The sequence below is a fragment of the Pangasianodon hypophthalmus genome, chromosome 14 (assembly GCF_027358585.1).
Source record: "Pangasianodon hypophthalmus isolate fPanHyp1 chromosome 14, fPanHyp1.pri, whole genome shotgun sequence".
Classification (NCBI taxonomy): Eukaryota; Metazoa; Chordata; class Actinopteri; order Siluriformes; family Pangasiidae; genus Pangasianodon; species Pangasianodon hypophthalmus.
The window spans coordinates 19,796,556-19,940,734 of NC_069723.1; the positions used below are offsets into that span (position 1 = coordinate 19,796,556).

The 144,179-nt window shown below is 37.7% G+C and overlaps 11 protein-coding genes across 15 annotated transcripts in view; 9 read left to right on the top strand and 2 right to left on the bottom strand.

Annotated features, from left to right (window-relative positions):
- The window catches only part of LOC117599062 (olfactory receptor 2AT4-like), a 1,222-nt gene extending 1,156 nt beyond the window's left edge, over positions 1–66 (top strand). The window contains exon 1 of the mRNA XM_034310559.2: positions 1–66. This exon is cut by the window's left edge and continues 1,156 nt beyond it. The gene's annotated coding sequence lies outside the window, so the exon portion shown is untranslated.
- An 8,383-nt stretch (positions 67–8,449) lies between these two features.
- LOC113539108 (olfactory receptor 2AT4-like) lies at positions 8,450–9,424 on the top strand. Its single transcript, XM_026934663.2, has one exon. It carries the CDS (start codon positions 8,486–8,488, stop codon positions 9,422–9,424), a length of 939 nt encoding a protein of 312 aa, XP_026790464.1. The 5' UTR covers positions 8,450–8,485.
- Positions 9,425–16,057: 6,633 nt separating this feature from the next.
- Positions 16,058–24,561, top strand: LOC113539109 (uncharacterized). The gene is made up of 3 exons (XM_053239569.1): positions 16,058–17,015; positions 20,624–21,352; positions 23,636–24,561. Exons 1-3 carry the CDS (start codon positions 16,087–16,089, stop codon positions 24,558–24,560), a joined length of 2,583 nt encoding a protein of 860 aa, XP_053095544.1. The 5' UTR covers positions 16,058–16,086; the 3' UTR covers position 24,561.
- Positions 24,562–31,778: 7,217 nt separating this feature from the next.
- Positions 31,779–32,943, top strand: LOC113539110 (olfactory receptor 1500-like). The gene has a single exon (XM_026934666.2). It carries the CDS (start codon positions 31,931–31,933, stop codon positions 32,897–32,899), a length of 969 nt encoding a protein of 322 aa, XP_026790467.1. The 5' UTR covers positions 31,779–31,930; the 3' UTR covers positions 32,900–32,943.
- Positions 32,944–36,254: 3,311 nt separating this feature from the next.
- On the top strand, positions 36,255–37,575 carry LOC113539111 (olfactory receptor 2AT4-like). The gene has a single exon (XM_026934667.2). It carries the CDS (start codon positions 36,371–36,373, stop codon positions 37,358–37,360), a length of 990 nt encoding a protein of 329 aa, XP_026790468.1. The 5' UTR covers positions 36,255–36,370; the 3' UTR covers positions 37,361–37,575.
- A 3,360-nt stretch (positions 37,576–40,935) lies between these two features.
- On the top strand, positions 40,936–41,928 carry LOC113539112 (olfactory receptor 2AT4-like). Its single transcript, XM_026934669.3, has one exon. The coding sequence runs from the start codon at positions 40,939–40,941 to the stop codon at positions 41,926–41,928; it is 990 nt and encodes a 329-aa protein (XP_026790470.3). The 5' UTR covers positions 40,936–40,938.
- A 5,239-nt stretch (positions 41,929–47,167) lies between these two features.
- LOC113539399 (protocadherin Fat 4) lies at positions 47,168–65,346 on the bottom strand. 2 transcript variants are annotated; one of them, XM_026935146.3, is made up of 18 exons: positions 65,271–65,346; positions 64,564–64,822; positions 63,357–63,528; positions 62,056–62,400; positions 60,524–61,434; positions 60,238–60,412; positions 59,785–59,965; positions 58,954–59,204; positions 54,179–58,513; positions 53,480–53,581; positions 53,082–53,383; positions 52,801–52,886; positions 51,755–51,934; positions 50,772–50,899; positions 50,402–50,619; positions 50,009–50,267; positions 48,176–49,300; positions 47,168–47,611 (listed from the first exon to the last, which is right to left on the bottom strand). In XM_026935146.3, the coding sequence occupies exons 3-18, from the start codon at positions 63,430–63,432 to the stop codon at positions 47,388–47,390; spliced, it is 8,898 nt and encodes a 2,965-aa protein (XP_026790947.3). In that variant the 5' UTR covers positions 63,433–63,528; positions 64,564–64,822; positions 65,271–65,346; the 3' UTR covers positions 47,168–47,387. The 2 variants fall into 2 exon arrangements, with proteins under 2 accessions (XP_026790947.3, XP_026790946.3); XM_026935145.3 differs by having other exon boundaries at positions 64,495–64,822.
- A 3,871-nt stretch (positions 65,347–69,217) lies between these two features.
- Positions 69,218–72,745, bottom strand: hmgb1b (high mobility group box 1b). The gene is made up of 5 exons (XM_026935153.3): positions 72,607–72,745; positions 70,416–70,572; positions 70,151–70,296; positions 69,871–70,045; positions 69,218–69,786 (listed from the first exon to the last, which is right to left on the bottom strand). The coding sequence occupies exons 2-5, from the start codon at positions 70,560–70,562 to the stop codon at positions 69,658–69,660; spliced, it is 597 nt and encodes a 198-aa protein (XP_026790954.2). The 5' UTR covers positions 70,563–70,572; positions 72,607–72,745; the 3' UTR covers positions 69,218–69,657.
- Positions 72,746–72,859: 114 nt separating this feature from the next.
- On the top strand, positions 72,860–80,366 carry LOC113539401 (testis-expressed protein 26). 3 transcript variants are annotated; one of them, XM_026935151.3, is made up of 8 exons: positions 72,860–72,969; positions 76,352–76,459; positions 76,859–76,940; positions 77,125–77,284; positions 78,188–78,320; positions 78,522–78,677; positions 79,795–79,956; positions 80,172–80,366. In XM_026935151.3, exons 2-8 carry the CDS (start codon positions 76,447–76,449, stop codon positions 80,306–80,308), a joined length of 843 nt encoding a protein of 280 aa, XP_026790952.3. In that variant the 5' UTR covers positions 72,860–72,969; positions 76,352–76,446; the 3' UTR covers positions 80,309–80,366. The 3 variants fall into 3 exon arrangements, with proteins under 3 accessions (XP_026790952.3, XP_026790953.3, XP_026790951.3); XM_026935152.3 differs by lacking the exon at positions 72,860–72,969 and adding an exon at positions 72,976–73,161; XM_026935150.3 differs by lacking the exon at positions 72,860–72,969 and adding an exon at positions 73,176–73,434.
- Positions 80,367–81,625: 1,259 nt separating this feature from the next.
- On the top strand, positions 81,626–109,753 carry wdr95 (WD40 repeat domain 95). The gene is made up of 30 exons (XM_026934670.3): positions 81,626–81,800; positions 82,927–83,185; positions 87,370–87,423; positions 87,505–87,588; positions 87,772–87,837; positions 89,540–89,770; positions 91,223–91,308; positions 91,599–91,691; positions 91,902–91,947; positions 92,039–92,085; positions 93,131–93,248; positions 93,499–93,568; positions 94,071–94,311; positions 94,763–94,868; positions 95,723–95,874; positions 98,498–98,600; positions 100,179–100,285; positions 100,386–100,465; positions 101,657–101,711; positions 101,809–101,854; positions 102,446–102,505; positions 102,656–102,818; positions 104,726–104,824; positions 105,651–105,709; positions 105,795–105,933; positions 106,041–106,080; positions 106,166–106,254; positions 108,253–108,431; positions 108,587–108,687; positions 108,789–109,753. Exons 1-30 carry the CDS (start codon positions 81,733–81,735, stop codon positions 108,973–108,975), a joined length of 3,228 nt encoding a protein of 1,075 aa, XP_026790471.3. The 5' UTR covers positions 81,626–81,732; the 3' UTR covers positions 108,976–109,753.
- Positions 109,754–128,114: 18,361 nt separating this feature from the next.
- Positions 128,115–144,179, top strand: part of b3glcta (beta 3-glucosyltransferase a) — a 128,067-nt gene continuing 112,002 nt past the window's right edge. For both annotated transcript variants that reach the window (XM_053239497.1, XM_026935148.3), the window contains exon 1: positions 128,115–128,260. In XM_053239497.1, coding sequence (XP_053095472.1) covers positions 128,209–128,260 — 52 coding nt within the window. In that variant the 5' untranslated portion in view covers positions 128,115–128,208. The remainder of the gene's footprint in view (positions 128,261–144,179) is intronic.

A 144,179-nucleotide genomic window follows, 5' to 3' on the forward strand; every position in this document is an offset into this window, starting at 1 on the left:
GCTCCCTCTCAAGATTAATCCCTTAAGAACAGAAGTTGTAAAAATATTTTGACTAGAGGAATAAATAAAAAGACCAAGTTCGTTTGTCCCTGAAATATATATAATCTGGGTCTTTGTGTAGTGTGGACATAGTCTATACATGATGCCTATTTCCAGCAAATAGTATTTAAAAAAATTGTATGATTAGATATAATATAATTTATCTATTTTAAATTTACATACTGTGGAATAGAATTATCATACCCAGATCCACTGCCGATACAGGAGCATCTGCTCCTGACTCCATTTAGAATCGAGTCTGGACATATTCACACACACATGAATTTAAACTCACCTGTTTCTTGTTTTGCCTCAGTTACATATTCTACTCAAACAGAATTTATGTTCTTTGCTAGGTTTTGATGTCTGAGCAGTATTTACCCATTGATTGTCTCGTTTAGACCATCTGCTTTTTGTCTTTCTTTATTCTGTTTGTCCCCTGTTTGCCTGACTGTTGCCTGGTTTTGACCATGATTCTGACTTAATAAAATTATGCTCATGCATACACCCATCTATTTCTGATCTGTGACAGTGATCAAGTTAAATCTGGGTTGATCATTGACATAGTATCATGATTTATTACCATGTAGATTATTGCAACGACAATGTCTTTTCTTCTAACATCCAAGGCAAATCACCATGGACTTTTTGGATAATATTATGTTTAAAGCAGTGAAGGAAAATAGAAAGACTGTTTGGTTTAGTGATGTGTTTATCGCATTATTACAGTGATTTGAGAGGAGGTTCACTTCTGATTCCATCTCATGCCACATATAGAAAAATATTACAGAATTGCTACAAATTAAAAAATCGGACTCCAACCTAGTGTACATGCCTCACTGGAGTGGGGTGAGGGGTATTGCTGCAAATAAGTTGGTACATCAATTGTAATAACATGGAATGCAAATTAATTTTTGCAATAAAATACTGATTGAATGATGTTTGGTGTGTGTATATATGGTGTGGTGGTGATTGAGTCCAGGTGTGAGTAATTACTAAGCCCCCAACCTTATGTCTAGGGATGCATCTGTGGCTAGTGGTCGAGGTATGATGGGCTTTATGCAAGATACATGGACAGATGTGGCTAAACTACAGTAGTGAGGTATGTCCAACATGTACAGCTTATGCAGCGCAGGATCTTGAATAGGGCTATGTACTGGGGCCTCAGTTTCCTGCAGCCAATGGTGCTCCTGATGTCCTTGGTGGACAGCCATCTCGATCACCTGGTTCATACTCTTGTGTTTCTCCTCTATGTCAGTCTGCAAACTCTTTCATGGTTTGTGCTACCTGTTTGAGGCATGGGTGGCTGTACTCCCACACTTGCTCACTCCACATAAACCAATCATCTACCGTTTGTGTTAGTTAGTTTGTAGGTAATAGCCTGAGGTACAGCTGACTTTGACACCCAGCTTCTCCATGAAAATGAGCTGAGCATGCTGGGCCATCTTTATTTGTTCTGCACGAGTTGGTATACCCTTTGGGTACCTGAGTGGCCAGTTGCATGGGTTGTGTGCACCCAGGTGAACAGGTGTCTGTCAGGTTGGTGAGCACAAACTTTTTCTCTTCAGGACAGGATGCTGGCACTTGGTATGCAGGGGTTGGTGTGATCTCCCATGTTATAGTGCCCATGAAGCATGATGGTAGAAGAATGAGCTCATTAATGTGTGCTTTGGGAGGTGTAGGGTACATACATGACAAAGAGTCGACCCATAGATTTCTTCGACCCATATCGATATGATAATGTGAATCAGAAATGAGCAAAGAACAGTGCCCACCTTGTCTGAAGAGAATACAGTTGCTTGGCTGTCTTGAGATCCTCTTGGTTCCTGTCGTCAGTAACGATTATGAATGGGTGTGCCGCCCCCTCCAACCAGTGGCGCCACTCCTCTAACGCCAGTTTAACTGCCAACAGCTTGTGATTGCCAATGTAATAATTGCTTTAGCTTTGCTTTCAGTCATGGAGAGAGGGTAAATGTGGTTGCAAGGGGCATGGTCACAGCCATAAGCTTGATTGCACAGTAATAGGGGCAGTGAGGTGGCTCCACAGAGGTGGAGATGGCGAGGAGACTGGGAAAATGGAGATAATGCACGATGCAGTGGGAAGACCAGTGAGTGATTTCCATGCCTGTAAATGAAATCTAATGGTTTTGAAGGTGGGTCCACATGGATTCAAGAAATATGGGATGTTTGATAGTAACTGTGACGAGAAACATGATGTGTCCCTGATGTAGGGTGTTGACAAGGTGCTTGGTGCATAGCATGACAGTTCTATTTCCTATGGGTCCACCAAACCAGGGATTGAATGTACAGAGGATGCTGGATTGGTTGTGTGGGGAGAATAATCTCCTCGACGAGGGCTTGGTTGATGAAATTTCTCACTGCTCCAGGGTCAATCATTGCAAACACACCTCCTGAGTGCTTTATCTGGACACTTAGCATGAATGGCTGATATGATTAAAACAGGTGAGTTTGGTCATCACCTGTTGAGTGATGGTTTTTCCACCTGCTCCCTGTCGCAAGAGTACGGAATTCTACTGAATAGTCCGGAGCACTTCATTGAGCCACAGAAATAAAGGGAGCATTGCAGCATGAAGCCTTTGCACTGAGCTGGTTCTCCTGACTGCTTGTTCGGATGGGAGATGAGGGAAAAAGCAGAAATGGCGGGAGACAGTGGTGCTGTGAAGGCCGGTGGGATGAGCTATGTCATCAAACTTTGGGGCCTTGCTCCAGGAGTCCTGCCCCAGAACCGATTGGGAGTGGGAAAGCCAAAAAAAAGTCCATCGGCCACAAATTCCCACCAGTTGGGCCAGAGGGGGTGCAGTGGGAGGAAAGAAGATGCAGTCATGCAGTCACTCTCTTAGCCTCTTAGGAGTTATCAGACCCAGAGCACAGAGTATACAGAGGTCAGGCTATTGCTCCAGTGACACCTTTCTACCTTTCTTGGGAATTTGCCTCAGTCATAGTCAGTGCCATTTATTTTCCACCTCAGGCAGACATGGACACTGCCTTCTGTAAACTAAATGAGGCTTTCACTCAACACCAGACTCATTATCAGGATGCGGCGCTCATAATGGTGGGGGACTTAACAGTGCCAACCTCAAAATTTCCAACAACACATCACCTGCACCACTAGGGGCGAAAGGAATCATTGCTACACTCCTTTCAAAGACAGCTACAAGGCACAGTCTCATCCAAAATTTGGGAAATCAGACCATGGCACCATCTTCCTCATGCCTAGATACAAACAAAGGCTGAAACAGGCAGGTCTCAGTACAGAGCAAGAGATGGAGCTCAGAGACTATTTAGAAAAAACATCTGCCCTATACTTTGATCTGAGCCCAAAGAGGTAAGCTAGTTAAGAAATAAAAAAGTTAATTCCAGAATTCTATTTATTTAATTATTTATTTAGTTATATAACAAAAATAAATATAAAATTACATTTCGTAAGTTCACAGATTAGTTAATCATTAACAGAATATAAACTGTTGTTCTTTTCACATAATAGTTAATTGGTTGGAATCATATAAATAAACACATAGAAAAATATTTATATTTTAATCAGTTCTTGTAAATCATAAATAAACAAATACACTGTATAAAATAGTCCGTGTGTTTGATGATATGTTCATATTTTTCAGGTTTGAAAACTTGCCTTCCAGTGTGCAGAGCAATTTAAAACTGCAAGTAGCTAGAGTCCTGGAAGACATCTGAGATGGGAAGAATGTTGAAATATAACCCCACATTGTCAATCAGGAAGCCACAAGCCATCAGTCTGTCCAAGCTTCAACAAGCACAATGTGGCCACTTTTATAATAATTTGTGCAGTGCATATAAGAAGTATCATTTTGAGGCTAAAGATATTATGTATAGGTTAATACTGTGGCTACCTCAGTGTGCCTATAGGTGGCACTGCCATTTGCAATGACTTGTAGTGTTGTTCTAATAAACCCTGAAGAAGTAGAGTATTCATGAATGTCCGCTGTGTTACTGAACGTGGCTTACCCTAAGCATTTTGTTAGTACTGTAATGGTAGTGAAAAACAGAAGATTTGTGGAATATGAATGAACCTAGGGGTATGATCATGCAAGCTGAAAAAGATAGTTGCTTCCAAACTGTGGCAGTTCTGATGAGAGAGGTAGCCTATTGACCGCTGCTGTTGCTGTCAATGTACAGGGGAATACTATTCCCCTTTTTTTAATCTTTCCTCAAAAGGAATTCTATCCACACTTCATTTGTTATGGAACCACAGGATCTATTGGTGTAGCCAGTGGGTCAGCATGGATGCAGGAGGCGGAGTTTTTAGTGTTCCTATGCCATTTTGTCCACCACACAACATCATCACAGGAGTCCAAGGTCCTCCTTTTGTTAGATAACCATGCTTCCCAGATCTCAGTGTCTGCACTGATTTCTTACCATCATGATATTGTACTGCTGACCTTCCCACTTCACTGCACCCATTAGCTCAAGCAACTGGACAGAAGTGTGTTCTGTCAGAATGGATGAATAGCAGAAAGGCAGAATGAACCAACATTTTCACTGCAGCATGAAGAGACACCTGGTTGTCAGTGCCATGATATATGACATCCCTGGCATTATAAGAAAATCCTTGCCACAGGCTGCAACCCCTGAAAATATCACAGCAAGGTTTAGATGCAGAGGCATCTGGCTCTACAACTATGATATCTTCAATGAAGATGACTTTGTCCCGGGCTTTGTCACTGACAGGCCAGAGCCAACAACTGCCACACTTTCCACTCTTGACTTGTCTGTGCCAGGCTTGTCCCTCTGTACCAACGGTCTCTTCGTGCCGACAGTGGGTCCCTCCGTGATGACTGCTTGTCCCTCCATGCTGACTGCTGGGCCTTCTGTGCGAACTACTGGTCTCTCAGCATTCAGCCCTGCTCAAGTCAGGCCATTGCCAACAGCTGGACCAAGGAAACTTGCAAAAGTGAAGAGGAGGGTAAGCACCAACCTTAGTGAGACATCAATAAAACAGGTGATAGAAAAGGAGTAAGAGGACAAAAAATGAAACTGGATTTCAAAGCCAAAAAATGATTGCATGATTGCAAAGGAAAAAAAAAAAGAAACCAAGAAGTCTTTTAAGAATTGCCATTGCCTTGTGTGTGGTGAAGGTTTTGCTTCCTCTGTCCCAGGTGAGCAGTGGGTGAAGAGTGTTTTCTATGTAGGCTGGGTACATAAACTGTGCACTTAAGAGTATGGACACTATGTTTATGACAAAGAGTAGAAATGTGTTGACCTCTTCGTTTTATTGTTTGAAACGCTGGTCAGGCAGTTGAATCAGAGGTCATTTTTCCCCCATATCTTCACAAAGATTTAAAAAGGAAAAGGGAAAACTCCTAAAAACTTTTTTTTAGTCTCATGTCAGTACCATCACACCCTTATGTACTGTTTGAACAACCCATTCCAGATTTAGTCCCCCCCTTTTGCTACTCTTTAGCTACTGTTTTTCTACTCTTTTGCTACTCTTCTCTGAAGGCTTTTCACTAGATTTTGGAACATGGCTATGGGGATTTGTCTATTCAGCCACAAAGCATTGGTGAGGTCAGGCACTGATGTCAGCCGAGGAGGTGTGGGGTACAGTCAGTGTTCCGGTTCATCCTAAAAGTGTTCAGTGAGGTTGAGGTCTTCCATTCCAACCTTGGCACACCATGTCTTCATGGACCTCGTTTGTGCACTGGGGCAATGGAACAGGTTTTGACTTTTTAGTTCCAGTAATGGGAAACTGTAATGCTAAAGCATACAAAGACATCTTATACAATTATGTGCTTCCAACTTTGTGGCAGCAGTTTGGGGACAGCCCACATATGCGACAGTTAGGTGTCCATGAACTCTTGGTCATACAGTGTGTATATATATATATATATATATATATATATATATATATATATATATGGAGGTACTTTGTTGAAAATGGCTGTGGCATATTATATATATATCACAGCCATTTTTAACAAAGTACCTCCATTTTCAAGGGCTCAAGGGAAGTTTGGACAAAGTGACATAATTGTAAATATAACCATAATTTTAATACTTGGATGAAAATCCTTTGCAGTCTGGAGCCCATGTTCTCAAAACTCAGATTCTGAGTTTCCTCCCTGGAGATGCTTTGCCAGGCCGTCACTGCAGCCACCTTCAGTTGCTGCTTGTTTGTGCGTCTTCTGCCTTCAGTCTTGTCTTCAGTAAGTGAAAAGCATGCTCTATTGGGTTGAGATCAGGCGACTGACGTGGCCATTGAAGAATATTCCATTTCTTTGCCTTCAAAAAGTCTTGAGTTGCTTTCGCAGTATGTTTAGGGTCATTATCCACCTGTGCTGTGAAGTGGCATCCTATCAGTTTTGTAGCATTTGGCTGAATGTGAGCAGAGAGTATAGCCCTGTACACCTCAGAATTCATCTTGCTACTTCTGTCAGCAAGATGAGCATGCACATCATCAATAAACACCAGTGAGCCCATTCCATTGGCAGCCATACATGCCCATGCCATAATACTCCCTCCACCATGTATGACACATGATGTGGTATACTTTGGATCATGAGCTGTTCCTTTCTTTCGCCATACTTTTCTCTTCCCATCATTCTGGTACAAGTTAATCTTGGTGTCATCAGTCCAAAGAATCTTATTCCAGAACATGGGAGGCTTTTTTAGCTGTTTTCTGGCAAAGTCTAATCTGGCTTTCCTGTTCTTGAATGTTACCAATGTTTTGCATCTTGTTGTAAACCCTCTGTATTTACATTAATGAAGGCGTCTCTTGATTGTAGATTTTGACAATGATACGCCTACCTTCTCCAGAGTATACTTGACTTCTGTTGATGTTGTGAAGGGGTTTTTCTTCACCAAGGAAAGGATTCTGCGATCATCCACTTTAGTTGTCTTCCATGGTCTTCCAGGCCTTTCGATGTTGTTGATCTCACCAGTGCTTTCTTTCTTTTTAAGAATGTACCCAACTGTTGATTTGGCCACACCTAAGGATTTTGCTCTCTCTTATAGATTTATGTTGTTTTTTCAGCCTAATGATGGCCTCCTTCACTTGCATTGAGATCTCCTTGGACTTCATATTGGTAGCTCCAGTCGAACAGCTGCCAAATGCCAACTGAATACCTGATATCAACTCCAGACCTTTTATTTGCTTTGTTTGTCTTGAAGTAATGAGGGAATGGACCGCACCTGGTCAATTAACCTCATCTAATATCACTAACAGCCATCAGTGTGTTTAACGGCTTTTAGGAGAGTAGATGATTCTGTGGTTTGAGAGGTCAATAATCTTGGGTTTTTACAATTTAGTACAGGTTAATCACAGTCCAGTGATTTACTGTTATGCTTCATTAATACTTTAATTTAATTGGCAAATAAAAGACTAGTCAACATCATGTGTCAACAGTCTACCAAAAGAAATGTTACTAGAGGCATGTGAAATAACAGTGAGCTTGTGCCGCTCGTGTGAGGAAGCACAACTTGGACACATTTGTTTTCACTGCATAGCTATTTTAATAGAAAATCTTCAAGCAGTGACAACTGCTAACCTTTTAGTCTGAGCTATGTCACCTAACTACCATGAAGACAGTGGGAGAAATCATAAAAAACCACACACCAACAGCGGGAAGATGGGAAGGAACAGAAAATGATCCATAATTATGTGTGGTAAACAATCACTAACAGATACAACAGGAGGGGGGAAGAACATATTAACATAAATATTTAATCCCAATAACCCACAGCTGGGGAACTAACCAGAAAGTAAACACATAACTAGGCGGCATCGCTACAATATGTCTCAAGAGCTTACATTTTTCTTGCTAGTCATGTGACATGTATGTTGTGGGTTATTAAATAAATTGCCCTGGAGCACAGACATTTCTTGATATTCTAAGGTTAGTCACCAGCACTCTATAAAGGTATGGAGAGAATGCATAATGTCATAATATACTGTGGTATTAATATCATTCCCATTTAAATTGGAAACTATGGTTAATATATAACAATCTATCTAAAATGGAAACTTACCTTATGAATCAAATTGTTATTGAGTAAAACATAAGTTAAAATTGTTTAAACAATTTTTTAAAATTAAGAAAAAAGAAATGGTCCCATCTTGGAACCAATATCTAGTAATGATCTTTGGTAAGGTGCATGTACTGAACAACACATCAGACAACACAAGACTTATATATAAATAAAATACATGGGTAATTGGGTAATTTTAATCAATTGTTTAAATAATTTAAACAACAAAATACATGGGTAATTTTAAACAATTGTTTTAAAATTGTTTAAAATTATATTAAACAATTTTAACTTGTTTTTTTAACTTTATAACCATTTGATTTATAAGGTAATTTTCTTCATATACACAGTGTACATCATGCTTTATTATGGTGGAATATATCTGCATTGAAATATGAAATTTTCTCTTTAAGGACATCAGGTCATGTCAGGTGGGAACGTGACATTTGTGAAGGACTTTTTCATTGTTGGTTTTCCTGGACTTCATCCTAACTACTATGCCCTTGTATCTGCAGTTATGTTCTTAGTTTATGTGTGCATCTTGATAGGGAATGGAATTTTTCTTCTTTTGTTTGCAACAAACAAAAGTCTCCATAAACCCATGTATTTTATTTATATAAGTCTTGTGTTGTCTGATGTGTTGTTCAGTACATGCACTTTACCAAAGATCATTGCTAGATATTGGTTCCAAGATGGGACCATTTCTTTTGCAGCTTGTTTTTTTCAGATGTACTTAGTGCATTATTTTGGTGTGGTCAATTCATACACACTAGCCGTAATGGCCATAGATCGGTATATAGCAGTTTGCTTCCCTTTTCATTATCAAACTATTATGTCAAATAGAAATATATTAATTCTGAGCCTAGTGGTCTGGGTTTTTGCTCATCCTTGCAGTATAATGATGGTTGTTCGGGCTTCCCCACTTCCTTACTGTGGAGCCAATACCATTGTACACTGCTATTGTGATCATGTATCTATTACCCGACTTGCATGCACTGACAGGACTCCATATAGTTTTCCAGCTTTTGTTTATGCCATGGTAGTATTGCTGGGATCTCTTGCCATTATTGTGTTCTCCTATTCCTTCATTATTTTAGCTGTCCTACAAATATCAAGCACACACGGGCAGCTAAAGACTTTTTCCACATGTAGTTCTCAACTCATTATAATTGCTCTCTTCTTCTTACCCAGGTGTTTTAATTACTTGGCTGCCTATATAGGTATCATATTTAATGCTGATTTGCAAATAGCCATCATTATGCTGTATAGCCTGCTACCTCCAATGATAAATCCTTTAATCTACAGCCTAAAAACAGAAGAAGTTAAGAAAATCTTGATAAGAAAATTTTTTAAAAAGGCCTAGGTAGCATTACCTGATCTGCCAGATCTTGAAATATATTATGATACATGTGGATTGTGTTGTTGTGTTTCTGTGTTTGTATTGTAATTTTATCTAAACATGATGTCTGACTTCAGCAGATAGTAATCAAACAGTTAAATGATTTGTGTACTATGGAGAAAATCCAAAGTCTATCAACATACGTATATATCAATGGCTACTTTAAAATCCGCAGGTAAAAACCACAGTACATTGCTAGGAACATACCACAAAAGACTGAATCTCAAAAGTTGAATTTATTTTGCACAGAGTGGACAGGGCCTAGTATTTTCCATGCCTTACCATACCTAATTCAATTTACTCAATGCTTCAAAAAATATATTCATGTTCATCTGTACATAAATCTAATTCTAATTCCTTTCAAATATTGATTCTGTTTAAATTACACCATGTGTGTGATGACCTCAAATGTTTAATCTTTTAACTTAACAAATTAAAATATAAAAAGTTATATTTTTCTATAGGAGTATTTCAATATTATTCTGTATTCCTATTCTTGCATTGTTTTAGCTGTCTTATGAATTTTAAACAGTTAAATGCATCCTCTGCTCATAACAATCTCCCTCTCCTTTTATCCAGGTGTTTTAATTAGCTGGTCAATAATATTTATATTACATCTAATACCGACTTGCAAATAGTCATTGTCATGTTGAAGAGCCTGTTCCCTCTCATGATCAATCTTTTCAGAACAGAAGATGTAAATATTTTTTGATTAGAGAAATAAATAAAATGACCAGGTTAGTGTGTGTGTATATATATATATATATATATATATATATATATATATATATATATAAAATGCCTATTTCCGGCAAACAGTATTCAAAAAGTTCGGTACGATTAGATATAATTTATCGTTTTTAAATTTACATACTATGAACTGGAATTCATGGCTAATTGCCACCTGTTTCCAGTATTTCCTTAATCACTTTGTCTACCCAAACAGCTCTCTCATGTATGTTCTTTGCTTTGTTTTGCTGTCTTTTCAGTGTGCAACGCTGAGCAGTATTGCTTCTGTGGTTTAGACCCTTTGCTTTTCAGTGTTTTTTTTACCCTGTTTGTCCTCTGTTTGCCTTACTGTTGCCTGTTTTTCACCACAATTCAGACTTTAATAAAATTAAACCCACACTTACATCCACCTGCTTCTGATCTATGACAGTTACCAAAGTAAATTTGGGTTGATCTATGACAAAATATCATGATTTATTACCAGGTAGATCACTGGAACAACTAACAGTTTCTTTTTTCTGACATCTGAGTCAAATCACACTCAAATATTTGAAGAAGTAATGTTTAAAGCAATGACAGAAAATAATAATAAAAAAAACACTATTTGGTTTAGTGCTTTATTTATTGCATATTTACATTGTAATGTAATAAACTGTAATTACAGTGCAATGTAATACTTATATTAGTGAACAGTCATTGAGACAACCTTTGACGTATCTCCATCAATCTGATATTTTACAAATGTAACGTTGGGTTAAATAATCCACCCAGCGCTTAAAACATTGTCTAAAAATGTTTGGATATATGTGCTAGGATTAAAGTGTGTCACGTAATGCAGGTACAGGTGAGTTGAAACAGATGCAAATGCAGTAAAGGGTTTATTTATTAAGAGAGACAGGCAGACAAATCCAAAACAATAGGCAGAATCAGGATCAATGAACATCCGTGGGTCAGGAGATCAGCAAACAGAGAACACTGGGTAAAGGCAGAACATGAAAACTGAGAACTAAATGAAGTCAAGACACCAGGAAAATAAAAACACAGAAAAAAGGCTTGGTGTGGCTCAGGCAGCAAAACTCTGAAACAATACTTTGTGATGTTACAATGAAACACGAGGTTATAAGTGGACAAACTAGCCGACGCCAAATCAGGAACAGGTGATAACGATGATGACACATTAGGAAAACAACCAATAATAAGACAAGGGAGGAGACAAGACAGGAACCAAACCAAACACACATGTCAAAGTAACCAAAATTGCACATGGCAATGAAAACAGTCACAATAACAAGGAAGCGCGCTGTTGCGGTCCGGGCTGCATAAGCACACTGAGTGCTCTGACACTCAGCACGAGGGGGTATACCTAACAAAGTGCAATTTGGAAGGTTGTGAAACTCTTACACTGATTGGGGAGGAGGTTAAGTTCCAATTAGATATCACAGCACAAAAAAATTACAGAATTGTTACAAATGATAAAATCTCACTCCAGCCCTTTGTACGTGCCTCATGGGAGTGGGGTGAGGGGTATTGCTGCAAATCAGTTGGAACATAAATTGGAATAACAAGGAAGGCAAATGCATTAGCACTGAATATGAACTTGCTAATGAGGACTTAGACACTGGTAACATTGGCACTATGCCTTGCTCTCAGCACACATATAATGTGTGCAGGTTATATATGTTATATAACATGCATATAAGCTTCAGATTAGCTGTGTGCATCAGAATCCAACAACATAAAACAAAAGTCTAAAATTTATTTTACTATTATTATAGTTTTTTTTAACTATTTTTTTTATGTGGAGCTCAAATGTTTGTGGAATGCAGTTTGTGGAACCCTCAAGGGTTCCCAGGTTTCCCACCTCAACTAGAACTTATTTAAAAAACCTCATAAAAAGACATGAATTTAGCCCAAAATGTATGGACATATGAAAAGGTAGATGCATTGTACAATTTTTTTTTTCAGTCATTTTTGGGAAAACATTTGTCAGTTGTGCACATTTCGGAATTGCATTATATATCTGCAATATGTGGACATTATGTCCTGAACCTGGCAACCTTTCTCACAGAACAAATACCAAGTGTCAGTGTTATGGCTTTGTCCTGACCTGACGGGTCTTTAATCACCCCCTACAAGGTCGGGAGGCCTCAAAAAGACTGTTGTCCATCCAGCAAGGCAAACGTAGTGTGGCAGACTATGCCATCCAGTTCCGGACAGTTCCAGAACGGACTTTCAGAGGCTATCTAGGATGAGCTTGCTACCAGGGATCCCGCTGACACTCTCGAGACACTGATCGATATGGCAATCCACCTGGACAACAGACTGAGAGAGAGAGAAAATGGGTCCGTAAGTCCAGTATGCCTTCTCCTGCACTCCTCGTGCCTCAAGCTTCTCATGAAACCCCAGAGCCGATGCAGTTGGGAGGCACCAGGTTGTCACCTGCTGAAAGTGACCGTCGCATGAGGGAGAGGTGCTGCCTTTACTGTGGTCAACCTGGACATTTCCAAGTCTCCTGGCCTAAGCTTCCAGGAAAAGCTCTGTCCCGTGCAGACAGGGGAGATCTGTGACGGGAGTTACCCAACATTCTCCCCTGACCTACACGGGTTTACTTCTTCCTGTCACAATTTCCTGGGGCAATGTAAGACATTCTCCAAAGGCCTGGGTGGATTCTGGCGCAGCTGGAAATTTTATGGACATTTCCTTAGCCAAGAAACTAAATCTTCCCTTTGAACCCCTCCTGTCTCCCCTGGTTGTTACTGCCCTGGATGGGCGACCCCTTGGCCATGGGGAGATCACTCATCAAACACCATCTCTATGCCTCTCCATTCAGCAACATCAAGAGGAGATGTCCTTCCAACTAATCCAGTCACCAGCTTTTCCAGTGGCTCTAGGCCACCCCTGGGTTCTCCGGCACAACCCGCACATCAACTGGTCCACTAGCTCTATTCTTGATTGGGGACCTACCTGTCATACGCTTGCATGTTCTCGAGTTCCCCAGACATCCGTTCTCAGTCCCAAGAACCCACTGACCTCTCTCGAGTGCCCCCCGTGTATCATTCTTTTCAGGAGGTTTTCAGCAAGCGTAGAGCCACCACACTACCTCCGCATCATCCTTATTATTGTGCCATAGATCTGCTCCTAGGCACCATTCCCCCCAGAGGCCGCATCTTTTCACTATCCCCTCCTGAGCGGGAGGTCATGGACAAGTACATTAAGGAAGCCCTTTCTGCAGGGTTCATACGAGCCTCCACCTCACCGGCTGGAGCTGGGTTCTTTGTGGGCAAGAAAGATGGGGTTTCCGCCCTTGCATTGATTACAGAGGCCTTAATAAGATCACTATTTGAAACCGCTACTCTCTACCTCATGTCCTCTGCCTTTGAGTAGCTCCAAGGGGCCTCAGTCTTCACCAAACTTGACCTGCGCAACGCATACCATCTGGTGCGCATAAGGCAAGGAGATGAATGGAAGACAGCTTTCAACATGAGGGCATTATGAGTATCAAGTTATGCCCTTTGGCCTCACTAATGCACCTGCGGTTTTTCAGGCTCTAATCAATGATGTTCTCTGGGACATGTTAAATCAGTTCGTGTTTGTCTACCTAGATGACATTTTGATTTTCTCGAGATCCTTGCAAGATCATATCAAGCATGTTCAAAGAGTCCTCTGTCGTCTTCTAGAGAACCATCTGTACATCAAGCCTGAAAAATGTGAGTTCCATGTGTCTGAGGTGCAGTTCCTAGGAGTCATCATTTCCCCAGGTAACATAAAGATGGACCCTAGAAAAGTCCAGGGAGTTACCAATTGGCCTACTCCCAACAGTCTAAGGGAGGTCCAATGGTTGGGAGTAGGCCAATTGGTAACTGCCTGGACTTTTCTAGGGTCCATCTTTGTTACCTGGGGAAACGATGAATCCTAGGAACTGCGCGGGACATCCTGGACCCTGAACTAATCATGCTAATTTCATGCTCACCAATCTGATCATCCAGGGAGGAACGTCAGGAGCCATTCCTAGAGGGGGGGTCCTGTCAGTGTTATGGCTTTGTCCTGACCACTAGAGGTCCCCCTTGAGTGTTTTTGTTAGTATTTTTTGTGTGTCTGTAATTAAGTTCATTGTTTTCACCTGTGCCTGGGTTCCTGTGTGTGTATTTAAGTTGCCCTATTCCTCAGTTCTTTGCTCAGTGTTTCTCTTGCCATGACCAAGCCCTAGTCATTTTCTGACTGTTCTGTTTTTGAATTTTTCTACAAACTGTCTGTTTTTGGGTATGGTATCTTGTTTTGTTATTACCAACTTTAACCTTCTGGAATTACTCTGGGTTTTTTGAATTTCTAAAGACTTTTGTATTTTTTGTTTGTTATCCAGTTTTGACCTTGCTATATGACTATTGGATTTTTTGGACTCTTGAGATTTTGTGCCTTTGGTATCTTGTGTTTTTGTTACCCAGTTAAACCTGCTTGGATTTACTTTTGGGTTTTTTTGGAATTCTCTTTTGGCTCTATCTTGAAGACTGCTTTTGAAATAAAACTTCCGACATTTTACTCTGAACCGTGCTCTGGGTTTCTGCATTTGGGTCCACTTGCAAGTGCTCCCCCTAGCCCCCAAGCCTGTGTGGTGCAAGGGTAAAGTATCAGTCTCTCACCCCAGAGACCCGAGTTCATTAGCTTTATATGAATGGGAGATGCACTGTTCAGATTTAAGCCTGCATCAAATTTCTAGGCCCGGTTGGCCAGCCTCTTCAAAGAGAGGCTTCTTCTGATTTGATAGATGGTCTCATGGGTCAAGAGATCTTTTATGGCATGGCAAATAACCCCTTCCCTTTGGCATAGTCTATTCCAGACATCTTTTTTAATACCTGTTTAGGCAATTTCTCCTATTCTTGGGCTGCAGGTATCTCCTTTATTTCCAAGTAGGGCTGGGATGTTCTGAGAGCCACATCTGCTCCCCGACCTCAACCACCATTCCACCCCCAGCTGACTAATGTTTCATCAGCCACCGTTCCCTGGGCATCAATTACACCCACTATCAGCCCCATATTCCAGCCCTGGAGAATATCACTGGTAGGGGTATTGTCAGTCAGCTGCAATAGGGGGCCTATTGAAAGATATTAGATTTTTTTTTTTAGTATATAGCAATTTAGAGCATCCACAGTCCAGTGGTCCAGTGCATCCAGTCCACTGCTTCATCAATGCTCTAATTTATAGGACTAGTCAAAAAAGGAATAGTCATCATATATCATTTGGCAAGAGTCAAACAAAATTGTCAGGCGAGATGTCTTGAATAACATGGTGAGTTCATTTACATTTAAAGTGAATATTTTTTTTTAAGGTGAGCGAAAACAAAACAAAAGACTATGATACCAAACACACGAAAACTAGGCAAGGGAACAAGGTACACATAACCAGCGTAGCAGAGAGCGACAGGCAACAATGACCACAAAAGACAAACACAAGACATGACTTATATGCAAGTGCTCATTAAACCAAAATGTGAATCAGGTGCAGTCACTCATGTGACATGAACATGTGAGGTGCAGTGTCTGATGGGAATCATAGTCCAGTGCTGATTTCAGTATAACCATGACAGACATGCACATTACGTGTTAAAATAAATAAATTGCCTTGTAGCACAGGCACATTTCCTGATTCTGCCTTGACTCTGCAAAGGTATGGTTAGAATGTACAATGTCATAATGTCTTTTGATAATTTATATCATTGGCATATTATTTGGAATCTAGAGTAATATAAATGTCTATCTAAAATAAAGAGAAATGCAATATGACAATGTTAAACTTATTTTATGTTTAACCATTTTATTCATATACACAGTGTGCATCATGCTTTATGATGCTGGCATATATCTGCATTAAATCTGAAATTTTCTCTTTAAGGACGTCCGATAATGTCAAGCAGTAACATGACCTTTGTGAAGGACTTTTTCATTGTTGGTTTTCCTGGACTTCATCCTAACTACTATGCCCTTGTATCTGCAGTTATGTTCTTAGTTTATGTGTGCACTTTAATAGGGAATGGAATTTTTCTTCTTTTGTTTGCAACAAACAAAAGTCTCCATAAACCCATGTATTTTATTTATATAAGTCTTGTGTTGTCTGATGTGTTGTTCAGCACAAGCACCTTACCAAAGATCATTGCTAGATATTGGTTCCAAGATGGGACCATTTCTTTTGCAGCTTGTTTTTTTCAGATGTACTTAGTGCATTATTTTGCTACAGTCAATTCATACACATTAGCCCTAATGGCCATAGATAGATATATAGCAGTTTGCTACCCTTTTCATTACCATACTATTATGTCAGATAGAAATATATTAATTCTGTCCACAGCCGTCTGGGTTTTTGCTCATCCTTGCAGTATAATGATGGTTGTTCGGGCTTCCCCACTTCCTTACTGTGGAGCCAATACCATTGTACACTGCTATTGTGATCATGTATCTATTACCCGACTTGCATGCACTGACAGAGCTCTGTATGGTTTTCCAGCTTTTGTTTATGCCATGGTAGTATTGCTGGGATCTCTTGCTATTATTGTGTTCTCCTATTCCTGCATTATTTTAGCTGTGCTACAAATATCAAGTGCACAGGGGCGGCTAAAGGTTTTTTCCACATGTAGTTCTCAACTCATTATAATTGCGCTTTTCTTCTTACCCAGGTGTTTTAATTACTTGTCTGCGAATACAGGTATCACATTTAATGCTGATTTGCAAATAGCCATCATTATGCTGTATAGCCTGCTACCTCCAATGATAAATCCTTTACTCTATAGTCTAAAAACAGAAGAAGTTAAGAGAATCTTGATAAGAAATTTTAAAAAAGGCCAAGTTAACTTGACCTAATATGTTAGATCTTGAAATATATTATGATACATGTGGACTGGGTTATTGCATTCCTCTGTTTGTACTGTAATTGGATCCACACATTATCCCTGACTTCAGCTGATAATGATCTGAATACTGTGGAGAAAATTCAAAATCTGTTAACAAATATTGATGGCTACGTTAAAATAGGCAGGTAAAGAAACACAGTACCAGAATCACAAATGTTGAATTTATTTTGGACAGAGTGTACAGGGCCTAGAATATTCCATGCTTTAACATATCTAATTCAGTTTACTCAAAGCTCGACAATATGGTGTACTTTTAAAAGTCAGAATCAAAAACAGGGAATGGTCTAACAGTAAGGAAAACATAAGAACACAGAAAGCAAAAGGTCTAAACCAGAGACGCAATGAGGTAATAATGCTCAGAGTTCATTTATAATAATTAACCACAATTTTGTGATAATACTCCAGTATTTTAAAAGAAATATAGATGATGCTTTTTTAAAGCTTTTATTTTTTTTATAGATTTATCTTTTTAAATTTGATTTTAGTGTGTGTGTCCACCACACTATGAAATAGAATTTATGGATTATTTTCACATGCAGACTCACTAACCATCGAGGAGCAACTCTTTCTCATCCTGATCTGAATCCAGCCCAGACATTACAATGCTCACATTCACCTGAAGTCTAACACTCCTGTTTCCTGTTTCTTCTTCAATCACTCTGTCTACTTAAACTGCTTTTTCATGTATCTCTTTTGCAAGGTTTTGCAAGGTCTTTTCAGTGACTACATTTACATGCACATCAATATTCCAATATTAATTGGAATTTGGCAATATTCTAATTAGTATTGAGTCATGTATACACTGCAATCCAATTGCCCAATTCAGATTAAAACAAAATTCCGATTCCCACCCCTGGAATATGCCTGTTTTAATCAGAAATTTGTTGCTTGTAAACACCTTATTCAGAAAATCCACTTAAAGGAGATATATGCACATGCTCAGTCCACAATGAATTATGGGTGCTAAAGGATGCTTAGCTGTAGGCTAGCTATTTAGGAATGGCAATTTAAAGCATACAGGAATATTCTGATGCCATATTTGGAATACCCGAATATAGACCTTAAATGGAATTTGATGTAAACATAGCCAGTGTTACTCTGAGCATGATTTGCTCTGTTTTAGAGCCTTTGCTTTCTGTTTTCTTTTTTTAATCCTGTTTGCTTGACTATTTTGAGCATAATTCTGCCTGGTGACTCAGATATTTAATAACATTAAGCAAGCACTCCACCTGCTTCTGGTTCATGACAATTTTAAGGGGAAATCTGGGCTGACACATGACAAAATACCATCGTGATTTATTATCAGGTAGATCACTGGAACAACCAACATTTCTTTTCTTCTGCCATCCAAGTCAAATCACCCTGGATACTTTGGACAATTTTTGTTTAAAGGATAATAAAACATTTCTTGGTTTGGTGATTTTTTTAAATTGTGCAATTACAGTACATTGTAATGTAATACATTGTAAATAAAGTGCAGTGTAATACTTAAATTACTGAATAGTCATTATAAGACCTGCAATTAGGGAAAAGGTTCACACTCCATGTTCAGCAGGTTTATTACAAAAAAAAAAAACAAAGTCTACAGTCCAACACCTGGGTCAAAAAAAAAAAAAAAATCACAGACACATGACCAGAACACAATCAAGCCATAACACAGTCAAAAAGGGCAAATCACAGAGAGTAGTCACAAAGGGTCTAGGCAAGGGTCTCTATCAGGGATGTCACATGAAATTGTACCCAATAAAGCTTGTAAGCTGGACCAACAAATTAGTTTAGAATCTGTGTTCTAAATTAAAATAGTTTTGTGGACCATAATTTAATTGAACGATTTAATTCAATTCAATTCAGTTAACTCAAACAGAGCAATAAACTCAGGGCCAGAAACTCTGCTACTGACAAAATGTGCTAATTGTGTAATTTTTGATTATCAAGCTGAAAACTTGACGCTGGAACCATTTTAGGGGTTTCCCAGTAATAGTGGTGAATACTAATGTTTTCGGTCTACTACACTGTTTGTTTGTTTGTTTGTCCAGCCCACTTGTCATTGGACTAAGTGTAATGTGGCCTATTACCTAAAATGAGTTTGACACCTCTGTTCTAGGTATAAGATAAACACAGATCAGGAAAACGCTTAAACCTTATGCACAAATAATTGAGGCAAGGCTTTGTGCATGCCTTGTCCTTAAATACTATCCAAACCAATGACATATACGATATATACCACCATTTACTCCCGCTGTTTGGTTCTGATGCCTAAATCTGGTCGAATTGAAAGTTCCTATCTTGACTTTTGCAGTAGGTAAAAATTGGAGCCAGAGTCAGTGCTCTAAAGATGCATCATGTTAATATAAAGTAATGTATGTTTAAGTAGCTAATGTAATGTACCAATTAAAAATATACTAGTAAACAGCAGTCAACGTTTACAATCAACATATTTTTAGATTAAAATTGCTGCTTTCCGTGATTTTCATCTAGCTCTGACACCTACAGTATATTGCCCATCTGGATGCTCTGATCGTTCTTTTAGTGGAGTATGTTTAAAAAGGAGATACTGGCTAAATTTACTAAGCAACTTTGAGTGTTAGCTAAGGTCATACATCAACAGTAAATGGCAATGACATCTACTGTCTGTCTTCTTTTATGCCATCACATGGTACTCTGATATTGGTTTTCTAGTTATCAGTACAATGATTACTCCTACTTATATGTCCCTGCTTAATATACCGTATATTGATCCTACAGAAAGTGTTCTTTATAGTTAGTCTGATGTATGTCACTGAAAATTTGTTAGTCTAGAAGTGTTAGAAAATGTCTTGCATCTTTCATCTTGCCTTCAAGATGTTTCACTTTGCTAATTTTTTCTGTAGTAGCTCTCTAGCTAGTTAACAAGCTAGTTTAGGCATCAAAATGAGCCACATACCGGAAAACTGCAAAGAAACCCCCTGCTGAGGGTCTCTTAGAACAGTTTACAGCAGAACACAACATGGCTTTGTTAGAACTGTCAAAGTTGTCACTGTAAATCATTGGTGCAAAGTTTGAAAGATGTCAAATGAAGTTCGCTGGACTATAGTCTCAGTAAGAGCTTCAGGTGCATGTTGGAAAGTGTGTGCATGTTCATGAAGCTAGAGTGTCATTTCAGTGTCATTTCAGCCCACCCCAAAACTTAATCACCTCATCAACCACTCCCTTTTAATTATCATCAAATAACACCTAAAAATTCATTTAATGTAAGGAAAAATCCTGGGGGAGATATCCAGGTAAACTGAACACTTTGGGAGCACTATTCTGAAAAATAATATGTGAAGATGTAACTTAAAATGTAAGTTTGGCTTGTTTTCCAGTCACTTACGTGGGAATGGGTGGGGTTAAAATTTGTGCTGCAGCCAGCTACTAGAGGGCCCCAGAGAAAATTTTTCAAAGACAGTCTTCACTTTTGACCCTGTAACCGTTCCCCCTCTCTTTCAAAGAAGGGGCCGCTACAAAATATTTTGAGGGAGGGGACCACCAACCACTCTTAATATACACTATATTACCAAAAGTATTCGGTCACCCATCCAAATGATCAGAATCAGGTGTCCTAATCACTTGGCCTGGCCACAGGTGTATAAAATCAAGCACTTAGGCATGCAGACTGTTTTTACAAACATTTGTGAAAGAATGGGCCGCTCTCAGGAGCTCAGTGAATTCCAGCGTGGAACTGTCATAGGATGCCACCTGTGCAACAAATCCAGTCGTGAAATTTCCTCGCTCCTAAATATTCCACAGTCAACTGTCAGCTTTATCATAACAAAATGGAAGAGTTTGGGAACAACAGCAACTCAGCCACGAAGTGGTAGGCCACGGAAACTGACGGAGAGGGGTCAGCGGATGCTGAAGCGCATAGTGCAAAGAGGTCGTCGACTTTCTTCACAGTCAATTGCTACAGAGCTCCAAACTTCATGTGACCTTCAGATTAGCCCAAGTACAGTACGCAGAGAGCTTCATGGAATGGGTTTCCGTGGCCGAGCAGCTGCATCCAAGCCACACATCACCAAGTGCAATGCAAAGCGTCGGATGCAGTGGTGTAAAACACGCCGCCGCTGGACTCTAGAGCAGTGGAGACGCGTTCTCTGGAGTGATGAATCACGCTTTTCCATCTGGCAATCTGATGGACGAGTCTGGGTTTGGAGGTTGCCAGGAGAACGGTACATTTCGGACTGCATTGTGCCGAGTGTGAAATTTGGTGGAGGAGGAATTATGGTGTGGGGTTGTTTTTCAGGAGTTGGGCTCAGCCCCTTAGTTCCAGTGAAAGGAACTTTGAATGCTTCAGGATACCAAAACATTTTGGACAATTCCATGCTCCCAACCTTGTGGGAACAGTTTGGAGCGGGCCCCTTCCTCTTCCAACATGACTGTGCACCAGTGCACAAAGCAAGGTCCATAAAGACATGGATGACAGAGTCTGGTGTGGAGGAACTTGACTGGCCTGCACAGAGTCCTGACCTGAACCCGATAGAACACCTTTGGGATGAATTAGAGCGGAGACTGAGAGCCAGGCCTTCTCGACCAACATCAGTGTGTGACCTCACCAATGCGCTTTTGGAAGAATGGTCAAAAATTCCTATAAACACACTCCTCAACCTTGTGGACAGCCTTCCCAGAAGAGTTGAAGCTGTAATAGCTGCAAAAGGTGGACCAACATCATATTGAACCCTATGGGTTAGGAATGGGATGGCACTTAAGTTCATATGTGAGTCAAGGCAAGTGACCGAATACTTTTGGTAATATAGTGTAGCTCCCTTCAATAATAACCACACAGATGGGGTTTACAAAATTATTATTGGAAATTAGAAAATGGCATGAACAATAAGGGCAAATAAAAAACAAACAAACAAAAGAAATCAGCAGGCTCAAAAACTTGTATAAACGGACCCATTTGGAGCAGAAGGTGTGAATTTATGGATGAAAAGTAAACCTGCACATTGTGCAATGTGAGAATCGAATGTCTTTTGATAAATGACTATTGTACTTATCGTTGATTGATGATGATGATGAAGAAGAAGATACACAGGTCAATGAGAAACCAATGGTTGTCCAAACGAACTACCATCCACCACGTGCTTCCAGGCAAACGTTTCTGACTTGAGTATATAATCCCAAGAAGTCCACAATAGGGTGTGAAGTAGCAATCTTAGCATTCACACAATAAGCACACCAGTAGTAAAACTACCAGTATAAAAGAGTCTTTCTAGAATACAAACTGAGGGTTAGCATGTTAACAAACACATTCAACCTGAAGCAAACATGAGAAACAAATTACAAATCATATATAAAGTCAACTGAAAAAAAAAACTAAGAACAAACCAAACAGATAAACATTTACATTGACTGAGCTTGAAACACACACATTTCTCAATCTGGACTCTTCAGCATTGCAGGTAGTATAAAAGGAAGGCCATGCTTCCTCCTAACCAAACAATACTCTCTCTCTACTACTACACCTGTATTTAAGTTAGAGGAGAAGAGCAGCTTAGTGCCCCTAGAGGGCTGTAGTAGACCTGCAACCTACTGTGGACCCATAGTAACAGCACTATGGGCAGTTACAACCCCCTGTTATTACATTGAACCATATATACAGTCTTTATTCCAGACAGGAAGTGAGCATGATCAGTTCAATACCCCTGATATATAGAGCTAAGCTTGTGTGACGGTCATTTAGACAAATTTTTTTTTTTTTTTTTTTTCTAGGAGTAATGTTTGGTCCATATAGTCAAATGTAAATGGTTAATAAATCATGAATAAAATATAAAAATAAATATTAAAAAATAAATAAATAAAACCAGTGCAAAACAGAAAGCAATTTAGATGCACTGCAAGTCAGTGTGATTTGCAAACGTAGAGCTAAAATTATATAATTAAGCCCTTAAATGTGATTTTAAGTACTTATGTGAGCAAGTCGTTATGATCTGTATTATTTACACTCAAAAAGAATCTTTCTTATTGATGATGTGGACATGACTTGGAATTATTTTTATGATTTTTACTTGTATTATACACAAAAACACATTTTGGAAAATAGGTGCTGTCTGATCACACTGAGCAAAGATAACACTTGAATGTGGGAAATTCCAGTGTTACAGCAGCAGACGAGACATTAGACATATTGTTTTATATATACATATACAGTGCCTTGCAAAAGTATCCATACCCACTGAATTTTTCTACATTTTGTCACGTTACAACCACAAACAAAAATGTATTTGATTGGGATTTTATGTGATAGACCAACAAAAAGTGGCACATAATTGTGAAGTGGAAGGAAACTGATATATGGTGTCCAAAATTTTTTACAAATAAATAGTGTGACGTGCGTTTGGATTCAGCCCCCTTTACTCTGATACCCCTAATTAAAATCCAGTGGAACCAATTGCCTTCAGAAGTCACCTAATTAGTAAATAGAGTCCACTTGTGTGTAATTTAATCTCAGTATAAATACAGCTGTTCTGTGAAGCCCTCAGAGGTTTGTTAGAGAACATTAGTGAACAAAGAGCATCATGAAGACCAAGACACACCAGACAGGTCAGGGATAAAGTTGTGGAGAAGTTTAAAGCAGGGTTAGGTTATAAAACAATATCCCAAGCCTTGAACATCTCACGGAGCACTATCCGATTCATCATCCGAAAATGGAAAGAGTATGGCACAACTGCAAACCTACCAAGACGTGGCCGTCCACCTAAACTAACAGGCCGAGCAAGGAGAGCATTAATCAGAGAAGCAGCCAAGAGGCGCATGGTAACTCTGGAGGAGCTGCAGAGATCCACAGCTCAGGTGGGAGAATCTGTCCACAGGAAAACTATTAGGCATGCACTCCATAAGAAGTTCCATGTGCAGTTTGCGACAAGCCATGTGGGGGACACAGCAAACATGTGGAAGAAGGTGTTCTGGTCAGATGACAATGCAAAACGCTATGTGTGGCAGAAACCTAACACTGCACATAACGCTGAACACACCATCCCCACCGTGAAACATGGTGGTGGCAGCATCATGTTATGGGGATGCTTTTCTTCAGCAGGGACAGGGAAGCTGGTCAGAGTTGATGGGAAGATGGATGGAGCCAAATACAGGGCAATCTTAAATGAAAACCTGTTAGAGTCTGCAAAAGACTTGAGGCTGGGGCGGAGGTTCACCTTCCAACAGGACAACGACCCTAAACATACAGCCAGAGCTACAATGGAATGGTTTAGATCAAAGCATATTCATGTGTTAGAATGGCCCAGTCAAAGTCCAGACCTAACTCCAATTGAGAATCTGTGGCAAAACTTGAAAATTGCTGTTCACGGACGTTCTCCATCAAATCTGACTGAGCTGGAGGTATTTCGCAAAGAAGAATGGGCAAAAATTTCACTCTCTAGATGTGCAAAGCTGGTAGAGACATACCCCAAAAGACTTGCAGCTGTAATTGCAGCGAAAGGTGGTTCTACAAAGTATTGACTCAGGGGGGCTGAATACAAATGCATGCCACACTTTTCAGATATTTATTTGTAAAAAATTTAGGACACCGTTTATCATTTTCCTTCCACTTCACAATTATGTGCCACTTAATGTTGATCTATCACATAAAATCCCAATAAAATACATTTTTGTTTCTGGTTCTAACATTACAAAATGTGGAAAAGTTCAGTGGGTATGAATACTTTTGCAAGGCACTGTATATATATATATATATATATATATATATATATTATATATATACCTCTATGTATGTATATATATACATACCTCTATGTATGTGTATATATATATATATATATATATACATACATATGTACTTGGTATTTGGAAAATGACAGAGTTTTTGTGATTTTGCCTTTATACACCACCACAATGGATCTGAAATAAAACAATCAAGATGTGAGAGTATAGCCCTATACAACTCAGAATTCATCTTGCTACTTGTGTCAGCAGTCACATCATCAATAAACACCAGTGAGCCCGTTCCATTGGCAGCCATACATGCCCATGCCATAACACTGCCTCCACCATGTTTGACACATGATGTGGTATACTGTGGATCATGAGCTGTTCCTTTCTTTCACCATACTTTTCTCTTCCCATCATTCTGGTACAAGTAAATCTTGGTTTCATTAGTCCAAAGAATCTTATTCCAGAACATGGGAGGCTTTTTTAGATGTTTTCTGGCAAAGTCTAATCTGGCTTTCCTGTTCTTGAATGTTACCAGTGGTTTGCACCTTGTTGTAAACCCTCTATATTTACATTAATGAAGGCATCTCTTGATTGTAGATTTTGTCAATGATACGCCTACCTAAACATGGTGGAGACAGTGTTATGGCATGGGCATGTATGGCTGCCAATGGAACGGGCTCACTGGTGTTTATTGATGATGTGACTGCTGACACAAGTAGCAAGATGAATTCTGAGTTGTATAGGGCTATACTCTCTGCTAACATTCAGCTAAATGCTACAAAACTGATAGGACGCCACTTCACAGTGCAGGTGGATAATGACCCTAAACATACTGCGAAAGCAACTCAAGACTTTTTTGAAGGCAAAGAAATGGAATATTCTTCAATGGCCAATTCAGTCACCTGATCTCAACCCACTAGAGCATGCTTTTCACTTACTGAAGACAAGACTGAAGGCAGAAAGACCCACAAATAAGCAGCAACTGAAGGTGGCTGCAGTGAAGGCCTGGCAACGCATCTCCAGGGAGGAAACTCAGAATTTGGTGATGTCCATGGGCTCCAGACTTCAGGCAGTCATTGACTGCAAAGGATTTTCATCCAAGTATTAAAATTATGGTTATATTTACAATTATGTCACTTTGTCCAAATACCTTTGAGCCCTTGAAAATGGAGGTACTTTGTTGAAAATGGCTGTAATTCCTAAATGGTAAATGCCACATTTTTGTGGAACCTCTTAAAATAAAACTGAAAGGTCTACACTTCAATCACATCTTGATTGTTTTATTTCAAATCCATTGTGGTGGTGTATAAAGGCAAAATCACAAAAACTCTGTCTGTGTGGTATCTGGCACCAAGACATTAGCGGCAGATCCTTATGATCCATCCTAAAGATGCACATTTCTTTTCTGCTCACCACAGTTGTAAAGAGTGCTTATTTGAGTTACCATAGACATAATGTTGGCTCAGACTGGTCACCTTTCCAACCCCATAATCCCTTACCTACAAATTCCCTATTTCCTCAAATAAATCCTACAAATCCTAAGCAACTGATCCTCTATTAAATGTAATCAAGTTCTCCCTTAGCACTGCTTATGTACCTAAATCCTTTAAACTAGCAGTTATCAAACCCTTAATTTAAAAAAAAACTTTGACCCTTGTAAGCTGTCTAACTATAGGGCAATATCCAACAGCCCCTTTATCTTCAAGATCCTAGAAAAGGGTCGTAGCACAGCAGTTAGGCTCATACTTGCGTAGGACATTCATTAAATCTTTCAGTCTCATCACAGTACTGAGAGAGTGCTGGTTCAAGTGGTAAATGACCTACTATATGCCTCAAATTCGGGCCGTGTCTCTTGCTTGTGTTGCTTGACATTATTGAAGCTTTGATACCACTGATCAGAATATTCATCTAGATAGACTAGAAAATTTATTGAATTTAATGGCTCAGGTCTTATTTGAGTGAATGTTATCATTTTGTAGATATAAATGATGATCCCTCTATATTAAAAAAAAATTGGTTTTCCACAAGGCTCTGTTCTAAGCCCACTGCTCATTTTTATATATAAGCTACCTCTGGGTACAATCATTTGTAAACATGGTATGAGCTTACACTGCTACACCAATGACACACAGTTATACTGTTTCAGCAAAGCCAAATGGCAGACACCAGTTTAATAAATTTGAGGAATGTATGAGGAAGGCATTAGGCACTGGATATTGAGTAGCCTCCTCCTACTTAATTCTGATAAGACAGAAGTACTTCTACTAGGATCACAGGCAGTAATCTGGATGGGGGATGAAACCAGGTGAGCAGCTACAAAGACAATTTAGCAGAGATTTTATGCTAGCCGATGGGAAGGCACAGACAGCAGAAGGAAAAGTACATGTGAATCATGAGTGGCATGGATTAATATGGACTGTTGACACTTACGTGATGATAAATGATGGCGGATGATAAACTGGCTTCTCCCCTTATATTAGGAATGGACTTCCTCAGACAAACAGGTGCATGGTTGAATGTGGGAAAGAACAGTTATGGACTCCTGATTAAAGGACAAATGACATTTTTTCCATTCCTCCATAAGCCTCTTGGGAACCATCTGAGGAACCAGCTATGGTAACCTGTTATGAATTTGCATGTGGCCCTACCCCTAGCATTTGACTGGCCTAAGCCCTTAACTTAGTGAAAGAACGAATGCTCCAAGAAGGAATCATAGAACGCTCTTAATCCACTTGGGCATCTCCAGTCATTCTTCTGCCAAAACCCAATCAAAGCCTTCATTTTTGTGTCGACTATCAATGATTAAACGCAAAAACACGTCAGGGTGCTTACCCTATGCCCATAATTCATGACATTTTATTCATTCCCCATTTGGCCTCTTCTATTTCTTGACCATGCTCTTTGGACTGAAAATCACTGGAGCCACATTCCAATGGCTCATGAAGAGGGTCCTGGGTGAGTTGAGAGGCTAAAATTGTTTTGAATACAGTCTCCACTGAAAGTATTGGAATGGCAAGATGATTGATCAGAATTTCAGCTGAAATTTACATCTAGATGTGTTTAACAACTTAGAACATGGCACCTTTTGTTTGAACCCACCCATTTGTTCAAAAATATTGATCAAAAATATTGGAACATGTGACTGACAGGTGTTTTTGTTGCCCAGGTGTGCCCTGAGGGAATGATTGGTTAAACAATTAATAGCTCTTTAAACCCTGGGTTTCACCTGTGAAGACTGAATTTGTTGTTAAAAAAGATAAACCAACATGAAGATCAGAGAGCTGTCTATAGGAGAAAAGCAAGCCATTTTGAAGCTGAGAAAAGAGAGAAAATCTATCAGAGCCATTCCACAAGCAATGGGCATAGCCAATACAAAAATTTGGAATGTCTTGCAAAAGAAAGAAACTACTGGTGTACCAACAACCATCAGCCAAGGAACACAACAGCAGTTGATGACAGAAACATTATGAGATCTGTAAAGAAAAACCCAAAAACAACTGTCAGTGAAAACATAAACAACCTCCACAGAGCAGGGATGAAAGTATTACAATCCACCATTTGAAGAATGAGACGAAACAAAGAAACCCCCAAAACTAACAACAACTGAAAGAAGCTGTGGTACAAGCCTGGAAAAACATCACAATAGAAGAATGCAACAGTTTGGTGATGTCAGTGTGTCACCAGCTTGATGCAGTCACTGAAAGCAAGGGATATGCAACCAAATATTAAGTGTTATTTACTTTAAGACCATCTGTTTCAATACTTTTGCTCATCTAAAAAATTGGGTGGTCTGGCACAAAAGGTGCCACAAGTTGTTTAAAACATCTAGATGTAAATATCAGGAAATGTAAGCTGAAATTCTGATCTATCATCTCATATTCATCGTTTGATCTCAAACCCAAATGTCTTCAGTGTGTAGTAAATTGCCATACCAGTATTTTCAGAGAGCACAGTACATCGATGACATTATTGTATACTCAGCATCTAAAGAACAACATCTTAAAGACCTTGAAGCAATCTTTTGCAAGATACAGAATGCCAACTTTACCCTGAACCTAAAGAAGTGTCATTTTCTCAAGGCTGGGTTGAGATTCCTGGGCCATATAGTTTCAGGAAAAGGGTGGATCCAGACAAAACTGCTGCTGTTATTAATTATGCCATTCCACAGGATCATCAGTCATTGCAGAGATTTTTAGTTTTAGTAGGCTGGTACCACAAGATTATTCTGCATTTCGCTGAGCTTGCTGCCCCGTTGCATCATCTGAAGCGCAAAGGCATTGGCAGTTGGGTGTGGGCCGAAGAGTGTCAGTCGAGCATAGTAAAGCTGAAAGTGGCATTACAGTAAGCCCCTGTGCTGGCCCAACTCAACCTGAAACATCCATTCCAAGTCTGTCCAGATGCCAGCACCATTGGAGTGGGAGCAGTTCTCTCACAGATGATAAATAGTGAAGAGCATGTTATTGCTTATGCCTCGAGAAGTCTGAGCGGGACTGAGATGAATTATTCAATCTCCAAAAAGGAGCACTCGCTGTTGTCTGGGTGGTAGACAAATGGCACCACTATCTCGAGGGTGTTCCTTTCATGGTATATACTGACCACACAGCACTGTCATGGGCCTTTAATGCACCAAAGACTACTTCCCGACTCACTAAATGGACCCTGAAGTTAAAGCGATTTCAGTTCCAAGTTCAATAATGAAAAGGAAGAATGAATTTAGTACCTGATTCTTTATCTAGGTCCATCCAAGAACCAGCAAGCCTAGCTGCATGCATGGCAAAGAGGATCCTGGCCTGGAATTTTGACTTACCAACCACTCTATCTGAAATAGCAGCCACCCAGGACCAGGATGACCAGGTAAAGGAGTTGATGGAGAAATTGGATACACAGGATGGGAAAAATGAGTGGATGAGAGGGGAGATCCCTCATGGCGTGCTGTGTAGGGTAATACCATATGCTATTGGCACCAAATACCAGCTGGTGGTACCAAAGTCTCTTACCCCCACATTCCTGGACCACTTTCATGACAGTCTTTTGGGAGCTCATCTTGGAAAAATGAAGACCCTTCTCAAAATTGTAGAGGTTGCATGTTGGCCTGAGATTCATAAGGATGTGTGGAAACACGTCAAAGAGTGTTCTATATGCCAGCAATATAAACTCTCCAATACAAAACGCCAAGGATTTCTCCAGTCAACAGTAGTGAAAGAACCAGACTTTATGCTTGGGGTTGACCAAATGGGCACATTTCCAAAATGGGCACATTTCCAAAAAGCAAGAAGAGTAACACTTTCCTTTTAGTTGTGGTCGACTACTTCACAAACTGGATTGAGCTTTTCCCTTTGCGAAACAGTAAGACTCCGCGAATTTGTTGCATCTTGAAAGATAAAATCTTCAACAGTTGGGGGGTACCCACTCCACCCTGCTTGCACTCTCTTCTTCACTTCTCTACCACACTCTCCATTACTTTGGACAGTTGACCCCAAGTATTTAAAGTCATCCACTTTCACCACCTCTACTCCTTGCAACCTCACCATTCCACCGCTCTCCCTCTCATTCACGATCATGTATTCCATCTTGCTCGTACTGGCTTTCATTCCCCTTCTCTCCAGTGTGTATCTCCACCTCTCCAGGCTCATCTCAACCTGTTCCCTACCCTCACTACAGATCACAATGTCATTTGCGAACATCATAGTCCATGGGGACTCCTGTCTGATTTCATCCATCAACCTGTCCATCACCATTGCAAACAAGAAAGGGCTAAGAGCTGATCCTTGATGCAATCCCACCTCCACTTTGAACCAGTCTGTCATTCCTACCGCACACCTCACCGCTGTGGCATTGCCTGCACCACCCTCACATACTTCTCTGCCACTCCCGACTTCCTCATACAGTACCACAATTCCTCTCTCGGCACCCTGTCACACGCAACGCAACTGGCCTTCTCTATACTTCTCCATCACTACAGATGCGAAAACATTGCATCTGTAGTGCTCTTTCCTGGCATGAACCCATATAGCTGCTCACAGATCATCACCTCTCCTCCCAGCCTAGTTCCCATTACTCTTTCCCATAACTTCATGGTCAACTTTATGCCTCTGTTGTTACTGCAGCTCTGCACATCTTCCTTATTCTTAAAAATCGGTACCAGTACACTTCTCCACTCCTCAGGCATCCTCTCAATTTCCAAGATTTTGTTAAACAATCTGGTTAAAAACTCCACTGCCATCTCTCCTAAACATCTCCATTTCTCCACTGGTATGTCATCTGGACCAACTGCCTTTCCACTCTTCATCCTCTTCATAGCTGTCCTCACTTCAGCCTTACTAATTCCCTGCACTTCCTGATTCACTATCTCCACATCATCCAATCTCATTTTCTTCATTCATCATCCTCACACATGAAAAGTCGATTTGATTGTCACTTTGCTTTGCTATATGCTGTAGAAAAACAGATATAAGCTTCAGTAATTCAGCTTGTAATTAGATACCAGCAGTCAAAATGTATGCGATTGCTCCTGTGCCATGACCATCATCATCATCAAAACACAGAGATGTGCTTACAATCTCTGTACAGAAAATGACACCGTTTTAAAATGTTTAAATACCTTAATAAGAATATAAGAAGTTTATCCAACAGAACTGACTGAATCAGCAATTATTACACCACAGCTTTAAGAGCAGAAATTCCCCATTGTAAACATCTTCGATGTGTTACTAATGTCATTTTTTAACCAATAGATTAGGTTATAAATATAGGGGTTGACTGTTGTTCAGATGTTCTACAGTAAACACACATATGTTGTTATTTTATATGTGATAGAGTAAAAGGACCCTAGAGGAGGAAACACACTGCATAAAGTAGCTGGCCTCTTGTGTGTTGGAAGAGCATTTATAAAGGTTCGCTGGATTGTTTTTAATAAAGTACTGCCAATGTTGATGTACTTACAAGTAGTAAGCAACTATTGCTCACTTCAACATACATGAAGGTCAGAATGTGTTGTTTGAAGCTTTAATTCATATTTGTAAGTCTATACTAATGGATAAATAATGATTTACGATGTTATTATATTAGAAAAAACAACATAATATTCTGTTTCCCCTTTTAAATTGCAGTGATTAGGTAAATATTTTCTAAGATAATTTTGGAATATTCCCAAAGCTATGGACGAATATGCCAATTTCACACCTTTTGAAGAATTCTACCTTCTTGGATTTCCAGGACTCACTCCAGAATACTATGCAGCAGTGGGAACCATTCTTCTCTTAATTTATCTCGTACTTGCAGGGGGAAACATTTTAACTATTGTCTTTGTTTGTTATGAAAAGAACCTTAAAAAACCGACCTATCTTATCTTCTGTAATCTTGCTATAGTGGACTTTGGTTTTGGAACCATCACAATGCCTAAAATCATTGCAAAGTACCTGCTTAATGATGAAACTGTAACATTTCAGGGATGCTTTGTTCAGATGTTTTTTGTCCATTATTTTGGGGCTGTCACTTCTTTCATTTTGCTATTAATGGCTATTGATCGGTTTATTGCCATATGTAACCCTCTTAGATACCCTACTCTTGTTACAATTCATTCTATGGCAATTGCATGTGGTATATTTTGGGTGGTTCCGGTCTCATGGCTGACACTGATAATTCACCAGACTATAGGCATGCCTTTCTGTGACTCCAATATAATAACCCAGTTCTTTTGTGACCAAAATTCAGTAAGTGTATTGGCCTGTGGTGATTTAAGGACTCTGAGATTGTTGTTCCTTATTATGACTATGATTGTGCTGTTGGGGCCCCTTGTTTTCATCATATTTTCTTACCTAGCGATCATTATAACTGTCTTAAAAATACCAATTGTTCAAGCAAAGTACAAAGTGTTCTCTACATGTAGCCCTCAGCTTCTTATAATATGCCTATACTATTTGCCTCGATGTGCTGTCTATATTACAGACATAAAGATTCAAATGTGTATTAATACTCGTGTTATACTTGTCATGTGGTATAGTCTACTTCCCCCTCTTGCCAACCCATTTATATTCTTCTTTCGAACTAAAGAAATTCGACAAGCTATCATCATGAAATTGAGAAAAAGAAAAATAAGTGATCAATTGAATGTTCCTTCAGACTGAAAGAAGTAAAAATGGTTTCAGTATACTATTGTAGTAGACATACAGTGTGCATATAAAAATGTTTTAAGAATCTTATAAAATTTCATTTTTCTTTTTCAAATAAATTGCTATCTTACTATTTCATCTTATTGTCCATAAAAAAATTATCTAATTATTGTCAATAAACTGGAATAGGAATATAAGCATTGCATATATGTAATTAATCTCTCATTTAACTACTAATGCCAATATGCTAATTTTTCTATTGTTACTGTGTTATTATTCAAGAGATTTTAAAAGCTACATTTTATTTGTCTATATTCTAGTGTCTGTGATATTCAACTAATTACAAAAGAGGAAAATCTTTGAGTTTGCACTGTAACTAGTTTTCAACATTTTCCCAATTAAAATTATATTAAATCAGTATGCAGGCCATAACATAACCCATAGGGATACCAGCCCATGGAAAAAAGTTTTTTTTCAAGCAGTGTAAAAAGTAGAGGGATGTGCTTTTTAGGAAATATGGAAAATATGTCACTTATCATCATGATGTTGGTGAAAACATTAAAGGGAGGAAGGTTAATAATATGGGAATTGGGAAGATGTGATGGTGGATTTTTGAAACAGTGTGACATCCATGTATTATTCAATGTTCAATAAAGTCATCGTTATGATTACTCCATATTTAGCCACCCAAGATGTCAGATGAATGCATCCCTTAGTTTGTTTAATCACAGTGATCACATTTTATTGGCTACCAGCTTCTGTGGTGATAAAAAGTGAGAACCAGGATTGATTAACCAATTGGGATCAGCTACCTTCTAAGCTTAGGGATATCAGCGAATGAAGTATTGGTGCTGCATTAATATTATGGCAAGATTGGTTAATGGCAAATAACAAATTATGACTATCAGCACTGCTTCCACCTCTGTCTTGAATCCACCCAAAATAAATGAGTTTTAAGTGTGTTGCACATATCATTTTTTTGTACACATAACAGTATTTTTTGTTCATGCACACACACATATCCCAGCTTAGGAAGATGGTGTCAGAGCATGATATGGCACCACTGGAGCCAAGAGTGTGAAGGGCCTTGCTCCACAGCCCAATAGTGGCAGCTTGACAGTGCTGGGGCATGAACTCCCAACCTGCTGATCCTTAACCATTGCGCCACTACTGCCCCGATTTTAGCATACGGTCTCTACAGGTTGAGCAAAGATGGCATAACACTGTAATATGAATTAATCTCTTATTAACTATCAGCAGTCTCCCATTTTGGCTTCTTTTTCTTTTCCAATTTTTAACTCTAGAACATAAAAAGAAAAATATTTGGTTATTATTTAACACTGTATCTAAATTAACAAATGATTGGGCCATGTAAAATCTCCAAATTCATCTGCACTGTAAATAATATCTCAACAATAAAAATGAGACCACAGATATTTAAATTCAGCAGCAGACTGCCAGAAATCTGAAATATAACACATAGAATGTGTTATATGTGCCACACTACATGGAATATAACAAGCTCTAAGTTTTAATGGTCTCTTCAGAAACAAGCCAGGGCCATACAGAGACCTTTAGAGGGATATATAGATCACATTTTCAAAACACCAACTAGCACTAGAATCCATATTAGGCCATCTATTTACAATACATAGCCTAAACTGCATTATATGCTAGGGAATTGTGACACTATAAATATGATGTACATATAAGCAGTTTTAAACATAAACACACCATCTCTAAATTATTGGTCAGCTCTGTATCTTCTGGAGTGTAAATGCAGCTCATGTAATGGCAGCTCATGTTATGTGCTGTGTGCCACAAAGGCATTAGTTATAATTAGTGTTTTAAAAATTCTAATTAATCCAGTCCAATTGGATGAAATCTTGTAGCAATAGTGCTAAAAGGTTCCGAAGTGTTATAGAACTTAAAAATACTTTAACCAAAACAGTGAAAGAAAAGTCCATAATAGCACTTCTTATGAGTGTAACTCCAAATTAATCGTTCAATTTATATGTTTAACTGTGAAAAAAACAGAGATTAAATGTAATCAGTTTGCCTTTTAATGTTCATTCAAGTATTGTTTTTCCTTTTTTTCTTTTCACATAAATTTGTCAGATAATTCCTAACACCAGTCTTAACATTAACTGTGAATGTTTACTGTCAGAGATTTGCCTTTTTTTTTTTTTTTTTTTTCTCGCTTCTACTTTACAGCTGCATTTTGGACTGACAAAGACTGACCTCAACAGTGAATTTGATTTCAAACTCTTTTAACAATGTCATACAATTTTAACAACTCAGAGGAGAGATGGGAAATGTTGTTAAATGTCGTGGTGTATAAAGGCAAAATCACGAAAACTCTGTCATTGTCCAAATACTTCCGGACATGACTGTATATGCAATGTGTGGTGGACGATGGAGAGAATGCTCACAATTTGTCATTTAAAAAAAAAACTTTATACATTCTTAATCTTTCCGTGATTATTAAAAAAAATGTCAGGAAAAGGAGCATTTGCACCATTTCAGGTGTAATGAGAGTATGGGAGGGCATAATAATATTGCCAGCTATGCAGTCAAGAGTTACTTGCCGAAATGCAAAAAAACAAAAAAAAAAAAAAAACTTGGTTGGCTAACTTTTAGGTGATTCCACAGTAATGCACAGTAAATAGTAATAAATAAATAAATAAATAAAAACCACAGCCAAAACAATTACAGATACAAAACTCAGCATAGACCTGTAGGAAGACAGTAGGAAACCTAGATCACTGGATTTATTTATAGACATCTCTCTATCCAGCACGACACCACAGCATTACTGACATGTAGTCAAAATGTATTGCAAGGAAATGGCAATTGGGTCTGTTACCAGATCAAATTCTTATGAGATTGATCACTCATTAAGTAAATTAAGTCCCATCAGTCAAAAATGACTTAGGACGACTACAGATCTGGCAAGCCATCACAACGCTAAAGTAAATAAGGATATTTTACTAAATGTACAATCTAAAGCAAAGCACAAGAGCTGTACCCTACTGCTACAGATATTTAATCAAATTAAAAAATTTGTTCTGTGTCAAAAATAAGAACACTCTATATTTATGCAAAGATAGTGTTTCCAAACCTTTGGCCTGTAGTGAATATCAAGCAATCATTCATTTTGAATAAACAAAGCAACAGTGCTCATCTGAACTCTCTGTAGGTGTGATCAGATGTAAATGATATTCATTACGTCAAACAGTGCTCAAAGCCTCAACAGAAAGGGTTTAAAATCCCCAGCCATTCCAAGACTTCATCACTTAGACTGTAGACAGCATTGTAAGAGCCTGGATCAAAATTTAGGCAAGGTATAATTCAAGTGTTGTAGATACAGTGATACTGCATTTTGTATCTGTATAGTTCTATATATAGTTGATTTCACTAAATCATCCTGTATAAATCAAATCCTGTATAAACTATATTGTAAACATTTATGCTCTTTTTTGTCAGATGACTAACTATACTGAAACATTGTACAAAAACAGCACGACCAACATTCCTGAATTTGTCCTACAAGGATTCCCAGGAATTCCTGCTGAGTATTATAGATTGGTAGGAACCTTTTTCTTCTTCATTTATCTGATGCTGGCATCTGGGAACGTTTTCATCCTTGCATTTGTGGCATGTGAAAAAAGTCTTCAGAAGCCAACGTACATCATCTTCTGTAATCTTGCAATATCAGATCTTGGATTTGGAACTACAACTCTGCCCAGAATCATTGCTAGGTACTGGATGTCAGAGAAGACTATGCCATTCAATGGTTGTTTTACACAAATGTTTTTTGTCCATTATTTTGGCTCTTGCACCTCATTTCTTTTGGCATTAATGGCCCTTGATCGATTTGTTGCTATATGTAACCCATTGAGGTATCCAGTTCTGATTAAAAACTCCAGGATTGTGATTTTTTGTTCAGGGCTTTGGATAGGAAACCTAATCCGGGTTGGTGTAATTACTGCATATGCCCTTAGTGTGCCTTACTGTGGCCCAAATATTATACGTCAATGCTACTGTGACCATATTTCAATAACTAACCTAGCATGTGCAGACATAAGAGCCTTGAGAGACACTAGTACTGCCATTGCTATGGCAGTATTGTGGGGTCCTTTATTTTATATAATATTTTCTTATGTGGCCATCATTATTTCAGTCATGAAAATATCAAATAAAGAGGGACGATATAAAACCTTTTTAACATGTACTCCACAGCTGTTTATCATCTGCCTGTACTATTTACCCAGAAGTTTTGTGTATGTTGCATCTGCTGTTGGATTTCAATTTGAAACAAACCTCCGCATTGGAATAATAATGATGTACAGTCTTTTCCCTGCTCTCATCAATCCACTCATATACTGCTTTAGGACCAAAGAAATTAAGGACACATTAATGAAGAAATTAAAGCAAAGACAGGTGAGGGTAACTAGAAAAACTATTTTAACTTAAAGAACATTATATCTGATTCAAATATTTTTCATGTGTAAATGATCAGTAACCTATTTCTAGTAATTCTAGGTTTATTAAATACAGTATACAAGATAAATGTTATTAGTTGGAACTGATTAATCAGCCAGAAAGATTGTAAACATATTCTGGATTAAATGGAAATTAAATGAACCTATTGCAAAATATTTTTTTTATATATGCAAGATACAATTGCACAGCCAAATTACACAAAATGCTGATGCTTGTACCTCTGTGGTTATTTCAGTTCGTACATGAGTTATGTTAGAGCATTGCTGTAACTTATTCAGTACTCAAAAAGTGATTTTGTTTTTGCAATGTTTTAAGTACTTTAAATAATGATTTTTTTTTGTTTTACACAGCTTAGGGTACAACCATGTTTGATTACAAGATGATTAGTTGAATATATACACTTTATTACATTTACCTTTTATTATTATATTACTTTTATAATTACATAAATTTTTCTCTTTTTTCATTCTAATTTAATGAGATATTAATCAATGGGATATTATTAATACGATTGCAATATTATTGCCAGCTGTGCAGTCAAGATCTGCTTGCCAGCAGTGTCAAGCCCAAAAACTCAGCTGGATGTTGGATTTTTAGGTGAATATGCAGTAATGGACAGTAAACAGTAAAAAAAAAAAAAAAAGAAGAAGAAATAACAACTGATTTTTGATATAATCCTTTTACAAATTGGTTGTCTAATGTCTAAATACATAATAAAGGATCCAGATATCTGATTCCTGGTCCTCTTGAAAATGGTGGTCTGAGGTTTGCTTCGACCAAATCACAGCATGGTCCACATAAAGTGGGGAAGCTCGGATCCCCTGCCGATTTTCATGGGACTGTAGCATTGTAATTAGCTCACCTTTGTGGCAAAAGTGCTTACCTGATTGTACAGCACATTGAGCTACTATGTGTATGAAGTGCTCTATAAATAAAACGTAATATTATTTATTAGAATGAAAAGCGAACTTTTTTCTTTTATCAAAAACCCAAATTGTTTTATATATGTTGTAAGGACATGTTGCATATATTTATATATAGTTTTTTTTAATAGTTTCTAGTCGATAGATTATATATTTATGTTAAGCTAAATAACATTACATTGCAAATGTATAGTTACTTTTATGTCATAACATCATGTGTAAATATTTTGTAACATGCATCTATTTACTAGCACTTAAAACGTGTGATTTTATAAGTAACTCTGTTATGTTCTACTTTAAAATGTTTCTTTGTAATGATTTTAATACTAATGGTTAAAACTAAACTTTTTGCAAGATTGTCTTTTTGTGAGGTAAAAGACCTTTGTGTGGAGAAATAAAAATCTATTACTAGAATTGATTAATCATTTTTATTTTGGGCATTCAGGTCATCACCAACTACAAAACAGCACAGAATAACAATAATGACCTTTCAAGGAAGTCAACCTGTTCTTTGAATGAAGAGGTACTCTGGCCCCATTTAATGTTAGGAGAACTGTGCATTCTCATGTTCAGCAAATTTTTAATCTGTCAAAGTTTAATTTTAACAAAATAGTCTTCCCTACATATTGCATGTCCATTATCATTAATCAGTTAGCTAATAAATGACCTATATGCACCTGAACACTGAGATCTCGCTGAGTCTGGACCAGTACACCATCTCCAGTATTTGCATACAATTGTCAGGTAATCTATCACCTCCTAACAAAAATAAAATTAACATTAACATTAATTTTCAGTCTTTTCCATAAATTATACATGTAAATCCTGATGATTTTTTTAGTTGAAGGGATATTTACTGTTGCAGATTTCCTTTTTCTTTCTTTCTTTTTTTTTTTTTTTTTTTTGCCCAAGGCTTCTCGCTTTAAATTTACAGCCTTATTTTGTTGTAATTACAGTGACTGATGTCATATCAGTACTGGACTCAGCCATGGATTCAGCTTCCCAGAATGCACTACTACAACATCACAACTTGGCTCCCATCACACACAGTCACTCTCACGTTTAAGGGCACCTGACTACTGATTGCACACACTGGACTCAATCACACACATAAATAACCCAGAGTCTTTGCAATGTTTTGCTCTGAGTTTACTCATGAGCATACCAAGTTGTTATATTTTATGCACACTTTTCTGGTTTTGATCTTGTTATGGCTTATCTGGTTTTTGAGTCTGGTTTTGTCCTTTCACATCTATTTGCAGATCGCCTGACCCAAGCCTGTTTTTTGACTCTGTCTTTTGATTTCGATTGGGAAATGTTGTTAAATATTGCACACGTCATTAATAGTGAGAATAGTTAGCAAGTAATTTAACTGACTACAAGTACCCAGTGCACTAAGACATGAAAACATATTTGAGATATGTATGCATACATATGCAATGCATGGTAGCAGATGGAGAGCCTACTCACAAGTTACTGTTTAAAAAATTGTGATAAATGATTTAATTGTCTAGAATTGATAGTCTAATCAAGTAGAACTCGACGCCAGTGCTTCAGTGGGGATGCGTCTGCTGCCAACAAGTCTAGCACTTCTAGTTACTAATTTGTACGCCTGAAATATCCTCAAAGTATAGTTCAAACAGGAAGGAATCTACCATTTTGCAAACTTGTGTGTGCAAATGTGACCATGGTTCGGAAGTAATTCTTCTATGTGAACGCAAACCTGATATTATGAACTCCGCCCCAAACGAGCCCAGAATCAGTCCTGAGAGCACAATCCAGCATTCAGACCAATTGTGAAAACACCCTTAGATAAAAGCTGGATTTAGAAATATGCAGATTGGGTTAGCTTGATGATTTATATTTTCAAACCTGTGTTGAAGTAACACTGCTTCAATCTCATGGTAAAAGTTCTAACTTTTATGTACTAACAAGTATGCCTAACTTGAGCAAAGTGCAAAATGCTTATCATCGGTAGACAGCCTTCGAAAGAAAAAAAAAAAATGCTTGGAATATTACAAGCAACATGTATGTTAAAACATCATGAAAGAATAGCTTGAATATGTCAAGCTGTCAAAAAGCTACTGTAAAGAAGGATATTTTGATAAATGTACATTTTAAAGCAAAGGTAGCTGTACCCTACTGCTACAGATATTTAATCAAAATCACTGTACTTAGTTAATAATAGGAACGCTGAATATTTATGGAAAGGTAGTGGTTCTAAATCATTGGCATGTAGTGAATATCTAGAAATCATGCAGTCCGAATTAAAAAAAAGCAAGAGTGTTCACTCTCTAAGGGTGTGATCAGATGTAAATGATTACGTCAAAGTATGCTCAAAGCCTCAGCAGTAAGTGTTTAAAATCCCAACAAGACACAACTTTATCCTTTAGTCTGTGGACAGGTCTGTAAAAGCCTGGATCAAAATTTAGAGAAGGTATGATTCAAGTGTTGTGGATACAGTGATACTGCATTTAGTATCTTCTACATGTACATATATATATATATATATATATATATATATGATTTCACTAAATGAAATATTAATTTTAAACCAAGAAAGATTTTTAAATTTAGTCCTGTGTAAAATATATTGTAAACAATTATGCTCTTTTGTTTTGTCAGATGACTATCTATACTGAAACATTCATGTACCAAAACAGCACGTCCAACATTCCTGAATTTGTCCTACAAGGATTCCCAGGAATTCCTGCTGAGTATTATAGATTGGTAGGAACCTTTTTCTTCTTCATTTATCTGATGCTGGCATCTGGAAACATTTTCGTTCTTGTATTTGTGGCGTGTGAAAAAAATCTTCAGAAGCCAACATACATCATCTTCTGTAATCTTGCAATATCAGATCTTGGATTTGGAACTACAACTCTGCCCAGAATCATTGCTAAGTACTGGATGTCAGAGATCATGTCATTCAATGGTTGTTTTACACAGATGTATTTTGTCCATTATTTTGGGACTTGCACCTCATTTCTTATGGCATTAATGGCCCTTGATCGATTTGTTGCCATATGTAACCCATTGAGATACCCAGTTCTGATTACACACTCCACTATTGTGATTCTTTGTTCAGGGCTTTGGATAGGAAACCTCCTTGTTCTTGGTGCAATTACTGCATATGCCCTTAGTGTGCCTTACTGTGGCCCAAATATTATACGTCAATGCTACTGTGACCATATTTCAATAACTAACCTAGCATGTGCAGACATAAGAGCCTTGAGAGCCACTAGTACTGCCATTGCTATGGCAGTATTGTGGGGTCCTTTATTTTATATAATTTTTTCTTATGTGGCCATCATTATTTCAGTCATGAAAATATCAAATAAAGAGGGACGATATAAAACCTTTTTAACATGTACTCCACAGCTGTTTATCATCTGCCTGTACTATTTACCCAGAAGTTTTGTGTATGTTGCATCTATTATTGGAATTCGTTTTGAAACAAACCTCTATATTGCAATGATAATGATGTACAGTCTTTTCCCTGCTCTCATCAATCCACTCATATACTGCTTTAGGACCAAAGAAATTAAGGACACATTAATGAAGAAATTAAAGCAAAGACAGGTGAAGGTGAATAGAAAAGGTATTTTAACATAAAGAAAATTATATCTTATCCAATTTGTTTTCAAGTGTATTTGATCTGTAACGTGTAGTAATATGTAACATTTTAAAGTGCAGAAAAACATGTAAATCTGTACCTGCTACATCTTATTAAATTTAGGTTTATCTACTACAATATATAAAATTAATGATATTAGTTGGAACTCCTTAATCAGCCAGAAAAAATTCTTCAATGAATTAAAAAAAAAGATTTCGTATTAAATGGAAATGTAACCTACTGCAAGATATTATATTATGCAAGCAAGATAAAATTTCACAGCCAAATTATACAAAACACCAATGCTTGTACCTTTCTGGCTATTTCAGTTTATGCATGGGTCATGCATGGGTCATGTTAGAGCACTGCTGTCCCCTATTCAAGTAAATTTTTTTCAGGGTTGTAATGATTTGCATTTTTAAATAGCAAATATTTATCTTATTTATGGCCTAGAATACCAAAATGTTTGATTACAAGATTGGCTCTTGGTGATCGTTTTTTTTTTTTTAAGTGTATATGCTATATTGCATTATTTTTTAGGGGGCCAAGCATGTACCCTCTTCTTTTCGTTAAGATTTTTTCTTCCGCTAAAACTGATTGGGCAAACCACACCGTAAGTGCTGAAAAAAAAAAAAAAAAAACATTGCTTTTGGTCAATACTACTTGTACGCCCTCCTGTTACTCAGGCTACAGATGAGCCTGATCATCCTAATGGTGGCATGATAGCAAAATGTTTTACATTTTGGTTCATATCTTAGAAACTCCTACAGTGAAGATTCTTTTTGCCACTTAGTCCACTTATTCCTCGGGTTCTCCCAGCCAGAAAAAGCCTTCAAGAACCATTTAGTTATGCCCACTTAGATTTTTAGATAATGTACAAAACCTGCTTTTGAAAACTTGTCCTATCTTGTCCTAAAACATTTTTGTTAAGTTAAAAAACTTGTCCTAAAAAATTTTTGTCCTATCTTCACAAAATTGGTGTAAAACTACTCACGAGAGTGTGCACTTCAATAATTATGAAAACTATTTTGAGATTTGTAAACAATATTTCCACCACATGCCAGTCAATTCTAGCGGGGCGGAGCCTAATTTACTTAAACTTTACACAAGTTACTCAAATATCTGTAACTCATGACTGGTTGTACTGATTTGTGCAAATCAGGTAGTATGATTCTGAGGTAGTATGCAAAGTCTGATGTGTCGTCAAACCCCAAACTTCAGATAATTTTTTTCAGGACCCCTAAGTCTGAAATTTGGTATACTGTATCTCTGTGTTAATCTGGAAGTGGATTAAACATTGAACAATCATCACAAAGCTTGAATGGTTGGTTCCTCAAAGGATCCCTTAGTTAATTGTTTAAAAGTAAGCATATCTCTTGTAAAATAAGGTGTACAGTGAAACTTAATTTTTCATATGCTTTGTTTCCTTATACCAAAATTTGCCTTTTGGTCCATTTAGCTCTGTCCACACAAATATACATAATATGCAAAACCTACTTTTGTTAACTACTTTTGTTAATATCTTTGCCATATCTTCATGAACGTGGTGTCTCATTACTCAGTTACAAAGTCTGAACCTCAATAATTATCAAAAAATATTGAGATTTATAAGTAATATGGCCACCACATACCAATCATCATTGCATGGTTAGGGTTATAAAACAGGGTTATCATTGAGTTATCTACACAAAACTTGAATGGCACAATCTATGTATTTGTGAGTAGCTGATGTAATCTCACTCAAAGAAATCACTAGGGGTTTCTATTCATGTTTATGCACCTAAAAACAAGCATATCTCTTGTAAAATAAGGCTTACTGAGAATTTTCCTCCTGATTCTGTGGCTTACTGCATAAATCTTTGCCAACACCAAAACCTGGAATTTGGTATATTGCATCTTTGTACCACTCTGTAAGGGGTTTTCTACTGTTGACTGGGTTACATCAGTCAATCAGCTTGCAGAAGAAACTTCAGCGTTAGCACTGAGCTACCACTGTTCACTATTTGCAGAGGGTGCTTGCCCCCTGCAGATCACATATTTCTGTGAGTAATTATGTTATTCTTTAAAATGTTACTTTAAAATGTAATTTTATTGTGGGCATTCAGGCTGTCACCAACTACAAAACAGCACAGAATAATAATAATAATAATAATAATGACCTTACAACATCAGCCCATTCTTTGAATGAAAAGGTACTCAAACCACAGTTAATTTTAGGAGAACTGTGCCTAACAATATAGTCTGCCCTGCATACTGCATGTCCACTTTCATTTATCAGTGGGCTAAGAAATCACCTATATGCTGGTTTAATAATTACTGCAAGCTACTAACTTCAGGGAGACCATTCCACACTGTGTATGTAATTCAAGGACCTCCACATAAAAAAAGTACTGCTTTCTCCATTTCCTGCCGTGACTCAATAGAGCAAACCTTCATCTATATTTGGTATGGGAAGTGCAACATCTCAGATAACAATGCCTACAGTGGGTACTGAGCTAAAAACATAATTGGAATCTCATTCCTTTTTATTTGGGACATTTGGTGTGTCTGCAATTCACATTCGCAGTGCAAATAATTAAACTAGAGTAAAAAACTACCCAAAACTTGCACAAAAAGACCTGTGTAACAAAATACACTAAATACATATGAGTCTATAAATACATATGTATAGGCCTATAAACTAGATTTTCAGTTGTGGCATAAGCTGTTATTTAAACAGAATAGATTTATGCAAAAGTGAATGGTTTGTGAAAATTAGAATTAGTCTAAAATAATTTCTTAGATATTACAGTGTTCTAGGCCCCCAAGTGGTGCAACAGAGAAAGTGGTCACTCTACTGTCCAGAGATTGCAATCCTGAAGATGCCAAAGCTGTCCATGGCAGGGAGTCCAAGAAAGGAAAATTGGCAATTCTCTTTGAGTGGCATAATCTCTCTCCCCTGTCAATCACACTGACATTAACCAATCATGGGCATTTGTGAGCTCATATATGCGGAAGAGGGCAGATAGTACTTTCCTATGACCCAACATGAACAGCAATCTGAAAAGCTGTGGTTGGCTGGCTCCACATGTCTCAGAGGAAGTATATGTTAGCCTTCACCCTGCCTGGTTGGTAGCTGTCATATGATAGGGAAGAGCTTGCTGGTGGGTAGGAATCAGCCAAGATCAAATTGGGGCGAAAACTGGGGGAACAACCCCCACCCCCCAAAAAAATGAGTAGTTCAACATCTACACTTACCTAACTGTAAATTATTTAACTTACTTTGATATTGTTTCCGCATAACACAGGGGTTCCCATGCTAGGAGTCACAACCCCACATTGGGTCACTTGGTTTACAAATAGAGTTGTGAGAGAAACTAACAATTGCCTCTTTTGTTTTATTTATTTACTTTAAAAATTATTATTAGAAATATTGTTCAAACTATGAAGACAGATTTTCTTCTTTTTAACATTTTGAAATGTTACTGGAGTGGCATTCAAGCAGCGGCTTCATTGGCCAAGCACAAAAAACAGGTGGTTTGGGAGGACCTCACAGCCATACTCGATATGGGAGTAATCGAAGAGTCCCACAGTGACTGGTCCAGTCCGGTGGTCTTGGTTCCCAAGGCCAACGGTTCGGTCCGGTTCTGTGCGGACTTTAGAAAAGTGAACACGGTGTCTATATTTGATGCATACCTAGTGCCCCGTGCTGACGAACTGCTTGATTGGTTAGGTGCGGCTTGATTTCATTCAACCCTGGATTTGACAAAGGGATATGGCCAGACCCCAATATTTCGTGTGAAAATGGCTTTTTCCACTTCGCTTGGGTTACACCAAGTAGCATCAGAAGGCTGTCTTGAGATCGCTGAGATGGGCAGGACTCACAGCAAACCCAAAGAAGTGTGCGATCAGACGGTTGGTAGTACGGAATCCGGGCTTCCACTTGGGCCATGGGCAGGTTCATCCCCAAATTGATAAGACCGCAGCGATTGTGGCCTGCCTGAGACCCAAGACCAAAAAGGAGGTGAGACAGTTTCTGGGGCTGGCTGGCTATTATCGTAGGTTTGTGCTTAATTATTTGGCTGTCAACAGCCTGCTGACTGATCTCACTACAAAGGGAGGCCAGATCCCATCCAGTGGATGGAGCTGTGCCAGAAGGCTTTTATTCAGGTAAAAGCTGCACTCTGTGGTGGACCACTCTTACATTCTCCTGACTTCTCTCTCCCCTTTGTTTTGCAGACAGACGCATCCGACAGAGGGCTGGGGGCCATTTTGTCCCAGGTGGTATAAATAATAAAATGTTCAGATGTTACAGTAGTCTTAAATATAAATCTGGAATTTTAAAAAATGTAAAGTGGTCAAGGTTTGGGGTCACAGAATATTCATAATATCAATTTGGGGTCATTTGCCCCAAAAGCTTGGGTACCCCAGACATAGCAGTTTCGAGTAAGATTACAGTCACAGGGCACTTAAGCGATTTGTATATGTTTTGAGTCGTAATAGCAGCATCATGTGGTCAGCTCAGGAACTTCAGTGTAGTGTATTTAACTCTGATAACATGAATAGGGGTCCTGTTTTTTTGTTTTTTGTTTTTTTTTTAAAAAAATAGCGACCTCATGTGGTAACTTCATGAACTGCAAGATAGTGTGTATATTTTGTTCTTATATATGTGACAGCCTGGGAAAGCTCTTCACATGATCAAATTTTGAAATTTTTTTTTATATATTTTTTTTGTGAAAAATACAGATTTTCCTGAACTGAAATATGTTTCCTCTTTTGCACGTATCTCAACTACAAATAAAGATTACATTTAAGTTCCTACTTCAACATTTTTACAATGTACTTATGGAAAAACATTACTGCAAAATTTTAAAGAATTATGAGTTTAAAATTGGAAATGAGTTCCCACATTGATTATCAGCATCATCCACATCAGTCTCTGACTCAACACCTGAGGTAAAAGTCACTCGCTGCATTTAAACATAAGCCTTATCATCGCTTCTTCACTTGATCAATCTCTGACTGCAACCTAAACTGATAAGGCTTATGTGCATTTCACTATGACAAGTAACTACCCATCAACTTAACCAAAGCATGACATTCACTGTGAGAGGAAATCACACTTAGCTAGCAAGGTTTTAGACAAGGTTTTACCACCACATTCATTAAACTGGCTCCTTGCTGAACAATTGCCAGAGCAAGGTCAGATAGTAGTCACTGTGGAACCAGTGCATTTATTTCTGGGCACAGAAAACACACTTTAAAACTGGAAAGGTGTTTTAATGGTGAATCTGTTCAGTTACAGTACATAATAGTACATTCACACCTTAGGGAAAAATGTACTATATGAGGCCTTCAATGTCCAAACAAAAGGAAAAGAGCATATTGACATAAGGAATATGGAGAATGTTATATTGCCCTTTATGAGCAACTGTATGCATAAAAAACTCAAAGGCTTATAGATACTGCAATAGTGTTTTCAAATAATATGTTCTTCATCACTGTGAGCATCACCATCATGTGTTTGAATGACAGGGAGCCTTGCTATGTCCTCAAAAACATCTGCGTAGGTATTAAAGTGGACTCCTAGGTCAAGGAGGCTTTCCCATTGCTGGATGTTCCCAGAGGCAGGTCTATCTGAAGGAGTCTGGATGTCTCTGAAGGGTGATGGAACAGCCAGTATGAGCTGTCCTCTTGACCAGTCTGTAACATAGAGGGAAAAAAATGGGCTAACAGTCCAGTGACTAAAAGGACAGAAAAAAAGTTGAAGACAGAACTGTACACTTTCTAAATGGGTAGACACGCCATTGTGGACCTCTTTTTAGTGGAACGTAGCTAATGCATGCACAAAAAGTTGCTAGAAGTTGTCTTGTTGTCTCAGGGAGTAACTGGTTGCTGGGAACATCTGCATGTGTAAGCACTCAGCCAGGCTTTACACACAGGTGCCTGCTCCCTCAAATTGTATAACCAGCAGCTGTGATGTGAGCTGAAGAGCCATACTAAGTGCAGGACAGTCAGGACAGTTAGAGTTTTCTCTTGCCTCTTTCTGAAATAAAGTTGCTGAAGTGGTCTACACAGGCACAGTCTACATCTTGTGCCAAGGTTGCTAATTTGGAAAAACTGGGCTTCGCTAATGTTAATATGGAAAATCAAGTTGCCTAAAATAATTCTATAATAGTTCTGTCATATAAATGTAAACAATAATGGGATAAATCTTTCCTTTTGAACCCACTCCTTAACAAGTAAAATCTGCTCTGCGGTACGTACCTTCACTCACATGCTCATCGGTCTTGTCCTGTGCGCTGATAAAGTAGAGTTCTCTCTCACAGTCATATTCTGAGCAAGTGAAGGAGCTGTGGCTATCACTTTCTGATGAGCTCTCTCCCACTTTGGTTTGACCTAGGGGAATGCTTAGTATTTTAACCTCATCTACAGAGAGGAAACGAGGGGGATCTCTTAGTTCAGGGGTAAGCTTGGAAAGGAGGCGGGCTTGATGGTTTTTGCACCCATCTTCCACTTTACCACAAATTCTTGTAGTACACAATATGCCATGTCTAAGAGCTGAAGATTCAGGATAGGAATGAGACTGCATCTTTGTTGTTTCTTCACACATGGATGGGGAAACTTGAGAGTTTTGTGAGTGTGGAATACCATCTTTTCCCAAACTCTCATTCAGGCCTAACTTATCATAACTATCTGTGTTTATTTGCAGGGGCTTGATATTAGAGCAGCATGTTGTATATCTACTGTCAATTTCATAGTACTCTAGCTCACTTCCCCCAAACCCTGTTAGATGGCTATGGCTAAAGCTTTCAACTCGCTGCCTCAGTTCCCCTGCAACTATCAGATCTGGTTTCTTGCTGTTCTCATTAGAAATGTTTTGGACACCACCATCACCATCGTCCGGACTGAATGCCACATTATCTGTGCCATGTTGTTTTGTTGGTGCTTCAGTACAGGGCTGACTTCTGTGTTTGATGTGCCAAAGAGTCCCACGTCTCTTCAGGACAAAGCAGAGGCTTAAGATTAGTAGTATGAGAGCTATAGGAAATGCAATAGCAATAATCCATAAGGGGGGGCGTTTCTGGGTTTGGAGACAATTGTCTTTGTACTCAGTGGGAGATGAGCATGGCCCGCATGGTGAAGAAGAGACATTCTGTAAACAGACACACCAGCCATTTTCTGAAGAAGATGAAATACAGTCACTGCTACTTATACAAGACTGAGTCAGACAGGATTCCTTAAAGCAAGGCGAGAGGATGCAGTGGTCTGCAGAAACACAGTCATTCTGGAAGAGTGAAGGACTGGGTTTTGCGTCTACTATCTCACTGTGCCCAGTGAAGGGTAGGATATATCCATTCAGTTTGAGGTAGTCCACACAACCTACAAAATCTGAAGACAGGAAGATAAAAGAATAAGCGTGCAAATCATTTTACAGTGAATACAGAATTTTCATAATCTATCCTGATGCTCTACTGCTTCACAAAAAAACAGTTTATACCCAAGTCTCACCCCTGCTTCAGTGGATAATCTCACCTGGATACTGTAGACTGGTACCTAAGAACTGTTGCTGTAATCATAAAGACTGCACAGTGCTCATCCCAGTACTCTTATTCACAATAATATACCAAACACGCTCATACCAAACACACTTACAACACACATAGTATAGTATTGTTTGCCTTTATAGTATACAGTTGTATAAGACTAATGATTTATAATCACTATCCAGTGTCACTCAGAAGAGGATAGGTTCTTTTCTTAGCCTGGTTTCATTCAGGGTTTCCTTCACACATTGTCTCAGGGAGGTGTTTTTTTTTTTTTTTTTTTGCCTCTGTCTAGTTCATTAAGGATCTAAATCTACATCCAGATTTCTGTAAAGCTGCTTTGTGACAATTTTGTCTATTGTTAAAGGTGCTATACAAATTTAAAAAATGATGTCAGTTTTTTAATATTATTAAAGAGAAAAATCTAAAAACATTGTATATTTCTAGTAATATTTTGAGTCTTAAGTACAAAGGTACAGTTTACATAGGCATTTTGAATAAACTATATTGTCACACATCAGTATCAGCCACAATATCAATAGATGTTACTGACCTAAATCTAGATCTTTTGAATAACCAGATGCTGCTGATCCCAGAGTGATCATCTCTACTAAAACAGCAGTTTGACCAATGATGCTATGGGTGATATTCCTAACAAGCTGCTCATCCAGGAGTAAAAAGATATTTGGTCCATGTCTGCGCAAGAGAAGGACATGCCATTGTCCATCTGACACACTACTCTCCACACCGAGCTCCCACTGTTGTCCTGATATTAAATGTGTGAATGTCCACAGAGGTTTCCCATCAAGTATCTGAATAGGTAAAAAAAATACAAAATCAAAGAGACTAAACATTACTGTGCCAACTATGCTGTTAGAATCGGTGTTTATGCTTCTTTTTTTGTTAAGATTTCACGTGCTATCTTGAACTAAGGCAAGTTGCTTACCTTAAGTTCTAGGTGCACTGTTTTGCTTTGACAAAAGATTAAAACACTGTCCTTTTTGATTGTCCTCATTTTGATCTCAAAACTGATGAACCCTTGACTGGCTCCATCTTTTTCATCCAGAAAGGCTAGAAGCAGCTGGTTTCTAATGTAGCTTTCCTTGACAACAAACTCAATGTATGTTCCCTCACCAAAAAATAATCCATGATCCTCAGAGACATCTATTGAATAAATTGACATTATTCAAAACCTAAGCAGTTTAATTTTTCATAAATGTTCAATGTTGATCTTGGCAATTCATATAATAAAATAATCAAATATAAATTATTAAAATAATTGAATGGAAATGAGATTAAAAAAAAAAATGCATTACTGCTATCACAGTTTGGTCCAGTGAAATTCTCAGCACACTGGCAGTAGTGATGGGACCAGAGATCTTGGCATACTCCTCCATTCAGACATTTACTGCTGCTGCAAGGAGCCACATCTGGCCGTGGGCAACTGTAATATACAAAAAATAAAATACATCATATTATAGTATATATTCCTGATATATATAGTATATACTCATGGCAGCAGTGCAATGCAACAAATCATGCAGATACAGGTCAAGAGCTTCGGTTAATGTTCATATCAAACACCAGAATGAAGAAAAAGTGTGATCTCTGTGACTTTAACTGTGGCATGGATGTTGGTACCAGGCCTGGTTTGAGTATTTCAGAAACTGCTGATCTCCTGGAATTTTCACACACAACAGTCTCTAGAGTTTACACAGAATGGTGTAAAAAACAAAAAACATTGAGCGAGTGACAGTTCTGTGGGTGGAAACACCTTGCTGTTAAGAGAGGTCAGAGGAAAATGACCAAATTGGTTCAAGCTGCCAGGAAGGATACAGTAACTCTACATAATCACTCTTTACAAATGTGGTGAGTAGAAAAGCATCTCAGCATGCACAAAACATCGAACCTGCAGGTGGATTGGCTCCAACAGCAGAAGACCACATTGAGTTCCACTCCTGTCAGCCAAGAACAAGAATCTGAGGCTATCTTGGGTACATGCTCAAACTGGAGAGCCCTTTCAGACCCTCGGCTCACAGGGTATTTTTTGTTTTTCGCACCTTTCTGCATAAACTCTAGAGACTGTTGTGTGTGAAAATCCCAGGAGAGCAGCAGTTTCTGAAATACTCAAACCAGGCCTTCTGGTACCAACATCCATGCCACAGTTATGATGTGTTTGATGTGAACATTTACCAAAGCTCTTGAGCTGTATCTGTATATGTACATGTATGTTTTTTCTCTCCAGATTTTAATATATATTTTTAATTCAGTTTATGCATAGCATGTCAATAAAACTTACATCTCAAGTATCTTGTGAGATGCCAGAGCCTTTGAAATATCAAGCAAGACATCATTCACTTTCATATTTCTCACACATCCAACAAAGTTATGAGTTCTCACTTGATAAGGCCTCAGCAAAATTACATCAATGGACTTTACAGCTCCCAGTGTTAGGTTATTGGTTCTAACTTCCAGAGTCCTGCATGTAAAAATGGCACAATTTACAAGTTTTACAATTCCACAGTTTCTGCTACTTATGACTAGTCACATAAGATCACCAATCAACAGTGACTAAGAAAATGTAATAGAAAATAAAACAACTGATAAATATTCTATTACCAAGTCGGAGGTGGACAAATCACTTGCTTAGGCATCTGAGACAAGCAGATTTAGTGTCTGGGATATCTGTTTTTTATTTGTAGTTGTCCAGAAGACAAGTAGGTTCAGAAATCAGAGAAAGAAAATAAACCCTACTTCACACTGACAAAAGAATAGTTTTCATTTAATATATATGTTTAAATATAATGCACTCCATGTTAAGGCACATCAATGCTGTAGATACAGGACGAGCTTCCGAATCCCACTGCCTGCTGTACTACACACATCGGCTGACAATCAGGATCAGGCTGACAGTTAATAGATTGATTAATTAACATGCGAGGATGATAAACAACCTTTTTAGAGTCAGGATATGCAGGCATGAGAAAACTCTGACAAAACAGAGAAAAATAAAGTGAAACGCTGTCATATAACTCTGTTAATACAATACAGAGAGAATATCATGAGAAATTCAAGATGCTAGCCAGACTCAAATATTTTTACTTGCAATGCGAGTAGAGAACACCACAGCTCATAGCCAAAATGTTTGCCAGTAAATTGTTGACTTTTTGTCAATGTTGTAAACAGCAAATGCTACTTCATCAGGATTTGATAAGGACTATGGCTACACTATCATCCCCTTGCCACAAACTTGTGCATTCATTCTTGTCCATATTAATGCACTTAAATAGCCGGTTATGTAGAGACATTATTTCTAACTAAAAGTGGCATGATACCATAACCTACCTCTGGGTTCCAATACCTTCATGCTGTGACAAACAAAAATCTCTGGGCTCATCAGCACTGCAGGTGTCAACCTCCAAAGAGGCTATCTGCAAATCATAAAAAAAGTATAATTATATAAGATATGCATTTAAGAAATTGATCAGTGGATGACATTTTTCTATTGTTTGACACTCAAACCTAGACACAAAAGCCTTTTGGGCATAGGTTTATGGTTAATTAGTCCAAATGATAATGGCAAGTGTAAATATAATAGATGTTTGGTGTGTGGAAAAATGACCCACATTTCCAATTCTCCTAACAGTGACATTGTGGAAGCTCCCATCCGCCACTGGTTTGGCTGTCTCCAGTCTTGTAACCCCTGACCCAAGATCAAAAGAGAGGCGTAGCCTTCCATCCACAATTTCGAGTGCAAGAAATTCTGAAGTTGACAGCTCTCCCGCATTGTACAAAAGTAAAGAGTTCAGGTTCACAGTTGCAAATTCCATAGAGATAAAATTGTATCTGGGATTTAAAGGGGGGAATTCCAAATAGGACAACTCCTCAAAGCCATAACTATGCTCTTCACAGTTAACTCCAGTGACACCTGAGAATGAATATTACTGTTAAAATCTAAATATTGCACACTAATGTCAATAAAAAATTATGTTACTTTGATGCCACATGAAAAAATGCATCTTACCAAATGGACAGTGACAAGTATACCCTGTTAAAAAATTTGAGCATTGGCCATGGAGGCAAGGGGATGATGCACAATGGTCTATGATGTAGTCACAAAATCTTCCTATGGAAAATAAAGAACACTTATTTTGTACCTCTAATTGAAACTGTACTCAAAATATTTTCATTTCATTCATACATCTTCAGTAACCACTTTATACTAGAAAGGGTTGCAGTGGATCTCGAGCCTATCCTGGGAATGCTGGACATGAGGTCCTTCCAGCCCATCACAGGGCACTATACATACACATTCACACATTCATTCACACCTAGGGGGAATTTAGCTTAGACAATGTTTTGAGAGGTAGGAGAAAATCAGAGAACCTGTTGGAAACCCGCACGAACACAGGGAGACCATAGGAGGGATGGCATTACTCACTCTCCTGTCAATAAGAGTGACACTAACAAATCGTGGGAATCTGTGAGTTCTAGTAAGCACTTTCCTCTGACTGCGTTCAGCTGCCCTGTGATGTACTATGAGCAGCAGTTTGAAAAGATGTGTTTGCTATCTTCACATGTCTCAAAGGAAGCATGTGCTAGCCCTCACCCTCCCCGGTTGGTAGCTGTCATGAGATAGTGTGTGGAAATTGGCAAGTGACCAAATTGGGATAAATAATTAAATAAATAAATAAATAAAGACAGATACAAACATCCTAGTTACCTTCATATCCAGGTCTGCAGTCACAGAAGAATCCTCCTTGTATATTCCAGCATGTCCCACCATTTGAACACACCACTCTCTGACACTCATTGTCAACAACAGAGCAACGCAGTCCAGAGAAGCCCTCTGAACAATGGCATAGAAATCCTCCAGGGTTGTTAAAACAGCTACCTCCATTTTCACAAGGGTTTTCCAAGCATTCATCTATATCATACTCACACCTAGTTCCAGTAAAGCCAGCAGGGCATGAGCAGTTAAAAACCTCTGCAAACTGGGGAGACACAAATATGAGACCGGAACTCTCCAAAACAGCAACGTCTTGAGTGATGTGGATATTTTTGTTACAGGTGGCACCATTTTGGCAGGGTTTGGCAGAGCAAGGGTCACTGGTTATTTGAGATATAGTAACATTGCTCTGTACCTCAAGTAACTTCTTATGTATGCGTGAGATGCCACTTGCCACTATTCCGCTCAGATACAGTCCATTATAACTTTTCATTGCTGCAAGAAGAACTGTTTCATTGCCTTGTACCCTCATTCCAAAAACATGACTCTTAGATGCTTGTAGATTAAAGAGGCTATCCAGAGCTTTCGCAAACTTAAGGTAGTTCAGTGACAAAAAGTTCTCAAGATTGGCAAAAGAGACATAGAACAAGACACAATTGTCCAATGACAAATTGGTAAAGCCTTTATAATTTACATAGATGCTGTTGTTTACTGGTGGATGGAAGTGGTCACTTGCTTCAACAGTGATATTGTGCGTTGCCTCTCCTTGAAATGGAGAGGACCACAATTCACACATCCCAAAAGGAAAACTAAACATCTTCATCTGTCCATTTATAATAGTGCAGTTAAATACATCTAATTCATCCAGATCATCTGGTCTCACGTTACCAATCAGTCCTCCATGGAAAAAGGTTCCATAATATTTGACAAAAATATTGATGGTTCTTTGTACTGGTGGATTGTCATTTTCATCCAGAACTTTAACATGAAACATGGTGGTGGAGGACAAGGGAGGGGAACCTGCATCCTGGATTACCATATGTATATCAAAAAAAGGACTGACTTCACGATCCAGTGGGCTTGAAGTGAAAAGAACTCCATCAGATGTGAGTGTGAAACTGTTTCTCAAGGCAGGCCTTATCAGCCAATATGTGAAAGGACCTTGATTTGGAGGGAGATCATCATCAATGGCTGTCAGCGTAGCCACTAACGTGCCATGTGGCTGATTTTCCCTAACAAATCCATCTGTGGATGTAAGTCTAGGGGAATTATCATTGATGTCAATAATGGTGACAACTACAGATGTGCTGCCTGTTACAGGAGGTGAGCCCTCATCAATAGCAATAACTGTAAGGTTATAAAAAGGCCACAACTCTCTGTCTAGCTCATTGTTTACTGTGATAATTCCATTGACAGGATCAATACTGAAGGAGTTGTTAACATTTCCACTCACTATGCCATAGGAGAACCTGCCCCATTTCAGTACCACATCTTGATCTGAGGCACTTACTTTAGCTATAGAGGTCCCAATTGAAGTATCCTCACGTACCATTATTGTGTAGAGAGCAGAACCAAACTCTGGAGGATCATTTTCATCAATTACATGTATGTGAACAAGGGCCTCATCAACGTTGAAGCCAGTAATGCTCCCTCTGTTTTTAGCGATTATGTGTAGAGCAGCATGATTCTGTCCTCGATTTCTCATGTCTTTGGAGGTGTATATTTTTCCACTCCTTTCATGAACTACAAAGCCAGCTTTTTTACTTTGACCAAAAAGTAAGTAATGAATTTCACCATTAAACCCCAAGTCATGATCTATAGCCACAACGCTTCCAATCTCTGTTTGCAAAGGCATGGTTTCAGGCACAGAGAAGTTGTAAAGATGTCTCTGGAAACTTGGTATATATTCATTGACATCTATCACCTGAATGGTAACATGTGCTATATCATATAAATTTTGATTATCTAAGTTAGAAGCCTTGACAGTAAGTTCAAAACTTTGCTGTTGCTCAAAGTCAAACATCTCAAGGGTGGTTATAGTGCCATTTATGGAATCCAAAGAGAAGTAATCTGTGTGCCCTGATATTAGTGAATATGTTACCTGTGCATTACTTCCAGAATCTTTATCAGTGGCAATGATCTGAATCACTGAAGATCCTATTACACTGTTTTCTGAGACAGAACTCATGTACTCGGTAGAAGTGAAGACTGGTGGATTATCATTAATGTCTGTAACATTTATGGTGACATTGATTCTCCCAGTCTTAGAGAACCAGGCTCCATCTTTGGCAATGACAAGAATGCGATGAATTTCTACCTTTTCAAAGTCAAGGGGTTTAGCTAGCTTGATCAGTCCTGAAAGGTGCTCCACATAAAACAGTCCATCCTTATTCCCACCTTCAATTGAGTAAGACACTAATCCACTCAAACCAGCATCTTGATCTTGTGCCTGAATTTTCCCAATGACCGACCCCAAAAGGAGGTTTTCAGGGACAGAAAATGCAATGTGATTTTCTGAAAAACGTGGATTGAACAAATTTTCCTGTGTTACTTCCAGCTTGATGTCAATTTGGGAAGAAAGAGGAGGGAAGCCTCTGTCTGTTGCTGTAACTACAAGATTGAGGAAAGTGCTCAAGCTTAGCCTGAATGTTCTATTCAGACGTATTTTTCCAGTAAAATGTTCCACCTCAAAATAATTTGATGCATTTCCACCACTGATGATATACTCAACACTGTTGTTCTTTTTTGGAAAGTCTGGATCTATGGCTGTTAACTGGAGAACCTCTGTTCCCATAGGCAAGGTAAAAGGAACTGACAAATTTGGCATAAATGGCAAAAAAGAGGGTGGAAAATAATTATACTGAACAAACATTACTGTGACCATGACTGAGCTGTTCAAAGGCACACTGCCACAATCTACAGCTACAACAGTAAAATTAAAGCTTTGAGATTCAGATTCATTGAGGATAATCAGTTGTTTTGTAGAAATGTCTCCAGTGGATATATTAACGAAGAACTTCTCATTAGTTGGTTCTATAAAGTACAAAATTTGGGCATTTGGTCCAAGGTCCCTGTCCATGGCAGTGACTTTTAAGATGAAAGTGTCCTGGTTTTTAGTCTCAGGGATGGTTACAAAGTATGTGGACTGAGAAAAAAATGGTGTATTGTCATTAATATCTGTGATGACTATGGTGACATCTGTACTGATACTCCAAGCTGAATCATTGGCATTAACTCTCACAATATAATGGTCTTGATGCTCTCTATCCAAAGGGCCCACCACAAATATTGTTCCACTATTTTTATCAATACTGAAAGGTATTTGCTCAGTCTGGTCTTCAATAGAATAAGAAATGATAGCATTACTACCAGTATCTTCATCCATGGCTGTTATGTGAATCACTGGAAAGCCAACTAGTGCATCCTCAGAAACCTCTATAAAGAAGATCTCAGAGAAACGAGGTGCATGGTCATTTGTGTCCAAAACAACTATATTTACTACTGCAGTAGAAGTGTACCTACTGTCATCTTTATCTATAGCTTTAATAATAAGTTTGTACTCTGGTATGTCCTCTCTGTCTAAACTCCTTTTTGTTCTAAGAAAGCCATGGGTTTTATCTATTGTAAATGCACCATCAATGTTACCAGACAAAATGGCATATTGTACTTGTCCATATGCATGTGAGTCAGCATCAGTAGCAACCACATCACAAACCAAACCCATGGGTAAATTCTCAAACACCTCGCACCAATACTCTTCCTTCGTGAAGACAGGTGGGTTATCATTCACATCACTGACATTCAAATAAATTTCAGCATAAGTGGAAAATGGTGGGACACCTGAGTCTCTAGCCTCAACTAAAAGATAGAAATCTTTGTTGCTTTCAAAATCCAAAGATTCTTTCACCTTGATCTCGCCAGTCTTCTCGTGCAGTTCAAATACCTCGCCATTGTTTCCAGTTGCCAAGTAAAAAGATATAGGTCCTAATCTATGCGTGTCTGCTGTAGCTACTGCCACCACAGTTCCAGGAGGTGTGTCCTCAGAGAGCAAATGCTGATTAACATGCACTACAAGATGTGGAAAATCTGAAGCATTTTGAAATCGCACAGTTAAGGTGGTGGTGTCCATTTTAGGATTGGCGCTTCCATCCTGCACACGAACACTGACTGTAATATCTCTTGTTCTTTTGAGGGTCGCTGTGGTGAAAATCGTTCCCCTGTCAGAATTTATATTAAAGAGGTGGGCATATTGTCCATATAGAGAGAAATTCAGCTGTCCATTCTTTCCTTCATCTGCATCCTTGGCCATCACTGCACACACTACTGATCCTGCAAGGGTATTCATAAAATACAGATTGAAAAGTCAGATGTATAGAATATAATATACAAATATTAATTAGTTGATTCATTTTTATTGTGTACACAATCTCTACCCAAATGTGTTTTTATATCTGTCATCATATGATGCTTTTCTAATACAATAAGTCTACCTCTGACTGCATCACAGTTAATTCCATTTCATTTTTATACTGAAAATATAGAAGTCGAGAATAATGAAATAGGCCACAATGGCATATGCTTAAGTGATCTGGGTTAAGGATGTTCTTAGGCACAATGCAAAGCAGAACAAAAGGAAGTGAATTGCCTAAGATACCTTTAGCCATGATAAAATCATTGTAATAGAACCAAAACTCTCCATTTTACAATTTGACATTAAGTATAGTTACCATGATTATATGACTATGCCTGTTCTTAAAGATGACTCTTACCTTTGGTCAGCTCAGCAGGCACATTGGCCACATATGGTCCATAGAGTATCTGGGGTGAGTTATCATTCACATCTCCTACTATCACTCGTACAGTAGCCGAACTTGAGAGAGAATTGCTGGCGTTCCCATCATGAGCAACTACAGTCAAACTGTAAGAGCCCGTAGTCTCTCTGTCCAGGGCACCACTGTTAAATAGTTCTCCATTTGTTTCATTTATGGAAAACGGTGCATTGGATCCTTCTAAAGAATATCTGCATAAAATATGGGAGTCAGTTTGCAGTATATTTGAATTCACTTATTTAAATCATACAGTATGTGTCTCAGTCTGGGAAAGCCTGTCAGATGTCGCTGTGGCTGAATTCTTGTGAACAGCCAAATAAGAAACCATGAATATATTTCACGAAAATGACATGGAGATGTTGCCTAGGCTATCATCCTGCAATGATCATGTTGGGTATGAAGCCAGTTTAACAAACACAGTGGTAAAAACAGTGAGTATGTCTAAAAACATTGCCACACTTTGATCAAGTTGTCATAGGGAAACAACATTATCAATTGATTAATTGACATAATCAGTTCCGTTTGTAATCAAATACCAGCTGTCAAAATGTCCCTGATCTCCTGTGCTGCAGTTGGAATCAAATCTCTAAATGCAATCACATTTAAAGATTTTGAATTTTTACTTTTGGACATTAACAGATTTTAAAATGATTCACCCTTTAGTTCTGGTTGAGATATTAACAAAAGAGAAACAAATTTTACATCAGGAAATTCTGTCATTTGTAGTACATACAGTATAGTTTCATACTTGAAGAAAGTTTAACCAATTACCTTATTTGCCCATTTACACCAACATCTTTGTCTGTGGCTGTAATTGTTGCAAATATCGTTCCAATTGGGTCATCTTCTGATATAAATGTACTAAATTCATCATCATCAAATACAGGCTCATTGTCATTGACATCATCAACAAGAACATGTATAGTCCCTGTTCCTGTCAGTGGTGGAAAACCTAGAAAGTAAAAACCATAATGACCAGGATTTACCTGAACTGCCATCAGGCCTCCTTTAATTCATGTACATTCACAGCATTTTCTGTAGTTCTGTTGAGAATCATATAATGACATGCACACTATACACAATACACTAGGCATATTTTAAGTCTCAATAGTCAGTAAGATTATCAAGGTGACAGATGCACCTAGGAAATTCAACTTATTGTATTATTAGATAGTATAATTATTATTCTGTGTTGTATCAACAGAAAATAAAATATTTTATCACCTGAGTCGACAGCGATAATCGTTAATCTGTGGTGACTTTGTACCTCCCTGTCAAGATTTTGTAATATCTGGAATGTTCCATTTGGATGTAATATGAACAACTCCTCTGAATTTCCATTCTCTATAAAGTATGTTAAATGGCTGTTTACTCCCAGGTCTTCATCAAATGCAGTTATCTGGAAAAGACATGCAGTGTTTTATAAATTATATAGGTATTATTATTATAATTGTGAATTCCAGACTACTAAATGCTAGTTTTTTTCATGGATTTGTAAAAGGGTAGAAACCTGGTGAGTGGTCTGTGAAGGCTCTTCCCCATTCTCTAATACATGTAAAGTGAGTAGTTCTTGGGAGAAAACAGGAACATAGTCATTTACATCCAGTAGTGCGATATTGATGGTGGCTGTTGAAGATCTTTGAATACCCCCCTTATCCATTGCTGTAACGATGAAAGAATAGAAAGAATTCCTCTCTCTGTCAAACTGGTGTATTACTGATATGACACCCAGGACTGAGTCCACTACAAAGCCACTCTCAGAGATCTCATACCGCACTTCTCCGTTATGCCCAGTGTCATTATCATTTGCTTGAATGGTTAGCAGGCCTGTTCCAGGAGGAGTGTCTTCATATATAAGCACACTATATGAGGCCTGTGAGAACACTGGGTCATGGTCATTGATGTCCTCAACAAGCACTGTCAGGTTCATTGAGCTAGACAGCTGAGGAAATCCTTTATCTCTGACCGTTACCGTTACCGTAATTACCTCTTCAAGCTCCCTGTCCAATTGTTTCTGCAGATATATGACTCCAGTTGTGCGACCGATGCTGAATGATCCCCTTCCTAAATTCTCTAGACTGTACAGAACATCCCCATTGGCTCCAGAGTCTGCATCGACTGCTTGTATAACTGTAACAACAGACTGAAGAGGAATATCCTCTGGACAGGAAACAGTATTGTCTGATGTGAAGAGTGGAGCATTGTCATTAATATCCTCAACATAAATAGAAACACGCACAGTGCTTGTGAGACGTGTGTCTTCAGGTAGCGAACGATCATTGGCCTGAATTAAAAGACTGTACATTGCACATTTCTCTCTGTCTAACTCTTGTTTTAGGCACAAATTATCCATTTGGTTTATTGAAAACGTGTTTTCGTTGTCTCCTGATATTACGTCTATATCCAATTCTCCATTTATTCCTGCAAATTAAGACAAAAGGGAGAAAAAAGAACATTAGGAGAATTAAATTCCCAGATTGCTGACAGATGTATGTGCCATATGTCTGTAACACTATCTGGATTGTCATTTTTTTGCCCAGAAAGCTAGAGAGTCCTCTATTTAAGCCATCACCCTTTTCTAATGTCTATTTATTTCAACCGTATGAGCATTTAATGTGTCCAAATAAATGATGATGAGTCTACAGTATAGTCTGCCATCTTAAACACAACACAAAGCAAGCAGAGGGGCTTTTTCATTGTTAGCGCAGGCAGGCAGTTCCCCTGAGACAGCTCTTCTATTCATCGTCTCTGGGAGGCTACAAAGGATCTATGACGTAAGACTTAATGAGACTGCTTCCACCATTCCAGCTGGGGCATGCCTTTCAAACCAAATGCGTGAACCTTACGGCTTAACTCCTGAAGCAAATAGATGACAGAGTGAGTCAACTACACCAGGCAGATTTTATTTATTATTTTTTAATGTCTAGGTGGTAGTCCAGTAGACTAAAAGAGCTCATAGAAAGCCATAAAAAATATAATTATTTTATGATATGAGAACCAATAAGAATGTAACATTTGCAATGCTGTGCCATTTGTACTAACCATCATCAGCATCTGAGACATTCAGGTTGAGGAAACACAGACCAACACGTGCATCTTCTTGCAGGGAGACGGAGTAGACATTCAGTTTGAACACTGGTGGGTTATCATTGACATCAGCCACGTTGAAATACACCCTGACCCTAGTAATCTGACTATCCCTGTACTGCGCTGCTGCTGTTAGGATGTAGAATTGCTCTGCCTCAAAATCCAACATGCGGGATAAAAGGAACTCTCCAGAATGTGGGTTGAGAAGGAAAAGGCCATCTCCATCATCCTCCAGCACAGAATACATTAGGTTCCTGTGTCCTTCATTATGCACTGCTTCCAGATGTCCCACAATTGTTCCTGTGTCAGAGGACAGATCAAGGACACAGAGGGAGTCCCTTTTAGATGGTCTTTACATAATGATTTTGAGTGATGTAGAAATTAAAAAATCTCATGTCATATGCCAAAGGTTTCAGTGTTATATTGTCCAGTTTCTTGCATTTTGTAGAGAGAATCTGGTAGTGAATTAGTTAAATTAAAAAGGATCATGCTTAGTAGGAGGTGGCACTCAATCTCATGGGAAAACAATAGGTAGTATTTGTGGAATGCTGCACACCACATACACATAAGAGCTTTATACCTAACCCAGGCTACAGATATAGGCTGTGGTATTAAATAAGGAATTCAAAAACAAGTTACTTCTACCACCCTGAAGTTGATCATTTTCCTAAACAGCACATCCCAAAGTACTTTATTTCTCTTATACCACAATAATTTGCCAATGCAAATTGCCAACGCAACACAAGCAATTTTTTTCATTATAATGTGCAACGGCATACTTTTCTATCCATTTATATTTATGGTTAATGTTGTGGAACATCTGTGAAACAAGTTAGTTTCTGTTGTCGTTTATGTTACAGCAGCTATAAACAGCCTCTCTTTTTTCTCTCCCTCTGTCCTGAGGACTTTCTTATGTCAGAAAACTTACAGTTATAGCTCTACGTCTGACTGTTACATAGCACTGATACTGGAGGCTCCTTCCAAAAAAATTCTGCCTCCTAACAGAAAACCTCACTTTTTAAACACTTTTTTAATCCTTCTATGTGGAGCATCTGCCAGTCAAGTCTGTGTGTAAGTTGTTATTGTAGAAAATATAATATATTAGAATAAGCAGATTAATATAAACCTGTGATTTGAATTACAGCCACCACTATTGTCAGAGCTGCAGTTATAGAAAATTAATCAACACCTTCTGCCCAGTCAGATTTGGGAACAGTGCTGTGGTAAAAAGGACCATAATCTCAAGTTAAACCCACCTGGCTGTGTATCTTCTTTCACTTCAAAAGAATATACAGATTTGGAGAAGAATAACTGAGTGCTGGCTCTGTTCATAGGAATGGAGATGTTCAACCAGTCATTAGTGGGAGAAGCCAGACCTTCTAACAGATTTGCACAATTCACCTGAATTACAGCCAGTGTGCAAAGAATCTGTAGAATCAAGAAGAAATGGTTGGAGCCACAGTTAAATCCATTTTTGTTCATTGTAAAACTGACATTACTACCGTGGGAACCGCTGCATATTGTGACATTTGTACCCAGTTCCCCCAAGACCTGAAGAAAAAGGCTCATTGTGAGGGACCTTTTCTAAAAGCAGAAACACTATCCCTTGATTTCTAAGGTCTCTTCTTTGTGAGTCCTTGTTTTTCCGTCTTTCACAGTATCCCTCACCAACCTCAGTGTGTTGTTTGGATTCCCCAAGGTACTGGGCAAGTAAACCAAGTTTCTAAGATCATATAACTGCAGGCACATTGGGACATAAAACAACATATTTTTATAAACTTGGAAATGTCAATTTGGAAGTAAATTTAAAAGGTTCAAATATTTAAATAAATAAATAAATAAATAAATAAATAAATGTGTTTCCGTAATGCAGAGTTACTGGAGGACAAATTATTTGATTAACACCTTATTTATTTATTTATTTTAAATGAAAATAGAAATATAGTGCCACTTACTTTTCCGAAGGAACCATTAATATACCAAGATTCAAAGATCATATAACTATAAGCACTTTGAGACATTCAACCATAATATTCGAGCATCTTTTATAAATCATATGGAAATGTGATTTTACAAAGCTAAAAATAAATAAATAAATACCAGGTTGCCGTAATGCAGAATTACTGAAGTACGAATTATTTTTAAAATGTCATTTATTTATTTATGTAGTTAGTTAGTTTTTATTTAAAATAGAATCATAGTGGCACTTACTTTGGTCCTATATTAGTTGGTAACCCTCCTAAATGAGGAAAAAATCAAGGACAGCCTAGAACTTAGTCAAAATATATCATTCTGAAATCTTGAAAATCCAGACCTGTTGGTGAATTGTAAAGCATTGGAAAGTATGCTGCAACAATATTCAGATCAAATCACTGAAGTTACCAATGTACTCACCAAAGAGAGCACAAGGAACCTGAGTCTCATCAATCCTAAAGGAGCCATTAGTTGTGTGCATCCATTTACCTCTCTGTGCAGGTAGAGAAAGTCTTCAGAAGTGAAACGTCAGAGAATACTGCTGTGCACTCGAAGTTTAACATCCTTAAAACTGATGCAAGTCCAGGGGAAAGAAGGCTCTGATACAAAGGGCTCTGCTTTTTCTAGAGCTGTGTAGGAATGAAGAGGGGGGAAAAAAGCCTTTGGAGTCCGCCCCTGTTGAGCAAGTAAATCCGTTTTATGGAGTGCAGTTATCTGGCAACTGTTGGGCGAAATCTGACAGCTTTACCTAAGTAAAAGAAGCATAAATCTTTTAGCCTCCTTAATTAATATATACACTATAATGTCAATCTAAAGTACAATTTTCCACATGATTAAAAGTATAAAGTGCTTGCAGTAAAACCTAGTTTTGATTTAAATATCAGAAAATTCAATCATTAAACTTTTCAGTTTAATCAATGTCAAAATACACATAACTGTGCTTTATATCGTTTTTAAAGTAACTAGTTTTTTTTCTGACAAATTCTTTGGAGGCAAGGTCAGTGTCTTTTTACTTGGTCATTTTGTTTAATATTTACTTGGTACATAAGTAAGTAAAGCATGAATATACAGTATAGAGCCTTTCCACTGAGGAACATCTCTGCTGTTTTTCATTCTCCACCATTTGGCAATTTACTTTTTTCACGAAATGTCTTATATAATCATAGAACTAAAAGTATTGTTTTATTTAGGCTTACCCACACATTTGATAATTCATGCTCAGAAACACCAGCATTTATTCCTGCATATTTATTGCTCTAGTCGCTGTCTCCCTGTGTCTGCCCACCTTTATTGTCAAGTTGACAATGATCTATTTAAATCATTTCCCTCCCCCTCTGCCCCCTCCTTTTAGAGGTTTCAATTCACTGGGCAACAGCATGGCACTCACCCAGAAGGTGAATAGAGAGGCCGATGTGTGAAAAGAGTCTCGGCAGATGGGCTTTGGACAGTTTTCCAAAACAGGAACACAATGGCGGAGAATATTAATCCGTGTTGTATCAACAGAAGTCGTTTTTTTTATAGACATGCTCCCATAGCCTTCTGCTATGCAGCTTATGTACAGCCTCTTGTCACTCCCAACACATGAGAATTGTTTTACTTTTCTGGGGGCAAGCATTCAACAAAAGGGAGGGAAGAATTTGACATCTTAATAGAAGCCTGGCTGTACAAGAAGCATGATAAAGAGGATATACTCTTACATTGGCAAAATATTCTAAACCAAAAATGATAAATGCTTATTTTTAACAATTTTTTGGGGGGGTGAAAACAAATAAGCAGTTCTATGCATGCATTACACATACCTTCCTACAACAGCTCATCATGTAGGCCTACAGTGCATTCCCAAAGTGAATATAAAAATATCAGTCTTGCAAAATGCCAGCATCAACACACTGCACCATACTTCCTCATGCCCTGTGTTCAATAATTTGAACAGATCATTTACAGTGAGTGTATGAAACCCTTATCTTAATTTTTCTTTTTAAATTGTATTCACCTTTGTGTGATCACACAATTACTGAAGGCTTGATGTTATTACAAATGACAACCACTAGATGTCAGTGTAAATGAAAAGCCTCAGTCTGACAGGTTTTAATTGCCATTGCTTCAGAATACAACTGTTCTTTTTGTAATAAACAAACAAACAAATAAATAAATAATTTAATAAGGCATGACATTACAGGTAGAAAGGATCATTTTTGGTCATGTCAAACATTTTTCAGATTTTTGGATAATTTGTCTCTCTATATATATATAATATATATTCTCTCAAACTGTAATAAAAATTGTATAAAACCTCAAGAGAAATATATTAATTTAACTTAATTTAACATTAACTGAAAATCAACAACTCTGCAGACGCTCCACCCACTTGGCTGATCCCTGAAAAGCTTGTTCCTTGATATATATATATATATATATATATATATATATATATATATATATATATATACATATATATATATATATATATATATATATATATATATATATATATATATATATATATATGTATGTATATGTATATGTATACATATATATACACATACCGATCAGCCATAACATTAAAACTACCTGCCTAATATTGTGAAAGGTCCCCCTTGTGCCGCGAAAACAGCTCTGAGCCATCGAGGGATGGACTCCACAAGACCTCTGAAGGTGTGTTGTGGTATCTGGAACCAAGATGTTAGCAGCAGATCCCTTAAGTCCTGAGGTGTGGAGGTGTGGCCACTTGTTTGTCCAGCACATCCCACAGATGCTCGAGCGGATTGAGAACTGGGGAATCTGGAGGCCAAGTCAAAACTCTTTGTCATGTTCCTCCATCCATTCCTGAACAACAATGTTTAGGTAGGTGATACATGTCAAAGTAACATCTACATGAATGCCAGGACCCATGATTTCCCAGCAGAACACTGCCCAGAGCATAACACTGCCTCCGCCGGGTTGCCTTCTTCCCATAGTGCATCCTGGTGCCATCTCTTCCCCAGTGAAGCACACACCTGACGGTCCATATGACATTAAAGAAAATGTGATTCATCAGTTCAGGTCACCTTCTTCCATGGTCCAGTTCTGATGCTCATGTGCCATTATAGGCAGTGGACAGGGGTCAGCATGGGCACTCTGACTGGACTGCAGCTTACTCAGCCCCATACGCAGCAAGCTGCAATGCACTGTGTTCTGACACCTTTCTATCATAGCCAGCATTAACCTTTTCAACAATATGTGCTACAGTAGCTGTGATGTAGACAGTGATGCCTCCCTTCCAGATGCACTGAACAACTTCTACACTCAGTTTGAGGTGCAGAATGACATGACAGCGAGGAAGACCACCCCTCCTCCCAATGACCAGGTGCTGTGCCTAACCACGGCTGATGTGAGGAAAACTATACACAGAGTTAACCCACAGAAGGCTGCTGGACCAGACAACATTTCTGGCAGACTGCTCAGAGGATGTGCAGACCAGCTGGTGGATGTTTTCACTGACATCTTCAACACCTCCCTGAGCAGCACTGTCATTCCAACCTGCTTCAAGGCCACCATCATCAGCCCCATGCTGAAGAAGTCTTCAGTGTCCTGCCTCAAAGAATACCACCTCATTGTACTCACACCCATCATCATGAAGTGATTCCTGTGGTTCGTCATGTGGCACATCAAGACCCTGCTGCCCCCCTCAGTGGACCCATGTGCAATTCATGTATCGTCCCAACTGCTCAACAGATGACACCATCACCACCACCCTCCATCTGGCCCTCACCCACCTGGACAAAAAAGACACATACTTTCAAATGCTGTTCATAGACTTCAGTTCAGCCTTCAACACAATCATTCCTCAGCACCTGACTGAAAAGATGAACCTGCTGGGCCTGAACACCTCCCTCTGCAACTGGATCCTGGACTTCCTGAATGGGAGACCTCAGTCAGTCCGGATTGGGAACATCATCTTCAACACTACCACACTGATTACTGTCCACTGCTGTTCACTCTGCTGACTGAAGACTGTGTAGCAATACACAGCTCGAACATCATCAAGTTTGCCGAAGACACGACTGTGGTGGGTCTCATCAGCAAGAACTACAAGTCAGCATACAGAGAGGAGGTGCCGAGGCTAATGGACTGGTGTGGAGCCAACAACCTGTCTCTCAATGTGGACAAACCTAAAGAGATGGTTGTTGACTTCAGGAGAACACAGAGCGACCACTCTCCACTGAACATCGATGGCTCCTCTGTGGAGATCGTCAAGGGCACCAAATTCCTTGGTGTTCACCTGGTGGAGAACCTCACTTAGTCCCTCAACACCAGCACCATAACCAAGAATGCCCAGTAGCATCTCTACCTTGCGCAAAGGCTGAGGAAATCCCATCTCCCACCCTCCTTCCTCACCATGTTCTACAGAGGGACTATCAAGAGGAAGATTAGATTTTTGACTGTATAATTATACAAATTCTTGCATATTTAATTAGACAAAGTTTCATTTACATAAATGTCATTAATTTCCAATGCAAACAATATTTTAAGAATATCAGCATTCGACTGGCAGCAATCTAATGTTGATATCTATTGTTTTTTTTAACCCTATTCATCTATAGTATCTTTTCTTGCTTCAAGCATGTTTATTATAAAGAGTTACAGTATAGTCAATTACTCTTCAAACTAAAAAAATTTATTTTATTTATTTTACAAAAAATATTTATCCCAGTGTTGCATTTTTAAACAAAATAAAATACATAAATAACACCCTAAGTAGTTTGTGTCTCCCTTTTCCAAGACTATGCCTCCCAATCCATCATTATCCAGAACTGCAATTAGCATTTTGTGCATAAAGTAGAATCTAATTTGTAGCAGGCACTGATGCTTAAACAGAAGAGAAAAGGCAACTAGAAATTGCATATTTGAGAGCAGTTGTGTGGGGTGTTTATGTTTAAAAACAAATAAATGCTTCATCTTCACTACTACTTCTGTGGGTGGAGTAAGAAACATATGTGTGACGACTGGAACTGTTTCTAAGAAAGATATACATATAAATTAAAATAGTTATGGTTTGCACATCTCTCAAACCACACTCTGTCTAAAATCAGCTCACAAGAGGTCACGCGTTAAACATGTACAAACAGCACCACAGTAAACAAAATAAGACAGGAGTGAAACATTTTTCTAAAAAAAGAAAATGTTTATTTTGGACACATTCTTGAATGTCAAACAAAGTTGCATTCTTGTAATTAGAGTGGTATTCAAAGTACAGTTAAAGGACCTTGACAGCAAATACAAAAAGAAAAAATAGTTTAAAAACTAATATGATAATGCACTACATATCTACGGAAATTGTATAATTGTGCTATGCACCTTCAGAGAAACAGTTCTCCTCCACCTTAAACTGCTTCAGGCAAGAGCTACCACTAACCAAAACTGAAACAAAAAACCAGACTGAAGATACATAGTGTTAACTTTACAAAAGGAGAATAACACTGTACATCTTAAAAACATCCCATATACACGCCTAACAACTGGTTCTGTTGTATTACGTTTGAAGATGTGAATCGTGTACAATTGGGTTTATGGCATGAACGAAAATCCAGGCTCCATCAGTATCTACTCATCGTCCTCCTCGTCGTCCTCTTCCTCATCCTCGTCTTCCTCATCCTCGTCCTCATCCTCGTCCTCACCAGGATCCGATTTGGACAGGCCTGCAATACCCTTTGTGCGGTATGCCGCAATATCCTAGAAAAATATTATAACATGTTTATTCATATTCTTAGTTAAGGGAAAATAGTTGCGCATGTTGTCTCAGAGAGGAAGCCTCACCTTGTCATACTTTTCCTTCAACTTGGCTGCTTTCTTCTCATATGGCTGCTTCACCTCTGCTGATGAGCTGTTCCACATCTCTCCAAGCTTCTTGGCTATATCTCCAATAGACAGGCCCGGATTCTCACCCTTGATCTTGGGGCGATAGTCGCCACAGAAAATGAAGAATGCTGACCTGGACAGTAAGAAAACAGGCACATTTCTAAAACAACTCTTAAATAATTAATTAATAAGTAAATAATAAAGTACAAAAGCAGTGTGTTAGGTGAACTGCACATACGGAGGTCTCTTGGGGGCATTAGGGTCCTTAAAGCGCTTCTTCTTCTCCCCCTTGGGAGGAACGTAGTTCTTCATTTCTCTCTCATAACGGACCTTATCCTGCTTTGCCATATCCTCAAACTTGCTCTTCTCCTTAGGTGACATTGTCTGTGAAGGAAAGTACTCATTTATAATAAAAAGGCATCTCAGCTTATCAAAACTGTAAGAATTTGTTTAAATTTTCAATTAATGTTCAAATTAAAAGGTTTCTGGCATCTATCATATACCTTCCATCTCTCTGAGCACTTCTTGGAGAATTCAGAGAAATTGACAGAGGCATCCGGGTGCTTTTTCTTGTGCTCCTCACGACAGGTTTGCACAAAATATGCATAAGAGGACATTTTTCCTCTAGGCTTCCTTGGATCCTTCACCATCTTGACTAATCTTCAAAGGAATATTTGTATGGACATTATTATGGCAGAAAGTGAAATGTTTAAATACACTCAGCTGTAATGTTGAAATCATTAATCTTAAAGAAAATTCAATAAATTCTGACCATTGAGATCATTAATTGATATTAGCTGGCCATTTTTACAGGATAAAAAGATCATGATTGAGGTATCAGTCATCAGTCAATAGTCATAAAATCGTTGTCCCCTTTTTAATTTTACCAGACATTACACATAAAACAAAAGGAACATAATTCAAGCATGCAGGACTGAGTCGTGAGTAACTCTTTATTTAAATATCACCTCTGTCACAATCAAGGTTGCTTTTCAATTCCAGTCATGCACAAGGCATAAAGGCAGTCTTGAGCTTGGGGTGACAGATAAGAACGACCTCTAATTCATGTACACTTAAATTTCAGCTGAATATTAAATGTCTTTTTATTCCAGCCATTTAGCTATGCATAATATTCAGGGTAATCCATTAAATTTAAGCATGCAAAGATGGGCCAGACTAGGTGGTATGATTAAACAATAATATTTCTTCCTATTTATGGAAAATGCAGTGTTCATGAAAGAAAGTCCCCCTTAGTTGTCTAATCTTGTGTACTAGGATCATTCTGGTGCCTTCGATGGTTTTGTTGATCAGGTTCACTTGTGAAGACAGATGACAAGGAAGACAGACAAGGAACGTGTGTAATAGAGGCAGGCAGAAATCGAGCAGCCTGCATCATGGTGTACTATAAGCATCTTGTTGTCTCAGTAGTGTAATAAGCGCAGTTTTCAATGGGAAATGTTTAGCCGTCTGCAGTCTCTAGATGGCTGCCTGCCATACACTGGCTCCATTGGGGGAAGGGGGTGGTGTGTGTGTGTGTGTGTGTGTGTGAAAGTGTGTGAGAGAGAGACAGAGAGAGAGAGAGAGAAAGAGAGGGGGGGGGGACGTTTCAGCATCCTAGCTAGGATCAATATTATCCAGCTAGAAGTGAGAAGACAAAGCTGGTGGACTTCAGATGTGGTGCTGCTGGATCATTTCAATGAGAGGAACACATCACACTTCACAGACACATCACACACATCATACTAGGACTAATATGGCTTCTTGCCTTTATGTCTGCAAAGCAAATAAATCCACACATCTGGTTGCTCTCAAGACTTGATCTCATTATATTTTTCCTTCGGAAAAAAATATAACTCTGCGTAAAATATTTTTAGTGTTAAAAAATGCGAACAAGCCTTAATTTAGGGTTAAAGAAATTCCGAGATAAACAATTTTTGGGGGTATTGGGCGCTCCCATCCCCCGCCACTCTCATTAAAACGCAATGACGCGCTGAATAATATCAGCCATATTACGTTATTGACTTACAACACACACACACACACACACATCTCCATTTGGTCATGGTGGGAAAATATATTTTTGCATTTTTTAATTAACTATGTAATTCTACATATCTCCCTTTTTATATAATTTTATATATATACCGCCCTTGCAGGACTGTGATATTAAAAGCAGTAATTCCCCGTCTCACTCAATCTCAAATGGCTCCCCACTAAACACGCTTTGTACTATCTAGGGTGCATAAGCCATTATTTCACAGTGTACGTAGTGCGGTTATAGAGGGAGCACGAAGCCATTTGGGATGCAGCCAGTAGCTTCTTAGCAGCTAACTGAAATGGCCGGCGGTGAGCAGCGTTCAGGCTAGCAGGCTATGCTAATGCGCTGTTGGAAAAAAACGCAGAAAACTTACTCTGAACTAGATACGCTGGGGAAAATTATATATATAGCCACGACGTCAGACGGTGCAGCAAATTCTTGGGCGTTTAACAAATCAAGAGTAACGTTACAGCTATAAACGGACTGACAGACTGGATGGCTGGCTAACGGCAAATTGAATCTGACAAAAGATGGGCCGGCTATTTGAATACCAAACATCCTCCTAACAAAGGAAATCTTCGGAAAACGCCATAATAATTAGAGAATATACAAAAGAATCCGTGTCAAATACATGTGTATTTTTTTAACAAACTCACCAAGGGCAAAACTGGCTCCTCTATCCGTAGATATTCTGTGTGTATTAGTAGATTGAAGTACAATACAACAGCGTCGCACGCTCTTCTCAAGTGCGCGTGTCTGTGTCCTTCTGCCCAAGTGAATACGGAATACAGTGAAGAGTTTCTATTGGCTACCGCCAAGTCCGAGCACCTTCCGATTGGCTGCGAGCGGCCTATAGGCCATAGCAGGGGCAAGCGCTGATTGGTTGGTTCTTCGAAGAAACGTCATAATTTTTTGAATGGCGGGCTAACTTGAAAAAGTCTTCAGTCCAGTGCTAGGCTACACACAGATTTGCAGTAGCGGTAGCCTACTACACACATACACACACACAGCCACAAGAAGTAAGTTATATAAATAACCATTGATATGAAGGGATATGTGAAGATATGTGACATTATTCGTTTTGAAAAATAAAGAGCTCACGGTAGAGTCCTTTGTTATGGAGTGTGGTGGATTTAAGGACAAAATGGATTACCAGGTCTCTCAGTACCAGACAGCAAAACCGCTTATTGTTTACTCACAGCCTAAAAATGGTAAACATGAAACATTTAATATTCATATACTTTGATACACATATATATTCTAGTGACATTCTTTATGAAATTCACAAAACAATACCCAATAATGAATGCATGTTTATGGCAAATATTTATTAATAAATAAGTAATGAAATGCCCCTGCCCACAGCCTTAACGTTGTTGTCAAGGGGCGTGGCTTGTGGTGACCATAGCAACAGACCTTAGTGTGTCTGGTCACACAGAGCAGCAAGCTGACGATGTGATTTTCTTCAGTTAAAGGTGCATTAGGTAAGATTAGACTTTTTTCCCCACAGGATTCGGTCTCAAATGGTTAGGTGGGTTTGACATTTGAATGATTCCCCCCCAGGATCTACTGTGACCCATAAAGTGTGTAAAATGACTGACAGGAGGCGCATCCAAACACAAACAAGCATCCAGACCACAAGTCAGTTTTCCAAACGGGTCACTTAATACACTTTGGCTAAGGCCACAGCTTAATCTTTTTTTTTTTTTAAATCATTTTCTACATATCTTCGAGGTACAAGTAAGAAATAATAACAACAACAACAAAAAAAAATACAATATTGCACCTTTAATATCATAGCTGTTGGTTAGATTTTAACTATAAACATACAGTTATAGTTATATTTACAGTTATAATAAATATAAAAGCTACAGGCCTGCAGAGGTTTGACCTCAAGACTAGCATAACATTACAGGGTTGTGGCTACATGTGTGCCACTGGGGGCTGTCGCCATCCTTGAAATAAGCCTGGCCAGCCCGACTTCCAATTACACATGACTTACTGTGTTCCTGAAAACATAATGAATCATAACTAGATTGTTGATTTAAATAATCGTTGTAGATATTTTGACCAAATCTCTTGAGTATTATATAGAGCAGTCGTATCATATATATCATTATTATATATTATAAAGAGCAGTGGCTCCCTGAAGCATAGCAAGTGAGTCAGTGATTTGTTTGTTTGTTTGTTATAGTGGTGGAAATCACAACCCAGGAATATTAGCAATACTATAGTTCTTATTTGACTATTTGAATGGGTCATTTGAATGGGTTCAATCCAAACCTCAATAACTCAGAAACATGTGACCTGTAAATAATGTTACCTGTAAATAAACCTATTGTGTTTTCTCAGTGGAAAGTTCAGGAATAAGAAAACAACTTTATGCCTCCAAATATAGGCAAAATATTGCTGTAGACATTTAAATAAGGAGCTTAATATTTGCACAGCTGTATTCACAACAAAAAGCTGTTGTGGCAGTCTGTGTAATTCATTTTAAAGTTAAAAGTTTGGGAACCTCTACTATCGAGAATGTAGCCAATGCCTATCATTATGTTCGTGGTCATTTTGCATTAAGCAACAAATCAGATATGCACATCCAATCTTGTTCCATACATATGACACACACCCCTTTGCTACGCAATATCTAAAATCCTGGACACACCAATGACAAGCCAGCACCACTTTACTTTTCTGTTTCTAATGCACTATATGGCCAAAAGTATGTGGACACCAGACCAATCACACCCATATGTGCTTGTTGAACATCTCGTTCCAGCTTTTTCCCACTTTACTGTTATAATAACCTCCATTCTTCTGGGAAGGCTTTCCACTAGATTTTCTAGCGTGGATGTGAGGATTTGCTCATTCAGCTACAAGAGCATTAGTGAGGTCAGCTGCTGTCGTTGGGCGAAGCGTCCTGGCACGTAATCGGCATTCCAGTTTATCCCAAAGGTGTTAAGTAGGGTTGAGGTCTCTGCACAGGCCACTCGAGTTCTTCCACACCAACCTTGGGAAAGCATTGTCATGCTGGAACAGGTTTGGGCCTCTTAGTTCCAGTGAAGGGAAATCTTAATTGTACAGCATACAAAGAAATCTTATATAATTGTGTGCTTCCAACTTTGTGGCAACAGTTTGGGGAAGACCTACATATGGGTGTGGTGGTCAGGTGTCCACATAGTTTTGGCTATATAGTGTATTTAGTTCTATGTCAGAATGTGTATAATTATAGCTAGCTAGCATTTAATTGATCAGGTTCAGAAAAAACCCAGTCTATAGGTCTGTTTTTTAAATATAAATTTTTACATGGTAAATACTGATGTGAAGAAACACGCTGTTTTCCATTTCAGTCCTCACAGTTAGTAGAGCAATGCATAGTAATACTCAGTGCTGACCACCCGGTGGCGCCACGCTCAAACAATTGAATGCAGAAAACTGGATTCTAGTTAGTGAATTTTAGCATGGTTATAGCACATTTTCATCTTGTAGGCCAGTCACTCATTTCTGATAGACGTTTATAGTAGACACATTTTGCAGTAGAAAGACTACTTCTGAATGTCAAGTACTATTAAATAAGAGAGGCTATTCTTGAGGGAGGAAAAGTTTATTACGCAGGAATTCTTAGTAATTAGATTGTAATGGGATTAAAAATTCCTGTTGAATTGGACTTGTATATCTCAGGATGAATTGTGCCTTTTAATAAATATAAAAGAAAATATTTTCGTAATGCTGATTTAGATATAATTTTGTACTTTACAGGGTGTATCTGATATTTTAAAATACAATATTAAAAGAGAATCAAACTCATGGCTATGAATGTCTAGCAAAGCAATATCCAGGGAGATACAAATCAAAAAAATCCAAAGTAAACACTGTGTGTTTTTGTTTGTTTGTTCTGGGACACGCTTTAGTTGACTCTAAATGAACTAAATATTTAATTATAAATAATTTTTTATAACATTGTACTGTTGAGCTTGTTGAATGATTAAACGTCCTAACTCAGCGTTGCCAGATTGGGAGAGTGTTCAGTACATTTTTTAACCACATAGCAATGGAAATGGGATTGAACTGGTAGATATGTTCAAATTGCTGTGTTGAAATAGATCTTTAATTAAATTACATCTAGGGGAGATTTATAGTGAATTTGTGAGTGTTTTGAAACATGGAAATCCGGCAATACAATCTGGCAACCCTGCAGTCCACCAATCTCTCAGCACCCTCTCTGTTGTTGTTGCTAGTCTCCTATAACAACCGCACTTTCTCTCCACTGCACCAGTGCACATATTGTTTGAGTTCATTAAGAATCCCTGGAGAAAAAAAAACACAAACATCTGTGATAATTAAGAAATCTTTTGTTACATTGACTTTTTTTTTCTTTTTTCACTTTGACCATGCATGCACCAGAAACTGGATGCTATCAACTGACCAGAATTCTTTAAGTCATCTGTTACAGAAGAGGATCCAGAGGTGACCAGACAACTCAATCCAGGACAAAAGACATGGCCAGCTGTGGTTAGTTTTTTAAAAGCTCTTTTTATTTATTCTTTTTATGCACTTTTAAAATTTAGTCAAGTTGATTCTCAGAAATAAAGGTTTCAAACTGTATTTTCCTTGTTGCTGAGGTGGTACCATTAAGGGACACTCTTTTGTAGCTTTAGTATGTATCTTTCACCCGGGAAGCTGCATGTAGTGTAATTAGAGGACTTATTATGTACCCTAATTTTTACAGGCATAAAGATACATGCTAAAGGTACAAAGGATGCAAAAGATGTACCTTTTGCAAAATTTTGATACCTTTATTTCAGAGAGTATTGCTGGGTTAATTAAGGTTACATTTAGAAATGCTAGACCTCTGACATTGGATATCTGGTGGCCTCAGTTAACAGCATTGTACTGATTATCATTTTTAAGATGACAGAAAATGGGACCCGTATGAGACCTCGCAGAAAAGGGATTTTGTCAGCAGACCAAGTTCACCGAGTCCAGTTTTACGGTAGGCCTACCATTTGGAAATAGGAAGTACACAAGCGTAAATATTATCATTGTGGATGTTGCAAAAACGAAAATTTCAGACAAGTCTCAGACATGAAACAGCCAAAATGGAGAGTGACTGTTTTGTTGCTATTATAAATATTGCATAGGATTCAACTAGTGTTTCTGTTATCTCATTATTTAAGACCACCTACATCCAGGACCTACAGAAATCCATCCATGGCTGATCCCATTGGTGTAACTGCATATAGTGAAGACTTTTGCTGGAAACCTTCATCTAAGCCTGAGTGTATCCGGACCGGCACAGCCTCTGGCAACAGGAGAAACAACCCACACCCAAGCCAGGTGAAGAGAATGCATTTACCTGTTTGCAGTCATTGCATGTGTACTCTTGCATGTATAGTACAGCTCCAGGGGGGAAACCACAGCGTACTTCAGTAATAAATGTAGGAATTTCTGAAAATCTGGCAGCCTATAGCACAGCAAATTTCTTGAGAAACAGAATACACTGAAGTCCTCCATTAGCTGTACAAACAAGTCTTTCTATGTTTGCTTATAATAATATTTATCAATATGTATGTGTAAAAACATGTATGACTTGCCAGTTACCTACACCCAATGTATATACACTCAGCAGTTATTTTATCATTATAGGTTCACATTGTGCCCATTGTACATATGAACTGTTTGCTATGCACAATGTGTTAGCCCCCCACTCTCTCTTTTTTATTTATGAGACTTGTTTTGCTGCCAATATTGCTCCTAGATTTATTGCACTACACTACACAATAGTTTACAGTACATTGTTGCAATAGCTTTCCCGCACAACACTCTTCTGTTGTCCTTGTCTATCTGTCTCTATCTATTGTCCTGTGTGTTTACTGTTCTGTGAATTTGTTGTTCTGTATATTTATTGTTTTGAGTATATCGTTCTGTGTATTAATTGTCCTGCACTCGTCTCACACTGTTGTGTATTTGCACTTTATGTAATCTTGTGTACTGTACTACTATATTGTTAAATGTTGCACTATGGTCCTGGAGAAATGACATTTCATTCCAATGTGTACAAGTTATATAGAGGGATGACAATAAAAACCAACTGGACTTGATTTTTTTTGCAGGATTTCTGATTTGAGAGGGCATTTTCTTTGTTTTTTTCTTAGTGTGAGGTGAAAAATTTAAATTACATATTTTAGTCGAACATTAGTACAGAGTTTATAGTTCCATCAAAAATGTTATCATCTTCAGGGTTTTATGGTATGGAGGGTTCCCCCTGGACTGAAACTTTGTGAAAACCCCCCACCTGAGGATGAAGTCAAAAATGCTCTGTCTGCTCAGTACACATCAACATACAGAACTGACTTTTTGGGCATCCCTCAAGGTAGGAATACTAACTATACTCAAAGAGACATGCTGAAATGTCATCTTTGTTCAAAACCGGCAAATTGGCCTGTAGTTTGACAAAACATCTGTGTACTATACAGTATTATATTTATTAGATCTGTCATTAGTTCATCATATCATCTTGTCTATCACCCAGCATCTGTGCTGTCTTAGGTGCCATATTTTCTCTCATCTTCAGGGATCATGATGAACCGTAGAGTCCTAGATCCTGTTCAGTCAATTCCTAAGGTCCCTCAGTGCATCCAGACTGAGATGAGATACAACTATCGTAAGCCTGTTCAGAGACCTGAATTTCAGGGAAATATATCCCGCCATGAGGCACCAAAGGGGATAGGTAAGCTTTAGCAACTAATGTCATGTAAAATACATTCTGGAATAGTGTTCCCAAAAACATTACTGTCTTTTTTCAAAATTAAAAACAAACTATTAATAATTAAGGAATAAAACATATGGGGGTGTGTTGTTATAAGAAAATAATCAACAACAAGGCGATGTGATGTAACCTGACATCCTGATACCATCCCGAAGTTGATTATTTTCCTATAACAGCATGTCCTTAAGTGTTTTCTTCCTCTGAAACCACATCAATTTAAAGTTGTTTTTTTTTTAAATTAATTAAAGAATGACACATTTTATCCATTTATAGTTATGGTTAATGTTGTGGAACCTCTAAACAAGTTAGTTCCTGTTATAGCAGCTATAAACAGTCATTCCCTCACCAGCATCATTTTTTTTCTCTCTGTTGAAGTTAATAAGACAAAAAAAAAAAAAACCAGCTTGTCTTGTTACCGAGAAACTAGAAAGCACAAACTCCTCTATGCTGAAGCCTTTCCCATGGTGGGAAATGTACTGACCATTACGAAGCATAGAGACTCCTTCCATAAATGCTACATAAGTGTCACCATATGAACAATTACACATTTTTCTTTGTTACTGTAAATAACAACACATTTTTAATCCATAATAAAGTTGTTACTATTAAAATGATAACATATTAGAATAAGCATTAATGTAAACTGTCAGAGCTGATGTTATAGGAAATTTTTCACCTTTTGACCAATCAGAATCAAGAACTCAACAGCATTGTGGTATAAATACATACATAAAATAAAGATGTGGTAAGCATGTGTATTATTTTAACATGTAATTATTATTTTGATTTATTGTACTTTTCACAATTTGTAGTAATCTTCTTAGACGTGTTGTTATCCCTTTTATGATCGTGCATTTCATTAAAGAGCTTTATCATAAATACTTTGTTTAAGCTTTTCTTTCTTCTATGCAAAGCACTCTGGGATAAACATATATAAAAAGTGTTATATAAATATAGATTATTAATATTGTTTTACATTCAATAGCTATATTTGTTTTATTTACTCATCAATAGGTCTTTATTTTAAAGTTATATACTTAGTATAGAACTCAACTTTCTCTCCTTTTTTATGTTTTAGTCCCTACAGTAGTTGCGAAGCATATCACTAACCAGGAAAGCACGAAGCCCTTGACCACCTACGACAGGCATTTTGGTGGTAAATCCACAGACTTTGCTTCAGTGCTCAGTTCTCTCCAGCCTGAGGAACTCCAGAACTTCTACAAGCATTTACCTGAAAAGAGTAAGCAATATATATTGAATAATGAGTACATCACACTGTCCTTACATAGTCTGCATAGTCATAGACTCTGCATGATTATTTCAGTGGTTTCTCTTTTCACATTCATGTTATTCATGTTGAAATGTTATGTGAAAAAATTCTAAATGTAATCTATAATGAGCAAAAAGGCTATAATTGAAAACCAGGCTTGATTTCTTTAATTTTCCTTCCAACAGAAAAAATGGTGGTGCAAAGCTTTTTGCAAAAAAACCCAAGTCCCCCTGGTCAAGGAAAGAAAATAATGGAGCCAGTGGCATTCACGCAACCTCCTGCAGTGCTAGACAGGGTATCCGTCTGGCCTGGGCCTCTGTGACCAATTCCCAGGATGTGCATGTGTGTGCAAGAAAAATAATAAATTGCTTCTATTGCAATGGATCGTGCTGTTCAGATAGGTGTTAAGGATTAAGTTTTTGCCTGCACTTTACATCACATATTAACATACACCAGAAATACATACTAGTCAGTTCCTTGCCAGGTAGTAACTAACAAAACAACTGAGTCAACCAGTTCACTGTATCTTAATTGTTCAGAAGGTGTTGTTTAATTTTTCTGGCAGTAATTCCAGGTTTAATGCATAACATTTCACACAAACAAAATGTGTGCAATCATTGATATTGTGAAGCTTCTGTGAGGGGACACTTATTTAACATTTATGGAAGGAGGCTCCAATGTCATCGCTTTGTAACAGTCAGAGGTAAAGCTGTAAATTTAGGTTTTCCTACATGGGAAAGTCTTCAGGAATAGACATCAGAATTTTCAATTTCTTATTATCATTAGAAGCTGCATTTTATTTATTTTTTCTTATTAACTTCAAAAGAAAGGAAAAAGAGGCTGATGAGGGAACAACTGTTTATATCTGTTCCACAACATTAATATAACTATAAATGGATAAACTGTAGAATGTGTTGTTCATTCATCAATAAAAAATTTTAATCCTTAGCAAATTCCTGTGGTATAAGAGAAATCAAACAATTCAGGATGTATTGTTATTGGAAAATAATGAATTTCAGGTTGGTTTTATATATATATATATATATATATTTGATGACCAGCCATATTTTATTCCTTTTATAATACATATGGAATATATTTTTTCCCCCAATGATATATACAATGTTGTTAGCAATTATGAGCAGCTCTTTCATCAAGCCGACCTTAAATCCTCACAAAATGGAAGATATTTAAAATATATTTACTCTGGTACACAAATTTTGTATATGTAATCTTAGGTTATGAAAGATGCCTCTAAAATACATTCTGGTTTTAAACTGGACACATTTGGCTGCATTTTGATGACTTTGAACACCTGTGCAACACTGAGGTCATGCACTTGGATTTAATATTGACTCAGTGATAGAAATTGTTGGAAATGAACAAGGGCATTCCACTAATGAAAATAATATAGTCAAAATTACTGAACCTACCCTTGAAAATACAGTGTATGTAAAATAGAGTTTTTTGGTTTTTTATTTCTTTTTCTAAAGTTTTAACCTAGTATTTTTGTAGTAAGACAAGCACCTGCTAAAAGGTTTTGAATACACAAAGGAGCACGCAGGGGACCACCATGCTGTTTCAGAAGGGAGGCTCGAATATCAGGTAACACGAGACTCAGGTGAGATGTGGGTTGGACTGTGTGCAACCATAGCTCCTGCTCAGCTCTTAGCAAACAACACAAGCGAAGCAGCAGCGCAGACCGAAAAAAAACATTTGAGCAAGTCATTCAAAACTCTTCTAGAGATGCTGCTGGGAAATAAAACTCGTCCCTCCTCTGCTGCGGGCAAAATCGAGACCCATAATGTACCCAGGTACTCTGATTTGCTATACTTGCCTTTGTAGTACAAGGATCCTCATTCCCATCTTCAGGCAGATCAGGCTCTTAGTGGCGTTTCCCAACAGCCCTTGCTGCCATTTGTTCTGCTGTGTTGCTCCTTTGCTTTTACCTCAGTGTAAGGACCAGAATTTTTTTTTTGTATTCAGGTATTACTAACCATGTCTTCTTGTGCTTTCCCTCGTCTGGTGTTTAGTGATTGTTTGCTGTTGCCAGGAGAGCGAAGCAGTAGCTCAGGGTGGCATCAAGCATGAAGATGCTTATAAAATAAGCACTAACCACATCAGTGTGTGTCCTTGAGGACTAATTATTTTGCATTTTGATGAATGAGTTTGAAGGGTTTGGCTGACTTTTATTTGATTAGCCTTGGCCCCCTGATGTCATTGGGTGAGCAAATCTAATCTGGGAGGTTTCAAATTTTCTCTGTCAGTCTGGCACACTAAAATGAAGACACTCAAATGTAAAAGCAAGAGTTAAAAATATCATCAGGATGTAAGATCTCCTAATATTAATCTGCTTGGACTCTTCTTAAATGAATAACAGAGTATTTAACCCTAGCACTTGAATTTAATCTATGATTCAGTGTACATAGTATGTAAAGCAGGACACTTCTTTTTTGTTCATTTTTTTTTCTTTCATCAATGATACATCCAGAGACTCTGGAGAGAGAATTGCTCTCTATTTGGCTCCATCCATCTTGTTCCCAGTCCTTGTTGATGAAAAGCATCCCCACAACATGATGCTACCACCACCATGTTTCATTGTGGGGATAGTGTTCTCAGGGTGATGAGATGTGATTCCACCAACTTAGTGCTTTGTACCAAGGCCAAAAATTTTTTGGTCTCATCAAACAAGAGAGCCTTTTTCTGCCTGTTTGCTGAGTCAAATAAAAGCTTTCTTCTCACCATTCTTCCATTAAAAAAACTTATTTGCGCTATGGTTGTCCTTTGAACAGCTTCCCTTGTCTGTGAAGATTCATGACATATATTCCCAATTAAGTCAATTTTAATTCCACTTCTTTACAGGTCTTTATTTTTTATTATCACATTGCCTCAAGACTAATATGTTAGTACATGGTTGATGCACTGTCTCTTCCTCTGCAGTCTTCTGACTGAGCTCAGACCTATGCGGGGAGCCACAGCCTACAGCTTGTCAAGGCAATCCCGATGTAAGGGTGGAAGTGTTGCGGTCCAGAGTGGAACAAATGACCTGAGTGAGACACGTTCTGAGAAGAGCCGGAAGCCAGAGTGGCTGGAAAGGGAACTTCTAAGGCAAAAACACAGACGACATTCAATCACTTTTGGAGACAATGAGAAATTCACCCAGCACTGTGTCCATAGTCCTTGCATCTCTAAATTCAAGGTAAAGTTGTTTACATTGTTTTCTATAGCCATTCTCCTTATGCTTGCTTGTGTTTTTCAACCAGTGAGCATTGTAATGTAGGTTGTCTGTTACATATCTTTGAGATGTCTTGCCTTTTATTATTACAGTATTATACAGTATATAGGCACTCCACCCAGATAGAACCTTATAATACAAAGGTCACGATTTGCTTTCTGGTGAAGCAGACCTTGTACGTATGTGATCACATGTTAGGCATTAAAACAAATAAGATGATTTTTTTTTTAAAAAAAAGGGAGCAACATGAAGCCTTCCAGAACAAGAATTGGACAATGTTATTTATTTATACAAGAGTTTTTCTGAAGATCTATGCCACTGAGTACATTTTGAATTAATGCCAAACAGAACAGATGGGATTTTGCATATAAAGTACATTTTCAACTCCAGCAGCTTCATAGCTGCTATTTTTGTTTCTTAGAGCAGGGTTTATTCCAGTTTTCTATCTGGCTGCAGACCAGGTTGAAAAAAAAATGAAAAGGAAAAAAAGAGCCTGCAACAGCTTTCTTAATAGCTTGTATCTTAATAGCTTGTAATGTATAACCAAGATTTAACACCTCAAACTTTATTTCGTAGACCAAATCCGCTTGAAGTTTAAAATGTCAGGGGGAGAATTAAATCAGAAATTAATAAAGGAAAATAGTAAATAGTAAATACATTGTTGCCAAAAAAGTCAGTTTATTAATTGGAACAATTACCAATTCCTGCTTATTATTATATCAACACAAATATTTTATGCATTAATAATATTCATTTTATTTAAATTCATCATACTGGTTAAATTTATTTAAATAACTCATAGTATGTCAAGGTATCACTAGATATGCTAGATATAATCTGCATGAGTTAAAAGACAATCCATTCAGTCATCCTCAAATGCGATGGCCAGAAATACCAGTTGAATCCAGTTAGAAATCCATTAATTTATCAGCTGACAGGTCAGAAAGCCAATGGGATGAATCCATCATGACCACTGACTGAAATGGTGGACATAATATATGTAATTTATTTTACAGAGTGCTTCTGCTTGTAACGTGCCAAATTGTTTAAGTCAATTCTGTTTATTTTAGAGGCAATTTCTCACCTAACTCCACTCTGAAATGGGTTTTAAAGTAAACTCAGTATCATAAGCATGTAATCAATGTGCCAGAATGTTGTTGTTGTTCTTTTGGCTGCTCCCATTAGGGGTCGCCACAGCAGGTCAGTGGTCCGCATATTTGATTTGGCACAGCTTTTATGCTGGATACCCTTCTTGATGCAACCCTCCCCAACTTTATCCGGGCTTGGGACCACTGTTTTGTGCAACCCTAGTGGCTGGGGTTGGTTCCCTGGCCGGGAATCGAACCTGAGCCGTGGCAGTGAGAGTGCCGGAGCCTAAACACTAGTCCTCCAGGGACCCAATCAATGTGCCAGAATAATCCCAGAATATGATCTCAGTAATATGTTGACATATATGTTAATTTGTCTCATGTAAGACAATTAACTTGTGCAGTTATACTTCTGATTTGCACAGAGGTGACATGGACTGTATTTCATTAGCTAGCTGAAGACCTTGGGAAACGGAGTTCATGTTTTTGAGAGAGGCTGTCTGTGATGTGACAATATTTGTATCACATTGTTGCCAAAGCATCCCTGTTAGATTGATTGTATAAACAATTAATAGCTTTGAATGTCTATTCTATTCTATTCTAATGTCTATTGGTTTGAGCCCTGGGTTTTCTATGTGAAGACTGCATTGGTTGTTAAAAAGGATAAACCAACATGACCAGAGGGAAAATCAATCAAAGCCATTGCACAAGCAATGGGCATAGCCAGTGCAACAATTTGGAATGTTCTGAAAAGAAAGAAACCACTGGTGTACTAACAACCAGACATCAAACAGTTTGGCCAAGGAAGACAACAGCAGTTGATGACAAATATATTGTGATAGCTATGAAGAAATCCCCAAAAACAACAGTCAGTGACATCACCAACAACCTCCACAGGGCAGGGGTGAAGATGTCACAATCTACCAGTCGAAGAAGACTACCATTTGAAGAGAACAGAAATATAGAGACCATAACACAAGATGCAAACCACTGATCAGCAGTAAGAATCAGAAGACCTGATTGGAATTTGCAAAGAAATACAGAGATGAGCCACAAAAGTTCTGGAACCAAGATTAACCTCTACCAAAGTGATAGAAAAGCTGAAGTGTGGAGAAAGAAAGAAATGATCTGTTCATGATCCAAAACATGCATGGCTGCTTCTAGAACGGGCTCACTAATATTTATTGATAATGTAACTCATGATGGTAGCAGCAGAATAAATTCAGAAGTCTACAGAAACATCCTGTCCGCTAATTTGCAGAGAAATGCATCCAATCTAATCATAAGGCACTTCATCATGCAGCAAGACAGTGACCCACAACACACTGCCAACATAAGAAATGACTTCATCAGGGGAAAAAGTGGAAGATTTTAGACTAGCCAAATCAATCACCAGACCTTAACCCAATTAAGCATTCATTTCACCTTCTGAAGAGGAGACTGAAGACACCCCAAACCCCCCAAAGCAAACTTGTACTGAAAGAAGCTGTAGTACAAGCCTGGAAAAGCATCACAAAAGAAGAATGCAACAGTTTTGTGATGTCAGTGGGTCGCCGTCTTGATGCAGTTATTGCAAGCAAGGGATATGCAGCCAAATATTAAGTGTTACTTTAAGACGATCTGTTCCAATACTTTTGCTCACCTAAAAATTGGGTAGTCTACTGCCAAATGTGCCATGTTCTAAGTTGTTTAACACAGCTAGATGTAAATATCACAAAATGAATGTGGAAATTCTGAATCTGTTGATTCATATTCATATTTCGATCTCAAACTCATTAGTCTTCAGTGTATCGCAAAAACAAATGAATTGGCCTTGCCGTTCCAATACTTTTGGAGGGGACTGTATGCCTGTAAGACTAATTAGTAAATTAACATAAGTTTATGAACTATGAACTACACATAACTGTGGTTGGGTCAATGAGGCGATGGTCTGTGCAATGGTTTATATATATATATATATATATATATATATATATATATATATACTAATTGGTTTCCAATATATATATAGTCAGAAATAATCAGGAAATAATTTTTTTTTTCCTCAGAATATTGAAATATTTTAGCCACTTACTGAGGCCTCTTCTTTTTAATATTATTTTTTCCATCATTTAAGATGTCAGTTTGACTCTGTAATAATGACTGTCCATGAACCATGTCCATGAGTTCAAAGGAAAGGAAAGGATCAAGGAAAAAATGTCAGGCAGAGTCACTAGACATGTGACTGCATGTCACTTATGCTGTTACACTATCTCTTAATAATTAATACCATGAACCTGTCTGACTAATCTGTGCTTTTCTTCCATTTCTTTCTTAGATTCTCGCTAATAGACAGATTGATGTAGAAAGGCACAACTGATTATGGCAGGCCACTCCTTGCTTTTATCAAACGAGTTTCACTGTTGATGTATTGTTAGACAGATACACGTACTGTATGCTACAGTCCATTCTTTGCTGTCTAAAGGTTTCTTACAGGTAAATTGAAATGCCATGTTGCTAGGAAACTATGTCAAATTAACAGAGATCTTGTCTTTTTTTGTTTGTGGTGGCTACTTCCATAACTACAAACATCCTTGAGCCTCTGCCTTCACATTATTCCTAATGTATCCACCCAGTGGTCCTCTTGAAGTGCTCGAATTTGAATGCATCTCTCATGCTGGTTCTTTCTTCATCTCTTGTTCTGTCTTCTTAAATAGTGCTCAGAATTCATTAATTGGCTGGTAAGCGCAGATTTTTGGTCGCTGTGCCAAGTTGAAGTGTGTATTTTATTTCTCTGCAGTGTTCTGATCCCACTCACCTTTTGCTTAAAATAACTTGAAATAAAATACAGCTTGTTAAGGCAGAGAAAAAAATAATTGGCTGAAATCACAGACATGAATGCATGCATGCTGAGTGAGCTTCTGCACAAACCTTTTTTTTTTAAAGGTTACTCTGGAAAATCTTCAGTGATGAAGGGACATTTAAGGTTCTGGTTTTGAATTCAGATGAAGTCTTGTGTCACAGTTAGTGCTGTATATTGATCATCAATGAGAAAATATAAGATTTATTTATTCACTGCAGATCGAGCAGAAGGTGTCCCTTGAAAGTCTCACAAAGCTGAAATTAGCATTTGAGGTAAGCTGGCTGAAATATCACCATTTTGTGTGTAATATTTTAACATTACAGTAGAAGTGACTCAAGCATCTCTTTGGGCAGGAGTTTGAAAAAGCTGGCAGCAGATTTCTGGATCTCCCTCACTTTCGACTTGTCATTAAGAGGTGTTTAGGTTTGCGTGCCATTGTAAGTCACAGTACAATTACTGCTGAAAGATGATATCGTTCCCATCGAGTCATTTTTTTTCCTAAAGTGTTTTGTTAGTGTATACAGATAACTATTAAATTATTTTCCATATCACAAAACCTTTTGCATTGTATCTGCTCTCTCACTCACTGTTCCCCTCTGACCCCTTTCAAAATGCCACAGACTGATGCACAAATCCGTGAGCTCTTCATGAAGATTGATTACTCTGGACGAAGTAGCATTGGATGGGTATGAATAATACAAAGCTATTATATGCAATTCACTCCAGCTTACACAGTCAAAGAAGGGACATTTTTACCTAATGTACCATTGCATATTCTTCACACACTCTCTTAATGAAGAAGCCCCAAGGACTGAAAATTACACAAAAGAACTAATAATTTATTAAAGCAATACAAGTTAATCCGTATGAAACAATGTCTTTGTTGACAATGTCAATGTCATGAAAAGCAATAGTCATTGAATTCATTTTACTGAGTATTAAAAATGTAAAGCAATCTGCACATTAAGTCCTGAGTTCCTAAGAAGAAAAAGCATTTAATTAAAGATAAAGAAATTGTTTTTCACACTTTATGTGCGTGTAAAGCTGTTGCCCCATCTGCTCCTTCATGCTGGTCTTTTTATGCTGCATGCAGTTTTTACACACATAATTAAATTCATTTCTGAAATATTTTCAAGTAATGCTGCCATGTCTATATATTTTGTACTTCATAAAAAACAGTTTATGCTCAAGTTTCACCCTTGCTTTAGTGGAGCATCTCACCTGTAGATCTCTTCTGTAGGTTTGTAACTGCTGTAATTATTAATGTCCTGTGCTCATCCCATGTCTGTTATTCACAATCTGCTCAAATGAAGCATTCTTTCAATGCACTTAGCACTTCTACACATGTATACTGTAAAGATCAGGGGTGGGAAAAGTACAGAGAAACTGTACTTAAGTAAATTTAAGAGTATTGTGTCAAAATCTTACTCATTTAAAAGTACAGGCAAAAAAATGCCTCTTGAATGAAACTTAAAAAGTATCTACACTTAAATATATACAAATATTTAAAATAGAGTAAAAATAAACATTTTTAAAGGATTAAAGGAGCTGGTTCATCAAGGGAGGGTTCATCATGCCTGACCCTACATGACTAACCATTTCGCTAACCATGTTGGCTCAGACAAACTTAAAACTTGGAATGCTGGTTAGCTAATGTTTAGTAACCCTTTGGAATGAATGCTAAGACATATTAGCAACAAAACCAAAACATAACTAGCTAGCTAATTTAACTAGCTAATTGACAAAACTTAACTAGCTAGCTAATTACAAAACATAAATATCTAGCAAATTTAACTAGATAAATTACAAAACTTTACAAGCTAATTTAACAAAGTTAATGTTAAATTATCATACATTATATTTTTATATACGAAGATTATATAAACAGCACCTTATCCTGAATGAATCGGTAACTCCAGCAAAAGACATCTTTTTTAAAAATATGGAAAAAAGAAAAATATCATGCCATTTGAAATTTGTAATAATTACTTTCAAAAGGTCAAAATGAAAATGTAAGAAGTAAAATGTATGTTTTTCTCTTGGAAATTTACTTGAGAAAGATTACAAGTATTTCAATTCAATAATACCTGAGTAAAGTACAAATTTCCTAAATAGTACTTATGAACAGTAACAAATTACTATTACAAAAGTATTTTTCATCCCGGTAATGATTTATAACCCCACTACTGCATGGCCCCCTTTTGAGTCTGGTTCCTCACAAGGTTTCTTGTCTCAGGGAGTTTCTCCTTGTCATTATGTATCTAAATCTTCATCCGGATTTATGTATAAAACATCTTTGCAATGTCTATTGTTAAAAGTGCTACACTAATAAAAAATGAATTGAACTGAATATGATTTGTATTCAAATTATAATTTGTGTTCATTTAGGATGAGTTCTGCACGTACATGCAGCTGGAGTACACAGAAAAAGAGGAGTCAGTGGTGCGAGGTAAGCAGGCGGCCTTCACGTTGCCAGCCAGCATAAAGCCCCTGACGCATGGTGAGCCCATTCTGAGGATCCATCCCACCCCTGATGGAGCCATAGTGACTGTGAGAGAAGACGGGACAGTCAACTACTGGAGCTCCAAACTTCAGCTGAGGAAGAACAAAAGTGTGTTTGTGAGTAATGCTTTTGCTGTGATTTTCTATGACCAGTAATAATCAATGTGACAGGACAGCAATCTTGAACATATCCTCACTCACTAAAGAACTTCATCAAGAATCTCCTTAGACGTTATAAAAGAAGCTCACTGCTGAATGACAAAACATGTCCAAGATTTTACGACACATCCAGATGCCTAAACTAAAAGACGCTCTCTTTGTGAGAAGTCAGGATCTCATGAATTAGAGGTTTCAACATTTCACTTTATGCTAAACATACAACGTGACCTCAGAGTTTTCAGTACAACTACAAAATATCTACAGTACAACTTTTACAAGGAAGATAATATTCAGTGGCATATTATTGCACCAGTGGAAGTATTAAAATCTATGATTTGGCAAACTGAATATCTGTTTTCATAAATGTTCCTATAAACTTTTTTTTTTTCATCAAAACAATATAAATTTTCTATTATTTTGCCTAAAATGTTCTTTATATAAAATCATATTTAACAGGACTTTTTTATTTTGGCTTACAGTGTGCATAGCATGTGTGATTATCACAGGCAAGAATTTTAACACATTTCCCTGTATTGAGAAAAGACCAGAAAATCTGTTCACTGGAAACTTGTCCAGTTGTTGATGTTGGATGAGAAGGCCTGGCTCACAATGGACATTCCAATTCATAACAAACATGTTCAGTGGGGTTGAGGTCAGGGCTCTGTGCCCTTGAGGACCACTGGAGTTGCTCCAAACCAAACACATCAAACCATGTCTTTATGTGCCTCATGTTTTTGTATGCTGTAGTATTAATGTTACCCTTCACTGAAACTTAGCGGCCTAGCCCAAACCCTGAAAAAAACAGCCCAGACCATTATTCCTCCTCTGCCAAACTTGATTCATCACTCCAGAGTCCAGTGGAGGCGTGCTTTACACCACTCCAACCAACAGCTGGCATTACAGATAGTGATCTTAGGCTAGTATGCAGCTGCTCAGCCACTGAAACCCATTTCATGAAGCTCCTGATGCACAGTTTTTGTGCTGATGTTGCTTCCAGAGGCAGTTTGGAACTCTGCAATTGGTGATGCAACAGAAAATAGGCGATTTTAACGCATTACATGCTTCAGCACTCAGCATTCCCGCTCTTTGAATTTGTGTCGTCTACCGCTTCATGGCTGAGCTGTTGTTGCTCCTATATGCCTCCATTTCACAATAATTGCACTTACATTTGACCGGAGCAGATCTAGCAGGGCAGAAATTTCATAAACTGACTTGTAGCAAAGATGGCATCCTATGACAGTGCCATATTTAAAGTCAGTGAGCACTTCATCATTATGACCCATTCTCCTGCAAATGTTTGTCTATGGAGATTGCATGGCTATATGAGATGGCTGTTAGCAAGGTACTATATAAATCGAACAAATAAAATTGTATGTTCTCTACTATTTTATTTATTTCAATTCTGCCAAGTATGAAAGACCCATTGGACGGACACAAAAGTGGGCCACTGATTTTATCACAATGCCGCAGTACAACAAGCTGATCATTGGAACAGGGTGAGTTTTTTCTGTTATCTTCGTCTACACGTTTATTTGTTGTATAAAACTTATCTTAAGGCCTGAAGATTACCAGGTAGGGTGGACATCAAAATGCAATGTAATACAAAAGTCTTATTAATGTGTGGTTAAAATTAGGTCGATGGCAAAAGCTATTTTAAAGCTTATTGCCCTTTACATTGACTAACGTTTATCTAGTTACTTGAGGATGTCCCAGAAAGGTCAGTTTATACCTTAGAGACAGTCTTCTTGATGTGCTTGAAATGTTCATATCATTTTCTGTGCCTTAGGGATAGAGAAATCCAGCTGTATGAGCTCTCTTCACTCGAGCCTTACTGTCAAATAAATTCCCTGGAAACCATGCCTCTGAAATTAGACTACTGGTGAGAGCACTTTCAGAAGCATATACTTTATGAGATAATTTTCTGGAAAATGCAGTCAAGAACCTAAGTTAGGTTGTTAGGTTATTAAAATAGCACATAATGAAATATACACTGCCTTGCTTTGTAAAGCTATTATCTATCTCGAAGTTCTTTTAATAAAAGCCTTACACTTTCTGTGAGATTAGTGACTTTGTTCTCATCTGTCTATAGCTATACTGGCCCTGATGAATGTGCTATCATATATGGTGATACTCAGGTAAGCATAGTCCTAATGAATACACATTTAGGCAGATAAGCAGTGAGGTTCATGGCATTAGTTGATTAATTATGTAGCTTTTTCATCCTAGGGCTGTGTGAATATCATACTAATAACATCTGTGGGGGAGACACTGAGGTAAACACGCATATTAATTATCCTCATTTGCCTCATGCTTGCTTTTAAAGACTTAATAAAGTAAGTCATGCAAGGTCTCACAGTTATAATTGTTTTGAGATAGATATACCATATGAATAAATTCTAAAAAATTAACATGTATATAAAATATATATAATTAATTGAAAAATCTGAATGGTCATATACACTCATCAGCCTCTTTATTAGGAACACCTGCTCATTCTTCCAGCAGCACAAAGCATAAAATCATGCAGATGTAGGTCAAGAACTTCAGTTAAGGTTCACATCAAATATCAGAATGAAGAAAAAATGCGATCACAGTGACTTTAACCATGGCATGGTTATTGGTGCCATGATTCGAGTATTTCAGAAACTCTCACTAGAGTTTATACAGAATGGTGCAAAAAACAAGTAAGCAGCAGAAACACCTTGTTGATGAGAGAGTTCAGAGAACCAGACTGTTTTGAGCTGGGGCAGGGGTTAGGTTAGCAGATGTGCAGGTGTTCCTATTAAAGTGGCTGGCAAGTGCATATAGGTTGTAGGTAAGATCAGCATAATGAATGAATCAATCAAAATATAAAAAATTATTATGGGTATAAATTATAAGCAAAATAAATAATAATTTTCTACTGGGAAAGACATTTTTTTGTGTTGATGCTTTGAGTACAAAATGATTTGTTCAAATTTTCTTTAAAGACAGAGTTTGCAGTTCAAGTTTCTTGACCTATAATAAATAAATTTAAAGCCACATTCGAAATAGACATTCACAGTAAAGTCATTCTATAGATTTGGCATGTTTCTCTGTTTTACTTTTCTGTTTTTGCATATTTTTCTGGCCCAGAAATACACTCCGGCTCAGGTCCACCACTTTTTTTAAAAGGCAATTTATGTATTTTCAACATTGGGTATGATTAGTTAGGAGGAAAAAAGCAATGTTGTCAGTGTTTTTTTCAATAGAAATTGCAGTTCATCTAACAGGCAGCAGAGGGTGCTAAAATTACAAACTGCCCCTTTAAGTAGCACTTTATAATAAATTTCCCTATAGGATGTGGAAGAAATTGACGAAGGTTGAAAATGTGCCCAGTATTGGCATTGATTATGCAGTGCAGTCTCCAAACGTGACGTACATTAGATGGAAAGTCCATCAAGACTGGGTAACAGAGGTAACACATTTTTTTCAATAACACTATAAAGAAATTTCATTGTAGTCTTTTACGCAGCTTTTACATAGCATCACATTCAAGCCAATTACAAGAACATAAAAGTAATTTATAGTGTTAATTTTATGGAAACATTGTGGATTTTTGAAAATAATCAGAAACTGGGATTACACGATAAAATGATACTTTATTTATTTATTTATTTATTTGTCTGTTTGTTTGTATGTTTATTTAATTTAACCTGTTATTTCAGTTGAAATATATTAAAAGCATTCCTGCCATTGTATCTACGTCAAACCATGAAGCCTCCGCTCTCGTTATTGGTAAGATATAAAATGAACCTCTGTGCTGTTTTTCATCTGTAATGATCATTAGTATGAGCTTTGACTTTGAGTGGTTCAGACAGAATCTATCACAGACAAAAGGTTGCTTTCCTCCACACTGCCTGAGGGAACAGAGTGATTATCATCTCCCTTTAATCCTCATTAAAGTCTGAAAATAGTATGGTTTTTTTCTCCTTTTTTTCAGTCTGGCCTTAGAGGATAGGTCTCTGCACTTACTCTGCAATTAATCCATTTTATTTATTGCCAGTCGAGGGATCTGTCAGGGACCTTGATGTAATGAAATTCCAGTTAATCTTATTTGAATAGCATGCCATTACACAGAAAAGGGGCTTTGAGTCACCTGTCACCTGGTCCTCAGTGCATGTGGGGAATTCTGCACATGCCAGTATGTGTCAGGGTTTAAGACTATTTATAGAGCTTAATTTTATTACTTTTAGGTGTATTACATATAAAATTGTTTTTACTTATTTTTTTTTCCAAGGTTGCATTCATCCATCCACTAATGTTGAACAGCAGTTAAAGGAGATTAAGGAGATGTATGAGGGTAAACCCAAAAAAGGGGCACTTAGCATCAGCAGCCCTCAGCCCAGAGCACCCTGTGACCAGACCGTCTTTTCCATATATAAAGGAGTCAAGACTTTTGACCTGTGCAAGAGGCATAATCTGCTAGTAACAGGGGGGATGGACAGAATAATACGCATGTGGAATCCTCATCTTCCGGGGTGAGCTCATGAGTTTTGTGGTAAATAATAATGCCTCCTTCCTCTGACTAAAGTGTAGCTTTCTTTTCCCAAGTTATACAAGTAACTGGACCCATGCTGTTACACTGCATGATGCATAGTGGATTGGAAATTGAATAATAACTAAATGGCAAAGTATAAGAAATGAGAGTAATAGCTTCCATACTGGACAAACACAATATAGTAGGGGTGTAACACAATGCTCATATCTGTGTATGTATCTTTTAATGGTCCAAATATCCATATACTGTCAGAATATGAGCTCCCAGTTGGAGTGCACTGCTCATTAGCATCCCAGAGCGCATGGGGGCTTTTTTAATTTTAAATGTGTTTGCGCGACCTCCCTGTTCTCAGGCGTGGCAGCAATGTGTTTGATCTTTCTCTGTTCTGAATAGTGGTGGCACATCTATGTTTAATGCTCTGCCAATGATAGGAGGCCCACAGGCATTCTGAAAGGTCATACTGCTCCCATCTTCTATCTCTGTATCTCCTCAGAGGACAGCCGCATTTTCTCCGTCTCCTCAGACAGCACTGCCAGGGTGAGTGAAAAATTGGGAAAAAATGGGAAAATGGGAAATTCTGTTTTGACATGAAGTACAAAGCACAACTGGAGTTGCAAATGTTTATTCCCATGATGATTGAACTGACATAAACTTTTGCCAGAAATTAGAATCAAAGAAACCAAATCTGGCAGAATATAAATGCCTCAAAAATACCTCACAAACCTAGGCTTGTAGATTTTAGCATGACCAAGTGTCACATTAAGTAAGCCTAGCTTCTCACAAATTAAGAAATTCAGCCGAGTCCATTCATAAGGTAGACATTAAAGTAAATGCATTATTATAATTTTAAATACATGGAATATTGTATGTACAATTGTTGTTATTGTAATGGATGTATATGGAGTTTCCCTTACAGAAAAGTCACACAAATGAAATGATTCACAGAGTTTTACATACTATATGTTTTTTAGACAATTCACATGTCATGTTTCCCACATTTTCACATGTGGACTTTTACATGCACTACACGTGTTTTTAGTTTTCCACATGTTTACTTGACTTCAGCGTGCAATTGCCAGGGTTAGCATGGTGAAATGCAATTTCCCATTTTTTAACATGATCACATATTATGCATCAAATCACAAGTGAAAAACATACTATATGACCTGTGTTCTTACAATATGATCACATGTGAAATGTATGTGATTTTCCTGTAATTATGATTCAATCACACAAGCAAATGAAGAAACAGTGTAAGCTTGAGTTTTACATGGCTATAACATGTGTGGACTGAAACACTTGTGTCCAGTGTGTACTGGCATTTAGAAAAACAGAAAAATATTGATCTACACTGGATTTGGACATGTGGAAGTGTTTTACTTTTTTTTTAGATATGGGACATCCAAGATCAGTGCTGTCTGTTTGATGCCCACCCAAAAGCGAGCTGTCTGCGTGGGGAGCTGTCAGCCTGCCTATACTTCACTGCAGTGAAGAGCCTTTATGTAGCCACTGATTCACTCTCTTTACTCTCCCTCAATACCAAGTAGGTTGTGTTGTACAGTATGCTTTCAGTTAAACTAAATATAAAGTATATTTATTAGAAGAAACAGCCAATAATGAAGAAAACTATGTCTATTTATGTCTATAAATAGCTGTTTATGACACACTTGACAACTATAGTGTCTATATTTCCCAAAAAATGTATAAATGTTTTCATTAAATTTCTAAAATTGCATAGGCTTTCTGAAGAATTCATGTTTTGGTTTAAAAAAACAACTGTAGGTTGTGAATAAAGGTGGATATAAAATATACATTGTTTACATAGTCATATTTCTGATTTTTATGTTTTATTTATTACATGTTAAATTCAAAGCTTTTGCTTTTAGACAGTCAGTGTGCTGATGTGGAATCGGAATGAAATGTTTAAATGCAATTTTCTCTCTTCACTTGCTAGACTTGCTAGAACATTATGTGTGGTTGAGATACAGTCAGGTCCATACGTATTTGAACAGTGGCACAATTTATGTAATTGTGCCTCTATACACCACCACAATGGATTTGAAATGAAGCAATCAAGATGTGATTGAAGTGTAGACTTTCAGATTTAATTCAAGGGGTTTAACAAAAATATTGCATTAACCGTTTAGGAATTACAGCCATTTTTACATAGTACCTCCATATTCACAGGCTCAAAAGTAATAAGACTAGCTGTTCATGGGAACTCTCACCATGTGGTCCAAAGAGGTGTTGATGCAAGAGAAAGAGGCCTGCATTAGGCTGAAAAAAACAAAAAAAACAAAACAGACCTATCAGAGAGATAGCAGAAACTTTAGGGGTGGCCAAATCAGCAATTTAGTATATTCTTAAAAAGAAGGAATGCACTGGCGAGCTCAGTGACACCAAAAAGCCTGGAAGACCATGGAAGACAACTGAAGTGGATGATCGCAGAATTCTTTCCTTGGTGAAGAAAAACTCCTTCATAAAATCTAAAAAAAAAAGGCATATTATTGTCAAAGTCTACAATCAAGAGTCGGCGCTTCATGGTACAGGCGAAAGCAACCCAAGAGCAACCAAGGCAAAGAAATTAAATGTTCTTAAATGTCTGACGAACTCAACCTAATTGAGCATGCACTGCGTGCATACTGAAGACAAAACTGAAGGCAGAAAGACCCACAAACAAGCAGCAACTGAAGGTGGCTGCAGTAAAGGCCTGGCCAAGCATCTCTGGCCTCTCAAGGGAGGAAACTCAGCATTTGGTGATGTCCATGGGTTCCAGACTTCAGGCAGTCAATGATTGCAAAGGATTTGCATCCAAGTATTAAAAATAATCATAATATTTATGATTGTTAGTTTGTCCAATTACTTTTGAGCCTGTGAAAATGTAAGGACTCTGTAATAAATTGCCTAAACGGTTAATACAATATTTTTGTTAAACCCCTTGAATTAGAGCTGAAACTTTACACTTCAATCACATCTTGATTGCTTCATTTCAAATACATTGTGGTGGTGTAAAGAAGCAAAATTAATGTCTGTGGCTGGGAACCCAAGAGAGCCTAATTGGCCCTGCTCTCTGGATGGAAAGAATGTCCTTATCCTCTGTGGTTCATAGCACTGCTAGCCAATTGTGGACATCTATTAACTCATTTAAACAGTAGTGATGGGAATTCTGGCTCTTTTCAGTGAGGAAAAAAAAATCAATTGACTTATGCCACCAGTAAGAGAACATTCTTTCAACCGCTAAATGATTTTTTCCCCCAAAACCAATTCAATGAAATCTTACCTACCTTTAAAGTAGCTTTAAAGTAGCTTTGTAGTACCTTTAAAGAAATCAAACAAGATGCCTGTATCCATGTTGTGACCCGAAAACATGAACGTGAGCTTTATTTATCAGATATCCTGGTACTCATTTGCATACTACAAAGCAATACACATTGTACAGTATATAAGTTTATACCACAGCACTGTTGAATTATCAAATCTGAGGTTTTTGATTAATTTTATAACAGCAACAGAAATAATAGTTTCTTGCTGTAAGGCAAATCACAGGTTTATCTTAATGCATTCATCCTAATCTGTTTTTTTTTCTATAGTATCAACTCATTCACAGGGACTTATGGCAATTGCTCTGGCAAAATTACAGGCTAATATTAAACAGATTTTTTAAAAATAAATAAATAAAAAAATTTGCAACAGTAAAGGTAAGCTGTTCCCTTTAATTTTTCTGCCACTGGAAAGGATAAAGTGAGGGAACAACTGTTTATAGCTGCTATCACGTGAGTGATAACAGGAACTAACTTGCTTTGTGGACATTCAGCAGTGTTAATATAACTATAAATAGATAAAATAGCTGAAAGTACAAGTAAAATGATGATATCCAATCACAGATGTCTGTAGGTTCCTGTATATAGAAGAAAGAAGTCTCCTGCGAAGCATGTTCAACTGCCCAGTAATTTGAGATGATGTGATAGTTGGCTTCAGAAGTTGTTGATTGGTAGCATTCATATAATGGGAAAGAAATAGCTAGTTTGTGAGAATCACCAAAGACTAAATTCTAACTAAATTCCGAAGTCATTTCTGTAGAGTCGAACCTGACTTGTTGATACATATGGAGTTAAATAAAATGCACCCTTCTTCAATCTGCTTCCATCTTTCTTTGTGTATATCAGATCACAGCCTGAAGGCAGCCATATCATTTCCCATAAGGAGGCAGTACTGTGCTGCGAATACAGTCAGGAGTTTCGGCAGGTTGTGAGCTGCACTGAAGCATCAGTAAGTTCAAATGAGCTTTCAGAAACACCTGTACACATTCCTCTGCTGATGTGATGAGGTTCTGCCATGCACTATGTGTGAACAGCAGTGTGTTTGATGACGCGCTGTGTGTGAACAGCAGTGTGTTTGATGACGCACTGTGTGTGAACAGCAGTGTGTTTGATGATGTGCTCTGTGTGAACAGCAGTGTGTTTGATGATGTGCGCTGTGTGAACAAGGCTGTTTATTCTTAGACTTCTAAAGAGTTTGAGCACACATACCAATACGGCAGTACTTTTTGCAGCCAGGACCTTTATATTATAAAATAAATTCCACAGACCCCCATGATGCAGATTTATGAGAAAATCCAAATATACAAATACTATGCTCAGTATATAATGTGGACAATAATAACATTTCTCATTTTCATGAGTAATACAGCTTTTTATTCTGGAACTTTCCACTGACAGAACACCTTCGGTCCAAGTTGACAATGTTAATAGGCCTACTTGTTTTGAGTTATTGAGGTCGGGATTAAACCCATTCAATTCAAGTGATCAGTCAAACTGGCTAATAACTATAAGAACTCAATAATAAATAATGCTAGGTTGTATTTTCCACCACTGTAACACTGACGTCACTTCGTCAATGACCCCTGGGTGTCCACGGACCCCACTTTGAGAACCACTGCAATACAATGTCGTGTAGTGGACAGTGTTGTTGAAAATCTGGCTTGAATTTACATTGTGGTGCTACTTTAGTGCTAGAGCCAGTGACCAGATGGTTGTGAGTTCAAATCCTAGGACTGTCAGAGAGACACTCTTGGGCCCTTGTTTAAGGGGGAATGGAATGTCCAACAAGCTGTGTGATGGTCAGGTGTCCACATACTTTTGGCCATATAGTCTAGCTAAGCTACAGGCAAACTACCCTTTTGATAAAGTAGCTAGATACTAAGAAAACTACACTAATTACACTGATGCAACACTGTCAAACTGAGGAAAACCAATGTTAAGATTCACTGATACTTACATTTACAGCTAGGAAATGCCATTACAAAAAAAATTTGCTTTTCCATTTGTAAAACACTCTTAGTAAGAGGCAGTTACTTACTTTACATTACTTACATTACGTTAAAACAAAAATCATCCAAAAAAGTAATAGAAGTATCTGGCTAGCTAGTTAGTGGGTATTAATAGTTACGTTTTGGCATTTGCTATGAAATAAATATTAATGTTTGTCATTCTTTTCATCCTTGTGATTGATGATGCTAGTTGTTAGTCTAAACTATACATGAGATTGCCTGGCATACTCCATCTAAACAGGTACTATTTTGATCATACATTGTTTCCTTGCACTTAAAGATAAAATGCTACACCTACAGCTTCTTGGGGAAAAAAGCTAGCTATTGAAAAATCTACATTAATCTGAAAACAGCACACATAATAGCTAGTAATCATGTTACTGTGTAGCTACTCCACGGCACTGCTTAAATCCTTACTAGCTATGAGTTTGATAACAGCATGGGAGCTCCATTTTGCTTTTTTGGTTGTTGCGGTCTTTTTTGACTAGGGCTTTCAAAAACGATTTGCTCTATTTTAGATCGTAAAAGTCTGGGATGTGGACACAGGAAGCCAGCTCTTTGAGTATGGAGGTGCTCACGGAGACTCTGCCATAACCTGCATGTCATTTGATCCAAAAGGAAGAAGGTCTGTTTTTTCTCCATGTAGAATTGCATGTACATGACATAGCATTTTCCTTTTTTCTTTGATTCTTTCCACTTGCTTTAATACTCCTTTTATTTTAAAGACTTGTAACAGGTGGCAGAGATGGCTGTCTCAAAATCTGGAACTTCCACAATGGCCACTGCCTGAAGATACTGAGCCGAGGTGCGGTAGGCTAAGTCAGATGTAGGTTTGTAGACATGCAAGAAAATATAAAGTACCAGAGGTCATAGTGCAGCATGAGTGCAGAAAAAAGACCATGTATAATCTCATCCCTACTCTTAACTCTTCATTCTGTAACATGTCTTTACAAGGTGTGTGTTTGAATAATGTTATTAATTGCATCCTAATTCAGCACTAATCCAATAGAGCTAATCTGGCCAATCAAGTACACTGATTGTCTGAAGCAAATGGGTTTGATTAGCTGAATTAGCTGATAAACTAAATTCTAAAGTCTTAAAAGCTGATAAACTAAATTCTATGCCTTCGCGAAAATGAATTACTAGATCTGAAATAAATATACACTTGCTGTCCACTTTATTAGGAACACCTGTATCCCTGCACATTCATGCTAGGGACTGTTTTCCCATCTTCAGCTGCCCAGTTTTGGCGAACCTGTGTCAACTGATGCAGTCTTCAACTGTTGTAGCCCATCCACCTCAAAGTCTGATGTGTTTTGAGTTCTGAGATGCTTTTCTGCTCACCATGCTTGTAAAGAGTGGTTATGAGAGTCAACATACACTTCCTGTCAGCTCAAACCTGTTTGGCCATTCTCCTCTGACCTCTCTCATCAACAAGGCTTTTTTGCTGACAGAGCTGCTGCTCACTGGATGTTTTTTTGCTTCCTGCACAATTCTGTGCTAAACTCTAGAAACCGTTGTATGTGAAATCCCAGGAATCAGCAGTTTCTGAAATACTCAAACCAGCCCGTCTGGTGCCAACAATCATGCCATGGTCACTGAGATCACATTTTTCCCCCATTCTGTTATTTGATTTGAACATTAACTGAAGTTCTTGACCTGCATCTGCATTATTTTATGCATTGCACTGCTGCCACATGATTGGCTTATTGGATAATTGCATGACTGCACAGGAGTACAGGTGGACATTAAGTGTATTTTCACATGTTAATTTTTTATGTTAGGCATGTTTTATAATTTTTCACATATTCATTTTCCATATTATTCACAAACTGTTGCATGAGTACTTGAATTCAGGTGCAATCTCAGGGCATAACATTGCAATAATATGTGATCTCATATTATTTACATAATCACCTGGGGGAAGACCACTATGATCAGCAGACCTATTACTTGTTGATATAAACTAAAGAGAATGTTCTGTGTTTCTCTGTAGAGGATGAAAGCCGTGAGATCTGCGACTGCTCCTATCTGCAAGTGCACACGAATACGTGAGCCTACACTTCAGCACAACCCATATTTCTTTTTTTTCTTCTTATTTGTTTTTCACATTTTTAGCTGACTCATGGTTCACATTTATCCTAGCAGATTTGTGATGTCAGTTGGCTGGAGTCGAAGGATTGACGTTTACTTAGTGAGTATAAAGGCACAAGGCAGACCAGCTTTCCCATTTCATATCAGCATAATTCCCCAGATGGCTCTCATAAAAAGACTGACTGCTGTGACCTGCTTCCCTTCACCATTCTCCTGTTTATCACTGTGCAGCGCATTACCATTTTTCATTTACTGAATCTCTTGCACCTTCACTCTGCGCTCTTTCTTCATCTCGCTGTGTATGATAATGCATTATTCAAAACACACTCCACAAATTAGAAACTGGTAAAAAAAAAACTCAGCTTAGAGCATGTGAGGGTGATAATACTGAAGAATATGTGCATCAAATTTGTCCAGAAGGGGATTTTGTAGAAAAAGTCTTAAATGTTTTCAAGGTAAACAAGAATCTAATTTTCTTTTCATCGCTTCTTGATGATCTGTTAACTGTCTACATTTAAAACCGTAGGGTATTCAGACCTACATTCTGAATGACAGTGTCATCTATGCTAGAAAAGATTCTCGCTTTTTCCTATTCATACTACAACCTAGTTATACTGGCATAAATACAGGTTTCAGTGAAGTTGTTGAGTATTTTTTTCCCCTAAAATCTATAATCAGCTGTGTTTTTTAGGACATACTAGATGACACTCATCATGTTCATAGGCCACAACCCTCATGGCAAGAAGATCTGGTAATACACACACAAACACACACACACACACATTTGAAAATCACTACTCCACTATCCTAAAATATGACTAATTAAGAAATATGATGTATATTGACTTGTTTGATTTAAAGACTCTCTGAAATGTTTGATTCACATTTAATTGTTGAATAGAAAAAGGGACACAAAGAGGACATTTTGTGTATAGCCCAGTGTCCTCCCTCTCTGGTTGCTACCGGCAGCTATGATGGAGAAATCATTGTGTGGAACGTGGTGTCTGGACATATCCTGTGCCGCTTTCTTACACCTCTGCCTCCACACATGGACCACACTCAAGGTGCTTTAGTCTTTTCTGATTATCATTAACAATGTCTTTTAATGTATAATATGTGGGGCGATCTGAGGAAACCCTTCACATGGTCTAAATTTCATATTTTTTACTATATTTCTGAAAATTACAGGCTTTCATGAACTGAAAAGGGTTTCTCTTTTGCATATATCTTAAGTTCTAGCATTTTAAAATCTGGTTACCCCCCAAAAGACTACCTATATATGACTACCCATATGTATAACCTACTCTACTTACAGAGAAAAAAAAATTATTGCAAAATGTTAAAGAATTTTATATTTACAATGGGGAATGAGTTGCATCTCTGTGTCATCACCTGAGGTAAAAGTAACTCATGGCATTTAAACACAAGCCTCGTCATCATCTCTTCACTCAGCTGATCTCTGTTTAAGATTAATTAATTCAGTCAATTCAGTTCTGTTGACTAAATTTCATCTGTACAGAGCGTGTAAGTGCTCTCCTCTGTTTTGATGAAGATATGACAGGTATCCAACAAAGCACACTTAACTAGCAAGGTTTTAGACGTCTTCAGACATCTTGAAGCAGACTAACTGCATTTACTGCTGCACCCGTTAAACTGTCTCTTTACCTGACATGATCTTAAGATTAGAAAGTGAAATATATGTAAGTTTTATTTTAGTAGATGTCGAAGTATATTAGTGGGAGAGTAATTCAATTTTAGTCAACACCTGATTTTTCTTCATTTTTGGCTATTTTCCACAGTTCAATCATATACGGAAAAGGACAATATCCTGTTTGTAATTTGGAATATATTGACAACATACTGTATTTTAATGTTTTATTGTCCTATGACTTTGAGCACAGTTGCACTGCAAAAATCACATCTTAGCAAGTGAAAATATCTTGAATATTCTCAGATGTACCTAGTATTTCCATTTGTAAGATTATAGTAAAATAAATATATGATTATTTAATCTATTTCTAGATATTTTGTTTTACTAATTTCAAGCTTGAAATAGTTTTGTTCTATTGGCAGATATTTTTTCTAAGTTTAAGCATTCATTTCTAGAAAGAAGCAAAATTATCTGCCAGTAGAATAGGAACATTTAAAGCTTGAAATGTGTAAAGGCATCTAAAAAGGCAGAATAATCTATTTGATTTATAATAATCTCATAATAAGAAATAATAGGTATGGTTGCCAATATTTAAGATATTTGCACGCGCCAAGATATCTTCTTTTTTTGCAGTGTGAGACTGCAAACTCATTTAGAAACATGATATGATGACAGGAACAAAGGAACAAGCTGTGTGAGTTTGACCAAGAATCAAGCAGGGACTCACACACAGGGAACAAACATTATGGAAACAGAAAATACATGTATAATAGGTTGCTTGCAGTTCTTTAGCTCTGTCTCTCATTCTCTGCTCTCCAGACAGGCTTCCTCTCACACAGAGCTGTTTTTAATGAATCCTTTTGTGTGGTCTATTTTGAAGTGGTCATGGCTGTGCTTTGCTTCCTCTCATGCTTCAGTCCTTCACAGTGAGAACTCTCTACCATAGGGGTTGAAAGTAATGCCTTTTCGGGAAATACACTTTAATGTCATTTTGTGAAGACCCTATTTACACCCTGTTGTTTTGTACAAATTTTGTGTATCAGGAATGACGGGAGGGGCATTCAACCAGAAAATATGGACACATATTTTCATTACAAGGGTGCTGTATGCAAAAATAAATGAAAAGCACAAAAAATATCAGGAAAAAACACACATCTTTTAACATCCTATTGTTGCATGCACTCTATACATTAATTTCTATAATCAGAGGAAACTTCCATTTTTAGGAGATAATTTATATTCCTTTAAATTAAGATACTAAGAAATATCATTATTGAAATATTGTAATATTCATATATTGATTTTTCTCTTTATGTGTAGTTGTGAGCAGAAGTGTGCTGAGTCTCGTCTTCTTAAAGACCCGGGCGTTAGATTCTGCCTTCAACTCAGCTGCGTCTCTCATGTCCTCTGGGGCTGAAGGTGAATTTCACTGAAGAGTTATAGTTACTTAATGATAAAGATCGACAACGTCTCTGAGTTCATATTTTCACAACAGCTGACACAAACCACCAGTTCTCCTGCAAAACACTGCATAACATGTTCCATAAAATCCTTTAAAATTATGTAAAATTATTAAATATCCTTTTGGATACACTGTATGTACATTATATAGCCAAAAGTTTGTGGACACCCGACCATAACATTTACATGAGCTTTTTGAACCTCCCATTCCAGAATTAGTTCCCCTTTACTGTTATAATAACCTCCAATCTTCAGGGAAGGCTTTCCACTAGATTTTCGAGCGTGGCTGTGGGGATTTGTCCATTTAGTCACAAGGGTATTAGTGAGGTCAGGCACTGCTGTTGGGTGAGGGGGCCTGGGGTGCAGTCAGCATTTCAGTTCATCCCAATGGTGTTCAGTGGGGTTGAGGTCAGGTCTCTGTGCAAGTTCTTCCACTCCAACTTTTGCAACCATTTCTTCATGGAACTCGCTTTGTATACAGGGGCACTGTTATGCAGGAACAGGTTTGGGCCTCTTAGTTCCAGTGAAGGGAAATTCTAATTCTACAGCATACAAAGACATTCTATACAATTGAGCGCTTCCAACTTTGTGGCAACAGTTTGGGGAAGGCCAACATACAGTATGTGTGATGTTCAGGTATCCACAAACTTTTGGCCATATAGTGTACCATAACTATTTATTACCACAGAACAGACAAATTTTCTCAATATAAAGTGTTTATACAGACTATAATACTGATATGTGAATTGCATCAGTATTTTGAAGCATATGTGATATTCTATAGGTTATGTTCATTTCTGGAACGTGTTGAATGGGGGGAAATTTTTAACATCTTTTAAGGCGGTATGTGTCATCAAATTTCTTCACCTTCAATGTTCTTATAAGCCGAAGAGAAAAATAAATGCCGACAGATTTGTTTATTTTTCAGTCTAGACATCAGCAGCAGGTCACAAAATTGGTTGTCACACAAGATGACCGTCTCCTCTTTGCTGCTGATCATGTCGGCTATATCTGTGTTTACGACATTAAGGAGTGTGCCATCACCCATGAACAAAAGCCTCCAAAAAGTAATCCTCTTTCTTTCTTGCTCAGAAGTTAAATGCAATGCTCAATGCAATATTGAATCATGATGTGACTTTAAGGATTTGATTTAATAACTCTGCTTTCATTCCAGCCATGAACTTTTGGCGAGCACACATTAGCAGCATCACTGGGTAGGCAGCTGGGCATTATATTCTGTTTGCATTGATCATTTTCTTTCAAAAGTCACAGCTGTACTGATTTATGCTTCTATTCAAGCTTGCAGATCATCAAGAATGACCAAGTTCTGCTCACTTCCTCTTTGGATTGCACTGTGCGCTTATGGAGCATCCATGGGGAGTTTATAGGTATATTTAATATCTAATAAATATAACCCACCTTTGTAAAACTGTCTTCCTCATTCTCCCTTATCTCTGGATCACTTTTGTTATTCAGAATCACTATTATTGGTATTTTAATATATCAATCTGCCATTGATGACTTGGGATTCTTGAAAAACCAGTGAAGTTAGGATTGGTGTCAAGCATACACACACCTGCAAAGGAAGTGGTTATGTAGAAATCAGGGTTGCCAGATTGGATTGACTGTTTCCTGTCCAGTCCCAGTTTAAAAACTTCCAAATGGACCACTATTATGAATATTACAGAGTGTAGGGGCAGTATAGGAAAAACAGTTTCACTATGCTAAGCTGTGAGTGATCTTCAATATTAATTTTGTATTGATTTGCAGTGACTCTTCCCTCTAAGGGGACAAGTTCATTTAATTTGTCACCCATCTGTAGATTTTATACATCTGTATTTTATAAATGTACTATTTACATGCATCATTTTAGTAAATATTTTTAGCTGTTCCCACAGGGCAAACTATAGAATGTGCAATGGCTGCTGAAAGGTTTGATTTAAAAGACACATTCAGCTGATTACTTATTTGACAGAACAGAAACATTCTCTCAACCTAACGTGAAGAAGCCTGAGTTGAGCTGTACTGCATCAGAAGATCAGCAAGTTATGCCAGAGCTTTAAACACAATAAGCAGGACTTTGTTGACAAAGCAAAACAAAATTATTAGCCAGTATAGTTTAAATAAGATTGAGGTAGTATGTCCTGACCTTTCAGGGTAAAGCCATAGGTATAGACCTACACTATATGGACAAAAGTTTTTGGAAACCTGACCATCACACATATGTGGGCCTTCCCCAAACTGTTGCCACAAAATTTGAAGCACACAATTGTACAGGATGTCTTAGTATACTGTAGCATTAGAATTTTCCTTTATTGGAACTAAGAGGCCCAAACCTGTTCCAGCATGACAATGCCCCTGTGCACAAAGCGAGCTCCATGAAGACATGGAGGTCAAGGCTGGAGTGGAAGAACTCAAGTGTCCTGCACAGAGACCTGACCTCAACCCCACTGAACACCTTTGGGATGAACTGGAATACCGACTGCATCCCAAGCCCCCTCACCTGACATCAGTGCCTGATCTCACTAATGTTCTTGTGGCTGAATGTGCAAATCCCCACAGCCACATTTTAAAAACTCATGGCATTCCCAGAAGAATGGAGGTTATTATAACAGCAAAGGGGGAAGTAAATCTGGAATGGGATGTTCAACAAACAAATATGGGTTTGATGGTAAACATTAAACATGGATTTTCCTGTAAACATTCATAAATCTGCAACTGCAAGAGTTGCTAGGTTTTGTGAGTACAGTGTTTATAGTGCAAATACAAAGCATAATTTATATCTTTATAATTATCATGTTATGATTACAACTCATGCATATTTACTAACTTTCTTTCTACATTTATACATCAGAGTGCAGGACTGACACAATATATTTCATGTAATTCAGCTACAAACTGGCAAAGCCGTATGCCAAATTTGAACATCCATTAAGTGAGATGGAAAATACAAACTGAATGTGTGAAAAACAATTTTCAACACTGACATCAGAAGTGTACATATGGAATGTATGACTATGTAATTACAGTATGTAATTCATAATTTATGTTTTCGATGTTGCATTCAACGCCGAGAGGAAATTTACTCAGCAGGGAAGCCGGCCAGCAAAACATTACAATATTCCAAACTAGACTTTATGGAGACATATACGTTTTTTCTCAGCACTGTGTAGGATTTGCATGTCTTATAATGGGCTAAAATGAATAATATGCAGGTTTAGAAATGTTACTTATATGAAACCCCAACAATATTGTAATATATGTCTCACACACACACACACACACAAATATATATAAATATATATATATATATATATATATATATATATATATATATATATATATATATATATAAATGTGACATATACTATATCTAAACACAACAGGAACCTTTGGGCAGCCTGAGCAATGGAGCCTCCATACTGCATCATCATGGCAGCACCCTGCTGTTCCCTATGAGATTCTTGTAGATCCTCTGAGCATGCCTGCGCCCGCCGTGCTCGATGGCAAGACGACTCCATTAGATGATCCCAGCTCTGCAAAAGCTGAGGATGCAAGCAGTGAGGTACCTACAATACTTATACTGTAGTATGCTAAGAAAACTAAATATAAATGTATGTGATTTTAAATGTATTTTATTATCATATGTTGTCAGTGATATGGTAGGGGGTGTTTCGTGATTCTGTGTATAACTTTACTGAAGCTTTGGTGTCTTTGCAGTTGGATTCTCCCCCCAAAATCAGATCCCCATTGCCAAGCTCCGGCGACCAAGACATCAGTAAAGAGATTAACACATCTTTTTATTCTGAATGTGGGAAGCGGTGAGCTTGTTTCTTAGCCTTTAAAATGCAAGTTATCATTCCACTATGGTGAAATATGACCCAGTATTCTGTGAATTGTTTTTTCCCCTCTGGCTTTGCAGACTGCGACATGAAATATTCAAGCACTCTAACAAGGCCCTGAACCATGGGGACCTTAAGGCTTACCACACTCTGAGGTATTTTGAGGTTGTTAATGTCCCTACTACACGTGAGAAGCCAGACCTCTCGCTCGCAGGGATCGACCCATTCAGAAGCAGCTCAGTGGATGAGAAGACCACAGGAGATTGAAGACAGCTCACAAAACAATATCCATGCGAACATGGGGAGAACATGCAAAACTCCACACACAAATACACACACTAACCCGAGCTCGGGAACAAAGCAGAACCCTGGAGCTGTCAGGTGCATTGCTAATCCCAAATTAATGATGTTTTTAAAGCTACTTCACAAAGTGCACACCCTCAGAGTGCAGTTTTCAGTGTCCATACAAAATGTCACAAAAATGCAAGAATTGCTAGTTTATTTCTGATTTCTTTATTTTAGTCGTGTTTGTAGTCATTGTTTTTTCTGCAGAAAGTGTGCACTTGATTTAAGATTTAAGATTTGCAATAAGCATAAAAAATAAACAGTCATTTAAGTATGTACTTCATGTTACACCGTTAAAAAGTCATAAAATTGGCAAAAATGTAAATGTAAATACAGAGCATTACTCTCAACATACTACACAGGGATAGAACAAATAAATAAGAACACAAATCACGCATTATAGACAGGTACATATTAGATTGTAAAGCTTGTCTACATGACTGTTACTGTTTTCCAGCTACCAAGATTGTTAGATCAGAACTGACTCCTTTAATTTCCTTTTAGAGCAGAACTATAATTTAAATACTATGGTTTAAAGTAAGCTATAATTTGAACAAAGCTATATAGTTACACCAAAGCTGTACAATGGTTTTTAATTAGAGACAAAAGTAATCAGCAGTTTCAGATCTGACTATGATTTTTATGAAGCAAATGATTTTTTTCCCTTTTCTCTCTCTGTTCACAAAATCTATTTGGATTATGCTGGCAAATACAGTATTTTCTGTACTGTTACTATTAATTCACTTAGAACATAGTATTGGTTGGTTCTAATATTTGTATTTATGTCTTGCTGCCATTGCTGCGGTAATGCGAAATTATGACACACATCTTGAATATAGTCAAATTTCTCTAATATTTCCTATGCTTATGGTAAAACAAATATAAGATTATTAAGCCTAGTTCTAGAATTTTTTCTTATTTAAAGCTTGAAATTATCAAGTTCTTTTGGCAGATAATTTTTACTTCTTTCTAGAATAAATGCTTGAAATAAGAAAAAAAATCTGCTAATGCAGCAATTTCAAGTTTAAAATTAATTAGAAATGGGCCTAACAGTCATATTTGTTTTTAATCACAATTTCGTTCTGAGATATATTAGCCACTTAAATCTTTTTTTGTGGAAAAACTGTCTGCAATCTGCGTGCCCAACAATAAGTCACTTATTGGAGTCAGACTTTAAAAATAATAAAAAAAAAACAAAAACAAGATGAAGATAGCATGTAGGTTCTTGGATTCTGACTATCCAAAAATTATAATAACTCAACAAGAAAACAATTAATATTTAAAAAAAAAACCAAAAAAACTGAAATATGTGTCAGTGATAAAATGATAATACTACCTCCTTGTGATGTTCACAAAACAATTTTCACCTGAGTGAAATGTGATATGACTGTATAATGTAGAAATCTATGTGCTGGGATAACTGCAGCAATAGTAAGGGAGATAAAAAAGAAAAAAATACAGGATTAAAGGATTATCAAGCATGCATTGTAATATCTTAAACATGAGCATTTTTGCTTCAGGTTCTTCACAAGTTCAAGTTGCAATATCTCAGCTCAGTACCTGGAGAGAGCACTGCTTAGGCGTGCACTGTAAATGAAACAGCACTGTAAATGAAAGATGTTTCATCCCCAGGATATACTCCTCTATTCCTGCCCAGTATTTTGCCTGAGAGCTCCTCAAAGAGCTGCTGTCTCGTCATAGACTTCTGCTATCTATCTTTTACAGGCATGCCCAGGTTCAGGAGAGCAGAAAACAATGCAGGATTATGCTTCAGTGCTTTTGGGGACATGATAAACCTGAGTTGAGTTTGTACTACACAGCAACTAATTAGCATTCAGTGATAATTGTCAAATGAAGCATGTTTTCAAAACCTCGCTCATTAGTCACTTAACACACTGCAATGTGCTCACACTTTAAGCCAATAGGACATTAAGACTTTGCTTTTAAGAAACCATCACAGCCCATTTCGCTCTGAAGGCCAAAAACAAATTAGTCTATGAAAGTATATAAGACAAATTAACTGTGCATGTTTTAAGAGTGACATGGCTAATACTAAATGAGACATAAACAAATGTGTTTGTGGTGATAAACAGAGACTTATGACTCACACCTAGCTCTGCCAGTTTGCTTCTTGGTCTGCTCCTTCATCATATAGCCAACTCTCTGTCAGATCCAAAAGCTGGAAGCACTTCTGCTGAGCCTGGAAAGGAAATTGTCTGACTAAATAACTGAGATTGGGTACCCAGGAAAAGTAAACGGTGTGAAAAAATGTTTTTCCTAACTCAATATGTTTGATAACTTTTCCACATATTGCAGTGGAAAACCTGGAACAGAAATTGACTTAATTGGGATTATATATCATGAATCTACACAAAATAACCCAGAATACTGACATGGAGAAATTAATATAGTTTGAAAAAATTATTGGGTAAAAGTATTCACACCCCTAAATTAGTTCTGGTGCAGTCAGCTGTCACAAAATTAGTTGAATGGAGTCGAAGTGTCACTTAATCTCAATATAAATATACCTGTTCCTGGAAGGCCCTAGAATTTCTTCGAGAGCATACCTAAACAAACAGCACCATGAAGATCAAGTAGCTATCATAAGAAATCCAGGACAAAGTTCTGGAAAAGTATTAATCTGGGTATGCTTAAAAAACATAGTCCAAACTTTGAACATCCTGTGGAGCACCATTAAATCCATTAGTAATAAATGGAATGAATTTGGCACAACCATGACTCTGCCTAGAGGAGGCCGTCCAACAAAATTCAGCGACCGAGTAAGGAGGGATTAGTCAGAGAAGCAACCAAGGGTAAATCTAAAGGAGACATCTGATGGCAACTGGTTGTACCAGAAGTAATTCAGATGCACACTTTTGTCAATAATTTTGCAAATTCAGTATGGGACTATTTTGTGTAAATTCAACATCAATCCTGATTGAGTCTGTTTCAGTTCCAGGTTATAACACTGCAAAATGTGGGGTAAATACATTTGCAAGGAACTGTAGCTTGGCAGGCTAAGAAAATTCATGTTGCCTCCATGCATCTTCATAAACTTCTAGCAAAGCAGCACAGAAAGCATCCTCAGAGGAAACATGATGTTTACAATGGGAATAGCGCTAAACAGGATTGCAAAGCCCTGTAAAGGGTTGTTCACTCAACTAAATGTATAACAAGTGGAGCTCTTCTTGATCAAGAGGTGTAGAGACAACAAAAGAAAAATTGTCAGAGATTCCAGGCACCCAAAATGCAGTCTGTTCTCCTTGCTGTGGTTATCCAAGTGCTACCATAGCATAAGAACACAGAGAGACTCCACAAATGATCTAGATTCTTCATCCTTTTCCTTACGCATACTCTTTAATTTAGACCTGTTCATAACTGGCATTAACACATGTCCTGGGTGATCAGCTTATAAGTGGTCAGGGCTAAGTACAGATGTTATTCGGGGTCAAATGCATCTCAAAGACTCATTGTGATATGATCACTTAAACCACATTTGGAGGTGGTCTGGGGAGCACATGGCCACATCACATATGTATTGTGAAAGCAAATGCATCTCAGTGCATCCCAGAGAGCAACAAACGACTGCCAGATTGACTGTGTCATTGCCCTAGCTGGAGAATTTGTAATCAATCTGATAATAACTCTCCGCTACCCACTGATAATAACTCTCCAATGCACTTCTAGCAAGCACCCATTGCATTCTGTGCAGTCAGCTGGTTTTTGTTGCTTCATTTGTCATCTCATCTCTCATTCATTTAAAAGTTTTGTTAGCAAAACATACGAGCATAGCATTTGAAACAGCCCATACATGTACATAAAATAGTATTCACTGGACATTTCTGCCTGAAAACAAATCCAGCAGTAGGCTGACTTAATAAATGTACACGACAACCTTCCTCCAGTGGAAATGATGTACGAAATCTGAATACAAGTGGTCACTGGAGAGACATTTATAATGCCAGGTGTGAATGGCTATGCGTCTCGGCTGTCTACTCGTGATCGGATCATTTGAGACGTATGTTAATACCAGATGTAAACAGGGCCTTCCAGACCTTGATCACTTGTCACAAATTTTCTGCTATCATGTCATTTTTTTTAGTTCATTCCATCTGCCTTTGTTTGTTATACCATACCACACCTGTGTTTATCCTAATGTGTTCACCTGTACTGTGTCTCACCTTGAATAGTTTGGTTATTACTGCCCTGTTGTTTCTGTTGCCCCTGTGCCTTTTGTCCTTCTGAGCCCTGTGTTTTGGTTTTCTGATTATAAATTATCCTTGTTTAATGTTGCCTACTTGTGCTCTGAATTTGACAATGCTTCTTGGATTGCCTTAAATAAAATGAATGTTAAGTTTACACACTTGCATCCTGCCTTCAGTGACTACATGTTACACCCCTGTCCCACCTCACCTATATGATTATTACATTGACTCACATCCGCAATTTCAAGCAATTTTGGATTCACTCAAATGCACATACAGGTGTGGTGCTATGCACTGTTTTGTTGCAGATGGGCGTATCTTGTGCATAATGCACCCAGGGGCATCTCAAAAGGTGGGCAATAAGGGTTGGATTTAGAATAATGATGCATCTGCTAGAAATATAGCAAAAGACGGCATGTGAAAAGGATGTTGAGGTAAAATTCTGAAATCTGCAATAAAATGCTAAACGTATACATTTTATACATTGTAGATCAAGAATTAATGCAAGTCAGAGCACTCTTTTCCAAACATAAAACCAAATCAATAAGAGTGCTTTCCTTTAGCTACAAAGAATTTCACTATGAGAGCTGAGTTGGGAAAAACACTTGTGTTGTGGTGCAGACAACGGCTGTGCACATTCACACTGGCACTTAGGAACGACTGATAGGGCCCCTGCAGTTTATGCCGACAGAAGTAAACGTTCTCCTCCACTGCACTTTTGGCATTGTTCCTGTCTTTCTCCTGCTGGTGTTGTTGGATCATTTGGCTCTGTGTTGCAGAAAAAAAGGAAGTGAGAGAGGATAGTGAATGCTGAATGTGTGAAATTAACCCTCACACATTTTCTTTAAACTTACAAATGTTTCACGTATAATTGCACTTCATTTCCAAATTGAACTGCAGTTGTTTTCTGATAATTATAGTACAACTTGATAACCTCTGAAATCCCAGGACGAATCTGTCTGTCCATTTGTATCTGCACAATAGATCATCATGGACATTGATTGACAGTCACTTTTTCTAGGCTGTGATTTATTTATTTATTTGTTTATTTTTGGCTGCTAATGCTTGGCAGCACTTCTCGGCAAATGAGTACTAGCCAACACAAGATGTATTAGCCAGTCAGAGGATTAAATATACTATCCAGCAAATTCAATGCAGGCACCGATTGCTATAATGTGGCAGTAGGTTTGCCATAGCCCATTTTTTCTTCTTAAACACTACATAGGCACATAAGTTGTGTTTAGACAAGAGACTTCCAGTAAACTTAGTTGTGACAAATGCAAAAAACGGTGGTGCATGTGCATATAGCAAAAGTATTCTTGTATTTATGTGACAATTGTGTATTTTTGTGAAACTTGAAGTGAAGAGCCACACAATTATAAAAAGGTATGAGGTCAGAATTATTACATTATCAAAAAGTGTGGTTAGGTGCTTTAAAACTAAGCATGTGTCTGTGTTATATTACACTTATAGATTCCATGCTGATATTTTAGTAGTAAAACTAACTGTCTGGATGGTATAAGGTAATTGTAATTGTGCTATTTTGTGGATATTTTTATCAGCTAATTTCTTGATTCTGATGGCAATTTGGAAAGTCTGATATTTAGTTACTTTTTCAGTTAGATTCGGTTAAATAAATTATGTGGCAAGTTTAATGATGTATCGACTATCTGATTCACATTTATCAGCCACAACTGAAGTATTTTCCTTCCTATTTGTTAAGGATTAAATAATTCAGTCCACTGCATTTAGGTGAAGCAGCCAATCTACATGAAATGAATTGGAGTGATATCCACAAACCAGGTTGTAAGCTAAGGAAAAGTCATTTTAAGCCTTTCAAGTAATTCAAGAAAATACCACCACTGTATCTCTGTTGGCAGTACTACTTGGCTAACGTGGACCATTTCAAGTGATACGTTGCACGTTGGACCACTTCACCCACAGATAATATGTTCATTTATAACCACAACAGCAAGTCAGGGAGACCAGGTTCAAAATGGCTTACACCAATTTATGTTAGTGTAATTCATTCAGATTCACTCACGCTGTATGTTCCCGTTGTTAGTAATAAACAAAAATGAGTCCATTCCATTTTTGCGTTTTCTATTAGCATTATTACTATTAATACTATTACTTTTTATATTTTTATTTAATTTATTACTTGTGTTTAATAGTTAGCATACCTGAGTGCTGAATCAGTTTAAATATGATGTGAGTGTAATAGTATAAACATGCTAAGGCACCCACTATTAGCCCTAGTATTAGGTGTTATAGGCTTAAGTTTATCTCTAATAGATAAGGCCTCCTTATGTCACTGAAAGGAAAAAAAAACAGAAAAAAACAATTGATTGTCTTTAACCTTTTGAAGACACGCTGGGATCTTGTCACTTCAGGCTCCATTTATTTGCAAATCACATACACACACACACACACACACACACACACACACATATATATGTTTCGTTTCCCTTAGAAATCTTGGGAAACAACAGGGATCTTAAACAAGAATTATCTTGAGCTTTATGAGGATATTAAGACAATCCTTTGGGAGCTGCAGTGCAATTTTCTCCTCAATCAGTAGTTCCACACGTTTGACCTTCATCTTGGCTTTTTTAGCATTAGATGGTTGACTGCTTGTTTCTCCATTCAGCTGCACATACAAAAGAGATTACACACATTATCTTGTACAGCATCTCTAAGTCAAACTGACAGTTTATCTCTCTTTGAAGGACATGCATACATAATATATTATGTATATATCAGAGATACACACACATGGGCACACAGACATGCTCATACATGCACACACTTGTACACCAAATCTCTGTCTCACTAGGCTGTAAGAAATGGAGCTCTTATGTCCAGTGATGGAGTATGATTGGGTTCTTTATCTAAGGGGGAACACTCAGCTGTGGACTAGTTTTCCCTGTCTTGTGGGATTTATGAGTCCCACGTATGATCATTTGTTTCTTGTGACTTGTCCTAGAATCACAGTCCCAGGAAACTGGCCATTACATTTAAACATTCCCATAGCAAAGAATTTTGTAGCAAGGCTTCAACTGGCAACATTACAGGGACAAAAAAGTAAACTACACCAGCCGGAATGTTTGAGGTGTCCTTTTAGAGACTGTACACACATTCTGTATAATAAAAATCTTTGCACATGTAATGTGACATCATTATCATTGAGTAAACAGGATTTAGAGGAGTCAGTCATCGATCCAAATTATTTTCAAGGAAATATGGTAACTGTGTGATTCTCACCAATCCTGTCCTCAGGGAATGACAATGATCTAGGGTCTGACTAAAACACCTCTAGAATAACTAATCTGTTCCTGTGGAATATAATAACGTTGGATCACAGACAGGGGTGATTCTTTTCAAATATGACATGGAAACTGGAGAAAGAAAACAATTACAATCAATTAGCCCTTGATATAAAATGTAGATTATATTCAAGCAGAGTTACACTGCACTTACGATTAAGACATCTCTGTAGATATATGCATTCGTGTGCTGTTTTTACACTGAATGCTGACTGTGCTTTGTGCACTGTGCAGGCTTACAATTTGGCTTCGTTTGCTTCACTGCTTCAGGACAGAGAGATGGGGAATGGGATGGCATCTGTGATGAAGAACTCTTGCACTCTGAATGCAGGGGACAGAATGTGACACTTTCAAATAAAGGACACCATTATGCGATGGTACTGTTTGTACTTTGTCGTGTGTACCAATACGACCAGCTGATGCTCATGGATCTTACCTTAAAGCCTATCACACTGCACTCCTACACCTGTTTTTAATCTAACTAGCAGTCTCATTACCCAGTCTCAGGCTATTGAATGATTTCTCTTTCAACATTCAACACAATTTGGAATATTTTGATTGTTAAGCTAGTCTCCAAACTGCCATTAAACTCTATATAACAAGATGATTTTTATGGAGTCAACTAAAAACCTGCCTTCTTGCTGATTGGGGCCTTCAGGGCAGGGATACGTGTGGCTCCCCCAACAATTTCCACCATACTGATGTCCTGCAGCTGCACCTGTGCCTTCACGAGTGCAGCCAATAAAGAAACAGACACTCAATTGGGTCAGTACACAACTCCTCAAATTTGTCCCTGCAAACAGCCAAACACAAATTTAATCTTTGTTAGCAACATTACATGGACAAAGATAAGATCGACTACACCTAACATAATTTCAGAAAAAGTACACACATTCTGTAAAATAAAAATGCATGTAATGCGACATAATTTTATTGCCTAGCAAACAGGAGTTAGTTGGGTGAGTCCCCAAGTTCTCAATGTCTTCACATTTAAAGGTGACATACTGTATGTAATTATATCTATCACATATATCAATGTTAATTAAAGGCCAAAGGAAACTAAAACTGGAATTTCTAATTCTTTCTAATCTGGAATTTCAAATTCCTTCTAATCTGGAATTTCACATTCTAATTAAGTTTATGTTGGTTGTGTGGCTACAAAATGCATGTGTCACAGATTCCCCTTTACTTCATGGTTCCCATGATGAAAAGCATCATGTGCTTTTGTTTTTGTTTCTGTTCTAGGCCTGTTTCCACCCCTGTCCTGTCATTGGTTTGTTACTTGATTGTGTTCACCTGTTTTGTGCTAGTATTTGATTAGTTTGTTTTCTCATACCCTGATGTGTCTGTCTTGTTGAGGAGTCTTGCCAATTGTACTGTGCATTTCTGAGCCTTGTGTTTCCATGTTCCTTGTTTCCTGGTATGTTAGTGTTTTCTGGTTTTGTACCATGTCTCCTTTATTGATTTACTATTATGGATTATCCTTGTTTCTCTTTGCCAGCATGTGTTTTGGCCCCTGCTATGGACACTGGATATGATTGTTGGATTCACCCAAATAAAGTTCATGCCTGTTAGGTCTACTCACACCACAAACTCCACCTCCCTGCCTGCACCGCAGCCTACAGACATGGCCACCATGGACTTCAAATCCCAGATCACTCACACATTGAAACATTCACGCTCACCTTCATTTCGATCATGCACACCTGCATCCAATTCACCCCAAAATCACAGCCACGGTAGAAATAGGACTTTCAGTTCACTCACCCTTTGTGAAGTATACACTCTATTCTTTGTATTTGTGATGATACCAATTTATCTACCTGCTCGTGTTTTTGTTCTTGACCCAGTTTGCCTAGTGTTTTTTGATATTGTCTTGCCTCTGCTATTCTGTTTGTTGATTGCCTGACCATTGCCTGTTTTCTGGATCTGATTATTGCCTTACATTTTGGAACTGTCTGCCTCAATAAACTCAATAAACTACTTGCATTTGCATATGTCTGCCAGTTCATTACATGACAATGCCAGCCCATACTTCTGAATCCTATCTCATTCCATTGTATGTTACATCAGGTTTAAAGTATATATACTCAGAATTTTTGTTCTTTTAGTGCCAATTATTTGTCCTAATCTTACCTGCCCATCACGAAGCAAAGCTGATGTCAATGATCCTGCCCTCACACCTTACATTAAAATCAAGTTTTCATGTCTAAATGGTCTTTCTAAGCCTAACAACCTCAGCAAGCAAAAATGCAAACTAGGGAGAGTAGCTAACCTAGCAAGCATAGCCTCCTGTTAGAGTTCTATTATTCATTAGGTTGTGCATGTACTGTAGGTTTGAACAATCCTGGTTATCCCTGTGCACCACTGTTTTTAGTTCAATGTGAGCAAGCTGGAAATTTTGGATGGTAGAATGTCAAGCAAGCATGTTCATTAGGTTATTCCACTACTGTTTGAGTAATGTCTTTTTTTCCACTTTACTGGTGTTTAATATATTGCCCAAACTTGGGCTCATGCAATCTTTTTTAATATTTTACAATATATTGCCCAGGAATTCAAGATAAAACCTTTCAAAGAACTAACACCTTCTTTCTGACCCTGTCCCAAGACGATATACATATTTTTCACTCCAGTGTAGAGCTTAAAGTTTCCAAATGTGATTTTTCATGTCAGTGTACATGGATTCTCTGTAAACAGACTGTCCTGGGCCAGTCCAGGGCCAAAGCATAGCACAATCATGCATTTTCTGTACATTAACAGTTCTTACACAACTCACTAATAAATCCCTTTATTGGGTAAATCAAGAGTGTCAGAAAAGAATTTGGCCATAGCTATGGCTAATAATTCAATGGGAGAAATACATCTCATATTATTTTCTTTATTTAGCAATGGATATTGATTTGGCCCATTTTTTTCCCCAGTCGTAAAATGTATTTCTTTAAAACATGTCTTCATCTCAATAACTACCAACATAAGTAATATTTATAAGTCATTGTTAATCAACCTGAACCTGAAATGTGGCAGGGTTTTCGGAGGAACTTTAGATTCCTCAGAGCTCAGAACCCACAAAAGTGCTTCAATTTTTTTTTCTTTTTTAAAGCTGAGGAGTTTCTAAGCTTGATTACTGTGATAACTGGCTGCGACAGCATTTGTAAGATCACTGTGTCTAGGACCTGTTCATTTTCCCTGACACATCCTTATCGGCCATGAAGCACCTGATGTTTAGAGGTCTGTGGAATTGCTGCTCATCGGCTTCACACTCCTGCTGGAGCTGCGACAAAGCTCAAACCCTGCACTTTATTTCTAGCATGTACATTGCCTTGAACTCAACAGAAGTGCTTCCTTGACCTCTTTACAAAGTCTCACCATCACCATCTCAACCCCTCCTGCTGACAACACACACAAACACTGAGCGCACACATTTTGCTAACCTAGATAGTATAACAATATGTGGGTTGACTGTAGTAAAGGTTGTGTAGCGACTGATGGTTTATGTCGAATATAAATAAATCTGTTAAAATATAAAAAGGGTGACTTCCAGTGAGCTTCCATTGGGCCTTTGAGTAGCCTTCAAATGCTCCTTCAATTGGATTATCTAAAAGAAGAAGAAAAAGCCTTTATGCATCACATAAATGTTACAGTGAAACTGTTTTATTTGCATCCGACCTTCTGATCAGGAACCCAGAGCCTTTAACCTTTGAGCCACCACTGCCCTTTGGATAAATCTGCCATGAATGAATGTTAATAGGAATCAAAAATGAAAATATTAGAAAAGTTGATTTCACCTTCAGCTTTCCATTATTGAATGCACAGGAGCACACTTGAAAACCCAGAGGTCCCATGTTAGCAAGAAGACAATCTGAGGGTTCTCCTCAGATCTTGCTTTGTATATGCCATAATTTAGTGCCACATGGAAGACAAATGATGCAACAACCTCAGCATGAGTCATGCACATTGAGAAGGGGGCAGTAATAACTGGCAGGAAGGATGTAATAAATCCATAACATACCCGCTATAGTGTTATTCATCAGCCTGAGGCAATTCAAGCTGTTGATCTTGGCAGCATCCAGCACAGATCTCCTCTGTGAATCAGTGAAGAATGAGGGGGTCTATGCATGGCAAAAACATTATTATGACCAAAAAAAAAACAAAAAACACACACATAAGCCCAAATGGTCTCATTGGTGTTGACCACAATTGTGCTGTGACTAATAAAATGTAGAGAATGCCTCTCGTTCATTATAACTTGGAAAGAACTTATCAGGGTTATACACTGCTCAGTGAAAAAATTGCACCCCACCCCTCTTTTCTGACCGAAGTTTATCTACTAAAACAGGATTCTACGTTCATTTAATGGTGAGCTCTTACTAAGCTCCATTATAACAGTTGAGTGTAATTCAGCAGTTGTCTTTTTTAGGAAGCCCAAATGTTTGCATCCCCATTCTCCAGTTAATGCTCTAGTTAATTTACTTGACTGTGTCTCCTTAAGACATCAATTAGCTCATAACGTTCGATGCAGCTTAACATTGGGAAAGAGTTCCACTAAGACTTAAAACAGAAAATATTAACCTTTCAGAGAGCTGAAGAAGGGGATAAAAAGATATCAAAGTGCCTAGTGAGAACACAAACAACAGTTAAAAAAAGACATAATTCAGAAATGGAAGAAGCATAAATGCAAACACACTACTAGAAAACTGCGATTTGCAGAAATAAATTAATTAATTAAAAAAAAACAGCAGTAAACTTGACAAAGTCCAAGAGGAAGGTGTAATCAAAAAGCCCACATTTATATCACGTTCAGAGCTATAATTATGAATGTTTTACTTTCTCAATATTTCAACAATCACTTTTTTGACCATTCTTGTAAATTGTCATGCAAACTAACTTGCATTAAATCCCATGTTGCTTTCATTGTTTTGATATAAGTATATACAAATGTTTGCTATTTACTGTAGAGCCATTAGACGCTGTCATTTCCAACACTTTTCTTTTACATTCCACTGATAAAATCTAGAAAGTAAAGAAAAGAAGTGATTATTTTGTGATAAACACATTATGATTGTGTTGGTTATTATTTATCACTGTAGCCACTATTAATTCAAAAGAAACCTGGACTGGATTATGTCCATTTTATGATGATGATGACTAGGGAAAAAAGCCAAAGTGTCATGGATTGGAGTCAGAGGCAGATGCAAGTGCAGATCCGGAGTGCTACCAGAGATAGAACTTAAATACTTTTGCTCTTTAGACATAAATGTGACTCAGGTGTGTGTGAGAATTGCAGGGCCTGATGGGTAACACAGTCCTGACAGACACAGGTTAAAGCCTTCCCGCAAAAAAATCATTTGGGGGAACCCAGCCATGAGCTGGTCCAGAAGGGCCTTAATCCAGCTGAGCTTCCTCTCATTCTCCCGGATTTGCTCATTCTGGGCCCACATCCACCGAAGCATGTCTGCTGCTTCCATAGTGGGTCTTGCTTTCTGTCAGGGATTGGAGTCATGATGCAAGTGCAGACACTGTTTAATTGGTGCAATACAAAACACACACAGTACATGAATAAGAAGAAGAGCAACAACTAGGTAAACGTAGGAACACAAGAGCATGATTCAAGCTCAACAAACGCAAGACAAAGAGTTGCATGAATTTGCATGAATGACTCAGTCAGAGGTGAGGTACATGTAGGCTTCCAAATAAAAAAAAATCACATGGTGGTATTCACGTACCATCTACCTTCTATACACATGGTTCAGAACTGCAACATAATTACACCTCTCTTGCAGCGCATTAAGCTCATTGCGCACTATTATTCTCAAGCCTATTGTAAAAGAATAAGAAGTGAAGTGATGAATTAAATAAACTATGTTGTATATAATTAAGCCAATTTTAGCAAGCAAAGAAATTATTAAAGTACCCAGACTCAGTACCTAGAATTTTCTTTAAAAGAAATATGAGAACTAGGATGACTAGGAAAACAAGAGGACAAGGAATCTTTTTTTCTGTACCAGTAAAAAAAAAAAAAAAAAAACATAATATTATGCTAGTTCTAGACATCATCTTTGAATGTTTACCTTGGCACCACTGCTGTCATCACACAGCAGTACCAGATCATAAGGGAAGTTTCTTGTTTGGACCATGGGATCCTGGAACAATCTGCCATGAAGTCTTTCAAAATTACATGCATTTCTGCCAGGGTCAGATATAATCTGGAAGAGATGACATAATGGGATGACTCACTCAGGTGTTGTATCTGCATAAACAAACATAAAAATGTCATATATATATATATATATATAATGTGATATATAGATATAAGATATATCACATATATATACATAGAGAGAGAGAGAGAAACACATGGGCCAGCTAACCGTTTCAGTAACCCAGAGGCAGTAAATAATAATCATACATACAAATGAATCAATCCAGTAAAGTAGCCAGCTCGCTAGAAACTGCAGTGTACTTGAGCAATAAATCAAAAAGTAGAGAGACTGTTTCACTCCCATTCCCACAGGAGAGCTACAGCAACTCAAATAACTGCTCTTACCAAACATGGTGAGTAGAAAAGTATCTCAAAATGCACAACACATCGAATAATGAGGTAGATGGGCTACAACAGCAGGACAAGGCACCAAGAAAAGGTGATATTTTACCAATTCAGCTGTCCAGTTTCGGTGAATCTGTGCACACTGTAGCTTCCTGTTCTTGGACTCAGCTCAAGCCAGTATGGCTATTCTTCTTTGATCCCTCCCATCAGCAAGGCCATTTTCCACCTGCACAACTGCCACTCATGGATGTTTTTTGCTTGTTTGTTTGTTCTGTGTAAATACAGACTGCTGAGTGTGAAAATCCCAGGAGATCAGCAGTTTTCGGAATACTCAAATCAGCCCTTCTGGCACCAACACCCATGCCATGCCCAAAGTCACAGAGATCTAATTTTCCCTCTATTCTGATGTTTGATGTGAACTGAAGCTATTGACCTGCAGCTGCATGATTTTATGCACTGGCACATGATTGGCTGATTGGATAATTGCATGAAAGAGCAGGTGTACAGTTGTTGGTTCCAAAAATGCTAAAAAAAAAAAAAAAAGCAAGCAATTTAAAGTGATTTTAACATTTTTTTACTGTAATATAGTAATCAGTGCTGATACAGTGCTTACATTTATGTAAATTCATTCCATGACATCCTGCTGAAATGGCCACTTTTATCAGCCAGATTAATACCAATGTTTAGTATTCTTCCTTTACTTAATGAGTTTGTAGAACTTTATATTGACAATTGTCAATTTTTAAATAAACCTTTGATCTTATATCCAGAACATCCCTATTAAAACGTGCATGGAATTAATGCAATTAGTGTCATTAGGGGAAGTAAATTCACTGGGAGTGAAACTAGTATGAATTTAATAGTTTGCTCTGTGGAAGTTAACACTTAATTGTTGTGACAACCTCTTTGGAGTGGAAAATAACCAGGTGGCACTATTTGTCTTGTATTATTATTGTCTTATAATAAGATTTATTGACTTCAGCAAATTTCTTAGTATGAGCCATGCACTGAAGAATTTCCAAATTAATTTGGCAGATTTAACCATAGCTTTTAAAAAATAAATCACGATTTTCAGTTCAGTTTTAAGATTATGCACGTCTTCATTAGGTTTATGGATTCTTTTATTATAGCTGCTGACTCTCTCTCTCTCTCTCTCTCTCTCTCTCTCTCTCTCTCTCTCTCAAGGAGCTCCAGCTGTTTATTTTGCTTTTCTTTCAAATCTCACTCAGGCCTGGAATATACACAGTGTAATGTATACCTTGGCATTAAAATAACAGGTTTTTTTTTTGTATGTCACTCAAGTACGGTGCTTTATGCCACGGCACTACTGAATACTCTGAAACTGATCAAGAAGGTACTAATTAATTTTCTATAAGAGCAGCTATGACTGTCATGCTGGATGTAATTTAAATTGCAGCTTTAAATTAATGTCTCGTTCTAATAATTATCGTTTCTATAACAACAACTAATTCATGGACATTTGCATTGTGGATGCTCCACAAAATTAAGACCTCATAATAAATGATTTTTAAAACGTTTTTATTTAACAAAGAAGCTTTCAGTAAGGAGACACTTGTTTAACATTTATGGAAGAAGTCTCCAGTGTCAGTCTTTTGTAACAGTCAGCAAGTCAGTTTCTCAATAACGTGACAAGCGGTGGTATTTTTGTCTTATTAACTTTAAAAGAGAGAAAAAACTGTTTATAGCAACTGTTTATAGGCTGCTATAATGTAAGTGATAACGGGGACTAACCTGTCTCATAGACGTTCCACAACATTAAATATAACTATATACGGTTAATTATGATGTGTTATTATGAATAAATTAAACCTTTTAATTGCTTGTAGATTGGTGTTGTATGATTGCTGTGGTTCTCAGTTGATTTCTGGTGGTTTCGTGGCTCTCGTTAATTGATCTGGTGAGCTTATTTGTTTGTTTGTTTGTTTGTTTGTTTGTTTAAATTGTCCCCTACATCTGAAAGATGTTTAGTTGAGAGTCAGTCTGTTTAAACACAACCTACACATGCTAAACTAATTTTTATAGCCAACCAGCTTGTATTTTCTGGAGAAAATGTAGAAACACAAATTAATATTGTGGATGACATTTCCATGGAACAGTCGATTACACATATATATATATTTTTTTAATTTCAGTGTTGTTCTCCACTGTTATTTTGTTATACAAAGCAATTTTGGTTTGATAACTGAATACGAATTGATTGCAGCGTTGTTTCCCACAGCAAGCTATGCTGACTCATTAACAGTTCTGGCACCATTAAAGTACAGTAAGAATATAATCCTTGACATGAAACAATAATTCTCTAACTTAGTCATAATTCCTTCTCTGATCATTAAATTGTTTCAAATTAGGCTGACAGCCACTGGATTGGAACACAGCCCAGCCATTAGACACCATCTAGATCAAAGATTTATTGGAAACAACATGGCTTTAAAGCAGGCTATTAAAGAACTGTTTAATAAACTCATTTATCTATGGATGGGAAACTGGAAAATGTCAAACCTTACCACTGAAAACACTAAATATACTTCTAACTATACCTAGAAACTCACCCAGCAATGGAAATGGATCAGCTGAACACATATTATTTAAGTTGTGGATCATTCTTTGCACATCAGTTACACTGAAACAGCAATGAGTGATGCTGATACAAGTGCATCAAGTGCAGTGGTATTACTGCGGCTTTTAAGTATTTATTTTTATTTTTATTTATTTTATATTTATTATTTTATTGAAACACCTAGATATTTCTGTTGCTATACCTTGTTTTACCCTACGTTCTGAGCACAAGATGGCTGTTAGCTGGACTGCTGTTATTTGTGGTTGACATTAAGATGTTTAAAAACCTCTACAACTGTGCTATGCCAGCAGAACACACACCACCATTTCAATGTCACTGCTGTAATATCTTGTCGGTGATTGTCCTAAGGTGTAGATCTCCTAGAGCAGATCTGACAAATTCATCATTCATTGATATATCTTCAGTAAGCATTTTCTCTTGCTCAGGGTCATGATGGACCCGGAACTTAACCTGGGAACACTGGGTGTGAGGCGGGGAAGAAGCAGGGAGAACATGGAAAACTCCACACAGGCAGTAACCCAAGCTCAGGATTGAACTGTGAGGTGACAACGCTGCTCACTGCGCCACTATAATGTCCAGCTGACAAACTGTACCATATTAAATAGACTGCAGTCAGTAATCTATCTGTCTGTCTATCTATTGATCTATCAGTCTGTCTGTCGGTCGGTCTGTCTGTCTGTCAAGACAAAGTGTCAGTTCTTTACTTAGCAGTCTATTTGTCGGTCTGTCTGTCTGATAATCTATCTATCTATCTGTCTATCTATCTATTTATCTATCTATCTATCTTTCTATCAAGACAAAGTGTCAGTCCTTCAAATAGCAGTCTGTCTCTTTCTCACACAATGAAACAATGTTTAGAAGTTGTGAAGAGTATGACAGTTTCACTGAGAATCAACTCGTCAGTTTTGATCAGCAAGCCATGTGCGTTTAGTTATTGTGCAAATTGTAGACAATTGTACTTACTCTTTTGCTTACATGTGCTAAAACGTGCAATTTGCTTAAATGAATAAGAAATTCAAATCTGGTGTGAACAAGAAACTAATTGCTCAGAGATCTGAACTTATTGTTTTGAGAAAAAAAAATTCTCAATCGAGAATTGAGCCAAAACTATTAACAAAAACTGTAACACACAGTGTAACTGGATTGAGCTCTGTGGGTGGAACGTTCAGGAATAAAAAATCTATAATGGCTCCAATGAATATTCATTCATTCTTCTTCAGTAAGAGCTTTATCCTGGTCAAGGGCACAGTGGATCCAGAGCCTATCCCAGGAATACAGTGTGCAAGGTGGGAGACCACACCCTGGATGTGATACCAGTCCAATTTCTGAGCGCCATGCACAATCACATAGGGGGAAATGTAGTGTAGTGAGTCCATCTGTATTCATGCATTTGGGTGGTGGGAGGAAACTAGAGAATCTGGAGGAAACCCAGGTGGACACAGGGAGTACAGGTGAAATACATAGAGATAGTAAGCTGACTCAGGATCGTTCAAGGACCCTGGAGCTGCACCACCATGTCTCCCTCCAATGAATACGATACAATATTGATATATTTGGATTATGTACATAAAATGAATCTGTGCTATGATCAAAGGACTGTGCATCATCATCATCTCATAATAATAATAATAATAATAATAATAATAACTTCATGGGGGCATGGTGGCTTAGTGGTTAGGACTGTTGCCTTGCACCTCAGGCTTGGGGGGTCAAATCCTGCCTCTGCCCTGTGTGTGCAGATTTTGCATGTTCTCCCCGTGCTTTGGGGGTTTCTTCTGGGTACTCCGGTTTCCTCCCCCAGTCCAAAAACATGTTGTAGGCTGACTGACATTTCCAAATTGTCCATAGTATGTCAATGGGTGTATGAGTGTGTGTGAGATTGTGCTCTGTGATGGTTTGGCACCCCGTCCAGGGTGTCCCCCTCCTTGTGCCCCGAGTCCCCTGGGATAGGCTCCAGGCTTCAATGCCTCGACCCAGTGTAGGATAAGAAGTATGGAGAACACCTATGTACTAACAGTGAATTAAATCTGCTGTGTGCATTAACCTACATAAATCTAAAATTCTTATAGGACTTATTTTGTCCTTGTAGGCGAACCCTTAAAGATTATATGCCAAACATTACAACGGAGTGTTTCTGTATCAAAGTTTTAAGTAGAACCTGTTTAGGAAGCTAAAAACCCTTATCCAAAGAACCCATGAGAAAACATTTTGCCAAGAGTGGAACAGAACCTGTAAGACACAAGCACTCATGCATACAAAATACAACAGCAAAAGCTGTTAGAGTAGCAGTGAGAGTCAGTTCTGGAAAAAGGTTTCCACCAGAGGGCGCCACTGAGACGCGTTTTTTTTTTTTTTTTTTTTTTTTTTTTTTTTTCTAACAGGAAGCGCGTGTGCAGAATCACCCTGGCGTTGAATCCCGACTCTGATCCCGGAGTGAAGGCAGTTTACCGGGGATCTCTCAGGGTGAACTAACTGGCTGTAATGATGGTTCATTTCGGATACAAAGCAGCGGCATTGATCTTTTCCTCACTCGGTAAGTGTGTTCCAGTCCTCTCAAGCTTTTATACAGTACAAGTGTTTGCACGCGCTACTTTTGGCTGTCAGCTAGTGCTTTTTGCTTTTCTACACTCTGCACTTTTCAGCAGAGACATGCACAGGAAGTGGAGAATAACTTCGGGCCAGATGACAAATAGTTAAGGATCCCAAAACGGGCAACTTGTTTCAGCGCTCTAAACACTTCTTACAGGAAGGGGATTAAATTGTGACTGTAGGCAGTCGGATGGTTTGGGGAGCATGTTGTCTGCTTGAGTAATATCTGTAAACTGTAAAGTATAAATCTGACACTTTGCCAAATTATAGCTTGTGGAGTGTTTTGCTTATAACTTCGTCTAGTTTGTGCAAATGCTGCGTTCACTGCATTGGTGAAAACGGCACAATATTTCTGACAGGTTTTTTATTTATTTATTTATTATTATTATTTTTTTTGGAGTTTTTAGTTAGGATTGCTTTGCAAAACAACACATTCCCTAGATCTGAATAAATTTCCACAGTCTCGACTTACAGTGTTCACTCTGAATGTTGAATCAGCGCGGAAGGGTCATTGAACGTAGCATCGTTCTTTTAATCTGTGTACTAGTGCATCATGACAACTAAATCCTGTGGTTGTGCGTTATCTTGGCATACTACATAGTATGCATAGTATGCATCAACTGAATTACAATGCAGCTATAACTACAGTTATAAACCCTCTAAAAACAGCTATCAAATTCCTACAGCGTTTATTTATACACTGAGTTAATTGAACACTGCATTTTCCTTTTAGAACCAATGTGTTCAATGAAGTCTTAGTGTTTAACACCCACAGTGTTTAAATGAACATTATAATTCAACTTATTTCTAGAGTTACTTATTACTTATGGAAAAAATAAAAATCTCACCCTGCAATGTATAGAATTACAGTGTTCATTTAAACACGTGGGTTAAAGGGTTAATTGAACACACCACTTTCCTTTTTAGCCTCATACTACCATACTAAATAGTACACCAGAACAGATAAATCCTATGATTGTGTACTATTTTACTGTTCATATTTACTGCACAACTGCAGGTTTAAGGTGTTCTGACATTCTAATTGGTAAAGCTGTATTCAGCGATATCTCACTGAACTGTTTAATAAACATTGTGATTGTAGAAATTAATTTAAATCTGGGGAATTTCTTGTTTTGCTAAGCAACTATAACTATAATTATATTGTAAACACTCTAGAAAAGCTGTCAAAAAAAATTCCTACATTGTTTATTTATACGCTGTGGGTATTAATCATTACCGAGTTAACTGAACGCTGCATTTTTCTTTTTCGAACCATACTACCGTACTAAATAGTATGTCAGAACACCTAAATCCTGTTGTTGCATACTGTTTTGGCATACTGCGTAGTATGCATAGTATGCAACCATAGAACTTTTGCCTTCTGATGCACTATTTAGTATGGTATTGTGTGACTGTAAAGAAAAAAATGCAGTATTCAATGAATGTTCTTTAACACCCACCATGATCAGATAACCATTGTTATTTGGCACTCTAGGAATCTTTTCTTTTGCCAAGCAATCAAACTATATTTTATACACTCTAGAAAAGCTGGCATTGTTGAATTACAATGTTCATTTGAACACATTTGGTGTAAATCAACACAAGAGTTCATTGAACACTGCATTTTTCTTTTTAGCCTCATACTGCGATACTAGTTTGTAAGACACCAAAATCCTGTGGTTGTGTACAATTTTGTCATACTATTTAGTATGCAAGTATGTGCTTTTGTTTGTTTATCGAGCTCTTGTTTTATTTGTATCTCAATCAGAACTGGCCAAACAAATATCCAGCACCATGGTTTCCAGATTGGATTGACTTTTTTCCAGCCCATTCATAGTTTTAAAAGCTATCCAATTAATTGTAACCCAGTCCAAAGCCTGACTTTGCCAAATTATAGGCTGTTTTCCGGGGCCCACACCGTTTTCCAGCCAAATGGGATTAAAATAGGCCATATGGCAGAAAACACCATATAAACATCCACTGTGCTGAATTTACTACATCTAATTTATGGAATTGCAGCAAAATCACTAAGCAGTAGGAGGAAGCAGTTTTTATGAGAACTCTGTCATTTCAATATACTGTGAAGATAAAGAACAAGCTGCATTATTTGTTGCTGAATATGACACAGTGTGCAAAATGAAGGCTACATAAGAACTTTTTTTTGATGTAGTTCTCAAAGGATTGACTCTATGCTTCTTTGCTTTGGAATCAGGATTCCATCTGGTTGCATTGGAGATCCAAGTGTGGGTGGTGTGTAAAGGAAAGCCGTACTGAAGCAGTGACATTCTGTATTCTTGTGTTTTCAATTTTTCGTCTTGAGCAGGTTGGCATTTCTCAGGTCCCTGTTTGCAACAACGCCCTAGTTTGTACAATCTGAAGTGAGGGACATCATGTTCTTATTTATAAGGAACAGGAATCAAGTGCTGCATGATCATGGTGTTATCTCACCAGGCAGTTTATTATGTAAAAAGCTTTATTACAAAGCAGTTAATGTCTAAGAATTTTTTTAAAGCTTAAGCCTAAGATAACCGTAATCAAGAATAGCTCATGCCCTAATTACAATAAAAGTGATTTAAAGCTCTAACCAAAGCTAAAAATGGCTTAAGTGCTATCCACTACCATAACATGTACAGTATATCTACAGGATTGATCCTACCGTGTAGCAGGGAGAGGTTCAGTTTCATCAGCTCACACTCTCAGACAAATGGATATTTAATTGGAGCTTTTCTTGTCTCCTTTCATGGTCTAAAATTACATTAATTACAGTAATGTCCATGTTTCCTGGTGGAATATATTAAAGGTACAAAAAAATGTACCCCAGTGACAAAGAAAGGTATTAGAGAGTACACAGCCTTGCTGCTGGAGTTCCCCAAGGGTCAGTTCTTGGTCCACTTCCTGTTTCAGCAACAGTCAAAATCAAAACTCTTCAGTGTCCTGACATTTTCACCATCAACAGACTCTTCAACACATTATCTACATACCCTGGATCAGAACCATACAAAAATTACATTAAACCGCAGTATGACTGGCATATACTTCCCTGAAATCAGAGCATGCTTATAATTGCAAAATCTCATTGCTTTAGTGTTCTGGCTCCTCAGTGGTGGAATGAACTTTTATTTCCTATCAAACAGCCCTCTGTGTCCATGTTTCACAAAAATCTAAAGACCTACGACTTGAGATAATATCTAGGCTGTTGCTTCTTTGCTTTTCTCTGCAGTTACTTTGTATCAGTTGTTTATTTTTTGTATTACTTTGTGGTGTTATATTGCAGAGCTTCTTTTAGATACATGCTATATAAGCAGGGCCAGTTGGTATACATGGACTCGCTGGGCTAAGTCCTTCCTTTCTTTGAAGGAAAAAAGACATAACAATAAAGCTAAATTTTTGGTATCCTTATCATTTTATATGCTATTAACAAATTTCTTGAAGTGGATTTTTTATTTTTGTTTTTATTTTAATTGAACCAAGAACAAGAGCACCACTAATGGTCATTAGTCAAAATGCCCAGATTGCTATAAAGTAGAGGCTGATTTATTTCTAGCCCAGACTGTAGATCCATGCAGTCTGTTGTTGACAGTCATGTCAGGTGATTACGCCCCCTAGATTAGTGAAACGCACCCTAGATTACTTGTTTATTGCTAATTTATTTAACCCATAACACATCATCTGCTGTGATTGCGAAAGTACGCATGAAATTAAATAGTGGCTGTAATAAACACGAATGAGGTGGATTGCTTTCTCTATCACTGATTTTTCAAAATGCCTTGTAGAAACTAGATAGTAAACTGACTAAGCAATCATTGTCCAATCAAAAACAAATTACACAAAGGGACGAATGTCAGAACCTTAGGTTTAGTGTGGTTTGAGTGAAACAGCAGGCTAACGGCATGCACAGCTTTTCTCTTTATCATACTTATTATTCAAAAGAAATGTGTCAAGATTACAGACTTGAAACATTTGGGGGGAAAAAAGCAATCACAAATGTTTACCAGCTGTCTTTCAGTGAGTGTATTCCTGTGTGTATGCATATTAATGATATGTCTATGATGAGACCCAGTTTAAAAAGGTTCAAACCTAATATTTTCTGAATAGTAACATTAAGTAATTGATGGGAATTTTTTTTAGCCCTACCATTCAATATTGTGACCAGTCGTAACTGGATATACGAATTCGCTTAGGACCTCCGGGCCACCAGGGGGCTCCATGAGAATGGAGGATATTAATATGCCAGCTGTTACCATGCTCCAGGCTTTCACAGAAAGCAACCTGAGAGGTTGTGGCTTGCACTTAGGGCCCCCAATGGTTCAAAAACAGCCCTGCTTATTTGTATTATTGTTTACGCAGTTCTAGAAACCAGTATTAATATCTAGCTTTCATGAATATATCATGAGCCTCAAGCTGCTTTGTATCACTGTGCTTTTTGCATTTTCATATGTTAATATGCATAAGGATATGCATATGAATAAATATAACTGTAACAATGACTTAACCACAATAAAAAAAATAACTTAGGTCCTAACAACAATCAAAAGTTGCTTACGCCCTAACCACAATAAATGCTGGCTCATGAAAAGAGATGTGTTAATTGCTGCTAATGGTAGCCCATTCTATCCATCATCATCATCATCATCATCATCATCATATGCATTAAAACAGCAGTTTTTTCCTCACCATTTGCTCACACCTTTCCTCAAAGGGAATTTGCTGAGTCTATTTGAGCTTTGTTTTGCCATGAAGTCTCAACACCCCTATTTTATTATTTATGACAGGCAGATTTTTTTTTAAACAACAAATGCCTTGGCTGTTCAGTACATAATCGTAGACTACTGCAGTCAGTACATTTTTTTATTTTGGCCAGTTGAGGCAGACAGCAGCGGGACCAAATATTTAAATGAGGATTTAAAAGCAGTGCTTTATGTTTGCAAATGAGTTACTAAATAGTTTGCGTAGTATTGCTTGAGTACAGATTCTTGTGTAATGGAGAGTAAAAGTAACAGGTATTTGGAGTTTGCTGTTTGGAAAGAGCTCCCGAAGCCTGTCCTGGAGCAATTTTGCACCGATATTGATGCGTCAAGCGTCGCTCGTTTAACAGGTGAATAATTGATGGGCTGAATGAAGAGTACAGCAGAGAGTGCAGTAAACCAGGGGTGGCATGAAATCACATTGGCTACGGGAATGCAGTTCTGGATTGCTTATCAGTGAGAGGCAGAGTTTGGATTTGTCTCAGGACTTGGGGGATTTAGCCTGAGAAAGCCTAGGCATTTGATAAGCGAAGAAAACTTCAAGTTTGAGAGCAGCTGAAGAATTTAGGTTAAATCTTACTTTTATGTTTGTAAGTTTATATATTTGGCAGAAGTTTATACCCCAAGTGACATGGAAGTGAGACAGAGAAAAATAGCATAGAGCTGTTAAAGTAGCTGACAGTGATGGAAGACTAAATTTCTACCAGTTCAGTCTTCTCATAGGGTCTCTTGCTCATGAAGCGTTGTTTTCCGTACAGGGACACATTGTTATCCTGCAGGAGTATTTAACAAAATTTAGCTACACAAAATTCCTTGCTTACAAATGTCTAGATAAGCAAGTAACCTGACTGAATAACTACAAGTTATATTTATTCATGCTTAACCATTATTGAATACTTCCTGCCTATGAACAAGACATCAATTTAAAGCGGTTATGTTTTGTTTCGCACTGGCACTTTATGTTACCACTTATGACTCGTGCCACAGACTCTGAACAGATGAGAGTTAGGGTTTTAAACTTGTAGTGGAGTATAAAAGCATATTTCTTGGTCCATTCATCTTTAAAATCATCTTTAAATCGTTTTTTAACAAGCCACTTAGTCACTTTACTAATCAGACCAGAGAGAGTAAATGAAATGGGGGGAAAAAAAAAATCTGTGAAAATTCCATGAGCTGCTTTCAGCTAAATAATTTACATAAGTGCATGTGATAGTGCATGTGATATCTGCATATCTGTGATATCTTATTTTTTTATGTCAAGTGGTAATGCAAATTTAATTTGTCTAGACGCAAATGTATATTTTACAAACATAAAAATATACATGTACATTTTTCATCCAGGGCAATAAGGAACGAAATTAGGGATGCACATGCACAATCGGGATCTCAGACCTAATTATTTATAATGGTGTTTAATTAATTAGAAATATGCTCATTTTAAAGTATTTTAAAATTGCTTATTATTATTTTGTTGAACTAAAAACATATTTAAATTCAATACACAAGTAAAATGCAATAATGTACAAGCTACTAAATGTTAAATTCATGTTGTTTTTTCAGTGTAAGTGTGACATCCTGTGCCATAGCGAAAGGGATTTAAGCATAAGCAATTCAGTTTGTAATAAGATACTGGCTGTCAAAGGGTCTGTGATGTTCATTTGCTGAAGTCAGAATGTAATCATTAAATGTAATGTTTTTTCCCCCTTTTCACTTTTGGGATGTAAGAAGATTTTAAAATGTTAGAACTTTACTTGTGGTTGAGGTACATGCAAAAGAGAAACATATGTCATTTCAGGAATGTCTGTAGTTTTCAGAACTATATATATATAGTAGAAAATGGGAGCATTTGATGACATGAGAAATCATGGCTCTCATACAACAGTAAAAACCACGGGTGGAAAAAGTACCGAGAAATGGTACTAGTATTAGTGCTAGGTATTAGGGGTGTAATCATCGTGACATGATGCATTGCGATGCAAAAATGTGATGATGTGCATCGTGGATTTGTGCGATTCACATCTTGGACATCAGTATTCTATTAATTATGTTTCTAATGTAATTTCAGAGTTTTAACACCAGAGTTCCCAATCTGCAGTAAACCCACAGAGTTAAAATATAGCTCCTTTCTGAAAGTATTGGAATGGCAAGGCCAATTCTTTTGTTATTGCAGTAGACTGAAGACTTTTGACATCAAAAGATGAATAGATCAGAATTTCAGCTTTCATTTCTTGATATTTACATCTACAGTAGATGTGGTAAACAACTGAGAACATGGAACCTTTTGTTTGAACCCACCCATTTTTCAAGTGATCAAAAATATTGGAACACGTGACTGACAGGAGTTTCTTGTTACCCAGGCATGCCCTGTTAGATTGATTGTTTAAACAATTAATAGCTCTGAATGTCTACTCTTGGTTTGAGCCCTGGGCTTCACCTGTGAAGAATGCATTTGTTGTTACAAACAGAGCAGCGAGCTGTCTGTGGGAGAAAAGCAAGCAATTTTGAAGCTGAGAAAAGAGGGAACATTGATCACAGTCATTGCACAAGCATTGGGCATAGCTCATACAACAATTTGGAATGTCTTTAAAAGAAAGAAACCACTGGTGTACTAACAACCAGACATTTAACAGGTCGGCCAAGGAAAACAACAGCTGTTGATGGCAGAAACATTGTGAGAACTGTGATGAAAAACCCAAAAACAACAGTCAGTTATATCAAGAACAACTTCCACAGGGCAGAAGTGAAGGTATCACAGTATACCATTCGAAGAAGGCTTTGAGAACAGAAATATAAAGGCCATACCACGAAACGCAAACCACTGATCAGCAGTAAGAATCAGAAGGCCTGATTGGAATTTGCAAAGAAATACAGTGATGAGCCACAAAAGTTCTGGAACCAGGATTAATCTCTACCAAAGTGATAGAAAGGCCGGAGTGTGGAGTAAGAGTGAAAGGATCTGCTCATGATCAAACAAGCTCATCGGTCAAGCATGGTGGAGGTAGTGCCATGGATTGGGCTTGCATGGCTGCTTCTGGAGTAGGTTCACTAATCTTTATTGATGATGGAACTCATGATGGTAGCAGCACAATTGATTCAGAAGTCTACAGAAACATTCTGTCTGCTAATTAACAGAGAAATGCATCCAATCTAATTGGGAGGCGCGTCATCATGCAGCAAGACAATGACCCAAAACACACTGCCAAAATTTACCTCATGTGTGGCGTGATGGCACAGTGGGTAAGGTTGCTGCGTCACCATGCTAAGGTTCTGGGCTCGATCCTGAGCTTGGGTGAGAGTGTCAAGTCTGATTTTATTCCAGGGCTTTGAAATGACATGATCAAATCATGTTTGCCGTAAGAAAAAAAAAAAAATTGTGTCAATGTAACTCAATTAATTCATGTGGAACCAGTGTACACATTTAAATCAAGCACATTCAGTGACCTTTTTTCAGTGAATTTTTCACCCCTGAAAAAGATTACTGATAAAAACAACGCTCCAAATTTATCAGTAATTTTTAGATTGGTGTTTTCCTCTCCCGATAAACAAGAAAGTGAGTTGTGTGCATCTCTTCACTCATTGCTCGAGCTCATGGTCCATTATAAACAGTCTGATGCAGCTGAAAGAGTGCTCAGAGAGCCACTCCATATCACTGACATCATGAAATATGTATTCTGCATGCATTACATGTCTTCATTAAAGGGTTTATTTCACAGTGGGGGTTAGTATTGGAGTTCGGGTTCTGATTAAAATTCTAACCTCATGAAAGTTAATCTAACACAAAGCAGTTAGTATAGGCGTTAAAATCTTGTTAATTAACCGCACTTTTTGTGATTATACACAGTGGTTATGCATATTTTTAATAATCTGGCAGTCAGTGCAGATATTTGGTCATTATATTCACTAAACCAGTGCAATAAACCACAGAAATGATTTCTCCTCTCTCTCTCTCTCTCTCTCTCGCTCCAATTTTGCATTCAGATGTATTTTTATAGGACATCTTGCAGATGGAGATATTCAGACAACACAGACTTATTTACTATTATAACGTTCAGCACATTCAGGGTTTAATGTTGTGACTGTTAAAGTGAACAGATGCAGTTTAACTGCTCAGGTCAAACCAGATGCCAAATGCACATGGATTTCACTTACTAGAGACAAGATAGAAGGCAAAAAGATGATGAGACAAAACAACTGAAAATATCAGACTGTGTGCCTTGCAGAGGATCACCTGAGAAGATACCGAGTATCCGGTGATGTCTGTGAGTCACTGAAGTCAGGATTTGCAAGCAATTGCTCTTGTGTTTCTGAAATCTAACCCTAAATGTAACACTAACCCTGCCCACTTTACATAGTCTATAACTTTTCATACAAGTTACTTTCTTCCAGTTAACACATGCTTCCTCCGAGTCATGTGAAGCCAGTCAGCCTCATCTTTTCGACCTGCTACGTAACACACTTGGAGGAAAAATCTGACCCCTTCCGCATGCATGAGATCACAGATGGCCTTGATTGGCTAGTGTCTCTGTGATTGATAGAGGAGCAAGAGTGTGTCATTCCTCCTACCCAGAGAGCACGGCCAACTTTGCTTTCTTGGACTCCCAGCCATGAATGGCTATAGCATCGTCTGGATTTCTTACCCACTATTTTCGGAGTATAGGGCACATTCTTCCTATTATACCACTTGCCACTTTTCATGAGCTGAATGTATATCAGCTGCTGACATTCTTATGAATTACAGCCTGGTTGATCAGCTGTGCAAACCTGCGATCAGGACACAAGTTCATATTATTTTAATATCCAAATATTCCAGTCTGGTTCAGTGACTCTGACTTTGATCAGTTGTGCATTAGATATTGCGTGGTGGTGCACTAAAGGCATACTGTTCTTACACTAATGGATTTGCATAACTAGTCCCTGCACTCACTCTGTGAGTGGTCTCTTCCCACACAGTGATGCTAATTAGGCGTTGGCGTTTCAAAGTTCACTTGTAAGTACTCTTTAGTAGAGAGATGAAAATCAACATAAAAGCCACTGTTCTGATGACAGTAATGTGACTGGACTGATAAAGTACAATGTATTAGTCTCGATTGTCTGTTGCACCCAAAACCCTTTTCCAAGAACATTTTCACATGGGTCATGATTATTCTGTTAGCAGATTTCCTGTAATTGTTACTGCAGAGTACTACTTGTTTGACCTTTTGAGAAAACTGTTTTGAAAGCTAGGACCATTAACCATCAAGCAAATCTTTTTTTTTTCTTTCTTTTTTTTTTAACTTAGCGTGCAGGTCCACGTCTCATTAAATTGAGAATCACTTTAAATTCCAAAAACAAAGGCTGTTTACTACTATAAAATAACACAAAGGACCACAACATCTTAATTTCAACATGCACTATGTTGCTGGAGCAACAGTTTTGCTTTGAACCACCAACACAGTCATTTCTAGAATGGTCCATATTGCAGCAGCTTGCCTAAAAACACATTTATTAACAGCATGTTTGTTTTAGCCCTTACCCAATATTTGGAATAGGAATTTAGAATAGGTTAACACTGTGTATTTCTGTTGGCTGAACATGGTGAGGATTTGAAAACAATGTTCTTAGAAGAGACACATAAATATGGATTGTACTGTATATTGTATACAGTGAATTGTTGGATGTGAGGTAGAATGACATCATGATATGCAAGGGAAATTAGAAAATCTGTCTTGCGTATCAATCAGCTTCCTGTTCTTTCATGATGCATATCAGCTACGTCAGAGTGGCCACTGGCAGCACGCGGACGGAGATATAATGGGGAGCACATTTTTATGTCTGAATGAACTGAGTTTTATTAGCTTGCTAACTTGGTAATGAGCTGGTAGAATAAAATTGTGTCTTTATATCAGCTGTCATGTATGCTAGCTTGCTGATATTAAGGTTCCAGGAACAGAATTGGTAGAAATCTGACCAGTAAATCACAGATAATGTTTCTGTAATTGTGAGAGAACATTTACACATCCTGAGACCATTGAGTTCAGCAGACTAATCCTGTTTTCAGTTTCAATTCAATTTTATTTATAGCACTTTTGACGTTTTTATGGACATTGTAGGAAAGCAGATTTACAGATTTATCATTTTGTACTCTTTAGTGCTCTGGTCAAGCAGATCTTTAACATTTGCAACCAAAAGTTTATTTATCCTCTGGCTCATCATACTAAGGTTTGGTGGATATTGATTGGCCAATTTTTTCTAAATTGTCCAATCAATATCCACCAAACGTTAGTATGCTAGCATTGATAGAAACTTATTAAATCAGGTTCATTTGTGAGCTTGGAGACAGAAAAATTTATTTTTTAAAACCTTACACCAAAAACACACACACACACACACACAGACACAGGAGAATAAAGTATCCTCCAGTGATGAAGTTTATGTGGTTAACTCATTGTTAGACCAAAATGCCATATTGAACCTTATGCTGAAGTCACAACATGGCATTTATTAGAAAAATTACTGGTTTATTAGGCAGATTATCCATGTATTTCGATCTGATAGAAATTTACTTCAGATTAGTCTCAACTGATTTGATGTGTATGTGATGTTTTTGTTTTCAGATTGAGCTCTGAGGATTAGTAACAAATTTTTAGGGTGAGAGTTGACTTTTAATTAGCTTCAGATAAGCATGATGTTCCTTATCCTGGAAATGTGAGCACATGGTGTGACTTTGAAATCTCGGCTGAATCTCTGAAGAGGCTGATTTAAGATTACTTTGTAAGATTCTTTGACTCGGGAGAAGAAAAAAAAAAAACCCCTCAGATGCAGGAGTATCTCTCTTCTTTAAACACGTCGCTGTCTAGTAGAGATATTATGGAGATCTCTTTTGTGAGCTTCTGCTTCCTGAGGGAAAACTGCACGTCATTTAAGGAGTAACGCTGCAGAGTGTAGATTTACGATGTACACACTCATGGCCTCATGCTGACAGCAAACGATGCTGAATAGCTCCTCCTCTTCCCCCCTTCTCCAGGGAGGGTCATGAAAAGATTTAAAGTTTGCGACAGATGTTGGATGGACTTGGATGTGTTCCTGAAGGATACCAAGGACATCAAGCCAAATGCTGCATTTTTAATCTGCTCTGACACACTCTGAGAACATGTAAGAGCCAGGTTTTCAAAATCTGAGGATTCATCCTCTATTTTGTTCAGACCCATTCATTTTGAATGGATTTTTATCGCTGCTTTTTAGCAAGGCACATTTCCGAAGCGGAAATGTTATCTTATGGCACAAAAGAATTGGATAATTTCTGTATTTCACGGAGCTGATCATTTCTTGCATTATGCTGAATGAAGACCTAATGGTTTGAGAAAATAATGTGCAGATTTGCAGTAATGAGTGCCTGTACAATACTCAGTGCAATACAGAAGCAATACTACTGATTTTGAGGATTTGTCATGGGGAATGGCACATTTCCATCACGTCTCCGAGTGACAAGAGCTCAGTCAGTGACCATTAGTTCAATTCCCACAGCGCCCATCTGCTCTCCACTTTCAGACACAACATGATGTACAAAAATGGAAATGCTGCAGCTGAGCCTTTTTACTGTATGTAAACCAGGCAACTTGCTTACTTAAAACGAATAATTTTGCTCAATCAATTGCACATAATAGGGCCCAGGTGATTACATTTCTACACTTTAGTGAATAGACTGAGATATCTAAGCTAGAATATTTATGGCCTTGTGGCTTCATCAGCTTGTTACTGAGCTTGTGTGTGTTTTTTTTTTTTTTTTTTTGTAAAGTTCTTCAAAGAAAAAAAATCTACTCTAATTCTGTTGGCCTTGTCATAGTGTGAATGCAGAGCAGCAACATCAGGTCATTCAGTTTAATGCTATTCACACATTTTGAAAAAGCCTTTACAGCTGACTATTTAAAAAAAATCTGTAAAAAAAAAAATCTTTTAATCTCCTGTGGAAAATAGTTTGCTGTAGAATATACAGGCTTTGCTGGATTTTAATGGCTGTTTCTTCACTGTGTGTAGCACTAATGGGAAAGAGATTTTATTCCCCTGACAGATGAATCTTGCATTCTGACATGACACAAGTGGCTGATGAAGTCAGTATACTGCAAAGTAAAGTCAAGTGCAAACATTTCAAATTTCCAGTGTGATTCAAGCTCCATGTTCCATTGTGTAATAAGCATTTACTGGCAAGACATGATGAGTTCATGTATGTGTTTATTATCTGTTTCATTAATCATAATTGTAACAATCAGTCTTAAAATACTTACAATATATTAGACTATTGTTAGATGTTTATATGAATATTTGCCTACTTCTTATTTGTGTATTATCATTTGTATATTATTCTAAATTCGGCTGGTTGATATGATGATGTAATATTGGTATCATGATAAATGATGTCGCAATACTTTTCTGGGATATCGTGGGTGTCTTGTTGATATCTTGGTTGTATTTTTTTTTTAAATAACAATTTCTGGAAGCAGATTTGATAATGTTTTGAATCTTTAAAATTGTAAAAAAAAATTATTTCCAAATTATTTTTCTATGCATTAAATCAAAGTATCATCAAGCTAATTTTTAAATGTTTATTTTTAAATGCAACACTACTGTATTGCTGACAGATTGTTAGGAGACCTGTCGTGATGCATGTTGTGTATCTTAGAAATGTCTAGAAATATTGTCATATTTGTCATTTTGCCCACCCCTAATTCTAAACTGCATTTCTTAAAATCTCTGAAATGGCCCTTGTTTTTTGTGTTTTTTTTTTTTTTAATTAAATGAAAATGTTTCTCCTTAAAGGCAGTAGTGTGGACACTGAAAAACTCCTATACTAAATGCTTTACACAAGAACAATCTGGCAACCTTGTAGCCCATCTGCCTCAAGCTTCGACATGTCGTTGGGTTATGAGCATGTGTACAGGTGTTCCTATTAAAGTGGTCAGTGAGTGTACATCAGTCTGTGGATGGAGGATTTTATGTGTAGGAAAAAAAACCAATAACTGCAGCCTATAAATAACTCCAGCGCCCTCAGGCTTATTATAAAAAAACTTAGCTTAGAGAGCACTTAATTTAAAAAGTTAAATAAAATTCATAAATACCCGATTTACTATTCAATTTTTTACAACATACTAGAATATTCAAATGTTTGAAAATATTGATGGGTCTCTAATTTTGAGCAAATGTCAACCTATGTCCAGCCTGAGTTGTAATATAATAAGAGGTTACATTTGTTTAATAGCCTGCTTTAAATATCACACGGTTCCTTCAAGGGATTCAGCACTGTGCTCTTTACCAAAGGACTATGCTCTTTCTGGATATTTTTATTACCCATATGACTAATTAGAGCTTCATTCCGAGTCACTGTTAAGGTTTAATGAGCTCCCATAATTTATTTACATTTACACATGACCTTTTGGGTACACCTATTTTAAGATGGAGCTCACTTCCTTTCCGGCGAAGCCCTGGATTTTAATGGCTTTTTTTTTTTTGGCAAATTTCTCCCCTAGTTTAAGGTCAGGCTATTTAATTTTGACCTTTCTATCTATCATGTTTGTAAGGTACACCATTTCTAACTTAATTATTTTGCACGATCAGTACCAGAGTGTTCATTTTTCATTGCCATGTGAAGACCAAACTTTCATTATATCTTGGCTGATTTAGGAATAGGGTATCAGAAGTTATTTACATACTCATTATGTTAGGTTTTCTGAATATAAGTGATTGTATAATCATGCTCTAAACAGCTGTTTCGACAAGTAACCTTTTTTTTTTTTTTTTCTTCATCAGAGGCACTATCTCGACTGCTGTGAGCTTAATATATAGTAGCGGTAACCCACAGTGTTAATGAATAAGACCTGGTCAGCATAAATAATTCACAGCCATAATTAATGGTTGAGACCATTTCAGAACATCTTGTGACCCACCGTACAATTTCGGCCAAGACAGGGGAAAGAGGAAGAACAAAAAAAAAAAAAAAAGAAGAACTTTTTATATGCAAGATGGAGATGCTTTTTCATCCTAAGCAGTTGCTGTAATGTAGAGATTTAATTAACACTTCACAGCTTGGCTTTGATGATGTCAAAAAAAAAAGAACTGATAAAAGATGTAATTTAATGTGTACTACTAATACCATGCATACTCAGTGAGGTACAGCATGTCTTGTGCTACATTGAAACTACCTCAATTATGCTTACACTTCCAGGACATCTGTTTTGTGCTGATTCTGTACTTACTCGCCGCTGTCCGCAGCTATGTCTTGACTTGTTTCCTTCTTACTATATAGTGCACTATTTTGGATGTCAGGCATTTTATAATATTGCTTAAATTCTCAGTGGGCAATCCTATACTCTAGATAGTTCAGTATATTATTATGCATATCTCACAAGCGAAATAATTGCTTTTTTCATATTAAGATGCTATTATTGCCACACACGTAACAAAATCATACAGAATAGCAATTAAATAAGAAAAGCTAAATCTTTGAGGAACTTATTAACTGCTTGCATTCAGATCCTAACGCGAGTCTAAATAAATACTTTATTAAAGGCAAGAGCACTTGGAGTGTAAAGCTGTTCATTCATAAAATATAACACCTCATAGACAGTGTTAGTATTAACTCATTTACACCAAAGCTTGTTCATTGTTCAGAAATATTTGGCTGGTAGTGTTGAATTTATTCTGTGTTGCATAGTATTTATTGTCGGTCATATATTTCTTAATTTCGGGTCCTGTGAACAGAATAATGGGATTGTTATCTCCAGGAAGATTTCATGTAATACTAAATTAAGGTGAAAAAGTTTTCAAGCTGCTTTTGCATCCACTGCCTACTCAAGAAGCCTCGTCCCAAAAGAAATGCTGGGCGAGTGATGATAGTTTGAAATATCCCTGATAAAATTGTCATATGTCACCAGTATTTTACACTGTAGACATTTTGCTCATAAAACTGCTGTTTTGGTGCTGCATATTGATCCACAGTCCTTACTAAATCAATAGAGCGTATTTGGAAGAGAACTGTCCCGTCTCTAATTATGAACTTGCAGTAAGTGTGGCAAAGTAAATCCAAAGTGGTGGACATAAATCAAAGAAGAGTTAGAAGAGTTTGGTCTTTGGCTTTCCTGCTCTGAC

Excerpts from the sequence above, each read along its gene's own strand:
- LOC113539401 (XM_026935151.3), top strand. Across the intron at positions 78,678-79,794 it reads TGAGGCACCAAAGGGGATAG|TCCCTACAGTAGTTGCGAAG; the intron begins GTAAGCTTTAGC and ends TTTATGTTTTAG. Across the intron at positions 79,957-80,171 it reads CAAGCATTTACCTGAAAAGA|AAAAAATGGTGGTGCAAAGC; the intron begins GTAAGCAATATA and ends TCCTTCCAACAG.
- LOC113539109 (XM_053239569.1), top strand. The coding sequence starts at position 16,087 with ATGTCAAGCAGTAACATGACCTTTGTGAAGGACTTTTTCATTGTTGGT. Across the intron at positions 17,016-20,623 it reads TTGATAAGAAATTTTAAAAA|CAAAAGTATTCGGTCACCCA; the intron begins AGGCCAAGTTAA and ends ACACTATATTAC. Across the intron at positions 21,353-23,635 it reads TGGGGTTGTTTTTCAGGAGT|ACACACCAGACAGGTCAGGG; the intron begins TGGGCTCAGCCC and ends ATGAAGACCAAG.
- LOC113539108 (XM_026934663.2), top strand. The coding sequence starts at position 8,486 with ATGTCAGGTGGGAACGTGACATTTGTGAAGGACTTTTTCATTGTTGGT.
- LOC113539112 (XM_026934669.3), top strand. The coding sequence starts at position 40,939 with ATGACTATCTATACTGAAACATTCATGTACCAAAACAGCACGTCCAAC.
- LOC113539111 (XM_026934667.2), top strand. The coding sequence starts at position 36,371 with ATGACTAACTATACTGAAACATTGTACAAAAACAGCACGACCAACATT.
- wdr95 (XM_026934670.3), top strand. The coding sequence starts at position 81,733 with ATGCTGCTGGGAAATAAAACTCGTCCCTCCTCTGCTGCGGGCAAAATC. Across the intron at positions 91,309-91,598 it reads AAGCTGATCATTGGAACAGG|GGATAGAGAAATCCAGCTGT; the intron begins GTGAGTTTTTTC and ends TCTGTGCCTTAG. Across the intron at positions 108,432-108,586 it reads CTGAGGATGCAAGCAGTGAG|TTGGATTCTCCCCCCAAAAT; the intron begins GTACCTACAATA and ends GTGTCTTTGCAG.
- hmgb1b (XM_026935153.3), bottom strand. The coding sequence starts at position 70,562 with ATGGTGAAGGATCCAAGGAAGCCTAGAGGAAAAATGTCCTCTTATGCA. Across the intron at positions 70,297-70,415 it reads AGTGCTCAGAGAGATGGAAG|ACAATGTCACCTAAGGAGAA; the intron begins GTATATGATAGA and ends TTTCCTTCACAG. Across the intron at positions 69,787-69,870 it reads TGAAGGAAAAGTATGACAAG|GATATTGCGGCATACCGCAC; the intron begins GTGAGGCTTCCT and ends ATATTTTTCTAG.
- LOC113539110 (XM_026934666.2), top strand. The coding sequence starts at position 31,931 with ATGGACGAATATGCCAATTTCACACCTTTTGAAGAATTCTACCTTCTT.
- LOC113539399 (XM_026935145.3), bottom strand. The coding sequence starts at position 64,542 with ATGGCTCCTTTAGGATTGATGAGACTCAGGTTCCTTGTGCTCTCTTTG. Across the intron at positions 63,529-64,494 it reads GGTTCCTTGTGCTCTCTTTG|ATTCTTTGCACACTGGCTGT; the intron begins GTGAGTACATTG and ends TTGATTCTACAG. Across the intron at positions 59,205-59,784 it reads GGTGTAAATGGGCAAATAAG|ATATTCTTTAGAAGGATCCA; the intron begins GTAATTGGTTAA and ends TATTTTATGCAG.